At 36.0% G+C, this 120,174-nt stretch overlaps 5 protein-coding genes across 8 annotated transcripts; all 5 read left to right on the top strand.

Annotated features, from left to right (window-relative positions):
- Positions 1–13,151: 13,151 nt before the first annotated feature.
- On the top strand, positions 13,152–20,575 carry LOC129271120 (caveolin-3-like). 4 transcript variants are annotated; one of them, XM_064095017.1, is made up of 5 exons: positions 13,152–13,286; positions 17,532–17,648; positions 17,838–18,081; positions 18,717–18,809; positions 19,392–20,575. In XM_064095017.1, exons 3-5 carry the CDS (start codon positions 17,866–17,868, stop codon positions 19,710–19,712), a joined length of 630 nt encoding a protein of 209 aa, XP_063951087.1. In that variant the 5' UTR covers positions 13,152–13,286; positions 17,532–17,648; positions 17,838–17,865; the 3' UTR covers positions 19,713–20,575. The 4 variants fall into 4 exon arrangements, with proteins under 4 accessions (XP_063951087.1, XP_063951089.1, XP_063951086.1 ...); XM_064095019.1 differs by having other exon boundaries at positions 13,177–13,286; positions 17,554–17,648; XM_064095016.1 differs by lacking the exon at positions 13,152–13,286 and adding an exon at positions 17,040–17,127 and having other exon boundaries at positions 17,554–17,648.
- A 2,578-nt stretch (positions 20,576–23,153) lies between these two features.
- On the top strand, positions 23,154–34,606 carry LOC129271099 (enoyl-CoA delta isomerase 2-like). The gene is made up of 8 exons (XM_054908462.2): positions 23,154–23,362; positions 26,207–26,320; positions 27,423–27,495; positions 28,947–29,049; positions 30,330–30,450; positions 30,955–31,044; positions 32,479–32,622; positions 33,269–34,606. Exons 2-8 carry the CDS (start codon positions 26,219–26,221, stop codon positions 33,419–33,421), a joined length of 786 nt encoding a protein of 261 aa, XP_054764437.2. The 5' UTR covers positions 23,154–23,362; positions 26,207–26,218; the 3' UTR covers positions 33,422–34,606.
- A 479-nt stretch (positions 34,607–35,085) lies between these two features.
- On the top strand, positions 35,086–47,082 carry LOC129278391 (hyalin-like). Its single transcript, XM_064095015.1, has 10 exons — positions 35,086–35,242; positions 36,821–36,940; positions 38,125–38,508; positions 39,173–39,403; positions 40,218–40,493; positions 41,231–41,320; positions 42,113–42,364; positions 42,941–43,204; positions 44,905–44,989; positions 45,810–47,082. The coding sequence occupies exons 1-10, from the start codon at positions 35,155–35,157 to the stop codon at positions 45,889–45,891; spliced, it is 1,872 nt and encodes a 623-aa protein (XP_063951085.1). The 5' UTR covers positions 35,086–35,154; the 3' UTR covers positions 45,892–47,082.
- Positions 47,083–58,880: 11,798 nt separating this feature from the next.
- Positions 58,881–71,189, top strand: LOC129254105 (adenosylhomocysteinase A-like). The gene is made up of 8 exons (XM_054892558.2): positions 58,881–59,224; positions 62,702–62,892; positions 63,244–63,472; positions 63,859–63,971; positions 64,587–64,794; positions 66,286–66,491; positions 66,868–67,062; positions 69,055–71,189. Exons 1-8 carry the CDS (start codon positions 59,206–59,208, stop codon positions 69,184–69,186), a joined length of 1,293 nt encoding a protein of 430 aa, XP_054748533.2. The 5' UTR covers positions 58,881–59,205; the 3' UTR covers positions 69,187–71,189.
- A 3,574-nt stretch (positions 71,190–74,763) lies between these two features.
- On the top strand, positions 74,764–115,403 carry LOC129278413 (G patch domain-containing protein 1-like). Its single transcript, XM_064095677.1, has 15 exons — positions 74,764–74,830; positions 84,901–85,032; positions 85,268–85,353; positions 87,253–87,401; positions 91,008–91,114; positions 91,954–92,261; positions 93,031–93,181; positions 93,758–93,816; positions 95,003–95,162; positions 95,416–95,664; positions 102,067–102,248; positions 103,262–103,389; positions 109,067–109,191; positions 110,908–111,047; positions 114,237–115,403. Exons 1-15 carry the CDS (start codon positions 74,764–74,766, stop codon positions 114,495–114,497), a joined length of 2,304 nt encoding a protein of 767 aa, XP_063951747.1. The 3' UTR covers positions 114,498–115,403.
- The last annotated feature ends 4,771 nt before the right edge of the window (positions 115,404–120,174 follow it).

Below are 120,174 nucleotides of genomic sequence, written 5' to 3'. Positions count from 1 at the left end.
AAAAGTCCTCTTTATAAAATACAATTGGAAGATTGCTCCTGAAATATATTTTGGGAGTGTGGAGGGGGGTTTCCCTTCTTTCAATTTGTAAAGAAAAACAAGGGGCTTGTGCCTTCGTTTTAGTAGCCCACACTCATATACACTCCTATATATTCCTCGTTTTTATATATATTGAGGAGTAAATTTGAACTAAAAGTCCTCTTTATAAAATACAATTGGAAGATTGCTCCTGAAATATATTTTGGGTGTGTGTAGGGGGGTTTCCCTTCTTTCAATTTGTAAAGAAAAACAAGGGGCTAGTGCTTTAGTTTTAGTAGCCCACACCTCTATATACTCTATGTTTTTTCGTATATTGAGGAGTAAATTTGAACTAAAAGTCCTCTTTATAAAATACAATTGGAAGATTGCTCCTGAAATATATTTTGGGTGTGTGGAGGGGGGTTTCCCTTCTTTCAATTTGTAAAGAAAAACAAGGGGCTTGTGCCTTCGATTTAGTAGCCCACACTCATATACACTCCTATATATTCCACGTTTTTATATATATTGAGGAGTAAATTTGAACTAAAAGTCCTCTTTATAAAATACAATTGGAAGATTGCTCCTGAAATATATTTTGGGTGTGTGTAAGGGGGTTTCCCTTCTTTTAATTTGTAAAGAAAAACAACGGGCTAGTGCTTTAATTTTAGTAGCCCACACCCCTATATACTCTGTGCACTGGCGTAAATCCGTGTTGAGGGGTGGGGGGGATGACTGAAATATTTTGGCTTTTTTTTTTGTTATCATGTTTTTAGATATGCAAGGAATTGTAATTGATATGTCCACAGTGGCATACCGTGGGTCACGGCATTGTGGGGGCACCAGCAAAATTTTCGAATCACTGAGTGAGCGCGCGAAGCGCGCTCGGTTGCTAGTTATTCTGACCTAATAGAGACATTTTGAGGACAATATCATTGAACGGATATGTATCTCACCCGGGGGGGCCACTTCCATTGACGAGTGGATACCATGCGCGACCATGGGGTCTCGAAAAGCACCCTAAACACGTATTTTCCATATTCTGAAACTGATCAAATAATGCGAGCGCGAAGCGCGAGCTGAATTTTTTATATTCACACCTAAGAAGGGACATTATAATCAAATTTGTGTAATCATGATAGGTACCTGTCTCGCTAAACAATGCGAGCGCGAAGCGCGAGCTGAAATTTTCGTATATTTTGACCCCAAACAGCGAGATTTTAAGGAATATATTTTAGGAATCCATTAAGAGTATGCATATCTCACCATAGTCATCTAATGCAAGTGCCAAGCGCTTGCTGATTTTATTAGAATTACATCTGAACACATGAAACACTTTTTGTACTCATTGCAATCATGATTATCATACGCATCTCACTAATCAAATATTGCGAGCGTGAAGTGCGAGCTGAAAATTTAGATAATTTAGATAATTAAGACCTGAAGTGGGGCATTCTAAGGTTTCTTTGTAGGAATTAACTAGGACCATACGTATTTCATTAACCAAATGATGCGAGCGCGAAGCGCGAGCTGAAAATTTTTGATATTCAGATCAGAAGAAGGGACATTTCAAGGACTGATTTTAGGAATTCATGAAGAGCAGACATATCTCACCAATCCACTAATGCGAACGTAATCACGGAAGGAAATGTTTTTATATATACGAAGACCTTAACATTGGGCAATCACCTTTTTAATCATGTAAAAGAAGCTCATGTCACTACATAAAACAATGATAACTCAAGTGCTAGGAAATATATTTAGTTTATATTGACTTGAAAACGGGATGTTTTAGTACAACAGGATTATATATCTCGTTGAACAGACAATGCGAGCACCAGGAACTATGAAGACGTAGGCCCTGGGCAAATTATGTTTCATGAAGTTATGATAAAAATATTTCTTATGTAATGTAACATAACATAATTATAATACAACATTATAATGAATAATATTTTCTTCTTTCCCACTACGTTTCTCTTCCTTTCTCCCTCTTTTCTATTTTTCCCCATTTCCCCGTTTTTGTTTTGGTCAGCCGATGGGGGGGGGGGGGGGAGCATGTGCCCCCCATGCCCCCCCCCCCCCGTAGTTACGCCACTGTATGTCCATATGGCAAATACCCCTCCAATATTATTATCTTTTTACCCCATGATGGTTTAATTATTTATTAGAGATTACATTGAGAAAAAAAAATTGACATTCCATCTTAATCCCCTCCCAAAGACCCCAACATTGATGAATTGGAAGAAACAGGGATTTCTCTTCAATGTTATAATAAGGACATAAGTATTTCGTTTGGAAATGGTGAACTGGCTCTTTATTTGCATGTTATGATTCAATAATATTGTTTTATTTGTTAAGCGGTATTTTAGGAAGAATTTTCACCAATAAAACAATTATCTCTTGTGATTTTTTTTTTATTTCTTTCGTAAAAAGTGGGGGGGATGTTTGTACAGGCCATCCCCCCCTCCTCGAAAAGTGGGGGGGATATATCCCCCCCCATCCCCCCCGGGATTTACGCCAGTGACTCTGTGTGTTTTCGTATATTGAGGAGTAAATTTCAACTAAAAGTCCTCTTTATAAAATACAATTGGAAGATTGCTCCTGAAATATATTTTGGGTGTGTGGAGGGGGGTTTCCCTTCTTTCAATTTGTAAAGAAAAACACGGGGCTTGTGCCTTCGTTTTAGTAGCCCACACTCATATACACTCCTATATATTCCTCGTTTTTATATATATTGAGGAGTAAATTTGAACTAAAAGTCCTCTTTATAAAATACAATTGGAAGATTGCTCCTGAAATTTATTTTGGGTGTGTGTAGGGGGGTTTCCCTTCTTTCAATTCGTAAAGAAACACAACGGGATAGTGCTTTAATTTTAGTAGCCCACACCCTTATATACTCCTATATATTCCACGTTTTTATATATATTGAGGAGTAAATTTGAACTAAAAGTCCTCTTTATAAAATACAATTGGAAAATTGCTCCTGAAATATATTTTGGGTATGTAGAGGGGGGTTTCCCTTCTTTCAATTTGTAAAGAAAAACAACGGGCTAGTGCTTTAGTTTTAGTAGCCCTTACCCCTATATACTCTATGTTTTTTCGTGTATTGAGGAGTAAATTTGAACTAAAAGTCCTCTTTATAAAATACAATTGGAAGATTGCTCCTGAAATATATTTTTGGTGTGTGGAGGGGGGTTTCCTTTCTTTCAATTCGTAAAGAAAAACAAGGGGCTAGTGCCTTCGTTTTAGTAGCCCACACTCATATACATTCCTATATATGCCACATTTTTATATATATTGAGGAGTAAATTTCAACTAAAAGCCCTCTTTATAAAATACAATTTGAAGATTGCTCCTGAAATATATTTTGGGTGTGTGTAGGGGGGTTTCCCTTCTTTCAATTTGTAAAGAAAAACAAGGGGCTTGTGCCTTCGATTTAGTAGCCCACACTCATATACACTCATATTCCATACACATACACTCATATTCCACGTTTTTATATATATTGAGGAGAAAATTTGAACTAAAAGTCCTCTTTATAAAATACAATTGGAAGATTGCTCCTGAAATTTATTTTGGGTGTGTGTAAGGGGGTTTCCCTTCTTTCAATTTGTAAGAAAAACAACGGGCTAGTGCTTTAGTTTTAGTAGCCCACACCCCTATATACTCTATGTTTTTTCGTATATTGAGGAGTAAATTTCAACTAAAAGTCCTCTTTATTAAATACAATTGGAAGATTGCTCCTGAAATATATTTTGGGTGTGTGGAGGGGGGTTTCCCTTCTTTCAATTTGTAAAGAAAAACAACGGGCTAGTGCCTTAGTTTTTTTAGCCCACACTCATATACATTCCTATATATTCCACGTTTTTATATATATTGAGGAGTAAATTTGAACTAAAAGTCCTCTTTATAAAATACAATTGGAAGATTGCTCCTGAAATATATTTTGGGTTTGTGGAGGGGGGGGGGGGTTAATATCTCTCAATTTGTAAACAAAAAGAAAGGGCTAGTACTTTAGTTTTAGTAGCCCACACTTCTATATACTCCAGTTTTAAGAATATTGAGGAGTATGTAAAAAAAAAAGTTCCTGATAAATGAAGAAAGCTATCGTATTTTTGAAGGGGGTGACCCTTTTTATTCAATTTTACAGTGCGTATCAATAAAAACGGGACAGTTATGAAACGTCTATCAAAATACCCTTTTGAATTATGATGTCTATATTTTGATGTTCATAGATGCTCTGAAATCTTATCGATCAAATTCAAAATGTTTTTTTTTTTAATTTGTTCATGCTTGAGTGCACACGAGATGGTTTTGTCGGGGGTTCAAATATAGGATTGCGCTAAGTGGTAGGAAATGAAGTGTATGGTTATAAGACTTCTTGCCAATCAGCAGATTATTTTTGCCATAGTTTTCAGATTTTGGTCGCAAATGTCACGTACAAAGCTGTATATTTACTTTACGTTTTCATTTCAATAAATTATTTTTTTAGCAATGAATATTCTTTCATACTAACATTTTTTGTCAACCAAGAATGACCCAATTTGTAATTAGGAATTTGAGAGCTTGTAATCAATTCAAACCATTTTATTTTATGCAACAAGCAGATAAATCCTTTTCTGTTAGAATTGATAATTTAATATCCTATCTAACACACAATTATAATGATTTGAATAAAGTACAGCAAATTCACCCTATTAACAACTAACAATTAACAATTAGGGGTTTGGTAAATGATAACATCTGTTCTCGTTGTGAAGTAGAGGAAGATATTCATCACGCTTTCATTTCTTGTGATTTGAACAAACCATTCTTTGAATTTTTGAAAAAAATAATCCAGCAAATATTTCATAAAGATTTAGAAATCAATCATTAAAATTTTGTTTAAACATGAAGTAGACGAAAAATTAGTTTTACTTCTGACTATCGCACTTTGGTGCATTCACAAAGTCATCGTTTTAAGAAACATGAGTGGAAACGAAAAGAAAGGCAATCCCAGAAGGAAAAACCAGTAAGGCTGGACCAGTTACACCAGTAAAATTTAATTGGTAACTCTGGAAATTGGAACAAAATATACTGGTCTGCTATAAGCTGGACCAGTAATTTTTTGATGGTCAAATTTAACTGGACCAGTATAATTTTAACTGGACCAGTAACAAATATACTGGTCAAACTAACTGGACCAGTAATAATTTTACTGGTCCAATTGAACTGGACCAGTACAAATTGTGGTGGACCAGTAATTTTACTGGTCAAATTATACTGGACCAGTACAATTTTTGCTGGACCAGTAATAATTTTACTGGTCAAATTAAACTGGACCAGTACAATTTTTGCTGGACCAGTAATAATTTTACTGGTCAAATTAAACTGGGCCAGCACAATTTTTGCTGGACCAGTAATAATTTTACTGGTCAAATTAAACTGGACCAGTACAATTTTTGCTGGACCAGTAATAATTTTACTGGTCAAATTAAACTGGACCAGTACAATTTTTGCTGGACCAGTAATAATTTTACTGGTCAAATTAAACTGGGCCAGTACAATTTTTGCTGGACCAGTAATAATTTTACTGGTCAAATTAAACTGGATCTGAAATTCATATTTTTAAGAGAAATAGAAAGAAGAATAGAAATGAAACCTCGGTACAGGAAAAGATATGTTCATCTACCCAAAGAGATTATGGAATATATTTGAAACACTGTGAATTTCATGTTTCCATTTAATGTTTTTTTAATTTATGTTAAAGATTACGTAAGATTATTGCACAATTACATTATTATGTAAATTTTTGTTTTAATTTCTGAAATTTCCTGTAATGTCATGTATGCTCATTTTCATAATGTGTTATGTTGTTTTGTTGTAAATAAAATCCTCTAATTGAGGCCCAAAAAAAATGCAATTAGGCATTTCTTGGGTTGACTTTTATCAATTATTAAATATGCAATCCTAAAAAATAACTTTTTTTTTTAAGTAACTAAATAAGTTTGTGAGTGAATTTTGAAACATAATTTTAAAAACAATGGCAAAACTAATGAAAATGTTAAGAGGAAGTTTACTGCTTAGCAGGAAGTCTAATGACCATATATTTTGTTTCCTCTCATTTCTGCACAAACCTATTTTTTAACCCTTGACAAATCTCGTGTTCGTTCAAGCATGAACAAAATTTATTTCTTAAAATTGCATTTAAAATATAAGGTTTCAGAGCATCTATAAACATCAAAATATAGACATCATAATTTGAAAAGAATTTTTGATAGACTTTTCAAAACTGTCCACTTTTTATTGATACGCACTGTATTGATAGAATGAAGGGGCTTGTCCTTTGATAAGGTTCACTGGCCCTCTCTTATTATTTGTGCCCTTTTAAAAAGTATTTCTTTTTTACTATTGAGGGGTGAATACAAATGAAAGTATTCTTGACTGAAAAGCAAAAGTGAAGATTGCCCCTGAAAGAAATTTCGGGTGTTTGTGGAGGGGAGTTTCCCTTCTGTCAATTCGTTTATAAAGGGGGGGGGGGGTGTTAGTGCCTACATTTCAGTAGCCCACACTCCTATATATTATTTATATCCTTGTTTTGTCCTTATTTTAGTGTTGACAGTAATTGGGGATTAAATAAAATTAAAAAACCTCCTGATAGCAAACGGAAATATAGCTCCAAGAAGACCATTCGGTTGTTTGTAGGAAGTTTATGAAACCTCATTTCAATTTTTGGATACTAAGAAGGGCTAGGGCTGATTTGTTTAGTTGCCCGCACTCCTATAATATACTCGATGTTTAAAAAATATTGAGAATGATATAATGGAAAAAGATTGCCTGTTGAAAGCAAATAGAAAGATTGCTCCTGGTAGAGCTTTCAGTTGTTTGTAGGGGGTTTCACATATTTGCAATCTAGGGAACTTACAAACAAGGGGCTAGTCCTAAAGTTAAAAAAAAATAGTGATCCCACCCTCCTGGGAAGATTGATCCATAAAGAAATTTCGGGTATGTGGAGCGAGTTCCCTAATTCCTTCAATACGTTTGTATTAACAAGTGGCAAGTGCGCGTACACACACACACACACAAACACACACCATCACACTGACACACCCTCACACGGACATATATACATATATATATATATAAATTCATATTTTTTTGTATATAACTTCGAGGGAATTGAAAAAAAAATGGTTGGAATTTATGAGGGCTCCAGCCCACAAAAGCCATCCCCCTCTCCATCTGTACGCCAGTGTTGATAACAAAAGAGAGTCAGAATAACAGCTATAGAAACAAGTGACCAAGCGAGAAAATTTCTTGGGTATTGAAAGTTAATTTGCATTATACACCACTTAAAAAGCCTATACAGTGCGAATTATATTTCTGTTTCACAATGCTCTTTTTCGCGTATTATCTTGCTTCAAAACAAAAATAAGTGGGGTTAATGGTGGAGAAGGCCGTAGCCCCCTTAACCCTATCTAGCCCGAGGAGGAGGGGGGAGCTTAATAAGCCTTGACATTTTTCGCTAAACGTCTGTAATGGGCTAATAAAAGTAAAGCACTAACTATTTGTTTTTGTTTACAAATTGAAAGAAGGGGAAACTCCCCTTCACACACCCGAAATTTGATTTAGGAGCAATCTTCCAATCAATCTTTATCAGAAAGAAAATTCATTCTAGATTACTCTTCAATATACGGAAGAAACATAGAGTATATATAGGGGTGCGGGGTACTAAAACTAAAGCACTAGCCCGTTGTTTTTGTTTACAAATTGAAAGAAGAGAAACCCCCCTACACACACCCAAAATATATTTCAGGAGCAATCTTCCAATTGTATTTTATAAAGAGGACTTTTAGTTGAAATTTACTCCTCAATATACGAAAAAACATCGAGTATATAGGGGTGTGGGCTACTAAAACTAAAGCACTAGCCCGTTGTTTTTCTTTACAAATCGAAAGAAGGGAAACCCCCCTACACACACCCAAAATATATTTCAGGAGCAATCTTCCAATTGTATTTTATAAAGAGGACTTTTAGTTGAAATTTACTCCTCAATATACGAAAAAACATCGAGTATATAGGGGTGTGGGCTACTAAAACTAAAGCACTAGCCCGTTGTTTTTCTTTACAAATTGAAAGAAGGGAAACCCCCCTACACACACCCAAAATATATTTCAGGAGCAATCTTCCAATTGTATTTTATAAAGAGGACTTTTAGTTGAAATTTACTCCTCAATATACGAAAAAACATCGAGTATATAGGGGTGTGGGCTACTAAAACTAAAGCACTAGCCCGTTGTTTTTCTTTACAAATTGAAAGAAGGGAAACCCCCTACACACACCCAAAATATATTTCAGGAGCAATCTTCCAATTGTATTTTATAAAGAGGACTTTTAGTTGAAATTTACTCCTCAATATACGAAAAAACATCGAGTATATAGGGGTGTGGGCTACTAAAACTAAAGCACTAGCCCGTTGTTTTTCTTTACAAATCGAAAGAAGGGAAACCCCCCTACACACACCCAAAATATATTTCAGGAGCAATCTTCCAATTGTATTTTATAAAGAGGACTTTTGGTTGAAATTTACTCCTCAATATACGAAAAAACATCGAGTATATAGGGGTGTGGGCTACTAAAACTAAAGCACTAGCCCGTTGTTTTTCTTTACAAATCGAAAGAAGGGAAACCCCCCTACACACACCCAAAATATATTTCAGGAGCAATCTTCCAATTGTATTTTATAAAGAGGACTTTTAGTTGAAATTTACTCCTCAATATACGAAAAAACATCGAGTATATAGGGGTGTGGGCTACTAAAACTAAAGCACTAGCCCGTTGTTTTTCTTTACAAATTGAAAGAAGGGAAACCCCCCTACACACACCCAAAATATATTTCAGGAGCAATCTTCCAATTGTATTTTATAAAGAGGACTTTTAGTTGAAATTTACTCCTCAATATACGAAAAAACATCGAGTATATAGGGGTGTGGGCTACTAAAACTAAAGCACTAGCCCGTTGTTTTTCTTTACAAATTGAAAGAAGGGAAACCCCCTACACACACCCAAAATATATTTCAGGAGCAATCTTCCAATTGTATTTTATAAAGAGGACTTTTAGTTGAAATTTACTCCTCAATATACGAAAAAACATCGAGTATATAGGGGTGTGGGCTACTAAAACTAAAGCACTAGCCCGTTGTTTTTCTTTACAAATCGAAAGAAGGGAAACCCCCCTACACACACCCAAAATATATTTCAGGAGCAATCTTCCAATTGTATTTTATAAAGAGGACTTTTAGTTGAAATTTACTCCTCAATATACGAAAAAACATCGAGTATATAGGGGTGTGGGCTACTAAAACTAAAGCACTAGCCCGTTGTTTTTCTTTACAAATTGAAAGAAGGGAAACCCCCCTACACACACCCAAAATATATTTCAGGAGCAATCTTCCAATTGTATTTTATAAAGAGGACTTTTAGTTGAAATTTACTCCTCAATATACGAAAAAACATCGAGTATATAGGGGTGTGGGCTACTAAAACTAAAGCACTAGCCCGTTGTTTTTCTTTACAAATTGAAAGAAGGGAAACCCCCTACACACACCCAAAATATATTTCAGGAGCAATCTTCCAATTGTATTTTATAAAGAGGACTTTTAGTTGAAATTTACTCCTCAATATACGAAAAAACATCGAGTATATAGGGGTGTGGGCTACTAAAACTAAAGCACTAGCCCGTTGTTTTTCTTTACAAATCGAAAGAAGGGAAACCCCCCTACACACACCCAAAATATATTTCAGGAGCAATCTTCCAATTGTATTTTATAAAGAGGACTTTTGGTTGAAATTTACTCCTCAATATACGAAAAAACATCGAGTATATAGGGGTGTGGGCTACTAAAACTAAAGCACTAGCCCGTTGTTTTTCTTTACAAATCGAAAGAAGGGAAACCCCCCTACACACACCCAAAATATATTTCAGGAGCAATCTTCCAATTGTATTTTATAAAGAGGACTTTTAGTTGAAATTTACTCCTCAATATACGAAAAAACATCGAGTATATAGGGGTGTGGGCTACTAAAACTAAAGCACTAGCCCGTTGTTTTTCTTTACAAATTGAAAGAAGGGAAACCCCCCTACACACACCCAAAATATATTTCAGGAGCAATCTTCCAATTGTATTTTATAAAGAGGACTTTTAGTTGAAATTTACTCCTCAATATACGAAAAAACATCGAGTATATAGGGGTGTGGGCTACTAAAACTAAAGCACTAGCCCGTTGTTTTTCTTTACAAATTGAAAGAAGGGAAACCCCCTACACACACCCAAAATATATTTCAGGAGCAATCTTCCAATTGTATTTTATAAAGAGGACTTTTAGTTGAAATTTACTCCTCAATATACGAAAAAACATCGAGTATATAGGGGTGTGGGCTACTAAAACTAAAGCACTAGCCCGTTGTTTTTCTTTACAAATCGAAAGAAGGGAAACCCCCCTACACACACCCAAAATATATTTCAGGAGCAATCTTCCAATTGTATTTTATAAAGAGGACTTTTAGTTGAAATTTACTCCTCAATATACGAAAAAACATCGAGTATATAGGGGTGTGGGCTACTAAAACTAAAGCACTAGCCCGTTGTTTTTCTTTACAAATTGAAAGAAGGGAAACCCCCCTACACACACCCAAAATATATTTCAGGAGCAATCTTCCAATTGTATTTTATAAAGAGGACTTTTAGTTGAAATTTACTCCTCAATATACGAAAAAACATCGAGTATATAGGGGTGTGGGCTACTAAAACTAAAGCACTAGCCCGTTGTTTTTCTTTACAAATTGAAAGAAGGGAAATCCCACCTGAGGTCTCACAGGCCTAATTCATTCCCCATAGACTCGTGTGTTAAATTGGCACTTTAAAAAATTCATAAAAAATAAGGATGAAATTCGGGGGTCGAATGTTTACTACCAGTGGATAGGATATATATCTGGCAATCCATATCTGACCAGAAAAGGGTCCTTCGACTGGCTCATTTTAAAAATAAATTGGCGTGTTTGAAGACAGCGTCGGGGGGAGCAGATTCATCACCTCAAACAGCAAAATAGCCCTAATCCTTCCGCCAGTCAAAATACAGTCCAAAATTGGTGATATTTCTTCCCAATTTGGGAAAAGGAAGTTCAGTAATTACCAAAAATAGAATCAGTGTTAGATGGAAAATCATATGCATACACTTTGTCAATCAGCCATATCAAAATAAAAAAAAATGGCAATGGGTTGGCTCGAATGAATATCTATGGCCTGCCACTAGTGATTAGGCCCGTGTAGCCATGACCCCGTTTGTTTGATTTCTACAAGAATGCATGCTTCTCTTCTTGCGCAAAATCCTGTATCTGATCTATCTTATATCGCGATATTGTTGGCTGGAACTGTTGGCTGGCTTGCTGTTGGCTGGCTTATTGTTGGCTCACTTGACATAGGCGCTAGTGCCGTTATGACATTTCAATAAGTTATAGAAAAAGAAGGGGGAAAGCAACGAACGTAGAGGGCAGCAACACACAAGCGTGTTGCTCTAAGGAAGGTCAACTCCGCTCGAATTTTGTGACCACTTAAAAAAATAAGGTGGGGTTTTGGGAAATTTGTCGAGTTGATTTTTTTTCATTTCTTAATTTCAAATATTTTTTAATGAACAATTATTAGATCGGTTATTCTGGGTATAAATATTAAAAATATTACTTTCATTTAAAAAAAAAATATTTAGCTTAAAGAGAAATGCCAGTAGTTGCAGTAAACACAGATTTCATGAGAAAGTCTGTAAAACCAGGCTTAAATGTCAGTATATCATCGAGGATCTAGATCTGGTACAGTTACATAAACTGAACTTTGTGAAATCTTGTAATCTACGCTGAAAAATGTTCACACTGAAGATCGCCAACACAGATATGCACACGTGGGACAGTGTATTATTATTGCTGAAATAAAGACCCGACGGAAATGACAGAATCCGCGCTTATTTTGCTTATTTCTCAGCAATTACACAATTTCTTCCAGAATGCTTTGGCACATATTTTTTATTCATACAAACAGACACTTGGGTGGTCATTTTATTAGATTCTGTAAAAAGTCATTTTGAGATCGTTACCAAAACTGGAATTTATCTTTAAATGATCATGATTTTGACATTTTCCTCATTTTGGAATATTAAGCCTGTGACGAGGATACCTCATATCTCTTATTTTCTTCTGCTGAATTTCGCTGCACCACTAATAAATGCATAGACAACCACCGTAATAATCGAGGTCATTTTTCTGGCCTGGGTGCGCCGAGTCTGGGCCGGTCGCGCAGCTAGCTAGTGACGTTGATGATGCGCTGGGGCTTCAGGCGACTCGTCATAGATCTAGCAACTTAGACAATGACGTCTAATTTGCCTGGCCTGATTTGAAGTGTAATGGCTTCAGGGCTGATGTTTATCAACGATGATTGTTCAAGGGTAGATTTCAAATTTTAAATGTCATTTGACTTTTAAGTCTATAAATCTGAAATAAAGGCGCTGTATCCCCGAAATCCGGGTCTAAATTTCAACTCTGAGTCCGAGACCATGGCATGGACGGCGAAAAAACAACCCATGCATCGGATGAATTGCATTGGCTGCGCGCTGCGCTGCATCTGCACTGTGATGATGGGTTCAGCGAAGAGCTCAGAGAAAATAAGGTGGTTATATTCAATCCCGAAATGCTTTGCGAGTGGTCACAAAATCGTCTCGACGCAAATCACCTAACACAGCCGTCTGGTGAAATCGCTGATAACAACAATCACCGATTTGGTAATGATTTTAGTTTCCTGAAACTTATATTTGTAAAGTTTTAAATATCAAAGTATGTTTTTATATGTATGTATATTCCTCAACATATTTTTAAAGTTATCTTTGATATTGTTGTAGTCATATTCTTCCATATTCGTTTTTTGATCGCTACTAATTTGTTGTTGTATTGGATCGGCATTTGATTTCGTTGGCATGAACAATAAAATACGCGCGCAGCTCAGCTGCATGCGCGTATCGAGTTGACCTTCCTTATAGCAACACGCTTGTGTGTTGCTGCCCTCTACGTTCGTTGGGGGAAAGATAGTGTATAACAACGAAGGTTAAAGGGAAGCTAGAAGACGGTGAAAAAGTGGAGGATCCATATAGCGCACCTCGAAGAATACAGTAATCCATCGGAGCTTCGACTTTGACAACGATCGAGGATCGAGATGTTGGGGATGTCGGAAGACAAATATATTTTTATGGTAATTATGCAGTCGGATAAAATATAGGACTTGTCGGATAAAACGTCCGACAAGTCCTATCATGAAATGCTCCCCGGGAAATATATCGTCCAGTAACGTTATAGTTTTATAGTTTGACGAGCGTCGTGAGCAAAATAATGGACACCGTGGTCCGTGGTGAGAGAAGAAATAGTGCAGCATATCCTGAGCATATCCCAGCTAAAAACCATATGCTTTGCTGTCTGGGATGGATATAAAATGATCTGATGTGGTCATGCAGAGCACCAGCATCTCCGCAAATTAAGGAAGATCTTGTTAATCTCAACTTCTCGTAGTGATTGAAAATTAATTGGAGTACCATTCTGGATAATGATGGTATAATGTCGATATTTCCAAAGAATTTTGAAATCTTATAGAAAATTATTTGTTGATAATTACAATACGTTTTGAAATTTTACAATTTTTTGTTATATCCTGTATTACCGGTAGGCCTATTTCTGTGTTTATATAGCCCTATAGTGCTCTGTAGCTGGATATTGGTTGGTATTTGGTAACCAATCAATATCCAGCTGTGTTATTCTATTCACACATTGAATGCACGATATGTGTGAATAAAATACTCCACATTATAAGCCTTCATTCATGACACTATACGTTGGTATAGGCCTACATGTGACTGCGGATTTTCACCAGCCCACGAATAGATTTTCATCAACGTATCAATTTATGGGACAAGATAGCTATATAACTGCACTATATACCATGATATACCGTCAAAGGCTTGCAGTGGATGATAATTTAGGCCAGGTGGTTCTAAAACTACGGCTCGCGGGTCGAATCAGTGGATCGAGACTCTGTGGGTGGGGGCCTACCCCAATTTTTTAATCACTTTATGTCACAGTATGAAATATGCCTCAATATGATCGCAATGTTTGAGAGATCTACTTAGATCTAAACATACAGGTACATTCCACAATGAACATTTAAAAGAACCTCATACCAGATAATTTGACATGTGAACATTTTGCAACAGTGCCTTCGTCTGGCAATGACTCATTTTGTACCAAGATTTAAGCAACTTGTTGCCCACAGACATGTCACTTTTAGACGTACAGTTTAGTGATACACAAAGGAGAGACTTATTTATGCCAGGTCTACAACTCCACTTTAACTACAAAATTTACTACTTAAATATACATCGTCTGTCTCAAAAAAAGTTCTGCCACTCGATTTTGAGGGATGATACACTCTAAAAAAAAACTTTGTTAACTAAACATTTGAAAGGTTGGAGGAGTGACAACATTTTCTAAATGTTGCATTTACCACTTTAAATGGTTCTACCCAACACTTAAAATGTTGGATTCAGCTTTATACAATGTTGGATGTAACATTTGGAAAAGGTTGTCACTCCTCCAACCTTTCAAATGTTGATTTGACATTCGATTTCTTAGAGTGTATATTCTTTGTTACTGAGGTATAAAAAATGAAACTGGTATCATTGAAAAGCTAAATTATTCCTCTTTACAATGACGTGCCATCTGTTGTGATTATAATTTATAATCATGGAAAGTGCAGTTACCCTGAATATAGGGAAAAGTCAGAAGTAGAATGTTGCAAAATCATTGTCTCTATATTCTATAGAATTTTTTCCATGCAGGCGGGTGACAGTGAATGTTCTGCAAAAGTGTCAGTGGTGAATGGTGCTTTCATAAAACTTCAAAATGAAACAAACATCTCATCTTATTTTTTATAAATTCAACAATTATCCTAAAACATTTTGAAATGACAAGGTTCAAATTTATTCCAAACACATTCAATCCATATATATTGCGCAAAAGAACGAATTTTGCAACATTTCATTTTTGACATTGATGCATATTATTTTATCGTGTCTGCGCATTGCATGATAACATTAGCATAAAAAAATGACACATGATTACTTTTCAATGATACCACTTTTACATGATGATTTCACACTAAGAAATTTATTACCGCTCAAACTTGAGTTGCAGAACTTTTTTGAGGGGTTTATTTGTTAAAACTGATAATTCGTAAGTTTCAAAGATACACTCCAATTTTCTTTTGCGATTACTTTTGACTCTGCACCTGCATTTTGTCTATTTGCCTGTGTCTTATTTAACACTGTTATAAATTTGTCGGCGTGAAAATGGGTTGTGTTTTTTTTTGTAAGTATCCTCCACTGGGCATACAAATGAGGAGGGCGCTTGGGGACCATATCTTTCGAAACGTTTCACGTCCAAGAAAAAAAGAGATACAAAGAGATACAAAATCAATATAAGCAATAGCTTTGATCAAGCTGATGCATGGTGGCTTGTCATTGTTCAAAACTCACCTACACCCGACAAAGGAGATTTTATTGGTGGTGTCGAAAATCTGTTATCTGACGGTCAATCGGATCGGGGTCGCCCTATCCACTAACCCGTCTCAGTGGTCTAGTGGTTAAGGCACCGTCGCTTAAAGCTGGGGACCCTGGTTCGATTCCCGTCAGATTTTTATCGGCATCGCCAATATTTTTCCAAAGGGCAGATAGCTCGGAAGAACCTTGATTTAAAGGGGAATCCAACCCAAACAAAAACTTGTTTTTAGAGGAAAAAGGAAAATTAGACAAGTTGATAGGTGAAAGTTTGTACAATATCCGACTAACAATAAGAAAGTTATGAATTTTAAAAAGCTGTGAATATTGATAATATCACTATATAACCATGGAGACTTCAAATTCGCTGCATATGTGATGTCATAGTGATGTAAGACAAAGGACTACTCTTTAATGTACTCCAATACATAAAATGGCTAAAATGACATTTTTTTTTCAAAACTTTTACTTCAAATTATATATTTCTTTCATGAGGACATAAAACAATATACTAGCTGGGCTATATTTAGATTACTGCCCCAGGGGAATGTGTATACTTAGGAAAAAACCACAAATCACTGATAATAAAGTACTTGGCCTATGGGAAAGTTGTCCTTGCCCCTTGTCATAATTTACTTACCCAGATGCCAATTTGAAATCTATATAGTCTTAGGGATCTCAATTTTAAAACAGCCATAACTTTCTTATTGCTTGTCCGATTGCTTTCAAACTTCCACAATTCTCTTTTATTTATTTTCTCCTTTCAAACAACATTTTATGACCAAGGCTCGATTCCCCTTTAAGCTACGCCTACCATTGTTCTCTTCATTCATTTTCTTTCACAAAATATTTAAATACAATAATTGCCAAAGCTATTGAACATGTATAATTTTTTATACACACACACACACACACACATATATATATATATATATATATATATATATATATATATATATATATATTGAAAATTTACTCTGCTTTGCATCTGAAGAATACAAGAATCACGGGGAATGAGAAAATGTCATAAAAATCAATTAAAATCATATAGATTATGAAAGGAAACGGAGCATGGCTTTCAAAAAATAATAAAAGGCAAAGTCACACTCTTCGCCAGTGCCCATTGTGTGACCAAAAAAAAGAGAATTCAAAATCCGTTGAATTCTCTTTATTTTCTTTTGGCTATATAATTTTCAATACTTCTGCAAGGGGTCCTAAAAACAGCATGACGTTAACGATTATTGACACTATTAGCACTTTATTCTAGTTAACTGGTATCAGTTTACTTGCAAGTTCAGTGCTCATACTGCGTCAAATGGGATAACCAATTAACTTAATAAATTTGAACTTTGCTCCATTATCAGCTTATATTGTCACGATAGTGGCAATCTTCGTAAATTACAATCAGTAAGAACAAACTATATTACTACACGTGATAGTATACTTTAGTAGACATCCAAAACATATTCATAATATAAAGCAACTGAGGTAAATGGTCTGTCCCATTTGGAAAATGGGTAAACTTTATGCTTAAATTAATAAATCTGAGGTGTTAATTAGACTGCCATTAATCTTCCTAATATACATCCTGGTTTAACGTAGGTTATATCATATATTTTTGTTCTTTTAGGAAAGTGTTTTAAATCACGTCGGGGGGCGGTGATACAAGCTTAGCAATTATCGTATACAATTTTTCTACGACTGATTGCATTGACTACAATATAGGCCTACAATTAATCGTTAAAAAAAATCAAGCGTACGATCAATCTCTAATCTTTGTGTTACGGGACCCAGGAAACGCAAAAAAAATGTTTAAGTGTTGCGCTAAGTACTATATGAATCTGTTCTTAAAATAGAAGATATGTAATATGACGTAAACTGAATTGTTTTAGTGATAAACTTGCTATCAACAAGATCCGCATGATGAGGTCGTCACGTCTCGACGGAAGGTGGAATGAATTATAACGATCGTTTACACATCGCTCAGAGCTGTCTTGTTTGTGATTTCGGTGAGTAAGGAAGTAACATTATTTTCTCAAAACTATATCATAATAATCTCACTTTAGAAATCAGATAATGTAAAATTAAGTCGACCCTATTCTTAATATTTATTAACGAAGGTTATCAAGTTTTTAAACCTATTTCATCAGTGTCCAATTCGTCAAGTCGATGATCTGATAACGATTGTCTTTTCGCAGGAAGGGCTCATCCATCAACTCTACCACCATGGAAGACACCGCAGCAAAGAGCGACACCAGAAGCCCAGCAACAACATATTTGATAGCTCAAGGTGGCCATTATTATCCCCTCTACAACAACAATGATACCAATTATCAGGCACAAGTCCAAGCAAGACCTTGCTGCCACGGAGGCTTAGAGCGAGCGCCACAATCCGCAAAGTATGATGAAATGGACTTGTACTCCCTCAAACCAAATGTCAAGGTGAGATGTGTAAATTATTTAAGTTTTAATCACCCCTTATCTCGATCAACTTTTGTCTAAGCAATTGTTCTGTGACCTTTTTTTAAATTCTAATATTACTCATTTTGAAAGCCTGCAAACCTTTCATGAATTTTATGATAATAATAATAATAATAGTTTAGGTATATTTACCCACTATAGCCACTTCAGTTCCGAAAAACTGTTCTCCCAGCGGGCCCTGCTATTCTTTTTACCCCGGCTTTAGTTGAGCTGCCTATAGGCGCTCAAGCATTCAATGAATTTCTTCCTACCGGGTACCCATTCACCTCACCTGGGTTGAGTGTAGCACAATGTGGATGAGTTTCTTGCTGAAGGAAATTACGCCATGGCTGGGATTCGAACCCACGACCCTCTGTTTCAAAGTCAGGAGACTAATGATCCACTGGGCCCACAACGCTCCACATTCATTTACCACGATATACCACTGATACTAAATAAACCCAATTGCCATATCGCTCTTCTATCCAGTGATTTTTTCCTCCAAATAATATATAAACCACAATTTTGTTACTGTAAATTTGGTATTGAAAAATGGAAGGTTGATAAAATTAAAAGACTAAAAATGAATTTTTGGCATCAACTCTCGCATTCTTCAGGTTGATTTTGAAGAGACATTTCAGGAGCCCCTTGGTTCAGAAAGTATCAGCGTGGTATTTAACTACAACAAAGCCATCTTTAATTGGACTTCGGTGAGTTTTTTTTTTCTTCATATAATAGTCACTAATTAGTCAGAGAGCAGGAGAGGGAGGATGATAAATACAGACCAGTAAAGTTAGCCATTTTAACTCAAATAAAACCAAGCTTATTATACCTATATCTATATCACGACACGTTTTCATATCAGGAGTTATCCATTTATATGGTTGAACACTTTCTTCTTTCGATATGAAGTGAGGCGGTCATTCATTTTTCGTGTAGAACAGGCCAATTTCTTACAGACTATATAGACAAGAAAGACAAAGAAAAAGTACCTTACTGTTAATTAATGGTTGTAATATTTCAGAGAACTTAATAGACCAAATAAATCTTTTGATGTGAGCTTTCCACCTCCAATAGGAGGAGGGCGGGCTACTCGCCCCCCCCCCCCCCCTGGATCCGCCTATGATACTTGTCAGGTTCCTTAATAGCGTGGTCCGAATTGAGTCTTAAAGTAAATGTTAAATAGGATCTGCATCTTCTCGAGTATAAAGATGTTAAATGCCCTATGGGTTAAAACTCCATTGGCTCCTCAAATTCGACAAGTTTTATCTTCTTCTTTTTTTTTCCTCCAGAGGGGATTTTACATCTTTCTGTCGGCCCTACTTGGCCCCATACTTGGCATAGCTTGGGGTCTTGTCTTCGCTAGCATGAACTTCTTGCTTGTCTGGCTGGTCAATCCTACCCTTAAGGTGATCCTACAGGCTTGTAGGATCGTGGAGGTGCTCTCTAGAGGCGTTGTCCGGTCTTCTTTGGATCCTATCTTCCAATCCTTCGGTCAGATGTTCACCTATCTCAGAGGAAACTTTTCGTTGACTGTCCCGGGCTTGGATAGATTGAGGATGAAGTGTGACCAAATGAGAGTGGCAACCACGTCGTCCAATTCTAACGTTTGAATTGGCGTCATCTTAGAGCGTCTGAATCAGGCTTTTACTCCTTCCATTGAATTAACAAATCACAATATACATAAGTAGTTAGAAGATAGAACATTTTAATCTTTACGTATATCCCAAACTCAAACTTTGTTTGTATATAATTCGTCTAAAAGACTACTTACTTTCCCTACAACTTAGAAAGTCAGAATGAGTTTTACTCTCTTTATTAAATCAACAAATCAAAATATATTAAGCAGTTAGAAAATATTAGATTTTGATTTTTATGTTATATTCCAAGCTCAAATTTTTGTATATGTGTCAGTCGTATGTGTAATCTATTTCGTAATTTCACCCAGGAGTGCCCCAAATTAAGGAAATCTGACCAAAATCATCTTTCGATAGAATTAGACAAAATCGTGTCGTTTTCTTTATTTACTCGAAATGAACTATCATTCATTTCTTATCTTCATACCTAAGGATACCAGGGAAATGGTGTGAACATATTATATTCTGTTTTACGGTTTTTTCTTCAAGATGGCTGGCTCACTTCTCGGAACAGGGCTTTCGTGGTCGAACTTTTATCGGGTCATTTTCCAGCATAAATCTTTAAAGGACCCTCAAAACACCTTCATTGGTTAGATGTTTTATGGATTTTTACATAGAAATAATTTCTATATTCCTGAGGTTTTTTTCCCTGGGTATAACCAATTTTCTGTGTCCTCATGTATGATCCGATTCTCTAATTATATATGTGCTTAGATATCAATTATGAAAGGTCTGTTATGTTTATACGCAATTGTTCAACATCGGATGTTAAATTTAAATCTTAAAAGTTTTTTTTGTATTGATGAATTAGAATAAAAGAGGATAGAAAAAGAAAATAATGTAAGAGTGTTTGTTTGGGCGAGGATGAAAGGAAAAATGTATGTGCTTGTTTGTGAGTGTGTGTGTTGTACTTATTCGAATGCTTGTTTGTGGTCGTTTTGGGATGATGTGGTTGGAGGAAGTGTGTTTATGGTCATGACAGCTCTATACATATTTGGTCACATCACAAGTACATGTATGAACAATATGAAAATCATTTAGAGAGGGGAGGGGTGTCGCCTAGGGAGATGAGGCGTTGCATTTTGTGTATGATACCATGATTGAATCGAATGACCCTTATAATAAGCTCTTATAAAATACGGTGTATTATTAATTGCTAAATCAGAATACCATTAATGGAATATAACAGAGGTACAGAAGGAGAGGGAAAGGAAATAGAGGCAATGCTTTATAGTGAAATACAATAACAGATCTATACAGCTTTCTATTGCATTCTTTCACACATTCTGCAGCTAGTGCTTTTAGTAAACGATCGTCATGCAAATTGACGGTTTTTTTACGAAGAAAACGAAACCAAGTCAATACAATAAATTCACAAAGTCTTGTGAATTTCCAGAGGAGTACATTGTCAATAAACAATACTCCTTATTTGCACCTTGCCTCGCCACTCTCGTGACGCTATTAAAGATAAAATATCACCCTTTGGACTAAAATATCCCGACAGTTCGTATTTGATTTTAGTTAGATATTGATGACCAGTGTCTGCCATTAGTAAATCACATGACAGTGCTATAAAGATCATGATCCTGTTTAGGATTTCCCTCCAAATGTCCAGTTAATCTGCTACTGAAAAAAATACATGTATGCTCAAAGTAATCAATTATCTAGAGTAAAAGTTTTCAATATCGGTAAAAATTGTAAAATAGTGATTAGTAGGCATATTCTATCATCTCTTCTGCTCAAATCTTGTTTATTTTTTATAGAAACGAACCGGAATGACAAATGATAATAATAATAATAATAAGGATAATAATATAGCATTTATGAGGCGCCGATTATCTATATAGTTGCCTATTCACTGGCGCACTATAATATTACCCCGACTTTTGCTCCAGCTGCTAAAGGCGTTTGGTGCATTCAAGGAATTAATTCTGCCGGTTACCCATCCACCTCACCTGAGTCGAGTGCAGCACAATATGAGTAAATTTCTTGCTGAAGGAAAACACACCATTGCTTATGTTTCGAACCGACTTCCCACTGATTGAAAGACGAGAGTCATAACCACTAGACCGCGACTCCCCCACATACTACATAGTATGAGTGGAACAAATATTTTTTAAGGCGGTGACGTAACTACGGGGGGGGGGGGGGCATGGGGGCACGTGCCCCCCCCCCCCCATCGGCTGACAAAAAAAGGGAAAAGGAGAAAAGGAGGGAGAAAGGAAGAAAAACGTAGCGGGAAAGAAGAAATTATTGTTTATTATAATTATAATAATGATTATGTTATGTTATATTACATAAGAATATTTTTTCATAACTTTATGAAACATAATTTGCTCTGGGTCTATGTCTTCATTGTTCTGGGTGCTCGCATTGTCTGTTTAACGAGATATATGATCCTGTTGTACTAGAACCTCCCGTTCTCAAGTCAATATACACCAAATATATTTCCTTGCACTTCGAGTTATTGTTGTTTTATGTACTGACATATACTTCTTTTTCATGACTACTTAAAATGATTGCCCCATTTTAAGGTCTTAATATAAAACATTTCCTGTCCGTGCTTACGTTCGCATTAGTGGATTGGTGATGTATGCCTGCTCTTCAATGAATTCCTAAAATCAGTCCTTAAAATGTCCCTTTTTCTAATCTGAAAATCAAAAATTTTCAGCTCGCGCTTCGCGCTCGCATCATTCGGTTAGTGAAATACGTATGGTCTTAGTGAATTCCTACAAACAAGCCTTAGAATGCCCCTCTTCAGGTCTGAATTTCCTAAATATTCAGCTCGCACTTCGCGCTCGCAATATTTGATTAGTGAGATGTGTATGACAATCATGATTACAATGACTACAAAAAGTGCTTCGTGTGTTTAGATGTAATTTTAACAAAATCAGCAGGCCCTTGGCACTCGCATTAGATGACTATGGTGAGATATATATATTCTTAATGGATTCCTTTAAAAATAGTCCTTAAAATATCCCTGTTTGGGGTCAATATATACAAAAATTTCAGCTCGCGCTTCGCGCTCGCATTGTTTGTTCAGCGAGACAGGTACATATCATTTGCTCATAATGTCCCTTTTTAGGTCTGAATATCAAAAATTTTCAGCTCGCGCTTTGCGCGCTCGCATTATTTGATAAGTGGCATACGTATCCGTTTAATGGCACTGTCCTTAAAATGTCTTAGGTCAGTATACCTAGCAACTAAGCGCGCTTCGCGCGTTTACTAAGTGACTCAGGTTTTTTGCTGGTGCCCCCCATGCCGTGACCCACGGTGCGCCACTGATTTAAGGAAATGCATGGACCTCGCCTGTCTAACCGAAAATCTCCAATCCGGCTTTATACACTGGTTCAAACCATAGACCCTATACTACCTGGTTTGTTTAAACCACAGAGATATACCCCTCCATGTTTAAACATTATCAGAATATAAGGACCAACAGATCAAAGTCGAATGATAAGATTGCTGTATATAGGCTACCAACTCTGAACGCGTTTACATACAAATTCTCTTCAAGTATATTTCATATCATATAATTTCAATTTGATACCTTGAAATTCCAAGTCTATACTTTATTTCGACCAAGGATTGAGTGGACAGCAGAAATATTTTAAACGACGACGCAGGTACGTCCTCAAAGGCAGCCCAGTTTCAAAGATATTTATAAATATATATTTTATTATTCGATATTAATTGTTGTCTATAAGACAGAATGGTGATCTTTTTGTACACAATTTTTTTATCTGTTAATTCTCATTGATGTTATCGAACGCAACCTTTGTAATGATATTGTATTATTTTATGTTCGTAAAGAAAAACAAACGAGTATTGAGTATCTGAATTTGTCGTGACCCAGAGTGGTGTGGTATTATGCAGAGAGTTGACACGCACAAGACCACTTTATTTGGGGGTTGCATCTATCTAGCTTTTTGCTAAGATAGTGGGGGGTTTGACAAGTTGGTTTGACTCAATAAAGATGACCTGCCCCCCCCCCCCCCCCGTAGATCCGCCACTGTTCTGCCTACGCGACTCTCGTAAACAGTGAAGGGGTGTTGGAGTTTGATTGCACACTCCTTTTTTATTATCATTTTTAGGGATCCCGAGGAGAAGGTTAAACCCTACCCCTCCCCGATCCGCCACTGATAGTAAAGCTTTAAAGGGGTGGTCCAGGCTGAAAGTATGAATAGCTTAATAAATAGAGGAGAATTCACTGAGCAAAATGCCGAAAATTTCATCAAAATCGGATAACAAATAACAAAGTTATTGAATTTTAAAGTTTAGCAATATTTTGTGAAAACAGTCGTCATGAATATTCATTAGGTGGGCTGATGATGTCACATCCCCACTTGTTCTTTTGTATTTTATTATATGAAATTAGCTTTATTCAAATTTTTTCCTCCAAGAACTAGAAAAATTGGATTGACAAATGATTTAGTGCATTAGATATTTATTGCTGCAACTTATTTCATAAGGGAGACATATTATTCAAACAAGTATGAAATAATGAAAAATAATGATTTTATGTAATAACATAAGAAAACGGAAAGTGGAGATGTGACATCATCAGCCCACCTAATGAATATTCATGACGTCTGTTTTCACAAAATATTGCTAAACTTTAAACTTCAATAACTTTATTATTTGTTATCTGATTTTGATGAAATTTTCGGCATTTTGCTCAGTGAATTCTACTCTATTTATTAAGCTATTCATACTTTCAGCCTGGACCACCCCTTTAATTGAGGTTGGGGTGAATTTCCAAAGATTTCATTTATCATTTCGTTAATTAAAGATTTAGGACTCAAGAGAACTACAGTTAATTTACGTTATGGATGCTCTGAACTAAACAATTGATGTTCAGATTGTTAGGCCAACAATCATGTATAGATGAGTTGTAGAGGTTGTACTTATTATTTTTTTTTTATGTAGGTTTCTATTTTTTAATTATTGTGGAATATGCGTTAAAACGGGAATCACAAATCTAAATAATGACCTTGAACATATTTTAAAAAGTTCGTTTAAAATATCGTTAAATTACGCTCTGTAATCGTGTCTAATCGAAAATATATAACTTTATGCTTTTCTACTGATCTGACCGTATATTTATTTCCAAGGGAGGCAAAAAACAACAACCAAGTATGTATACACGCAATGAAGGGAAGCGATCAAGTTTTTAACGAAAGCGGTTTTTAAATCACTTTATAATGAAAATTGAAAGATTTGGTCACACTTAAGGTGAATTTCGTGAAAATTTAGAATACGAAACTTAGGCTTTAAAGAATTGTGGGGGAGGGTGATTCCCATGAATTTGTGCATATGAGACTACTGTAAATGTAGGCCTAGTTTATGTTTCAGGCATATTCAAAGTGGTGTGAACCACCATAATCGTGATTACTATCAAACCGAATTGATATTAAAACACTAGCTCCTTAAAGGGGAATCCAACCCAAATAAAAACTTGTTTTATAAGGAAAAGAAAAATCAGACAAGTTGATAGGTGGAAGTTTGAACAATATTGGACAAACAACAAGAAAGTTATGAATTTTTAAAATTTGTAAATATTGGTAATCACTATACCAATGGAGACTTCAAATTGGCCGCATATGGGATGTCATAGTGATGTAAGGCAAGGACTACTCTTCCATGTACTCCAGTGCATATTATGGCTAAAATGTCATTTTCCCCAAAAGTTTTATTTTAAATTATATTTTTCTTTCATGAGGACATAAAACAATATAATACCTGGGTTATATTTAGATTACTGCCCCAGGGGAATGGGTACTTAGGAGAAAACCAAAAATCCCTGATAATAAAGTACATGGCCTATATGGGAAAGTTGTCCTTGCCCCTTGTCATAATTTACTTACCCAATTGCCAATTTGAAATCTACATAGTATTAGTGATCTCAATTTTAAAACAGCTATAATTTTCTTATTGCTTGTCCGATTTCTTTCAAAGTTTCACCATTCTCTTTAATTTATTTTTCTCCTTCCCAACACAACATTTTATGACCAGGGCTGGATTCCCCTTTAATATCTAATTAGAAATGGCTTACGAATAAAATGTTAATCGTATTCACTCTTTTCGGATCTCGGATCTCAAAAATCCCTGATAATAAAGTACATGGCCTATATGGGAAAGTTGTCCTTGCCCCTTGTCATAATTTACTTACCCAATTGCCAATTTGAAATCTACATAGTATTAGTGATCTCAATTTTAAAACAGCTATAATTTTCTTATTGCTTGTCCGATTTCTTTCAAACTTTCACCATTCTCTTTAATTTATTTTTCTCCTTCCCAACACAACATTTTATGACCAGGGCTGGATTCCCCTTTAATATCTAATTAGAAATGGCTTACAAATAAAATGTTAATCGTATTCACTCTTTTCGGATCTCGGATCTCAGGTAATTTGGTTTATCGAGGTCGATTCTTGATCTCATTTGGTATGAACATTTTTATTTTCTCAGAATTCCGGCACAATGAGTACCAATGCCGAAAGGAGTATTTTGTATCGTGTTGAGAATGGCGTAGCGACAATCACACTCAACAGACCGAAAAGGAAAAATGCTCTTACACTAGAGGTAAGAGATTTGGGGGTAGGATAAGTCGAAAGTCAGTAAGGAAGAGGGGGGGGGGGGTAAGGGGAGGGGGGTAGGTTGTTGGTTCAGGTGAATGCGAGAGAGATAGATGAAGTGGTTGTGTCTAGGCGTGTGTAATCATAAATTATGCGTGTTCCATAGTGTGTGGAGGTGAGGGTGTGGGGGTGAGGGTGTGTGTGTGTGTGTGTGCCATAGCGTTAAATACGCTCTGTTCAGGGGTATTTAACTCTATGGTCATGATGGTGTGTGCTGAAAGATAAATACATGTAGTTAAAAGGGGTGGTGCTTTCGTAAAGTTATTGAGTGAGGGAAGAGGATAGTGTACTGGAATAACATCTCTACTTAAACATTCGAGAAAAGGAGTGGGTGATTGTTTAGGCAAAATTATATTATATATTATAGTAATAGTGTAACGTCGATTAAAATAGGTGGTGTTCCAAAGAAACAAACAGAGAAAAAAAGACGTGTTAGGGAGAGAAAAGATAGGGAGGTATTTGGGAAATACATAGAAGAGGGTGAGGCACTGTGATGTTTTTACTAGTTTCGTTAAACTGAGTTAAAAACTTAGTTCAATGCATTAACCACTCTTCTTGTGTCATCCCATTCATATTTGGATCTACAGAATATTCCTTTATTTCGATTACCCGGTATGGTATTCAAAATATAACCAATGAAATAGCATGCAAAGAAAATATAATTATATAACCATGACTACGAACTCCATAAAAGGAATGGCGATCATACAATATCTTCATCAAAAGACACAATAGATTATTATGGTACATAATTACAAAAGTTATTATAAGTTATAACTTCTAGCTTATAATGATCAACACCTAATTATTGAATGATACGATGGACTCATCATTGGGAAGAATGTGAAATGTTAACAGTCATTAAATATCATTAGATGTGAAGCAAATTCAGTGCTTTAATAAAACGGGAAAATTCTTATTGTTCTTTCTAATGATGGGATAAGTAGATACATATGATGTGAACTAGTAGGCCCTAAAGAAATAACATATTATTTATTATTAATTATCATATAATTATTATCTATAGCACATTATTTGCGTCTTCGCAGATGTACAACGAAATACAAGATGCACTTAAAGCAGCGGAACAAAATGATGATGTAACCATCGCAGTAATTACAGGTTAGTGATTATAAGTAATACTTCATTATACAAGGCATATAACTTAAGAGAAGTCAATTAAGTGCACAAATTTTATGCCATGCTATTATCGCACGATACAAGTATCATCATCGTCGTCGTCATCAACATGAATCAACAATCCATTATCTCTACCAGACAACAAAAATACACTGCGCCAAGGGGGTGGGAGGGGGCAAGACTATATACCAAATGATTAATACATTGCTTCTTCATTGAATAGCAAGGGGAATATAAAGTGTTACACAACCATGACCTCTCTTTTTATACTCCCCCATTCCCCTCGCCTTTTTTCTCAATGATTCAAAATTCGTAGGAATAACACCCCCCCCGGTGCCGCCCATGTCCATACATCCCCCACTCTCAGCTCCTTAATTTTCTGTTGGTTATCATGGTATTCCATGTCCTACTTCATAATATGAAGTGCCGGGACGGCGCCATGGATGTAATGGGTTCACCGTCGCCTATTTGTTTCCAAGTGGTAACAACAAAATAAAGACATGAAAGATGAGAAACAATAGGAGTAAACTAGAAGAAGGGGGTGTTGTAAAGAGTATGTTGAGTTATAACAGAGAATTTTGTATGTTAAAACGATTAAATGATGAATTATCATAATGTCTACACCTTCTTTCTAGAGTATATGCCTACTGCCATTGTTTTCGGTAATTATTCCTTTCATCCGCTTTGCTCTGAAAAAAATATGTAACGAATCATTAGCCTACATATTAGACTGTCCTTTCTTCCAGAAAGAAAGGTATATTATATTTATCAACAAAAATGCATACAAGTGGACCAATTGAGTTACAAATTTCACAGTTACCCTATTCTATTTGTACTTCGAGCTTTATGAAAATAGCTAAATTTATTAGAACTATAATGATGAAATTTGTTCAGATACCAAAGATTACTAGTTAAAGAACACATTTTTACAGAAAGTAGCTATAGGAGAGATAATCATTGTAAATATGGTATTTGTTATACTCTCATAACCCAAAAGAGTTAATAAATCTTATATTACCTTTCCAATGCTATCGAACAGAAAAAAATATAATATATATTTATATCATAAATTTTATTTTTATTTTCATTAAGAAACACACCAGAATAAATGAAATTAGTCACATGGACCTGGCACGAATGATGATAATCTGAGCAAAACCTAATGCTTTATATTTTCACCTAAGTAAAACACAACCGCAGTTATCATCAACTTTTATGTATCCACAATCAGGAATATTCTTAAATGTTGGAATGATACTGGTTCAGAGTACAATTGTCGTTGATTTGTTATTCGCTCTAGTGAATGAAATTACCGGGTGAAAATACTAAGAATATGTATTTAATGTTTAGTTTGATTAGTGCATCCAGTCAAGGATGAATGAAATAATATGTTTGATACAAAACTTCTACAAATTACCATTTCTCTTTTTCAGGTACTGGGGATTACTACTCAAGTGGGAATGATCTGGGTAACTTCATGAAAGTTGACACAACTAATATAGAAGAGGCAACGAAACAATCGAGCACACGATTAGAGTATGTATATGGTGGATAATAACGAGTTTTCGCATTGCGACGGGGGACGGATTCTATAACATAGAAAATCTATTGAAATGCCAGTCATGTCACAATGAAAAGCTGAGATGTCTTGGTCGAAAATTGGTATTCCGGGACAGCTGATTGTCGTAAAATTATGAGCTGATGAGAATTGCTAATATTTCGTTTGTCCAGGACGACATTGCTGTTTTGATTCAACGATTTTCGACAAAGACTGAGTTGTCATGAAGGGCTTTTGACAATAGATTTTCTATGTTGTAGAATCCGTCCCCGTCGCGATTGCAAAAACACCCTCATTGATACAAACTCATTTGCGCTTTGTGATGAGAGTGCCGGATTCATAATCCAGCATTTCAATAGAATATTTGTGAATCAATAGATGTCCTTTGAGCCGGGTGAGGATATTTTGATAGGGGGTAAGATGACCTACAGGGCACCGTAACACAAATGTTAGCGATTAATCGCTAATTTGAAAGAATATAGTTCTGATTGGTTTTAGTCATGCAGTCTACTGAGCAAAATGCGCATGCAACGATGATCTTGATAGGCTTTTTCATTTAGCGAACCAGACATTTCTTTAATACTCTTCGTTCTTGGTTTTTTATGGTCTTCTTTTCTTCTTCATTTTTTTCCTCTCCCTTTCCCCTATATACTTGAAGAATCGTTGGGGGTGGTCGTCACTGCATCCCCTGTAGGAATTAACGCCCCAAAACATTGTTCTGAAATTATTGACTAAACTGCGTCCGAACCCCCACGAGACATTTTAAGTACACGATGTCAAAAACGTTTTGATTGCTGGTTTGAAAAAGTAACCTCAAATCATTTCTTTTTAAATCAATTTCATCATAAAAAAGTTTCATGTATTGGAGACTCTGTCTTGATAAAGCTTTTTATGATGATAATATTTAATTTATGCCAAACAGAAACACACACATTGTACTGTAAGTTTATGTGCCTGCAAAGGCGGTGTCTGGGCATCGTGTATGGAGTTATAGTACCAAAATGAAACTTTTGTGTATGACATGCATGAAATACTAGTAGAGTATTATATACATGTAGTTCCACGTCCAAGCCCAATCTTTCCAATACTCGTGTTTTTTTTTTTATCGTCACCTTTTCCGTGTCCCTCTTTATTTACTTTTAGTTTCATCACTTGAGAAATCCTAATGCAGCGAAACTTTGCCCAGTGTTGCCTTCATCACAATAAGCCGGCTAAAATCATCTTAAATAATTCAATTTGATTGTCTTTCAAATGTCAGGAAATTTGTTAATGCCTTCATTGATTTCCCGAAGCCTTTGATTGCTGCAGTTAACGGTCCTGCAATCGGCATTGTTGTTACTACCCTCGGATTGATGGATATCGTCTACGCCAGTGACAGAGTAGGTATTTCAGAAGAACACCCTCCCAAAAAAGATGAATAAATAAAACTAACTAAACAAAATATGACAATATTGAAATTGATAAAAAAAAATGAAATGAAATATGAAATATGGACATAATTGTATTTATGTATGAGATATGTTTTATTACAAATGTTTATAATGTGAGCAAAACGAATTCCCATGTGGACAATAAAATGAAATTGAATCTGAATTGAAATTGAAATTTGAATAAACAATAATAAAAATGAACGGGTGTTTATGACCACTACTAAAATCACACGGCAGTGGTGGTATGATAATGTGGTCGAGCAGTGAGTCAAAATGCCTTTTAATCGTATCTGAAATGGTACAGGATTCAAAATAACTAATAATCGTAGGTACTCGATCTGCAATTCCTGAATCATTTGAGAAATTGAAATTTCAAAATTCTAATGATCTGAAACGATAATAAAAACTACAATTAAACATTCATGATATATATTTTCTTACATTAATTTGCAGGCGAACTTTCACACCCCTTTTGCTGCTCTTGGTCAGAGTCCAGAAGGATGCTCTTCGTATACGTTCCCCAAGATCATGGGAACAGCGAAGGTGAGGGGAAAAAGGAAGATCCCTTGATGTTCTATTCATTTATTTATTCTTCTTCTGCATAATGATATTATTATGATAACATAAATATAACAAAGACATTTGACAATAAATCCGAAACATGAATTAGTTATATATTCCTATATTATGAGCAGAACAGATGACTACGTATTATTAAGGCATCAATTAAGTAAAACGTGAAAACATAAAGGTTGCTCGTATTATAAAGTGCGTATCAAAAAAAAGTTTACACTTTGAAAAAGCCATGGGAATTAAAAAATATACAACATTTGGAAATTTTTTTCACATATAATCTTGGGTTTGGGTCCCATCTATCTAATGAAAGTAAAAGTTTTGACAGAATGTTACACTTGAGTGAGCACTGTCCATTTTTGTAAAGCTCGCAGAAATCTGTTTGCGCAGAAATGCTCGTTTTCACGCTGTGCCAGGGGAAAGGGCGAAATCAAACTTACCCTGCGAAACATTTCTCTTGCACTTTTAGTCAATTGAAATAAAACTGATACATTTAAGTATTTTGTAAAAATTTTGCCACCCAAATTGAAATTTCAACACTTAGTATAAGCACAACCTTTACCCTTTTTGTGCCAGCTGGATCTGAGGACATAACTAAATCTGAACAAAAGTTTATATCAGTCATCTCCAGCATTTTTTTCTCTAAGTTTTTATCATTTAAAGTGGGTTTACATTTCATTTTTCATTTAATACTTGTTTCTCCACACTTTTCCCAAGCTTGAAAATGATTAACACAATGAAAATCATGCCTAAGTTATTTCATGTAATTCAAAGCTCAGTGTAATATCGTCACGATGGCCTCGGTGTGTGGGGGAGTGGGGTGGGGCGCAATGCACTCTTCGAAGGGGTTTGGGAAAGGAAACAAGTTAAAAAGGGTAAAAGATATCTTCAAATCAATTTTACTAGCTAAATTCCACATGTTATTCATGATTAAGGTCTACTTTTATTCGCATAACTTTTTCAAAGTTCTGCGCAAATCATTTTTCACTAACTTTTCAAAAGTAAGTGGTGCTCACTCAAGCGGAAATATTTTTCGACAGTTATATCGTCATTTGCTTAAATGGAGCTGTACCAATGTTAAAATGTGGAAAAATCTTCAGGATATTACAAATGTATAGTTTTACAGGATTTTTTCTAAGTGTAAACTTTTTTTGATACTCACTATAGTGGATAAAATGAGGAAACGTGATTGCACTGCATGAATCAGTCAATTTGTAAGCGTGGGGATTTCGTGTAATGTCCACGTTCGATAGGTTACTTGCTAGGTATCATGATCAATAACTACTTAGTTTATTTCTTTAGTAATATTTGAAATGTAATTAGGGCCTCTCTGACATATCTACTACTTGGAATGCATCCTAAATGGTAAATTTAAACGAAAAGCGGTCTTTTTATTTGTAACAGGCCAATGAGTTCTTGTTATTTGGTAAGAAGATGACCGCGCAGGAAGCATTTGCTTGTGGTTTAGTGACAGAGGTCATTCCTGATTCTCACTTCAATGATGTAGTAAACAAGAAGATTAAAGAATATGCTAAACTTCCAAGAAATGTAAGTTGCTCTTGATTATAATCATGATTCATAAAATTATAAAATCATCATAGGTCATAAATTATGTCTTAGAAATTGTGATATTTCCATACATCATTTTCTTCCGACCGTTTGTATCTGATCTATGTTTATTTTGAATTCAAATTAACCGTTGTTCTGAATATATCTCTTTAAAACAATAACAGCAGATCTGAGAATAGTATAGGCCTAACAAGTATGGTAACAATATTAATGATAAAAATAATGATAATAATTACAACAACAATAATGATTCAATATAATGATGTTAAAAAGAACAATAATTATGGTAACTATCATAAATAAATAGTAATAAATCAATATAGATAGTAAATAATATCAATGACAATGATAATAAGTCCATTTTTATACAGCACTAATAATGTTTCGGGTGACGTCTATGAACGTCTTTACAGATGCCATGTGGGTATTTTATTATTTTCTAAATTCACTATAAAAATTCCATCACTAAGTTATCTATTAATTTTAAACAAGTAAACAATTTTGTTCTCTCACAACTTTTTAGAAATTGTGTTTGGTCCCCTCAAAATGTATAGCTTATTACGCTACAGTTCAAGGCCTGTCTTATTTATCATGATTATTCAACTTTCTTTGATTAATAAAACAGGCTGTGCAATCTGCAAAGAATCTGATCAGGGAGAGTGAGAAAGAGCACCTTCATAGGGTGAACCGAGCCGAGTGTGACCTGCTGACCGAAAGATGGACATCAGAAGAATGCACCCAGGCCATCATGAACTTCTTCTCGAAATCAAAACTCTAAAGACTGAACTCTTTCAAGATTGTAAAGTTCCACCCAAGAGTGACGGGGAATCGGAATTCAAGATGAAATACTTTCAAATTTATCATTTGCAACTAAATCGCTAGCACCATTTTGTCGACTGTACCCCCGCCCCCTCCCGAGTGTAAATTTTTCGTTGAAAAATCACAATTTCACATTGAATTTTCTTTTTTAAGATGAGAAGAGTTTAAAACAACAGGGAATAGTTTAGAGGTCAATGTATAGATATGATTCTGCACAAGAAATATTCAAACGTTCTCGGAATATATTCATGACACTGTTGATTAACTGTATTAAAACATGTGCTAATGCCAAGTATATAAAAGATAAAATTAGCAGATGGATTTTAAGAAAAAATACAACAAAAAGAAGAGAACTGTCAAGTTGTCAAAAATGCTGTGTGATATGCATTTCGCATGCATGCAGTAATATGCATGTATGAAACCTCGAATGTGTGTAAGATTCTTCAGAGTGGTATACTACAGCGAAGCGGCGTCACGGGGAGTGGGAGGCGACCTAACCGCTCCTTTGTGGTTTAAAAAAAAAAAAAGAATATTTGAGACAAATAAGGGGAAAGATAGGAAGGAGAAATATGAGTGGTGAAAAGAACTGTCTCTGTGTCGTAGAATTCAATTTTGTTCATTTCATGTTTGGATGGTTCCCCCATCCAAACACCGTCAGTGGATTGAAATAATGTTTTCCTCTTCTTAAAATGATTTAACTTCTATTTATTGATGATGTTGATTGTATCCTTCTTCTTGTCTTCTTTTTCGACTTCGATTTCATGGAGAATATTCAATATATTCATTTATTAAATAACTTTATACATGTACATGCAGATGTGAGGATTTCAGCAGGTCTACAGCTGTCATTTTGTCTCTTTGAACCGAGGTAGTTCAGTGTCACATTTCTTCTTTGAATCAAATCTAAATTTCAATTCTAATATTATAAAAGGGATGAGCAAGATTATATTCGCCTAATATGGGCCTCAATAGCAAAAACTATTGATAATATGAAAGGCAGAAGTTTTTGGTATAACTATATGACAGGGATCGAATCCACGACCTCCCGTCCATGAGGCGGGCGCTGTACCACTAAGCCGCCATCCCCGCCTTTTAACAGGCGTCACGTTTTTTTTAGAAGATTATTAAAGTTTGTTAAATTTAAGAGGAATGATGTCGTTTAGTGTCACTCAATTTCAAATAATAATCGAAAAAAATAAGAGTATACCTATCACTATGCACATAATTATCTCTCCCCTTTTATCTATTTCTCTCTCACACACACCCACATCAGTCCCTCACTCACCAATCACCTTATGACAATCAAACTGATAAATATAACTACATGTACCATATTCACACCGTGAACATAAATGATGACAATACCAACAATAGCTAGTCGCCTTCCTTGGATGAAATGAAAACAGAAATTTGATATTCACCTTGGCGGGGAGAAATATTGTTCAAGTTCTATTGTTTTCGCGACATGACAGGTATGGCGTATAGCACGTATAAAATAATACAAACGTCACAAAAGATAATAACATAGCTGATGCAAAAATAGTTTAATAAAAAGGAATACCCGGAACAAGATACATTTTTAACGCTCATTATTTCTATTGGCATCACTTTTGTGATGTTGGGGGTTGAGTGAGAAGGGAGGAAGCAGGGTGAACCGTTTTACTTTTGTTTTCATCGCCTTATAAACCGAAGATGGCTAGTAAGAAGGAATTCTGCTTTTGGTTCGTAATCCTCATTTTCTTCACAACCATCAGTGCTAGCCACGGACAGGGACAATACGGTAAGTAACATGTTGATGATAATCTAAGTAACGCTGACAGAGTTAATGACCACCTAATCGCTATTATCTTTAACATCGCAATGAACACCACCATCATCATCATCATCATTCATCATAATCAACAACATCATAATCATCATCATTATCCTCGTCATCATTATAATCACAAGCAACATCACCTCCATCATAATCAACATCATCATCATCTTCTTCATCATCATCATCATCATATTATCATCACCATCATCATCATCATCATCATCATATCATCATCATCATCACCACCACCATTATCATCATCATCGTATCATCATCATCATCATCATATCATCATCACCATCATCATCATCATTATTATCATCATCATCATTATCACTGGTTTATTTAGGGAAGGTATGCACGGAAAGATCAGGGAGTCTCCTCACAACTCTCTGGAAAGACATACGCGCCCATGCGATCTCTTCCATCTGACATCTAACATGTCTAATCGGTAAATGAGGTGCTAGCGCCTTGACGCTGGGTACTTCTTTGGTGCGTTCAGACTAAATTCTTTGGGCTAATTTTCATCTTGGGGGGTTCTTTTCCATTTTATTAATCGTTTAATTAGCCCTGTTGGGGGCTTGAAATCTGTATCTGAGGCACGTACATACCCCTTACCTCTTCCTAGATACGCCACTAGCGCTGCCCACATCATCATCGTCGTCATCAATACCACCACCACCACCAGTCTCATCATCATCATCATTACCATTATCATCATGATGATTATCAGTATAACACTCTTTAAAAAGTTGGGCCGAAAATGCCCAACTTTTAACCAACCCTGGACAACATACTGTCCACACAACTATTGGTTAAAATCTGCCCACATTGGGTAGAAAAACTAATAATTGGGTAATGAATTTGCTCAATTGGATAACAATATTACCCAGAATATATATATATATTTTGTTTACCAACATGCATTACCCTACACAGTGGACAGTATGTTGCCCAACAATTTAAGTGTGCACTGATACCACACTTTAACGCGACCACGTAAAATAATACTTCATCACTGCATTTAGCATCATCACTTTTACCGCTGCGATTCCCTAAAATAAAATAATATAGGGAAGATTTTGTTCTAGAAGCTGAAAAACTCGTATCCAATCCTTACAACAATTTAGTATTTGCCCCTAAGTTCAATGGTAAGTTGGTAACAAAGCGGAAGAGAAAAAATACATTCAAGAAACGGACTTTCGGTTTTACATTAATGGTCTGCGTCATAATGCGCGTACGTATACAGTTCAATAATTATTATTTGCCATAATTACATGAAGGCAATGTATACATATTTGATACATTTCATTCAACTTCAATCCAACAATAAATAAATGGGTAGGCGTATATACTTCAATGAAGAAGCAATAAGATTAAGCTTGTGATATTACATTTCAATTTCATTAATATTATCATAGGAACCAGAAAAAAAAAACAGATCCATCACTATGATCACACGATCAAGGGTTAAATTTATGTATTTTTTAAATATAAAAACATATTCTGAATAACAATTTATAAATTTCCTTCTGGCAGAATGTCTCACAAACCTATGTGCAGCTGGACAGTTGTGCTGGGATCGATTTGGGTCAACTGAATCAACGCATGTCTGCCAGTGTCAGAGTGGACAAGGATATGATTGCAACCAACCTTCCAGTAAGTTTTACCACGTCCATCCATGGTTACTCGCTGCTATAACATTCAAATGATTTATTCTACCCTCTAAATAAGGATGTATTACCAACATAGGCGGCGGAAGCGGGGGGACATGTCCCCCCCCCTAAATTTGAGGTGATCCCCCCTAAAATTTTAGTTGATAACTTTTTTTTTTTTTTTTGCTTGTCAATTTTTTTTGCTGGTCCCCCCTAATTTTTTGGGCTTCCGCCGCCATTGATTACCAAGGACTAGGATATGTGTGAACTTCAGAAAATATTCATACATACAACATTTCCATCATACCTACTTTGTAAAGCCCCGAGCACAATCAGAACCCTTTTTCGCATGGACTGATGATGCATTTTGTTGAAATCTATCCATTAAGTATGGGTCCGCACATTTTTTTAAAATCAGCACACATGAACAAGTACCTTGTACCCTTCACTTTTATTGGGCTCTGTATCTTTGCCTCAAAATTTCTCGAAGGTATAATGGTTTAAGCTAACGAGGGCTGGGCGCCATAAGGGCGCAGGGAAAATAATAGAAAAGAGGAGAAAATAAAACATAAGAAGAAAAGAGAATTGGGAAAGAAGAAAAAATATATATATAAAGAAAAGGTCTGGTTATAATAATGAAACTCACTCTATGATAAGCATCTATTCGATCGAGAACATCATCTCCATCTCCATCAAATACACTGGTACAACCCCTGTTAACAAGTAGGAAGGTGGCAGGCCCGCGGATTGCAGAAATTCGCTCAGATGATTGCAGTTATAACATAGGCATACGTGGATACAAAACTGTGCACAATCGGTCGGGTTGTAACATAGGATTCACATCTTTCCATAATTTAATGTATGGATTAAAATTTGTATGAAATCAGAATATTGTTCGACAGTCTTTATTGAATTCTTTAGTTATGTATAATGCAGTTTCACTTGTTTCAGAATAAGGCGTAGGGCTTACTAAATGTTCTTTAAAGCCCACCAGTGATTACAATGAAACATAATCTTAATGATTTAAATCATTTTGTCAGGATAGCATGGAGCTAATCATTCTGTTTTAGAAGATTTAATCAAATTCTTGATGCAGGTCGCAAGATACCCAATGATTATCCGTATAATTTATGTTGCATGCAGCAATATCATGAAATAACTACCAGTCTTTCATTAACTCGATCGCAGACGCCCAAACACAAATCACTTGCTATGGCCCTCACTGTCGCAGCTGGATATTCCAGTCGCCGTTTTATCCCGACATGTATGCTGCACGGGCTACTGTCTTGTATCTTCTGTACATCCCAAGTGCAACTAAGATCATGTTCACATTCAGCGACCCATTCGAACTTGAAAAATACAAGGACGATCTGACGGTTGGTCCAGGGTTGGCAGTGGACTTCGATCTTGACCTACGAGGGGAAGATATTCCAGAGCGTGATGTCCATCACTTCTCGGGAAACAAGGTGCCGAAGGATTTCGTTCTGGATGATACAGACTCGGCATGGATGTATTTTTCGACTGATAAGAACACGGAAGGATCTGGATTTCAGGTGAACTGGACAAGCGAAGGTAAATATCTTTCTGATTGAAAACTGAGCCAACACCGGTGTGTTGGCTCAGTTGGTAGAGCGTCCATCTCACAACCGGGAGGTCGTGGGTTCAAACCCCGGCCGCGTCAGACCAAAAGACGTTAAAAGATGGGAGTTGCTGCTACCCTGTTAGGCGTTTGACGATTAAAGGGATAGAGCCTCGTCGATCTGACGCTGCACAGCGGCTGCCGGGCCCACGGTCAATTGGACTAAAAACAAATTTTCGGAGTATTTCATTTCTGGTGTCTATTTCGAACAATAAAATATGGATTTTCATTTTTTTTATAAGCACACTGAACGTCAGTCTAAAAAAGATGATATGTTAAATCAATATTTGAAAGTTTGGAGGAGTGACAACCTTTATATGTTATATCCAACCTTGCACAAAGCTGAATCAAACATTTTAAGTGTCACTGGCATGTCCGCATGTCTCAGGTATTTTGAGGGAAAATTTAGGGCTTGTACAACTGATCGAACACCGATCGAACGCCATGTGCAGTAGCTATCTTGAAGTACACCCATGTCCATTTATCGGTAACAAAATCATGATTACATAAGTGGGATCATGATGATGATAATGTAGTTCTTGTAATTTATGGTGACAACAAATTATTATATTTTATTTCCACACTTTATCCACGAAGATCGGTTACCACCCGTAATCGTATGCCCATCAGACGTCACGGTTCCTGCAGTGGCCGGCTCACAAAGTGCTTCTGTGACGTGGGTCCAACCGACGACCTCGGAGCCGGTGTTTGTTCAAAGCGACTTCGATTCCGGGCATGAATTTGGCATTGGACGCCATGTAGTGATCTACACTGCTACTGATGAAGCGGGAAACGAAGGACAGTGCTTCTTTTATGTCACCATAGAGGGTAAGTCAAATTTGATGTTTTGTATTTTGGCAATCACGATACCTCGATTCTGAACTGATTCAATCAACAATCAAAATACTGCAAGAACGGGTATGTGTGCATGGACATACCAAGACAAAAACGTATTTCTTTATTCTCTTTTCCTTTCTTGGTAATCATCAATGCTGGGTATGTCGAGGTCGATATGGTTCTTGAGGTCAGTCTCGATATCAGTAAGAGTAATCTCGATTCCGAAGGTGTGGGTATTGATTTTATTTTACCTCGGGATCCTAGATATCAACGACAAATTCGATAATGGTGTATTAAACGGCGAAACACGTCTTTCGAGAGAAGATGCACCCAACCTACCTCCAGTAGACTATATACACTTGGAAGAAAATTGCCGAAATTTATTTCATTCACCTTGCTGACTATCATTGTTGGTATCTCGAGAGTTGAGATCTATCTATTTTTCATTATCACTGATCTAGATCAAGTTCTTGATCAGGGACTTTTCTGATCATGATCTCAGAAAATCTAATATCGATGTTAGACGGCGTATCCTAAGTTAGATATCAATTTCAAATTCTTATGTTTATGCAGTGTTGAGAACCGTTGCCGAATTTACGACGTCTACTATTTTAACATCAGACTTAATGTCTCAGTCTATGGGGGAAAATGACCGAATACTGAGAACAGCAAAGGACAACAAAGCATAAATGCATAAAGCATATTGTCTTCTAAGAAATGAAAAGGGAGCTGTTATCTGTGTTGTAACTTAAGACGTATAAATTCTTGTGGTTGTTTTTTAAATCTAAAATAATGTAACGAATAGGCCGTGATCCAAGTACAAACCTAGCACCTGTAATATCAGGTTGCCCGGATAGCAGGACACCAGCAGTGTATAACACCAGTCCAGTTGCATCTTCTCTTCCCGTCCTCTTCGAACCACCAAACGCCACGAACCCAGCCAACGTCAGTGATATTATCACGACAGTTTCGTCTCAAATGCCTGGAGATGTCTTCGATCACGGGGTACATCTAGTGCTTTATAGGTTCATCAACAGCAACGGATTACAAGCCGACTGCGTCATTCCTATCCAGGTCTCAGGTAAGGAATGATGTAGACAATCTGTTACCTTGGTTACCTCTCCTTCTCCGGTGACTACGAATTTGGTTATTCCCATGTAACACTTCTCGGTACCAGAACGATGTGGGTTTAAAAGGCATAGGCCTACTTGGAACTAATGATTGTACGATAAGAACGCAATGCATAACATTCTTGCAACGAAACACCCCCTTTCTGTTTTTTTTTTATGGACAGTAACTCTCAAACCGCACCACTAACATCAATCAAAATGCGTAATTATAAGCATGGTTCAAGCTAGGTGATGTTACGAAATTGATGAGGCCTATCAGACAACTGTGATCATACGACAGACACAGGTGTTTGCGGTGCACTATACACTATAAAAAATAGTGTTTATAATTTTTACCACCACGAGGGTAATTATGTGTCCAACCAATTCGGGATAGTATTTTACCCAATGCTGGAAACGTATATTGTCCTTTAAGGTTTAAAAAAATAAGCAGCAATTACTTTAGAATTGGCAAAATTTTCATTACACTGGATAAATAAAAATGTACAAAAGAAATGCCCCATGTTGGTTGGACACATAATTACCCGCATGGAGCACTTATTATTTATTTTTAGAGTGTACAATAGCAAGGAATCGTTTGAAATACATATAATAACCGCGCCTTGCTCCCTTTGCCATTTTTTTTTTTATATGTGATTAGAGAAAACAATATGGATTTAAGATAAATGTTAATTTCCTATTTTTGCAGAAGTGGACTTTTGCGCATCACGCCCTTGCGATCCTGACCTTGAAATTTGTCACCACACTCCTACAAGCTTCTACTGCTTTGTAATTGCAAGTAAGATGAGTTTGTTTTACTTTTTAACTCTTGTCATATAGAGGGGCGTAGACTGGGGTGCACTGGGTGCACGTGCACCCTCCCGCTGAGGCAGAGGAGTCCCGACACTCGTAAGCAAAACGAAATTGTTACCGCTTCTTCTGCTTTCAACAGCTGATTTTCCAAACTTTAGTTCCACCCCCCCCCCCCGATGTGCACCTTCCCATGCTCAAACCAGCCTACGCCCGTGATATAGCAAAAAACGCTATATTGTATGTATACAAAAATATTGAATAAATTTTGTGGGGATCTTACGCCGAATAACAATTTAATCGTCCAATCTAAATATTGTACACTAACGTAAAGTGGGGATATATATATATATATATATATATATATATATATATATATATGACATGGTACAGTAGCACTAGCGTAACACGGGGGGGGGGGGGCAGGGGGCAGTCTGCCCCCCCCCCCTGACGAGACACAACCCATACAAAGGACGTATCCTTGCCCCCCTGATGAGCTTGAGCTTGAAGACCTTTATTGCCCCCCCCCCCCTGACGATCTTGAAGACCTTTTTTTTTTCTTTCTTTCTTTTTTGCTTGTCAATTTTTTCTCTGGTACGAAATCCTTTATTTGTGATTGAAGACCTTCATTCCGCCTTCATTTGCATTACTAAATCCAATTAATGGGACTTTCAGGCGAATTGAACATGGTAAACAAATAGGCTAAATCTCTTCGTCACACATTTTTAAGAATAAGTTATAGAACACCAACCTATGCACTTATCGGGCTCACCACTTGCAGATGATACCGTTGAGCCAGAGTTATTCGACTGTCCAGACGACATCCACGTCTTCACGGCACCCTTGGATCTTTTCGTAGCAGTGAACTGGACTGAACCGACGGCTTCTGATGACTCAGGACGAGTTGTCCTTGAATCGTCTCACAGCTCTGGTGATCTCTTCTCAACCCAAGGGCCACATGTCATTGTCATCTATGAAGCGAAGGACATGAACAATAACTCAGCGATGTGTTCTTTCAGCGTAAATGTTACCGGTAACTCTATAAGATCGCCATGTATGATGGCAGTGAACTCTTTAATCAAATTCGCTATCTTATTCTCTCTCCCCCTTTTTTGTATCACCATGCCTTTCCCTTTAGGTTGACAAAACAAATCGTATCGTTAAGTTATCTAGGACGACGCTTATGTTTGTGACACTGAAAGTTACTTCTAGAGTAGATGTCAATGCCCTGTCCGTGCGTAATCTGCGTTTTCGGTTTGACCGATCATCGTTGAGAAAGTACAGTATACGCAGAAGTATACGCGGCTCAGATGACGAATTAGTGGTATTTGGTTTTAAATAATTGAAAATGCTTTCGAATTTTATTCAATTCTTTCTAATAAGGACCCAGGTTATTTCGAAACATTAATATTTGCATATAACCTTTGTTGTAAAACAAGATAGGCCTTAAGAATTCAAACAGAGATTCTTCATTATCATTCCAGGGGTATATGAATATTGAATATAAATCACAAGCATCGATGACAATATTCGATATTGATAATTCAATTTTTCAACAATTTGATTAACATAAATTATCATTCCGTTTTTATTACGTTACTGAATGTAGCGGATGACACCGGACCCAACCTGTCTTGCCCAGAGAACATCACACTACCATTAAACGGGTCAAGTGATAGAGTTGTCACGTGGCCAGAGGTCACCGCGGACGATCCATCAGGTCCTATTTCCATCATCCAAACTCATCATCCAAATGATAGTTTCCCGTCGGAATCAACAACAGCGGTTATTTATGTTGCATCCGACAGATACGGAAATATCAACTTTTGCTCATTTATTGTCACCATCGTCGATATGCCATCACCTCAACATCGTAAGTAGGGAAAAGAAAAAAAATTATAATTAAGATTTAATGAGCTATCGATGAGATATTGCATAAAAGAGAAGGCCACCGTGATGTGAAGTTGATTTGTACATGCATGTGGCCGCGGAACCGGGGGGGGGGGGGGCTGGGGGGCATCAGCCCCCCCCCCCACTTTTTTCCAAAACCGTGTACAAAAACGTAAAAATGACCATATGATTGTGATTTTTAGCATGGTCAGCCCCCCACTTTTGGCTCAGCCCCCCCACTTTCAAAACCGTTCCGCGGCCCCTGTCATGTTGATTATGAATAAAATGCAGACAATTCAGAAAAAAAAGTCGCTTAAGTTTAGATGAGAATCAAAAGAATTGTTAAAAATAGTTATGAATATTCATTTATTTTCATTTCGTTACGTCATGCGCGAACAAATCCCCATTTTAAATTTTAATTGTATGTAAGGAATAAATACATTTTAATGAATTGTGTATGGAAAAATATGTCCAAGGAACAGTGAATGTGCATGTTAAACAAATTCAACTATCTGAGAAAAAAAGCAATACATGTATATGGAATCTGATATATATATATATATTGTTCTCTTCATTTATTTCTTTCACAACATATTTAAATACAAAGAGTTGCCAAAGCTGTTGTACATGTATAATGTCTCACATTTATACAGTGCGTCCCACAAAAAACGAAACCGAGATTTATCAATGATTTATCATAACTTGATCACAAATACAGTAGACAAATGACCTACCATTGTAAAGCTTAGAATCTCCTCTTTCATCTGAAATTACTTACATTATTTCTCATTCAGGCATGAGTGAGTAAAAAACAATTTGAAGAGGGAATACCAAAAATTCATTTGGCGGGCTGTATCTGGGTTTCAAAACGAAAACCACATTTTTAAAAAGTTCAACATCTGCTCTTTAATTTGATGCCCCAATTACAGAAAATGGTCAAGAAATAACAAAGTTCTTGTTATTTGAAATAAGGCTTGAATTTCAATAATTTCATGAAATGAAGAGGTTTTACAGGCTAGCGTTCAAACTCACTCGACACTCCGTTTTGTTGACGATCAGCCATGCATTAAGTCTTTTGTTAACCGTGCGATAGCATCTGTGGGAAACCGGTGAAAGCACATTTATTTAATGAAATTATGGAAATACAACCATTGTTTCGAGGGAAAATAATTTTTTTTACTTCTGGACCATTTTTTGTGATTAAGGTATCAAATAAAAGAGCAGATATTGAACTTTTTAGGCATGTGATTTTCTTTTTGAAATTCAGATACCCCCGCCAAATGAGTTTTTGGTATCCCTTCTTCAAATTGTTTTTGCTCACTTATGCGTGAATGAGGAATAATCTTAGTAATATCAGATGAAAGAGGAGATTTTAAGCTTTACATTGATAGGTCATTTGTCTATTATGATTAAGTTAGGATAAATCATCGCTAAATCTAGGTTTCGTTTTTTGTGGGACGCACTGTATATATATATATATATATATATGTACACGTATAACTTTGCAACTCTTCGATGGATTTTCGCAAACTGTCAATAATGTTTCTCTTGTTCTCTTCTCTTATCCATTTACGAAATAGCCTTTCACTTAATGCTTCCTATCCTGGTTCCGATATCAGGTATTTCGATGTCTATTCTGTTCAAGATTATCATTTGCAATTTTTGTTTTCTTGTTTAAAAAAGCTTTTCCGGTGCAAGCTACGATTGCCTTGATTGTTGTCATCGGCATGATTATCCTCGTTGTTATGATGATCATGTTCCTAATAAAGTAAGTTTTTTTTTATATATTGAACCATTTTGCAAAAAAAAAAGTTTTGGGATACGGTATCGTTGAGAATATACGAAAACGCGACATTTTGCTCATTACGATAATTACGCCTCCGTTAAATTTTCTGGTATAAGATGGGGGTTATGATTGGTAGATGACGCTTATTAATAGTGCTTATTAAGGATATTGTACGTACGTGTAGGCCTAAACGTCCCCGGTTGCCGATGAATTGTAATACACATATACACAACGTCCCCATTTCGCATGATACGGGAATATATCCCCATTATACAGAGTGTTTTTTCTTTACCGTCCCCGTTTGTCACCAATTACAAGTATGTTTTTGTCACCAATTACAAGTATGTGTGCGCTTGCACAACCTAGAGAGAGCCCCCCTCTCCCCACTCTATTTTACTTTCTATTCAAATGCTTTCACTCAATCATTCGAATGGCGCATAATTATTGTAAGCAAATTATAATTGAATTATGGTCAGTTTATAGCAAACAGATTTCATTAATTAACCAGGTATAATGGCATAGAGGTAGAGCGCCCGCCTCATGATCGGGATGTTGTGGATTCGATCCCCGGCCGAGTCATACCAAAGACTTATAAAAAGGGACCTTCCGCCTTCTTGCTTGGCGCTTAGCATTTAAACAAGGGTAATGATAATTATGTTGTGCAGGGCTCTCTGCACTAGAAAAGCAGTCTTTTGATTAAAGTGACTGCCCTGGGTAAATAAAACGTTATTATTATTGTTATTATTATTAATCATTATAATAACCAATAAGATTTTGTTGCATATTGTTTTTTATTTGATAGATCCAAAAAAGACAGGAAGAAAGAGGAACAAAAGAAGATTGCGAGCATTGAAGCTCCAAACAGTGAAGGAGAAAGCTCTTAGAAAATGCATCAAGAATAGTTCAAGATTTGCTGTTGATAACTATTTTTTTGGAGGGGGATCTAAATTCATGTTTTTACGTGGATTATAAAGGAACATGCCTCGACAGAAGGAAACCCACATTTTCATCATTATTTTAGTGAAAAGGAATGTGAATATTCAAAATTTACATACAAAAACAATAGATCGTGAATGATACTTTGATTATATATCAAGGCCGATGCATACCTGAACATCAGTTTTCTGAAAATATCAACTAATGAGACAATGAGAGGCAATTTTCCACACACAAAAAAGGAGAACAGAGTAAGAGTGGTGCATCTAATTAAAATATCCTTCCTAGTTGATTGTACTGTCAAGTAGTTGATATAAAAGTTTTATCATGAAAAAGTGTTTCCCTTTTATACAATGACTGATGATTAAAATAGATATTAAACAAACTCTTTACCTTAAAAACAAATTGAAGGGACAACAATCAGTCTGAAATAGGAGTTTATATCTGACATAATTATCGTCTGCCACTTTTGACTTGTAAATTTCGAAAGGCAATCAGTCATACTTACCAAAATAATATTTGTAGAATTACTGGAATGTTCATCAAATTATACTGGCAACCCGCATATCATTAGTGTCCTGAATTCTTAGGGATCTATATTTTTTTAGGCAGTATGGGATATGGACGGGTGACAACCCCAGTTAAAGGGGAATGAAACCCTTGGAACAAGTGGGCTTGTGTTGAAAGAGAAAATCAAAGAATAAGATCAAATAAAGTTTGAGAAAAATTGGACAAATAATGAGAAAGTCATGAGCATGAACAAGTTTCCCTTTGATGCCTATAAAATACCCCCCAAAATGTCCCTTTTTGCTCTTTCTTATGGTGATACAAACTCTTTATCCATAATATATTATTTGAAAATCTGTTTTACAAGCCCTCCTATAGAAAGAATTAATGATCTACTGATAGATGTCATAAACGAGGGATTTCAAGTGTAAATATATACAAAAGCAATGGGAAAGTTGTTTACATGTGATATCGCACATCTTTGTCGCATTGCCAATGGGAGGATCTACATTAATATGATCTAAACTTCAAATGCTTATAACTTTCTTATTCATTCAATTTTTCTCAAACTTTCGTTGATCTGTTTCTTTGATTTTTCTGTTTTCACATAAGCTATCTTGTTCAGTGGCGTATCTATGGGGGGGGGGGGGGCATGAGGGGGCACGGCCCCCCCCCCCCCCCCCATCGGCTGGCCAAAAAAAATTGGGGAAGAGGGGAAAAAGAGGGAGAAAGGAAGAGAAACATAGTGGGAAATAAGAAATTATTAATTTTATATTATATTATAATTATGTTATATTACTGTATATTACACAAATAAACATATTTTTTGTCATAACTTTATGAAACATAATTTGCTAAAGGCCTATGTCTCCATTGTTCTTGGTGCTCGCATTGTCTGTTTAACTAGATATAAAAGATCAAATATTTTTTTCGGAATACTATAGTTTTCAAGTATATTTGAGAGACGTGACGTTGTCAAATCAAGTCAATATACACCAAATATGTTTCCTCGCACTTCGAGCTATTATTGTTTTATGTAGTGACATATGCTTCTTTTTCATGACTACTTAAAGTGATCGCCCCATTTTAAGGTCTTGATATAAAACATTTCCTGTCCGTGCCTACGTTCGCATTAAAGGATTGGTGAGATATGTCTGCTCTCCATGAATTCCTAAAATCAGTCATTGAATGTCCCTTTTTCTGATCTGAATATCAAAAATTGTCAGCTCGCGCTTCGCGCTCGCATCATTTGGTTAGTGAAATACGTATGGTCTTAGTGAATTCCTACAAACAAGCCTTGGAATGCCCCTCTTCAGGTCTGAATTTCCTAAATTTCAGCTCGCGCTTCGCGCTCGCATTATTTGATCAGTGAGATACAATATCTGTTTAATGGCACTGTCCTTAAAATGTCTCTTTTAGGTCAGTATACCTGGCAACTGAAGCGCGCTCACTAGGTGACTCAAAGTTTTGATGGTGCCCCCCCCCCATGCCGTGACCCAAGGTACGGCACTGATCTTGTTCCAAAAGTTTTATTTTCCTTTAAATGTATTTGGTTACTACTTTGATGCGTAGAATATTTACAAGAAAGATGAGAGGGAGAGAAGGGAGTTGGTGTGGTTTATTAAACAGTAAATGCTTATTTTGTAATATTGTGCTTTTATAAGTACTTGTTTGATATCTAACTATTGTTGAAGAAAAAATAAGTTAGATAATTGTCATTCTTTTACACAAAACTTACACTTTTATAGAAAGTATAATTATTTTCTTCAATTATTCAATACTAATTAAGCTATCGCTGAATATTTTCTCTTAAATTTTTGAAATGTATTTGATTAAACTCAATAAAAAATACGAATAGACATGCATGTAGTGTTTGATGCTGTATTCATTTGCCTATTTGTCCGGTTTATAATAAATGAAAATTGAGTAATGTTTGATTTCATTTAAGCCTGTGTGTTGAAAGCAATCTTCATTTATCCTATATTTTTAATGAAAATATCCAAACATGGATAGTTTGAATTTAGAGCAGTGAAACTTGATTGATTGATTTATACGTCATTTGCAAATTTAATCGAAAAAATAACGTACATGAAATGAAAAGGAACGAAAAGCATATAGATTGATTATGATATTTTGTGCTGCTTCAAAAATAATGATGAAGATAATACACGCACTTGTTTCTGGGGCCAATTCCAACGTAATTTTTTTTAAGTGTGTTAAAAGATAATAGAAAATTCTTCCCCTTTAAATGATTATGTTTTTAGACAGGTGCATAGCCAGGGGGGGGGCGGTGGGGGCGGTCGCCCCCCAAAAAAAACGTCCCCAAAAAGAAAAAAAAGAAGAGAAAAAAAGAGAGGAGAAAAGGAAAAACGAAGGGAAGAAAGGTAGCTTTGTGGGTTTTTCTTTTTATTCTTTATTTTTTTCTCAAAAGAGAAACTCCTTCACTCTTGCTCTAAATTTATATTTATGAATTTTGCTTCCGCGCTGCGCGCGGTTAAATGACAATATTGCAGTTCTCCTTTGTTTCCCTATCCCTTTCTCTAACCCTGTTTTTCGACCTCAGCTATCTGTTTCTTGCCAGTTAAAGTTAAATGTATACATTAGGGCATGGAATAAGAGTAAAGTTAGGCCGAAGTATATGAAGTTATCTTTTTTTTTCAAATTGATCGCGCAACTTCTGGTCGGGTCAACTTCGGGCGGGTAAAATCTTCATATATCAATTTCTGCCGTCACCTCCATATAGGCCACTTCTCCCGCTTTTCAGCACATTACTAAACAACCATAATTTGGGGGCAAACAGGTTCCTAATTTCAAAAGAGGAAGGTATAAAATTCGTGTCATATTAAATAGAAAAAAGTACAATATTTTTTAAATCAAATTCTATTAAAATTTCCCTGCACATTCATCTCCTGTCCTGTTTTGCGCCCTCAGTTTGAAATTTTGAATGACACTTAAGTTTCTTTATCATTCAAAATTAAGCGCTTCAGGATAAATCAAAGAAATTTCAACTTTTTGCGCACTATTTTCCTTGTAATGAAGTTCAATAATCTTAGAAAATCAATTGAATTGGAGCCGATGGGGTATAGATATATGCATTTGATGAAATGTCCGCACTTTGAAATTTCAGAGTTTATTGCTCTGCACGGGGAGAAATATCTTCCTCCCGGCATATACCCTTCTTGTTTTGCGAGTTAAATATATGCACTGCCGCTAAATTGTTTGGAATCAAATGTAATCTTTCCAAGGGAAGCATTCAGTATAACTTAGGGAATACCCTTATCTCGGGACCCTTTTCTTTAGAAAAAACTTGATAAAACGCTTTAGCTTTCGCGCTTCGCGCGGGGTAAATATTATTTTAATTTCCTCCATTTTATCCCTTTTTGTGCGTTCACAATCACTTTTAAAAACAAGGTTCAAAATCAAAATATAGTCAACTGAATTGGAGCTGATATAGGTACTAGAGACAGGAGAGATGGCTCCTTTTTATTTTAATTTAAGAAACACCGAAAGCTTCGCGCTTCGCGCGGGAGGGGGAAACTCCCCCTCCCTGCACCCACCCCCTAGGGAGCGTGCTCAGAAAAAAATACTCACGGAAGACACACTTTATCGCTTGAAAAGAAAATAAACAAAATGCCGTGTTATCACGGAAAAATGATTGAGAGTGGTTGCCTTCACGTACCAGAGGGCATCGTATAGGTGAGAGGCTTGTCTGCCCTGTTTAGGAATAAAAAAGTTCGTTGAATAGAATTTACTGAAATAAGTATTCTCTGTCCTGTATACGTGCCCCTTCTGGGAAGGAAAAGGAAAATATTAAAAAACGAAGGAAATGTTTCACAACATGAAATGCATTAAAAAGAGAATCAACGTCAGGAACGGAAATGTGCAGAATAAAAAAGATGTTGCCCATAGAGGGCACAGTTCATTTAAAGAAGTGCATACTTCCTATATTGGAAATTTGGGGGCTAGTGCCCTCACCCCCCCCCCCCCCCGAGAGTTCCGCTTCCACTGCGGTTATGGCTCTTATTGCAATTACCTTATACACCAACATATTGCAAATATTGAACAAACTATGAAAAGAAAAGGGGTATTCATCAGAAGTGGATAATGCACTTGATCAGAGGTGGCAATGGGCACACCACAGAAGAATAATTTCACAATAAAAAAGGGAGCTTAAGGGGGGGGGGGGGGGCAGTAAACACATTTTGAAATGAATCATCCAATTAAGATAGGCACGTGTAAATGGGGAACTATTGAGAAAAAAATGCACCCCACTGATCTTGCATGAAAAGAGCGGTAGGCCCTTTGGGTAGGCCTATTAAGAAAGGCAAATTAGCTCATGGGCACTTAGAAGAAAACAGGTTGAAAACAGTTGAAAGGGGAAAAGAACTATTAGGGGGATTTTTCTCTTGGGTATGATTTATAAGGGTCACTCAGAGGCGGCGGAACATCAGGCTCGGACAGAGAAAGTGGAGGGGCACCTTTTGTCTGCCAAACAATAGGTGCCCGCCTCCACGTTCATTGTATGAGCCTGACGTTCCACCGCCTCTGGGTTTATGCCCCACCCCCAGGATCGCAACCAATGGGTCTCTTTATCTCTACCTATAGGCCAGTATCTATTATATTAAGCAATGTTACGTATGTTCCTTATGCGATCAAGATCATGAACAATAGTTGTTATTGAAAGCCAAGTTCAACCCAACAGCAAAATGACTTAAAGGAGCGAGAAAAAAAACCATGACACTATAAAGTGATAAAATTTGATGAAAAAAGGGAAAATATGACATTTTAAGTTTGGCATAATTTCACAAGACAGCTAGAGTATGCACAGTGAAATGAGCAATAATAAGGGAGCCGATGATTACACTTTATTCTCTGAAAATTGAATAATATCACACGATTTGAGTCGACGAAACGTTTCAAAGGTTACAGCCCGATAGACCGCGGGTCCGATAGACCGCGGGTCCGATAGCCCGCGGGTCCGATAGACCGCGGGTCCGATAGTCCGCGGGTCCGATAGACCGCGGGTCCGATAGACCGCGGGTCCGATAGTCCGCGGGTCCGATAGACCGCGGGTCCGATAGCCCGCGGTGTGTGTAAAATTATGGTCAGGATATAGTGAGATCCAATGCCATCAAGAGGTCAAAAGGCCAATGATACGAGTCCATTGGGGTTCTATAACGATGACCCAAAGGACAATCGCCCCCTGACATCTATACTTCAAGGAAAATATTATCCCCATATTTTATCGTCAGGGACTGTTACCCCCCCCCCCCCCCCGGAAATTTACCCTCTAGACGCCATACGGAGCCATCGACTTGACGACATGGCGAGATACTTTATCTTGCCATTTTGTCGACTAAATAATGGCGCGATACGTTATCCTGCCAAGTCAGTCCACTTATAAAAAGTTATATGTCAACATGGCGAGATATTTTATCTTGCCAAGTCGACTTAAATAAGTTACATGTCAACCTAGCGATATATCGGGATTCTCGCCGGGGCTTGTACACTTCATATCTCGCCATGTGGACATATCGACCTGACAAGATAGAATATATCGCTATGTCAAAATAATAAGCGTATTAATTACTTAGGCGGCGGAAGCGGGGGGGGGGGGGACCTTTCCTCCTAAATTTGATGTGGGGGACGGTCCCCCCTAGATTTTTAGTTGAGAACCTTTTTTTTGCTTGTCAATTTGTTTTCTACGTCCCCCCTAAATTGAGGTGGACCCCCCCTAAAATCTTTTTGTCCCCCTAATTTTGGTTTATAACCTTTTTTCTTGTCAAAATTTTTTCAAAATTGGTGGTCCTTCCTACAAATTTTGGTTGATTTGCTTGTCAATTTTTTTACCTGTGTCCATCCCAAAATTTCAGGTGGACCCCCCTAAATTTTTTTGCCTTCCGCCGCCAATGATTAATTAAGACATGGCAAGATAAAGTACAACGCCATGTCGTCACGTTAATGGCATTTTCAAGGCTCCATACTAGGGGTAATTATCCGGGGTAATTATCTGGAGGGTAAATTTCCGGGGGGGGGGGGGTATCAGTCCCCGCCGGTAAAAATATGGGGATAATATTTTCCTTGAAGTAGTTGTCAGGGGGTGATTGCCCTAATTGGGTTATTGTTATAGAACCCAGGCGCGGATCCAGGATTTCGTGGGGAGGGAGGGGGGGGGGGCAAATTTGACCTGATTTTTGGCGCCCATATGTGTACTTTTCGAAAAATGGCGCCCACTCCCTCCCGGCCAGGCTAACTAAAGTGCCTTAAATGGATTTTGAATTATCTTATAATCACATTTAAAAAAAACCAAAGACCACTTTTTCATGTGTTCTTGAAAAAAAATCCATGAATATATAATGTAATATCAATGGGAGCGCAAAGCACGAGCGATTTTTTTTTTTTTTTTTTGGGGGGGGGGGTTCAATTTGGTTTAACTTCTTACCAGAGTAGGCCCTACTAGAATATTCTGTGAACGGGAGCTGTAGTTTCTGTACTGTTGTGTTAGAATACCCTTCAATAATATTAATGATAACCTCTTGGGAATAATGCAATCTCGAAGCAATCGACTAATTCTCCTCATCAGTGGCGTATTTATTCAGCATGGGTGCACGGGGGGGGGGGGATGGGTGGCGAGGGCACCAAGTTAAAAAAAATAAATGAAATGGGGGGGGGTAGACGTCAAAGAAAATCTGATATTTCATTCTTAAAAACAAATTGAGGTATCTCACAAGGCCTAAATAAATAATGAGAACGCGAAGCGCGATCTGATTTTTTTTTAATAGATTTATCATGTATTATATCCTGAAAGCCTAAGTCAGGGGCGGACCCAGCTTCCGCCATTAGGGAGAGGGGCCATTTTTTCACCCATATTTTCCCCGATCGGCCGCTCAAAGTTGATTTTTTTTTTGTTTCTTTGAAGGGGTTGTCCCAGTGCCGTAATGAGCCAACAATTTCGAGGGGGCTCGATATGGTGTATCGCATAAAATTAATAAGAAGTTGCCAGTGAGCGAAGCGAGCAAGCAAATATGCTGACATTTTTATTACAAAAATACAAGGTTGTGATAGATTTTGACATAATATTTGGAAAATAATATTATATTTCACCCTTATCCCTTTCCTTTTCTCTCTATTTTTTCTTAGTCTTGATTCTCTCTTCTTCTTCTTTTTTTTTTTGGGGGGGGGGGGCAAAACACCCATGTCCTAACAGTCATTTCCTAGCTTTACTTTATAAGCAACATAAATGTGTAATAATCTCTTAAGCCCTATGTAATCTAAAAATGAAATTTCATGTATTTTGTCCTGAAAATTGAACATTTTGGGCAATGTTTGTGAACCTGAACAGCGTATATAACTAGATAATTACCACGAGCGCGAAGCCGAGCAGAAATGTTAAATATTCGTTCTGGCCTGGTCGAAAAGGGACATGTTAAGGATGTTTTGCAGTTAGCCATTAAGACGATACATATTTCAACGATTAAATAATGCGAGCGCGAAGCGCGAGCTGAACATTTTTGATATTCCAACCTAAAAAGATGAGATTTCAAATCCCCCAATGGGACATTCGATTCATGTTTGTCAATCATGAAAAAGGATGGGTAATTTTTGGTATCTTCCTACAATAATAATGCGAGCGCAAAGCGCGAGCAAATTTTTTTTGATATTCTGATTCGAAACTGGATAATTGTAGCACGTTTTGAATAAGATCAAGCTTTGTATCCTAAAAACATGCGTGCGCGTGTTTTAGAGTTAGACAGAATCCTGGCAATCTGAATACATTTCATTTTTCATCATAAAAATCAATAATGCGAGCGCAGAGCCCGAGCTGAAAATAATATTTGAAATTCCGATATGAAAAGGGTCAATTTAAGCACTGTTTACAGCACTGTGTATATAGGGAAATTTGATAGCACTATATAAATATTGCGAGCGCGAAGCGTGAGCTGATATTTTATTATTTATTTGACCTAGGGTCGAGACATTTTAGGCCTAAGGACATTTTGTCATCATATAAGAATGATGACTATCTTCTCTTTGTTTTCCTAAAAATTTATTTCTGAAAAAGGGACAATTTAGTTATAATGAATTTATACAAATTTTATTTCATATTTATTAATCTGTTAAGCCTAATGAGTGTGTGAAATTTGTTGACAGTGCATGAGGCCTGAAAACTGGATATTTTAAGTATTTTTGTAATCATGAATAGGATTCATTGGTTGATATATTTTTAGCAAATAATGCGAGCGCAAATCGCGATCCGGATTTTTCTTTTAATGGGGGGATTTAAGTAGTTTGTTATAAAATTATAGGTATACATAACTCACCAATCAAAACGCGAGCGCACAGCGCTAGCTCATAGGCCTTTATTATTTTTTTTTTATAATCGAGACACCTGAAAAGGTATATTTAGAGAATCTTATATGAAATATAAAAAGACAATACATAGGCCTACTTGGCATATAGTGCGAGCGCACAAAATGTTGCAAATGTTGATTCAAACCATAAAACGGACATTTTCCAGAGCACTTAAAACATAAATTGGTAAATAAAACAAAATAATGAAAGATCGATGTCCGAGCTGAATTATGTTTTGTATATTGATATAAAAACTTGATATTTTAAACTACATATCAGCCTATTGAGCTGTATTTATATACTGACTTAAGAAGGACTAAGGTATAATTTCTATTCTAATTGCTTGTCCTTTTCTCTTCCTTTTTTCTGTTTCTTACCCCTTTTTGCGCCACCATGGGGGGGGGGGCAAAATCTTTGCCCCCTGGATCGACCTATGTATGTTGACTTGAAAAACACTAACACTTACATGTGGGATTGAAGCAGAGGATGCATACCTCATTAATCAAATATTGCGAGCGCGTAGCGCGAGCTGAATTTGACAATAACCCTTTTTTGTGACCCTGAACGGGGTATCTATCTCGCTAAACAGACTTAAAACTCGAAAACATTTTTTTTTCTGTTATCGTAAAAACGGGATATTTTAATTCAGCCGCATTAATTGAAGTTTTTTGGCAGGACATATATTTTACTATAAACAGGCAATGTTGCGTCCCCGGTCGAAAATGAATTTGCATGAAGCCCTTTAAGTTCAAGGTCAATTTGGCGCCCTCGGTTGAACATAAACTTGGCGCCCCCATCATGTGAAATATAACTTTGCCCTCCCTCCCCTCTCTGAAACATGTATTTGTCGCATTATGGTCAAAATTCAAATTAGCGCTCCCCTAGTTCGAACATCAATTTGGTGCCCCGCTAGATCGAACATCAATTCGGCGCCCCATAGTTCGAACGTCATTTTGGCGCCATCAAATCGACGTCCCGGATCGACGTCCAGGTCAACATCTCCCTCTTCCGTTTCCCCATCTCCTTTTCTTTCTTTTTTCTTTCTTTTATCCTCATTCCCCTTCCTTCCTTTCTCTTTCTTTCTCTCTTTCTTTCCCCCTCTTCTTTTCCCCCCTTTCTTCTCTTTCCCCCATCTTTTCTTCTCTTTTTGCTGTCTTTTCTTTCCATCTTTTCTCGTTTTTCCTCTCTTCCCACTTACTCTCGCTCTTTTTTCTTCTTCTTTTCCCTTTTTCCTTACTCCGTTCTTTTCTTTTCCCTCTTCCACTTTTTTTATCTTTTCCCCTTTATACTTCTCCCTTTTTCTTTTTCTTTCCTTCTCCCTTTTTTCTCTTTTAATATTTTTTCTTCTCTCTCTCCCCTTCCTCCCTCTCTCTCTTTCTTCTCTTCTTCCCCTCTTCCTCTCTCTCTCTCTTTTTTCTTATCTTTCTTCCCATCTTCCTCTCTATTTAGATATTCTTCTCTTCTTTTTCCTCCTTCTTCCTTTTCCCTCCTCTTTTTTCCCTCTTCTTTCCCCTTTTCTTCTCCCTTTTTTCTTTGTCTTTCCTTTCCCCTTTTTCTTCTCTTCCTTTCTCCTTCTTACTCTCTTTTCTATTCTCTTCTTTTCCCATCTTCCTCTTTCTTTTTTATTCTCTCCCTTTTCCCCTCTTCCCCCCTCTTTTTTTTGAGCTGGGGTGGGGGGGGGGTGAGGCAGATCCCCCTCGGCCCTCCATGGATCCGCACCTGATAGAACCCCATGGCCTCGTATCATTTGACCTGGACCTCTCGATGACATTTGATATATCTGATCATAATTTTACACACACTGCGGACTATCGGACCCGCGGTCTATCGGACCCGCGGACTATCGGACCCGCGGTCTATCGGACCCGCGGTCTATCGGACCCGCGGTCTATCGGACCCGCGGTCTATCGGACCCGCGGACTATCGGACCCGCGGTCTATCGGACCCGCGGTCTATCGGACCCGCGGTCTAACGGACCCGCGGTCTATCGGACCCGCGGTCTATCGGGATGTCCCCGTTTCAAATTGCTGTTTTTATTAACAACTTTTAATCAAGTGCATTTTTATCATCAAATTGACAATAAAAATAATTGCAATTCAAATCAATTCAGTTCAATTTATTTTCGAGTACCGGTACTTGTAAAAAAAATATCAAGTGCAAATACGAATGCAATACATTTATTTAAAAAAAATGAAAACAAAGAAAAAGAGAGAAAAAAATGCAAATAGAACTAACGAGTAGCAGTGGCGTAACAGGCGGGGGGGCAGGGGGGGCAAGCTGCCCCCCCTGGCGGATTTCACCGGGAAAATAAAAGAAAAACGGGAAAAAGAAAAAAAGGAGAGAGAAAGAAAGGGAAAGGGGAAAAGGAAAGGAGGAAAAGGAAAGGGAAAGGGAAAAGTGAAAAGAAAACGAAGAAAAAAATATTTTTTTCATGGAAAAGGAAGGAAAGCGGGAAAATCTACGAAAGAAGAACATTTGAGAAAGAACTAATCATTCCGAAATAGGCCTATGTAATGCAATAACACGGTGGGAAATAAATTAAAAGATGAAAAATGGCAAATAATAGCGGGAAACGAAGGTAGAATGTAATTAATCAAAAGCTAAATTGGAAAACAAAGAAAAGGGACAAGAAAAAAAAAACATAACACGACCGGGCTGCCGAAGATTGAAATTAAAGAGCGGAAAGACAAATGAACTGCGTACAACATTGTGCTATAAGCTTGCTAAACTTTATGCAAATAAACTACCGGGGCTTTGCCCCAGACCCCACGCAGTAGGGACTCTTCATTTATAACCTTCAATTGGCTCTATAACGCCCCCCCCCCCCCCCCCGTTCAATCAATTTCCATCACTGGCATACAGGCGCGCGCGGGGGGGGGGGGGGGCGGGCCTTGGTTCCACACCCAAGAGGAAATAAAAGAAATTATAGGAGACAACGTGTAATGAAATGAATGGAAACAATGAAATGTGTAATTTGCTGAATATAATGGGAAAATCTATCACATAATTAAAATTTAATTTCAATAGGCAATTTTTTTTCCAGCTCGCTTTGCACGCTGGCGACTTTTTGCGCAACTGGGTTGAATAAATGTGTTGTGTAAATGCTATATTCTGTATATGCCCGCGATTTGATTAAAATAGCGAGGTTTAAATGGCTTTGATATCAAGAAGTTCCGGGGGCTCCGCCCCGGCTCCCCAACCGCACAGCACTGCGTATGGAATGGTTGGGTCATGGCCCCAAAAAGTTCTACAAACAAGAACAAAAAAGGAGGAAAGAAAAGCAAAGGAAAGGCGTAGGATATGAATATATGATTTTATTTACTGAATATAATGTCAAAAAATAGCTCAGAGTTAGATTCTCATGAAAAGGTGATTTTTTTCTCGCTCGCTTCGCTCGCTCGGGACTTATATAAAGCAGCTTTTTAGCACATGTGCTATACTGTGCCCACAATTCACAGTGGCGTACAGACCACAAAAAAAAAGAATCTAAAGAGAGAAGAGTTAAATATACTATTCATTGGATATCATGTCAAAATCTATCACAAAATTGGATTTTTGTATTAAAAAGGTCAAAATTTTTGCTCGCTCGCTTCGCTCGCTCGCAAATTTTTAAAAGATAAATACTGCCCGATACGCAATATCTGACCTTCTCAAAATAGTCGCCTCATTACACAATTACGCCTGTTCATACCATGATGTGACCGGGAAATTTTTGGCTCTTGCCCCCCCTGGCCACCGACCCCTGTTACGCCGCTGACGAGTAGGCCTCCATGGGGGGGGGGGGGATAACTTTTGAAATATTTGAAATAGGCATTATGAACACGAAATAAATAGTGGGTGTGTCGATTTAATTTGTCTGTGTTTAGTGAAATTAAACAAAATTGAACAAAAAGCGAGTGAATGACTCGATCAGTTTTTCTACTTCAGACGCTGCAATTATGCACTACGCACTACGCAAAAACCAAGGATCTGTGCAATGCAGACTACCGGTACTCTTCGCCATCTATTCGGGGGGAATTCCCTTCCTTCGCTTGGCTGACCTAGATCCAGGGCAGTGCAGTGCTGTGCGAGAGAGTTTACAATCGAAAGGACTGCAAGCCCGGTATGGCTCCTCTCGCTCGATCTCGTCCAGTAGTACTATAAAGTAGTAGTGCTTGCTGTACTACTAGTGTACAGTTGAACCGCACTCCTGTTCACGCCTCCGATTATGAAGTTCACGTAGGGCTTTAGAGTTAGACAAAATAAATCTACCATCACTGAGACTTTGAGAGGAATTTGACATTCTGTCCTTCGTCCTGTTTCTCAATTTGGATACCTAGCTCTACTGACTGTCTCGTCTTAATTATTTTCGAGCACTAGCACTGTCTGCACTGTGACTTGTGAGTGACGTGACTGCAGCAGTCATGCCGTCTTTCAAAGTTGGTAAGACTAAGAGAACTGACAATAAAAATTACTGCAATTCAAATCAATTCAATTCAATTTATTTTCCAGTGGGCCTACTGGTAAAAAAACAAACATGTTAATCACTGTTAAATTCTGCGAAAACGATATAGGATTATAGCTTAGGGAGAGTATTGTGATGAAGTTTCAGTTAATAGTTTCAAAAATGTCCTGAAGAATTTGAGAAGTGTGCCAAAAGATCTCTGCATATATATATGTTTTAAACTTATGTCCTTTCAATATCCTATTAAATCCTACTATACTTCTTGGTAGACTACTAGGATTCTTGCCAGTTGGAGGATTGGTGGGTGTGTTCGCTTATCATGCTTTTATCACCATTTGATAGGCATAATATGAAATTCTGGAAAAAATGGAGTGCTCAATGCCTCATTCTGATTAAATTTTCTATCTAAGACTAAGTCTTTGACACCGTCTTTGTCTGTGAATTTCTGTTATGTATTCTTTAATTTCATTTCTATTATTTCTGCCAGTCTGCAGAAAAGTGGTCTGTGACTTGCAGTCTTTACTATTGGTCGAACACCGCTGGACTGATGGGTTTGACTCGGGCTTCAGATTGATCATTGCTGACAATCATTGCTATAGATATAGGAAAGAAAAATATATAACCAACTACATAGGCCTAGATTACAAGCATCTCGTTGTTGTCTCACCTGCATAGCAGAGTACGTGAGACTATATAGGCGCTGCTTTTCCGACGGCGGCAGCGTCAACACCAAATCTTAACCGAAGTGACAGCATAACTTAGAAAGTATATGGACCTAGTTCATGAAACTTGGTCATAAGCTTAATCAAGTATTACTGAACATCCTGCCTGAGTTTCATGTCACATGACCAAGGTCAAAGGTCATTTAGGGTCAATGAACTTAGACCAAATTGGGGGTATCTGTTGAATTACCATCATAACTTTGAAAGTTTATGGATCTGATTCATGAAACTTGGACATAATAGTAATCAAGTATCACTGAACATCATGTGCAAGTTTCAGGTCACATGATTTAGGTCAACGGTCATTTAGGGTCTATGAACTTTGGCCAAATTGGGGGTATTTGTTGAATTACCATCATAACTTTGAAAGTATATTGGTCTAGTTCATAAAACTTGGACATAAAGAGTAATCAAGTATCACTGAACATCCTGTGTGCATTTCAGGTCACATGATTTAGGTCAACAGTCATTTAGGGTCAATGAACTTTGGCCAAAATGGGGGTATTTGTTGAATTACCATCATAACTTTGAAAGTATAATGGTCTAGTTCATAAAACTTGGACGTAAGAGTAATCAAGTATCACTGAACATCCTGTGTGCATTTCAGGTCACATGACCAAGGTCAAAGGTCAATGAATTTTGGCCGTAATGGGGGTATCTGTTGAATTACCATCATAACTTTGAAAGTTAATGGATCTGACTCATGGAACTTGGACATAAGAGTAATCAAGTATCACTGAACATCCTGTGCGAGTTTCAGGTCACATGACCAAGGTCAATGGATATTGGCCATGTTGGGGGTATTTGTTGAATTACCATCATAACTCTGTAAGTATATTGGTCTAGTTCATAAAACTTGAAGATTAAAGTCGTCAAGTATCACTAAACATCTCATGCGAGTTTCAGGTCACATGACCAAAGTCAAAGGTCATTTAAGGTCATTGAACTTTGGCCATTTTAGAGGTAATTATTAGATTGCTGTCATAACTTTCAAAGTTTATAGATATAGTGTATAAAATGTGGATATAGGGGTAATCAAGTATCATTGACAAGTTTTAGGTCACATGATCAAGGTCCAATGTCAGTGAACGTAGTATTGTATATTATATGAATGGTGTTTTTGTGAATAATTATTTAAGTGGTGTTTTCAAAGTCAGCACTGCTGCTATATTGAATCGCGCGATGCAGGTGAGACCGCAAGAGGCATTCCACTTGTTAAGTAGATGGGCTACTAGGTTACATCACAGCAAAATGAATTCTTGGTCGATTGATAAGTTTTATTATAATTTTCAAGACTTTAATTTGCAAAGGTTTAAACTGGAATGTGGCACACTAGTTGTCTGATATTGGTCAAAGAAAGCACACAACTGGGTTGAATTTGTTAGAGTTTATGCTTATAGGGTTGGGGGTTTAACCTCTCCAGTGTGAATCTGTGAATCAATGCAAAAGATTTAAATGACAAAAGTGTATTGACATTGTTGTGTGCATTTTAAATAACAATACAATTCAATTTAAACAAAGGCAGGCTGTATTATTAGCTTAGGACCAACTTGGCTGGTATGACCATCCCTGATTCTGTTCAGACGATACCCATGGAGTAAAGCCTATTTGGGGGAGTGACTTCCCCAGGATAACAGTCCCCCCCCCCCCACCTGGGTTGTGGGGGGGATGGCCCGGAGGGCAGCTCTTCTTTATGGACACATTTCACAAATGACAACTCACACAGAGTCCTCAGGGGGTTGGTTCATGCCATTGAGTAAATGAACCTAGTTGTCTCTGTATCAACCCTTTGAGAATTATGGACTGAAATGGGTGCAAGAACTGTCCAGGCACTCTGACCTACATGTAGCTGCCTCTTCAGCTTGCAATACCATGGCAACTTTTATATCCATGGGCAAAGATATTTCTTGTTTGTTTTAGATACATATGAATACTTAACTGGAATTAATTTTTGCTAATATTAGGGGGGAATCTTCATATGGGTCTGACCTATTTTCACCTCTTTTTTTGTATGCATTGATATTGAAAAAAAACCAAACATATATTTTGCCTTTTCTTGCTAGTTGCAAGCTGGAAACAAGAAATTGTGTTCACTTATTTGATGGTTGTTACCATTCGCATACATTCGTAATTCCGAAGCTTCGTTATTCCGAAGGTTCGGATATTCCGAAGGTTCGTATTTCCGAAGGTTCGTATTTCCGAAGGTTCGTAGTTCGAAGGATCGTTAGTCCGAAAACGAAATGAGGTTCGTAATTCCGAAGGTTCGTTAGTCCGAAAACGAAGTGAGGTTCGTAATTCCGAAGGTTCGTTAATCCGAAAAAGAAATGAGGTTCGTAATTCCGAAGGTTCGTTAGTCCGAAAACTAAATGATTAACGAACCTTATTTCGTTTTCGGACTTACGAACCTTCGGAACAAGGAACCTTATTTCGTTTTCGGATTAACGAACCTTCGGAACAACGAACCTTATTTTGTTTTCGGATTAACGAACCTTCGGAACATCGAACCTTATTTCGTTTTCGGATTATCGAACCTTCGGAATAACGAACCTTCGGAATAACGCCACAAATGTTCGGATTAACGAACCCTTTTACGTTTTCGGATTAACGAACATCGAGGTATATGCAATTTACGTGTTTCGGAATTACGAACCTTCGGAATAAAGAACCTTCGGAATTACGAAGTGTAACCGTTACCATTAGGCCTTACTATCTTCTTGATATGATCTTGTACAGCTGACATCAGCCTGGCAGAGTTTGGCCGCAAGGAGATAGAGCTTGCAGAGAATGAGATGCCTGGTTTGATGGAGATGAGGAAGAAGTATGGACCCAGCAAGCCACTTAAAGGTGCCCGTATTGCTGGATGTCTTCACATGACCATTCAGACGGCTGTTCTTATTGAAACTCTCACAGAGCTCGGAGCTGAGGTAATTGCATTCATCAGTTGTAAATCTCTATAAATGGTAAACTGTTAAAAAAAAAGTAAATGGTAATTTGTATTAAAAAAAAGGAAAAAGAAAGAAAGAACAACAAGAGGTTCAAGTTTTACAATTAAATTACCATTTCATAGTCTGAAAGTTAATGCTGGCCTTCAAAAACTTTGGGAAATATAAAATTTTCACTTTGCTTCCAAATAAGTGTGTTTGAACTTTTAAGATGCATTTATTTATTATGATATGGTCACATCATATGAAACATCAGTGCCAAATAATATTATTTAAGAGTCGGCAATATTCTAAAATAGTTATAAACTTTCTTCCCTAAATTACAATGGACAGGTCCAATGGTCCAGTAGCAATGTATTCTCCACCCAGGACCATGCGGCTGCTGCCATTGCCAAGACGGGGGTGCCAGTGTATGCCTGGAAGGGAGAGACCGATGAGGAGTTAATATGGTGTATAGAGCAGACATTGGTGTTCAAGGATGGTCAACCCTTAAACATGATTCTTGATGATGGTAGTAACTTGGTCTCCTTGATTCACAAGAAACATCCTGAATTATTAAAAGGTAAGACTTCCTCAAATAAAAAAAATGCATTAATTTTGATACAGACCTGTGGCAAATACCAAAATAGAATTTTAGAGATATCATTCCATTAATATTTAATGGTATTTTCAAACCTTTTAAGGTTTGGTATATTAAATAAAATACTATGTGTCATGATAAAAGCAGTTAAAAATTATAGACTTTAAATTATAAAAATGGAAATACTACTCAACTGTTGCAATATTTCACAATCAAACGATTGGCTTCCTTTGGCAAATGAATGTCTTGTTAAAGGGAAGGCATTTATGATGTGAGAAATTGTGGATTCTGTGCACACGGGACAAACAGAGATTTATTCACTGATACACGTATTGCACTGATCATGTGTGATTTTTACTTTGTTGTAGGTATCAGAGGTGCTTCTGAAGAGACCACAGCTGGCATACACAGTCTTAATAAGCTTACAAAGGATGGTAGTCTTAAACTGCCTGTCATCAACGTGAATGACTCCGTCACAAAGGTAGATTTTGCTATCCTTTTATACCATACCTAGTTTAGATTTAGAAGTTTTTATGTCTCATGACAATAATTAAAAGCATACCGGTATACAGTACAAGTAATGATATCATAATAACTGACAATGCATGCAATTTGTATAAATATTTTGAACAAAATAACTAGTACAAGGCTAAGGTGAAAATGATATAAGAGGAACTAAGAAGAAACCAGGCTTGTGATCAATTAGATCTTCTCTTGTAATACTTGGAAATTATTTCTGGCTTATTTTCTGCTTTTACTTAAAAAATATCAAATACCCCCTGCTGGAAAAACAACAACAATTTCTGAGATTATTATGTTATTGTCAAGTACCCATCAGCAATTTGTAATTGTATACCATAATTCATTTATGATTACTCTGAAATAGTCGTGTCAAGCTGGCTGGGCCAATAATCAAAACAATGAACACTTTCAAATATTTCCTTTCCATAATTTGCAGTGATAGTTACTTTTGGCACAAACTAGAGAAAATCAATCACTGCAGAGATTTTGTTTTTTAAACTAATGCAAATTTAAGCGACGTTGGCCATGGGAAGAGTTAAATATAATGTCCCAGTCTATTTATCTCAAAATGCAGAGCAAGTTTGACAACCTGTATGGCTGTCGTGAATCTCTGGTCGATGGCATCAAGAGGGCGACAGATATCATGCTTGCTGGCAAGATCTGTGTAGTTGCTGGTTACGGTGATGTGGGTAAAGGAAGTGCCCAGTCCTTGAGAGCTTTCGGTGCCCGTGTACTCATCACGGAGGTGGATCCCATCAACGCTCTTCAGGCTTCCATGGAAGGTCTGTAGCATTCAGTGTTCTTTCAAATGTACTCTGTTTTCATCAGGTTTTTCCTTTGGGGGCAATTCCATGAAATTATCCACCTTTTTGTACATCCAAACCCCATTTTTCTCCATTCCTACTTCACTTAATGAACTGCTCAAGCCATGATGAAAATAAAAGCATCTCAACATATGAACTAGAAAACTGATACAAATTGCTCTGGGAAGGTCTCACATGTAGGGATCGAATATGCGTGTTCTATGAAATTACCCATTTATTTCATTTGTGCAATGAAACTGAGTGCTCAACAATGAACAGTTGATCACAAGAAGGAATTGGTCACAGAAATAATTGTTCACAGATCTACAGGGATTGACGTCCACTTTTGTGACTTGGAAGTAGGTTGATGTTGGAAGATGCCTGCACTCTGGGACCTGTATAATAAAGTCTTACAACTATGATTATTTGCCATAATTGTAAACTACCATGAAAACCATGATTGCGATAGGTTGCAGAGCCCAGCTACATGTATCTTGGTAGTTGACCAGAATGGCCAAAAGGGACATATTTTTAACCCGTACTCATACCTAACCATGAACTATTTTCACACACTACACTTATTTCATTTCGTACACTAAGAAAAATCCAATGAAATTTGGGCATTTGGTAAAGGGCGTTGAAAGGGAAGCATGATAATATTAGAAATCTGCATGGTGCCAATTGCAACCTCTTTTGAGAATACGGGCCTTTTTGATTCAAGCCCCTTAAAAATGTAATGATTTTACATCAAAGGAAGCTTTTATTTGTGATACTCTCATTGGGAGAGATAAGAATTAATTGCATTTACTTTATGATTAAAGGTAGTTCATAATTTTGAAACCTAGCAGATAAGACTATCTGGGAAGCAGGCTGTTATTCTGAACTTGTAATTATCCATGCACATGAGCCAATGGTAAATTGCCAACTCGTCCACTCACCACGTGGTCTATCTTCATTTAGTCTAATGCCATTCCATCTATCGACATTTCGTCTACCAACCATTCGGTCCAATAACCATGTGGTCCAATCATCACTTCGTCTAATCACTAGTTTGTCTATGACCATTTTGTCTCATAACCAGTTGGTCTAATATTTCTTTTGTTTTCATTCATTTTTGCCCAATTAACACTTAGTCTAATTAGACCAAATGGTATGTTGACTAAATGGCTATTGGACCAACTGGTTATTAGACGAAATGGTGAGTGGACGAGATGACAATTAGACCATGTGGATATTGGACGAACTGATGGTAGACCAAGTGATAGTAGACGAGTTGGCAATTGGACAAATTGGCATTGGACCAAATGAATATAAACCAAACCAATCGGGCATTACAATCAGCATATTGGTTCATTCATAGCCAAAAAAGCATATATAGCAATGACTGCAAATTTCAAAACAATGTATTACTTTTATAATGTGTATCCCTGATAATTTGGATTTGGTCACTCACTTATCTTCGCTGACCAGGTTACCAAGTTACATCCATGGAAGAGGCTTGCAAACTGGGCCACATTTTTGTCACAACCACTGGATGTCAGAATGTCCTAAGTGGCCACCAATTCCTTGAGATGCCTAATGATGCCATTGTCTGCAACATTGGACATTTCAGTACCGAGTTTGATGTGTCATGGCTTAACAGAAATGCAGTTGAGAAGGATACCATCAAACCACAGGTGAATAGAGCTAAGTGAAAGAAATAAAAAACCATTATTTTATGGCAAATACCACATTATGAAAGATAGAATCACACAAGAGAACAAACATTTCTGTAATAGCCAGTGGACAAAGGCATAAACTTTTAACCAGACTTTCTTTCTCATTATTTTGATTTGTCACCTTCTCATGGTACTTCATCATTTTGTGTCTCATAATTAAAATATTGAAATTTTTATGAAAATTGTAGTAGATTTTTTTATTTTTTTCCAGGTTATCATGGACATATTTCAGGGCAGAAGATATTACACCCATGTATAAAATCCTAACTAGATTCCTGCTTTGTTTTAATGGAAGAAAACTTCAGTTGACATTGTGAATATGTCTCATTCTTAGGTGGACCGTTACAAGCTGGAGAATGGCAGACACATTATTGTTCTAGCCGAGGGCAGCCTTGTTAATTTGGGCTGTGCCATGGGACACCCCAGCTTTGTCATGTCTACATCCTTCACGAACCAAGTCCTGGCCCAGTTAGAGATTTGGACCGATACTGGGGCCTATGGTGTTGGTGTCCATCGGCTTCCTAAGAAGGTATATCTGGTGATGTTGATGATGGTGTTGGTGATAATGATGATGATGATAGTGATGGTGATGATGATAATGGTGATGATGATGATGGTGATGATGATGATGATAGTGATGATGAAGGTGATGGTGATAGTGATGGTGATGATACTGATGCTGCTCCTGCTGGTGCTGATGATGGTGATGATGACTACCTTTCTTTTCAATTGATAATTATGTAAGAGCAACAACAAATTGTTCAGCAGTGTTTGGTATTTAGCAAGGGTCAAATGATATCCAATTAATTCAGTCAGTCTGCAAGCCCCTGAGTTAATGAGCAAATGAGCAAGATTTACCCAAGTCCTCTCGTGGCTGAATTCATGTCCCTGCAAAATCTCGTGAATTGTGAGACTTTGTTTCTCAAAGAATTTAACCTCTTTCTCCTTGAGTAAAATTGATTATTTTTGTACCATATGAAAGAGTAAACGTTACACTTTAATACTGATTATTTCTTTTGCATAAAATATTTTGATAAATAAGTGAATTTTAGGCATAAAAAGATGCCTCAAACAGAATTTTCTTCCTCTTTTTTCTCTTGCAAATTGTGCAAAATTTTGTGTTTTAGGTACAAACATTATTTATATCATCAGAAAGCTCAAACTCTATACTTTCTTACAATGTCACTCTTGATATGTGGCACCTTTTAGATGGGTCAGCAGCCAGCTTTTTCCACCGAAATGCAAGATGAGATTTCTGAAATTTCTGAGTAGCATAAAATCCAGAGTTCTGATTGGTTGAATAGTGTTTTCAAAACAACAGACGCGGGTAATTTGAAGAGATTACCACATGGTGTGTGTGACCTTGCAGAGGCCCAGTGTGGGAAAATTGGAATTTGCATGGGTGTGTGGTCTCTATGACCAATCAGGGCGCAGTATTCTTGTTTTTAAACTGCTAAATGTACTTGGCCTATGAAAAGCTGGCTGCTGACCCATCTAAGATACCTCTTCTTATAAAAATTATATCATATTAAAGCTTAGATCTTCAGCTTTATCATAATCCAAAAATTATTTGGGCCCAACCAGAAATTAAGTGTAAAAACAACAAGTTTTGTTGCATGAAAATAATTATTTTGTTTCATGTTTTAGATCAAAAGTTTCACCTATGTTACAAAATCGTTTAAAAAATCCAGACACATGACCTGAAAGAATGATTTTTCTTCTTTATAAAGATACCAAATACGTGAAATTTTGTCAATATTTAGAGCAGCAATGGCCGAATAAAAAGAGGTGTTTTCGTCCGCACCAAGCTCATTAACAATGCAAAAACCCTCTAGTCATGAACATCACTTGGATAAAAGAAGCTACTTTTTCAGGGCTTGCCGACTGACTGAATTTGAAGCACGACAATGCAATAGAAGCTTTCCCAATCGCAAATTAATATGACCTACAAGTTGTGTCACCTGGTCTGTGCATTGGTTCTCTTATTAAAGTTAAATATTGCAGAATGTTTAATATACCAGGCAAGCTTTACATCACATCTTCTTTAAAAAAACCCAAAAACTATTGAGTACCTATCCATTAAAAAAAAGAAATGTAATTTGCGAAAGTTGATCGAGAACTGATTATAAAATGGTTTATTGCATTTATGATGGTGTATACAGGGTTAGATGATTCATCCATTTATGTTTCATAAAATCAAATGTGTACTTGAAATGTTGCCTCAATAGGCCCATAGGAAGTAGGGAGTTCAAGGAGAGCGTTTCATCAAAATTTTTGTTTGACAAGTTTCCAGATCTGACAACTTCCCTTGATTTTGATTGGCTGAGAAGCGCTGTTACTATAGTGACTGTTGGATAAAACGTCCAACAAGTCCTTTCATGAAACACTCCCCCCAGAAGTCATTGTAATTATATAATATAAAAGTGATTGTAATTGATTAGATCTTGCTCTATTATGTCTCACCTAGCTCTTTATATCTGTCATATTTAGTTTTTTCTTCTCTCTTTTTGAAATAATTCAGCTTGACGAAGAAGTTGCCCGTCTTCATCTAGATCACCTCGGGATCAAACTGACCTGTCTTACAGATTCTCAGTCCAATTACCTTGGAATTCCTAAAGAAGGACCCTACAAACCTGAGCACTATCGGTACTAGCCTTAAGGACTTGGTCAAAATCTGCCTCATGATCATCAGCTTCTCACTTTTAATGTATATAAGTGAAATTTTAAATTACTTCACCATGATGGCACCTTGCACTGATACACAGAATGTTTTCATCAAGGGATAGCTTTGAAGCTGCTGAAAGGGATTACTCTTCAAGCTTTGGATTCTTTGAAACAGGTGCAACAAACCTACAACCTCTACCTTTGAGACAGGCCCTGCAAATGGTATTGTTAATAGCCAAAGTTCAAGTAAAAGTAAAAGCTACTACATTTGATTTTAGAACAACTCATCAAGTACATTCTCAGTCCTGATCATTCTTACAATGTGGGTGATTGTGACTTTTACCATGTATGTTCGAGTGCTGGGACTTTTAGCCTAAAGGAGGACTAAAGTGACCTGTAAACATAACAGTAGAGGGTTCTCGGTGTAGTGGTTCAGTCACTTGATTCTTAAATCCCCCCAGTGCTAATGTCCTTTGGCAAGGCACTTATCCACGCGTTCATCACTCTCCACCCAGGTGTTAAATGGGTACCTGGTAGGAAGTGATAGTCAATGTTATTAGATTGGTATGTGTGCACCGATAAAACGATTGCCTGGCCAGGATACTCCCCAGGGAGTGGAGATGGTGCACTTTTTGTGTGGAACTGTGATGGCCCCTATGACTAATAATTACAATGTAAAGCACTTGGAAACCAATGTATGAAGCACTATATAAATGTAACTATTATTATTTCTATTATTATATTCTCAATAATATTATTACTTAAAAATTGAAATTTGGACAATAGAAGTTTCTAGGCTCTACACATCCTTGGTTCTAATGATTAAAGTGATTGATAAACACTTGAGATTTCATAATTCAAATAGATATTTTTGGATGCCAGAAAAATATTGGCACAGGCTCTCAAGATTTCTGTAATTCATATTCTCTTTCAGGATACTGCCAATTCTTCAAAATGGCCCTCATTTTTTAAAACAGGATCAAATTTGTTTGATTTATCTGTATATATTTATTATATATGATATTTATTAAATAAAGTTTTTGAGATTTTTTGTATTAGATCCTTCAAATATTGCACAGGAACTATAAAAATGATTGAAATTTATGATTCAAAATTCTGCATTCCTATTTGTAATTGGTAATATTGTAGCATAATTACGGGACTAGCGGGGTAGCGTTCTACTTCTCAGGCGTTCTCACAGAACCCAATTCACGTCTCTCGAATATCTCACTCTCTCGATCAGATTCTATCACATTGGTATATTGTGCAAGCAACCCATGTGACTCACCATATGTGTCTCTCAATCCTTTATCATTCACACCCAAATGAAACTAGAACAAGGTAAAGGGAATCTGACGAGATATCTGAAATGAATTATAATGACTTTGATCTGAGTACTTTTCTTGACACGCCTTCTCTTTATGACAGCTCATCACAATCTGCCAAAATTATACTGCAGTCACATTTTACTCGCCACCCGGCCCTCTACAGGTCGTAAGCCAGTTATGTTACAGTATAATATGAGACAATTTTTTGTTCACATCAGACCCATAAATATGTGAAAGATTATTATTAGGTTGTTAAAGGTAGAGTAAGTAAATTTATTATTTCATGTAAAACTGCTTGGTTTTATTTTGTAAGTACATGGTATTGAACATTTTGCAGGAGGTTGATGGACTTGGACAAAAATTTTGTAAATTTGATTTGAATTATTAAATGAAATGTTATACTGTATATGTAAATAGAAACACTAAAGTATTTAATTTTTGTTAAATAAGATTGATATATTTTTGACATAATCTGAAATATAAAAAATCACCACAAATCATGATTACTTATTTGTTAGGAGCTATGTACAATAAAAACTATTTAATTGCGTTACATCAAAAGTATGAGCAAGTATTTAGCAATATAAATGGTTGAATATGTGTGGTTAATGTCTTTGTGCCTTAAAAGCTTGGAAAATAAATCATATAATTATTTTTTTGCATGAATCAGCATGAGCTCTCAATTAGCCAGTTTGTAGTTCCATTCTACGCATGATTTGGGCCCCGTCTTACAAAGAGTTGCGATTGATCCAATCAACCACAACTATGGAAAGCCGGCAATGTCAACATCTAAAACTGCATGTTTCTTCAAATTGTTATCTAGATATGATGTATATTCATATATACATTCATCATTTTCTTGACAATTCACAAAGTACACTGTAAAGTTTCGGAAGAAAAAGTTATGACATTGATGGTTTTCCACATAGTTGACATTGAATGAATCAATCATAACCCTTTGTAAGACGGGGCTTAGAAAATTCTGCACATGATCAGAAGAAGGTCATTTGTACCAAGGTGACATGCATAGGCGGCGGAAGCGGGGTGGGGGGATCCTGTCCCCCCCCCCCCTAAATTTGAGGTGGGGGATGGACCCCCCCTAAAATTTCAGTTGATAACTTTTTTTTTTTTTTGCTTGTCAATTTTCTTTCCTGCGTCCCCCCTTAATTCAGGTGGACCCCCCTAAAATATTGGTTGATAACCTTTTTTTTTGCTTGTCCAATTATTTTACCGTGTCCATCCCTAAATTTCAGGTGGACCCCCCTAAATTGTTTGGCTACCGCCGCCAATGGTGACATGGTGGTTTAATATTTATTGAGATAAGCACCAACTTTGATGTCTTGATTATTCATACATTCTTTTGAATTGTGTTTTTCATTACATCCACAGTTAGCCAATTAGCATTCAAAGTAGAAATGCAACAAATGCTATTCTAGTCACATGATCTATGCAATTTCTGCATCCTGATATGTAAGGCATGCTTACATAATATCTTGCTTTGAAATCTGCCTATCATAATGAAAGAAATTAAAGGACATTTGACTGAAAATGCCCTTGAAGTAACTTTGTACTGGTCTATTAATTTTGAAAGTCAAAAAGGGGCCTAAGCTTTCGATCCTAGCAGAATCTTCGTCGGAGGCAAAATATTTACTTTCAGACTACGCTATATCAATACTTCTGATAAAATTAATGCAAGTGACAAATAAAGGCCTACTAATGTCAAAATATACTTTATTATAAAATACCTACTAATAGAATGGCATGACTGCATATCATTCATGCCATTCTATTAGTAGGTATTTTATAATAAAGTATATTTTGACATTAGTAGGCCTTTATTTGTCACTTGCATTAATTTTATCAGAAGTATTGATATAGCGTAGTCTGAAAGTAAATAGATACACCCATGGAATGGAAACACCCTTTTCAGAACAATTGTTATCAGCAGTCAGTGTGTATGCATATTCAGACTGAACTTTAAATTCAATGACCAAAAATATTGTCGTCTCTGATTTAAAAAAATATTCAAAACAACTTCAGGAATCCAACTCTTTGAAGTAACTTCTAAATTAACTACTGATTTTGCAATCATTTTGCTGTTCTACTTTTTGCTTTCCATACTTCTTTGTCATATGTATTTTGTGAAGTGATATTTTGAGAGCAGTAGAGAACCATTACACATGGAAACTTAACACTGCATATCATTCATGCCATTCTATTAGTAGGTATTTTATAATAAAGTATATTTTGACATTAGTAGGCCTTTATTTGTCACTTGCATTTGAATGTATGTGTACAATCTGTACATGTTGGCTGGTTAAGATGCCTATTAAGTATATGTTGTGCAATTTAATTTTTCGGGTGCATTCATAATTGTGTTAACTATAGTGACGTTATAAGCCAAAATTTTTAAGGGGGCTTGATATGGCGTAACGAGCGAAGCAAACAAGCAAAAATTCAATTTTGTGAAAGATTTTGAAATATTATTCAGAAAATAATGTCATATTTCACTCTTCCCTTGATCTTTTTCCCTCATTTTTTCGGCCGTGATTTTTTTTTTTTTTTTGGGGGGGGCAAGCGCCCCAACCCCCCCCCCATCTGTACGCTACTGGCTAATTATATAAATCACTCAAAAATATTGAAATATCACTGGAGATCATTTTGTATGAGAAACGTAGCAAGAACGAGTGACAAAGGGAGAGGGAGAGAGACGGAGAGAAATAAAGAGAGGAAGTGAAAAAGATGGTAGAGAGGAATGAGAGGGTGAAAAATTGGGAAGAGGAAGAGAAGAAGTGAAAAAGAACTGAGGAAAGAGTAGAGAGAAAGGGGGTGTATGGTGTGATTATATGAGGCCTAAAATGACAGTTTTCCAGGGAAATATTAAATTTGATATGATTCAGAAGAAAATCCTGGCTAAATATTTAGAAATAATTAACAGATATGATCAAAATAAGCATATATTGCATAAACACATGCATGTATACCATACAGGCTACTCTTTTATTTGTTGCAAGATCATTGTCTTAATAAAAATCAAATAGTCCCCAAACAAAATAGTTTAATTGAATAAATAAGAAAATCTAACAACCTAAAGAGAAAACAGAATTTGGATCTGAATATACAACAGCTTAAGACTGCTTTAAGAAGCATCTATATGTTTTTATAATTGAGTGAGTAAAAATAAATCAGAACACTGAAAATTTATTCAAAATAGGCTGTAATATAAATAAAAGTTATGGAATTATAGTTTTACTAATTGCGTGGTAAGCAAATGAGGGAACTGATGATTTCACCGGGAATGTCACACGTTTTGTATTATGCAAAATATGAAGAATAAAATACAAGAGTCCATTACAAAATCAATGTAAAACTTGACTTGATACCTCATTAAAATTGTTGAATCAGCAATATAATTGATTGATTAAGTGAAGGCTGTTTAAGAAAGACATTAGATTTATACAAATCTTATTTCATGTATATGAGCCTTACAGTAGAAAAAAAAACAATGTATCAATTAATTCTCATTTGTATATTGCACAGGAAAATATATATTTTTTTAAAATAAGCATTAAGCAAATAACTGAAATATTTATCTTTTTGTTTAACATCCTGTCATCGTGATACTTTCAAACTATCTTTTTTGTATTTAAGCAATGTGTGCCCAATGTTGATTTCCTTATCTTATTTTTTGTACCTGTATAGTGGATGGTTATGTCAGAAAAGCGGCAGAAAAGGAGGTCAGAATTTTTCAAGACTTGATTTTAACTCATTAGGAATACTTGCTCTTCCAACTGACTCAGACAGGAAATAATAATTAAAGCTCCTATATAAAAGTGGATTTGATCGAATGGCAGATCCGCATTTCTGTTTCCCTTCTTTCATACCAGGACATACTTTAATGGTGAGACTATAATTATGATTATAAACATGTTTCCCTGTTTAGGTTCTTTGAAGTCGAATTCATTTAAGGGATTAGACAAATGCTTGTTCGAATTTTCTTCCAGGATTTGGAATTAAATAAATTAATCTGGTTTGTTTAGTTTTCTTTCATTTATTTGGTTATCTTATGATAAGTTATAATTATCATAGTCGACAAGGGAAAAGTCCGGGGGAAAATTTTGCCGACGCGGCGTAGTTAGTTTCGGTCTGAAATTTCATTTTTTATTCTTCACTTGAAAACACCATATATTTTCACCTTACAAAAAACAACTATAAAACTTAAAAGCGACGAATCGACGATGGACTCCGACTCAGATAATGAAGATTTTGTGTCCTTTGGAACTCCTCTTGAGATAATACAGGAAGGTGAGTTATCATATTTGTCTTTTGTCACTGAAGTTTTGATTCATTGCTCATTTCAAACCATGAAATTGCGTGATCTGCTAGTTTAGTCTCGGCTCTGCACTGGAGCCCCGGCCCCCGGCTCTGGCCTCTCCACGCCTTCCTTGCTCCCGAAGGCGCCCGGCGTCTGCCCTGGCTCAGCTCTGCCACCGTTCGTGAGGATGAGGGTTGTTGACGACGGACGCGGCCGGGCGCAGGCAGGAGACACGTACGTGCAGTCGCCGCTGGCTAACGTCAGCTTAATGGACGACGCCATATTGCCAGATTCAGGCAGATTTGGCCCGCGCCCTCTCCGGCTAACGCTCGGCTAAAGCTCGAACGCCATTCACCCATACACTAATTCCCCTTGATTACCGTTGTTAAAAACCTCTGTCAAATCTTTTCCAGCATTTTTATGAATTAGCGATTGATGTTTTTCCGTTTATCAGTTATCCTTCATTATACACATATTTTTTTCATATTTATAACATTTTTATTTTAATCACAATTTTAGTCCAAACGCGGGTCAGTTTTTGTTAACCCACGTTGTTTGTGCATGCCCACGTATAGCCTTACGCGTATTGAAAGGAATGATGTTGGGTCGAAAAACAGAATTGTTATTGTTTGTTCCTTGTTTGTTGGGGATGAAACTATGATGGCGACCAGTCACGTTTGACTGTACCGCCAAATAGTTAAGATTAATTAATTAAGGTCAAGGTGAGATAAGAGAAATGAGCAAGGGGCATTGTGGTGGGGGAGGGGGAGAGGGAGAGAGGGGGGGGGGGGTTACGAGGGCCGAGTGGGGATACAGTTTCATCATGCAGTACAGGGCGTCGATGAACACTTTTATTTTTTTCTCCAAAATATGGAAAGTGACAGAATAATCAGAAAAAGGTTGATTGGTTCTGATTTTGAAAAAAAAAACAGAATTTATCAAGATTGCTGTTATTCTTCATGGTTGTAGAATTTAATTTAGTTTCTCTGATAAGTATAATTCTTTCAAACAACTCAAATTTTGATTAATCGTATTTCATTTATTTCACTCTTTTCTTTCGCCTCGTTTTTTTTTCTTCCAAAAAACCAGGGAGCTGAAAAATATGAGAGCTAGAACCTAAAGATATGGGGTAGCTATGACGTTGGAGGGGGCGCAGCTAGCCTCATGCACTTGCAGATCCAAATCAATTTTCACAGGGGACACTTAGAGTAGCCCCTATTTCTTTAATATTATTTTTACAAGCAAAAAGAAGTCAATGAAGACATCAGGCCACCGACAGCTGCCTCGTCAAAGGGGGGGGGGGGCGGTCGATTATTTTGAGTATTTTTTTTTCATTTTGTCCTCAATAAGGGGGGGGGTTCAATTAATTCTATATACACTTCTATTGTCTTTATATATGGGGGGGGGTCTGCTACTGAGCATGTTTTTAAAAGGGCTTAATAAGGGGCTTAATACAACAGAAATTGTACGATTTAATACAATAAAATGTATCATCGAGGTTAATACTAAATTAATACATAATTAATAATTGTTTTAATTGAAAATGAAAATAATAAAGGCACCCATAGATCTTAACATCTCATAAATACAGGCCTAAACCTGTATTGGAAGTTGAACAGGCATAAAGTATAAATGTTTAGCTATATAGCTGATGCTTTGATCCCGCAACCAAATAATGTTATCATAAACTAGTAGATGTTATATCAGTCATGTCAGTGGCGTAACAAGTGAAAATAATTGAGGGTACTACGATATGGCGTATCAGGCAAAATTTATAAAATATATAGTTGCAAGCAAGCGACATAAGCATAATTTTGACTTTTGGTTACAAAAATCCAATTGAACAATTTCGCAAGATTCTCTTACCTTTTCCTTTTTTTTCTTGTTCGTGAATTGGGGGCATGCAAGACCCCATGCACCCCCCCCCCCCCATACAGCACCACTCTTTGTTGTCACTGTCTAAAATTTGATTTAAACTTTGAGAATTTGAATTTCTTATCTAAGTAATCCAAAGGGATAAGACAAAAATATTTGCAGATTACTTATTTCAAAGTATTTTTATACCTATAACTCCCCAACTCTGCTCTAGCTGCACTGCACGTTGCCTAACGGCCTTCCACCAAAGGGCCAGGCCGACTCGCCCCGTGAGCAAGTGACCGCGTTCGCGTAAGTTCACCCGAAGCCATGACTAAATTCTGACCATAAACATCACCTAACTAATCACTCTCTGACAATATTTCAAAGTATCTTTTATTACAGTCGATCCTTTGGGCCATTAAACGATAATATTTCCAATGTTATCATGACAAACAATTTTAATGAGATAGTAGCATTGTAGAAAAAACAAGTTTATAAGCACGAAATGGCACCAGATAAATCATCAAACATACAGCGCAGCGTTCGGGACTGGTGAGTGGTACGGCTCTCTTGGAGTTTTCGCCCCGACGAATTCGGCGAAAACGCTACCATTGCGCCGTGCGAATGTTCAATCTGCGGCTCTCAATCAGAGACTTGAATGTCTCTTTTTGCATTATCGAAAATGTATCATAGACTTTGTTTGATTTGTTTACAAGTAAGTTGCATATCCGTCGTGATAATTAGGAAAATCCATGATGTCTTCTTCTAATTCTGTAAAAATTACCTCTTCAAAGTGCCTGTGTCAGAAAATTGCCGGAAATCGTAAAAACTTGCCTAAAATGTCTCTTTTTGAAAGTTCATCCATGGTCTGGAAAAAAATGTTATAATTTATGTAGACGTATACCGTAAACAAATACATCCTCGATCACTGAAATGAAGTGTTTGCTAAGCTTTTATATCTCAGACCGCGTTACCATGGCAACTTGGGAAAACCTTTATTTTTTACTAATAAAATTCTGGTTTTAAGGGTCATTTTAGAGACATAAAACTAACCATATTTTGAAGTATTGGGTTTAAATTTCACATAAAACTGAATTATCTATGTTTATACTTTCGTATATGAATATTCATATTTCTTGTAGAATCTTAGTTTTTGATTGGTCAATGTTTCAGTCATGGATAATAACTGAGCGTTAAAAAATCTGAAAACGCGCATTTTATCGGCAACCAACAAGCAAGATGGCGGAACACATTAAGTTGGCGCTATGCACGTACGTGGAGAGGGCCGAACTGCAACTGCATATTACTATTAGCTAGCGCTCAGCTAGCGTTAGCTGAGCTGGGGCCTGTTGGCGTTGCATGACGAGATTAGACCAAAAGCTTCGGGTCTCTGTTAGTGTTATGTTGGTGGCTCCACTCACCAAATACAGAGACCGAAGTTCTACTTCTAGTTCTAGCACGATCTGTACAGGGCTGTCAGTGTCAGGGGACTCAATGGCCATATTAAAGCCCATATGTTTAATATGTATTATTTAAGTTCGAATAAAACAGGGAAGTGAAGTTGCGCGACAGCCGAAGTAAGTCACTGTTTTTTCCCCTTTTGAGTTATTTTTCCCCGTTTTGGTGCATTTCAGGCCAAAACGGAATAATAATCTTTATTTTGGTAGGCCTACAGTTCTTTTTATATATTTTTATGAAATAAAGACAAAAATCGATGAGCCCCGACGGGGGGATTTTGCATTGTAAGTTTCACGATAGCGAGCCGTCTGTGTAGGAGAAATTAAAAAATAAAAATGTTTAAAAACTCCTCGAAACAGACGACTGCCAGCTGTCTAGACGAGATGAGCGATACGTTGGAACGTCCAAGGACCATTCTTCCGAGAAAGGAAGATTGGCGACAAATCAGCGCTTTCCGTTTCACGAAGGCAATTTTGTCTATCAAGTCCGCGACATCGTTTGATATCGATAGTATCGGAAAAATATTTAGTCTTCATCGTCACCTGAACCTTTTATTTCGGAATGACGACTTTTCATAAAATCATATATTTCAATAAAAGGGGATCAAATGTTTTATTTATTACTGATTGTAGAATTGATGTATGGAGGGTACTTTATGAGGTAAAAAGAGAAAAACTTTCAAGATTCACAAACATAACTGGATAAAATTAAATTTTTTATTATTTCCCTTATGTAGAACACGGTGTCCTTTTAGAGACACCTTTCATTGATATTTCAACAAAAGAGACCCTTGACCGACATAAAAATTTATTGAACTAAGTAATTTTGACATTTTATTAGTTAAATATACTGATTTTTTATAGAATACATATATATAATGATGATTTTGCAAATTATTTGTTAATATGATATCTGTTAGGTAAAAATAGGGTTTGCATGGAGTAAACAAAATCAACAGTGTCTGATTGTATAAGACTAAAAAGGAAAATATGAGAGGCTGCCTATGAAAAATCTTATTTATTTATTTTATTTGTCAGATATAAAGCAAGAAATGCAAATGTGAGTGTTTAGAGTATAAACATGCCTCAGTTGCATGAGTAACCGAAGACCAGGAAAATATGAAAATTGCTGCAAACATGTCCAAGTGGATAAAGTAGTGCTTTGCAATAACAATTAAAACATAGAAAAAGGTGTGCAATCCGCAATGAAAAAAATACTATTTACAGAAATAATGCTAAATATTACAATGATCATAAACGTTGGTCATCTTTAAAGTTGATCGCTTAATATATGGAAGCTTATATAAGAATATAAGGTTTAAGAATATAAAAAATATATATGTTCAACATTTCAAAGTTGAGGAGTAGAGACTACATTATTGCTTTAACATTTTTTTATATAGGGGCCGAAAGGGGCCTACCCTACGATTTAAAATGCGCCTCTTCGTATGGACTTTCCATAATCTTTTCTTTAATGAACTAGCGTATCTTCATAATTGTAATAATTGTGATGGATTCGTAATTAGCTATAGGCCTAATCTGTATCTTAAATTCAATTAGCTATTTTGTTACTGCAGATTTTTTGTTTTGTTTCACTGTTTCACATCTCAAGTTAGCCCAAATCCGACAATTAATTTTCATTGATTAAAATTAATCTCAGCAAAAGAAAAATTATTATAATGAAAATGAAATAAAAATAAATGAATGATTTACAGGGTGCTACATAACTTTTTTGAAGCATTTGCCCGATCGGGCAAGTGAATTCCTAAATAGTTGGAAAATAATTGCCCGAAAATATATTTCACTTGCCCGAAAAAAATATTTCAAAATGTTTTACTGCTTCAAAAGAAAGTAGTGCGGTTTTATATACCATTGCTTTTTCCTCTCATTTAAACATGAACTGGCCTGCGTACCTAATTTGTAATATTTGGGGTTTTTTTCAAAATGATTTTATCTTGCCTGCCATGACTGAAATTAGTGTCAATATGCCATTTTATTAATTTCCTCTATCCTTTTTTTCATGTACTTTTGTATATGACCAAGGCACAAAATAAAAAAGGAATCACTGAAAATAACTAAAGAAGGAAGAAAGAACGAAAGAACGAAAGAAAGAAAGAAAGAAAGAAAGAAAGAAAGAAAGAAAGAAAGAAAGAAAGAAAGAAAGAAAGAAAGAAAGAAAGAAAGAAAGAAAGAAAGAAAGAAAGAAAGAAAGAAAGAAAGAAAGAAAGAAAAAGAGAGAGAGAAAGAAGAAAATGACAAAGGAAGAAAAAAGGAACGGAAGGGAGGGTGAACAAATGGGTGAAAGAAAGAATGAAGGAGAGAGAAAAAAGGAAAGAAAGGAGAATGAAGAAGAAAGAAGGAAAAATGAAGTAAAGAAAATGAAAGAAACAAAAAATGAAAAGAAAGAATAAAATGAGGATGAAAGAAATAATAAAATGAGGATGAAAGAAAGAATAAAGGAAAGAAAAAATCCTTTATTCTTTTAGATAAAGAAAAAAACAAGAAAGGAAAAAAAATCCTTTATTCTTTTAGATATAGAAAAAACAAGGAAAGAAAAAATCCTATATCCTTTTAGATACATGTATACTGTAGAAAAAACAAGAAAGGAAAAGAAATGGAAGATTAATTAATGTGTGAAAAAAGGGAAAAAAAAGAAAGTTAAGAAAAAAATGGAGGATGAAAGAATGAAGAAAAAAAGGTTTCCTTTATTCCTTGGAAGAAAAAATTAAAAAAGACATGAAGGGAGGAAGGAAATAAAGAATTAAATAGCAGAAGGAAAGAATGAAGGGAAGAGAGAAGGGGAAAAAGAAAGAAAATGCTGGAAGAAAAATTAGAAGGAAAGAGAGAACAAAAATAAAAAGGAAAGAAAGGATGAAGGAAATTAAAAAGAAGGAAATAAAAAAAAGGAGTAAGAAAAAGAAGGAAAGAAAGAAAAACCAATGAGGGGCATTAGAACAAAAGAATGAAGAAAACAAATGGACACAGACTTAAAGAAAGGGAGGAAAGCTAGGAAATTATAGGAAATAAATATAGATGGAATAAAAAAGGAGTTCAGGAAGGATAGAAGAAAGAAGAAATGGACAGAAAAAAATCAGAGAAAAATCAGGAAGGAAAGAATAAGGGAAAAGAAAAGGAAAAAAGAATGAAGCAAAGAGAGAATGGAAGAAGGAATGACAGAAAGAAAGAAAAAAAAGAGGGAGGGAGCAAAGAATATTTTCAGGAAAGAAAGAAGAAAGGAAATAAAGAAGGAAATTAAGAAAAGGAAAGAAAGGAAAATGAACAGAGAGAGAGAGAAAGGATCAGGAAAAAAAGCTAGGAAAGAGTGAAAATGAAGAAAGATGGAACAAAAAAGGCCAGCAGGAAGGATTGAAGAAAGGATAGAAAAGAAAAAGGACAGAAAGGAAGGAAGTAAAGAGGAAGAAAGTTCAAAGATCAAACGAAAAAATCCAATCATCTATTTAACAAATATCTTACTGATATATATTTTTTTTTTCATGTATCTTAAAAATTGTTAGAAAATTAAATGTTTTAGAATAAATAATAATATTTCAAAGCAAGACAATGTCCAGGCCTGCAATGTCAAACTAAAAAAATTAGATGAATAATCAAGGCATCACACACACGCAGCTACAAGTTTGCACTAATCACAAGACTTGAAACGAAAGCTGAAACAACTAGTTATGAAAACTCGATTACTTGCTCCTCCGATCACATCACCAAATCAGTAATCTGAAAATCCATATATCTAATTATAAAAAAAATCCTGCCGATTTGTGATTATTTAGGTGGAAAAACTATTTTTCATGTGAGATTGTTCACTCTGATTGATCGGGGATGTACAGGTCCGGAGTGCAGGTGTGCACGGCCTGCCTTCATGCCTGCCACACACAGGAGGAAGGCCCGGCCACGTGCACCAGCTAGTACATGTTTCTATGCTGACTTTGTGTGTGTGTGTCTTTGTGTGTAGATCTAAGAAAATAGCGCAAATCGGTTTGCAATATGAATTGAGCGAAGTTGTTAACTTTGTTTTTTCTCTATCTTTTCTGTATTTTTTCTTGTGAAATAGGGGAAAACTTTGTAAAATTTCATTTCACAGTGAGAATTTTGGTTGCCCGATTCGGGCAAGCAGTTTTTGTTTTTACTTCAAAACACTTGCCCGACTCTAACTTTTACTTGCCCCGGGCAATCGGGCAAGCGCTTATGTCGCACCCTGATTTACCAAGTTTAACATTTTAGTTTTGTATCGTGTTTTTTTTTATAGAACTCTATAAACACGTTTTTTACTTTACATACTTTCTATTAAAGAAATTTGTTTTCATGTTGTTTAATTATCTATAATGAGAAAGCATGAGGGGTCAGAGAGATGGTGCCGCCCATTTCGATATTTCAAAAAAAATTAATGGAAATGGTGTGGGGATAGGACGGAGAATAAAAGAAAACATCAAAAAAAATATTTGGGCCTATATATTACCCCCGGACATAATGCCCAGAGAAGTTAAAATGACATCTGTTTTTGGTCGTCTTGCCGTGCAAAAAGACGACCTGATATTGATGACAACTAGCCCCCATATAAAAAATAACTTGATCCCAGATAAAATGCATCAGTGTGCAACCCTAAAAAATGTTTAAAGGTGATATGTCAGTGTACGTGGCTTGCCATAAACGCATTTTCTCTCAATGCCGACGGTGGCGGGCGGTGTGCAAAGAAGATCATGCCTACGTAGGACATGTCTGGAGGTGTCTTTCCAAGGACCATTCTTCGTATCGCCCAAATCGGCTTTGTGAAACAGTTGAGCGATATCTTGTTCTTACGTAGAATGGTTCTACGAAAGACCCTTTCATGCAACAGGCCTCTGAGCTCCGAAAGACTGGAGCAAAGAAGTTAGAACGCGAGGGATGTGGCTGTCAGTGTGTGTGCTTAACGTCATTAGTCTGGAGTAGACAGCTGGCAGCTGTCTGTTTCGAGGAGTTTTTAAATTTTTATTTTTTTTAAAATTTCTCCTCGACCTCGACCACTCACACGTATTGCGAGGTTTAGTATTACAGTAGTATACTAACCTCGACCTCGTACACAGATGGCTCGCTATCGTATAACCCAGGGCACTCACGTATTGCGAGGTTAGTATTAGTATACTCACCTCGCACCATGAACCGCGTTTGGCAGTGGATTTCTAACTAGTGGGTCTCGCGTGCTGCGATCCCACTTCCAGTGTCCACACCACACAACTTCTATGGCTTGATTTTTCTGTGCGCGGCGGCTTGTAATGAACCCTTGAGTGACCCAGGGAGCTCCTGCCCGCGCCCAGGAGTCGTCCGTGTAATACTAGTCAAACATAATACTCTCCAAAATGGGGTAGAATGGGGTCGGAATAGCACTCCAAATAAAAGGGGAAAAAATAAATCATGCACTTACCTCGATTGTATGGATGAAGGTCTATCGTGACATACATATCCGGACATCGAGGCACAAACTGGACCCTAAAAAAAAAGAAAAGTTAGACGTCTATGTTGCGTTCGTTTTGGTATCGATCGGCCATTTTGTTTTTAATTTTGACAGAAGGAAAACGAATGAGACAGAATTTTTCTTTTTGAGCTATCGTGCAGCCACCATTAGGGGTTTAAGCGGTTAACAATGCAAAATCCCTCCGACGGGGCACATCGATTTTTGTCTTTATTTCATAAAAATATAGAAAAAGAATTGTACCAAAATTAAGATTATTATTTGGTGCATTTCAGACCAAAACGGGGAAAAATAAACTTAAAAGGGGAAAAAACAGTGACTTACTTCGGCTGTCGTGCAACTTCACTTCCCCGTTTTATCCGAACTTAAGACATAAACATATGGCCATTGAGTCGCTGTACAGATCGAGCTAGAACTTTGGTCTCTGTATTTGGTGAGTAGAACCAACGGAGTTCAGCAGAACAACCAACATAAAAGAGACCAAAGCTTTTGGTCTAAGTCTGGAGCTGCTTGTAGGCATAGGCATGGTAGGGTAGAGTCGACTGATAAATGGGGCAGAATGATCTTGTTTATCCATTCGTAAACTCTGCAAATACAAATAGGCTTGACCCTTGAACCGCTGCGATATGACGGAGCTACGATAAGCTATGTTACGAATTGCTCTTTTGGAGAACAATTCATAGATTAAAATTATTTGTATTAAATAATAAAATTTAAATTTTGATTGTAAATAATAATTATTTAGATCTATAGGTGGTTTGAATAAAAATAAATATCTGTTTTCGACTTGCCATACGGTTGTCATAGAGCAAATATGACTGAGGTATTAGGTACATACAAGGAAAAAGAAGTAGGCCTACATTTATGGGGGGGAAAAAAGATTTTTTTTTTTTCAAGATTTCAAAATTACTCCATCAGTTGTCTTGGGGTTTTCGGAAAGGATAGCAATTGAACACAACTTCAGAAATCATACACAACTTGGATATTCACTCAATCAGCAGTGAGCATTTTGGACTTGTATTTTATTGTTTTTCTGCAGTGGCCCCTGTTCGTCCAAACAAAGTCTACTTACATTGGTAGCCTATAGCATATTGCATGAAAAATGTGAGCACAACCACCATATCTTGATGAATCAAAGCCTTAAGTCTGGTCTTTCTGCCACATTCAAAACCATAGTGCCAAACTACACTAAAAATAATGCAAAAATGTGAAAACCCTTAATTCCATATTTAAAAAAAAATTATATTTCACAGAAACCTTCAATATTTGTTTTCTTATTTGACAGATGAGCCCCTCCCGAAACCCATATCTGTACAGGACCAGATTGTTCGTGATCAACAGGGTCGTCAGCGTTTTCATGGAGCTTTTACTGGAGGATTCTCAGCTGGTTTTTTTAATACAGTGGGATCAAAAGAAGGTATGATGACTTTTAAATTTTTTTATAAAATCAAATGTGAGAAGTTATAATATGAGTAGAGTTTATGAAATTTAATAAACTATTTGGTACATTATTTTTTTCCCATAACTATTGGAGGAAGATAAAGAAACCCAGCATTCCATAGAAGTGTGTCCTAAAGTATTTATCTAAAGCCACACCTGAGTTTATAGATTATCATAAAATCCACCCTGTGTGTTTTATTCTTTACTTGCAGGTTTTACCCCATCAACTTTTGTTTCTTCAAGAGCAAAGAGGGCTGATCAACATGAACACAGACCTGAAGATTTCATGGATGAAGATGTGAGCTTACCCTTCTCCTTCCAATATATATATATCTGCACGACTATTTCAAAAATATTTTTAAGAATGAGCTGCAAAAGCAGAGAAAAGCTGTTAGCTCTACAGAAAGACAATATGGGTCAGATTTATTTGTCGGGGAGGTCTGAGACCCGAGGGGGGGGGGGTACTCGACCAAAAAAGTAGTAGGTATGTGCCGCGGGTGAGGCAAAAAACGGGGGCCTTGGAGCGGGCTTATTGTAAAAAGGAGTGTCCTCGGAATGGGCTTCGGAACTACAAATGTTTGTGAAAACGGGGGTCCTTGGAACGGGTCACCTGCGTGTGAGTGCGTATGCATCCCTATATGGAACGGGCATACGTGCATGCAGCTAGCCCGGCGGCACGGGCGCCAGGTGCGCTAGCGCAGAGGCGACAGTCGGACAGCGCTCTGCGGCCGCTTTTCACCAAAATTTCGGCTCATTGTAGCAGATCAATTCGGCCGGAACGGCGTAACGGAAAATATGCGAAGCTTTGGAGCGGATTTCTTTCTTTTTTCACGATAAGGAGAAAATGCTATGCTTTGGAGCGGCTTTCTTTGTTCCTTTTCTCAATAAGACAAAAATGCTATGCCTTGGAACGGAAATTTGAGTGTAAAAATGGGGGTCCTCTCCGCGGCACATACCCACTATGCATTATATGCTGAGTGCCCCCCCCCCCCCCCCCGGGTCTGAGATAAGCGATCAAACTTTGAGATTAATGGGTCACAGGTCAGAAAGAGAAATAAGTGATGTACAGAATATGAATTTTGTTATTATCTTTAAGTTATTAAAACTATTCCATCAGTTACCTTGATACTATTTTATAGAAGCAGACATATTGGATATGCTTTCACTTGACAGTGTTTAATTTCTTTATCACAATAGCAATATGCCATTTTTGTCTCACCTGTTTCAGGTCACATGACCAAAGTCAAAGGTCATTTAAGGTCATTGAACTTTGGCCATTTTAGAGGTAATTATTAGATTGCTGTCATAACTTCCAAAGTTTATAGATATAGTGTATAGAATGTGGATATAGGGGTAATCAACTACATGTATCACTGACAATTTTTAGGTCACATGGTCAAGGTCCAATGTCAATGAACATAGTATTGTATCATTATATGAATGGTGTTTTTTGTGAATAATTATTTTATAGTACGTTTCAAAGTCAGCACTGCTGCTATATTGAATCGCGTGTTTAGTAAAATAGTTTGGTGCAAACTCTTTATTAACTTCTGTTTTGTGAAATACATACTGGCTGCATTTAAATTCTTTCACAAGCTAGGGTGTTAGCAAACTTTTTGAAACAAATTTTAATAATCTGGATCTGTTTTATTAATAGCTGTTATTGATCCAGCTGAGATACCCTTTTGCAAGACTTACATGTTTTACTTGCACAATGGTGGGCTAGTCCAAAGTATTGTGTCTTATCAGGCTGGATCCACCTGTGGCTGTTGTACAGGTACAGTAATCCTTTAAATCCTGTGACAAAATTATTCTCAAGTCTCAATCAATCAGACAACTGATTTCAGTAGCTTATGACAGTAGCGTGTAATTTGTGGAGCGCTTTGGCCCAGTGGATTAGTCTCCAGACTTTGAAACCGAGGCTTGTGGGTACGATGCCCAGCCATGACCTACTTTCCTTCAGCAAGAAATTGATCCACATCATGCTGCACTCAACCCAGGTGAGTTATATGGGTACCCATCAGGATCAATTCCTTGAATACACCAAATGCCTTTAGCAGCTTGAGCCATAGCCGGGGTAATGTACGTGCCATTGAATACGCAACTAGATAATCAGCTCCTCATAACTGCTATGTATTTTAATATTGATAGCAAGTTAAATGAAACAGCCCTTTGTCTTTATCTATTCCTTGGACAGGACAAAGGAGAATATGGGATAGCTCCAAGGAAACTTGTAACAACTCAAAGGTTTGCTGGTGAGGAGGTCGGCCCCAAGAAAAGACCAGCTGCTGACTCTAACATTATTCCTGATGATGGCAGGATACAAGACATAATCAAACCTACAGAGTAAGTTGAAGGCATATCGAGACATGAAGCTTGGGAATCCCTCTTCGAGAGTTGCATATGTTTTTTGTGCCAGTTCTTCCAAACTTACAAGTTCAAGGCACATAAATGGATGGTGGAGAATTTGCACAACACACTTTACAGCCTAGACTAGCCAGCATTCATAATGATTTAGGGGCAACACACTTCCCGCTTGGATTTCAACTGGATTTTATAGTTTTTAGAAAGACACATTGTTAGTTGATGAGTATTTTTGCAGAAAACTCACCTTAATCATGTTACTATATAGCAGAAGAAAGAAGAATACAGGGCAGATTGACAAATGAACCCTCTCACACATTAGTATTAATTGTATTTGTATTTGGATTTACTTAGACAAGTAAAACGTACAAAGTAAAACATGTCAAGGGATACAAAAATGGTTTGAAAAACCTGTACAAGTTTGAATCCCAAAGATATAATTACAATAAAGTAGCATTGAGATAAAAACATGAGTTTTAACAATTGAAAAATAAAACAATGTAAATTACCCTAGATAAGGACATAAGTAACATTTATAGATTTATGTAACTACTGAAAATATTAAAAACATTGTATTAGAGCAAAATTATAGAACAGACATGAGATAACATTATAACAAAATATAATGAATTAATGATGAATCTTTTTGAGTTGTGGTGTGAGCCAAAATTGTACATAATATGACAAAATTAATTATAAATTAGCTGTGAGGCATTATTAAGGATATAAAAATGAAAGGTTGTGAAATCATTTTTAATAGATATTATTTAAGGTGAGCCTTGAGTAAATTTTTAAAAGTAGAGATAGATGTGCTATTTATTGCATTTCTAGGAAGCATGTTCCAACCTAGTTCTAACATAAAAAGAGTTTTGATAGTAATCTGCAAAGGGCGTGATTGCCTTCTTATTGTGATCGTTCCTACCTATCCTGTATGCTGGTTTAAATTATTACATTGACATGAACTAAATTACTAGTGATCTTATAGAACATAAAAAGTCTATGATGCTTTCATCTAGCTTCCAAATTTAGCATATTAAATTTTGGTAAAAGTACATTGAAACTCCGTTGCCAATCTCGGCACATCATTCTCACGTATCTTTTCTGTATACATTTGAGTAATTCTATATGGTTTGCCCATTACGGGTCCCATGCTATACAGCAATACTCTAAACATGGTCAAATGAGTGACTCATCAAGGGTCTTAAAAACTGATCTTTGACAGTTCATAAATTTCCTTTTCACAATACCGATAATTTTATTGCAGTTAGTATATTTTTCTTAACAACAATCTTTGCAATTTAATGTGTCATTAATCAAAATGTCTAAATACCTTTCAGACTTACTTATACATGTAGTTAAGTCGTTTCCATCCATTTTATATGCAAAGTCAACCTTCAAAACTTTTCAGGACATTTTCATTATTTTACATTTATTTTACCAATTCTTTAACATGTCAAGATCATTTTGCAGAATTACACAATATTGTATAGAATTTACTGGTCTGTATAAGATGCAATCATCAGCATACAGTTTCATTTCAGAAACAATGCCATCGGACATGTCACATATAAAACACAGAAAAAGTATGGGGCCAAGGATTGTCCCTTGAGGCACATCTGATTTTATGTCAATCCATTTTGAATATTCTCCATTTAATACCACACGATGTGTTCGCAGTTAGAAAAAAAAATCATTATCCATTTCAAATTTGAGCCCTTAATACCATAGCATTTTAGCTTAAACTCTATTATTTATTTCGTTTTGTTTAGCCAGGTAACCCTATCAGTGGACTAAGCACTGTTTTCCTTGGGGGCCGTGCATACAAGTAACAAATACATACATGTAATATATACAAGCAATGAAAAAGTATTAAACAAGGAAGAAAATATGTTCAAAGAGACAAGCAACGTGCAGGACATACACACAGACATACTGAAATACATGTGTGTATGTAGAACAAAAGTCAACATATAGATTGTGCATATGCAAATCCATATAAGTATATATTCCCTATGATCATATGTTTATTGATTAATTTTGTGTTTACTTGATTGCTCGTCCCTGGAACCAGTCAGATAAGGGTATATTTTTCTAATTTAGTAGTTTCTCTCTCCAATAAGATGTAGCAAAGGATTGCCTTGAAACTACACTTTGGATACCACTATCCAGCTGATTCCAAAGAATGGCAGCACTATGAGAAAAGGCCTTTTTTCCAGCCTGCGTGCGTACAAGCGGTACCACTACACCATTGTGAACCGAGTTTCTAGTTCTGTATGAGTGGACATTACTAGATCTTACTACGAGATCAGAGAGATATATTGGCACTTCGCCGTTAAGGATAGTGTAAATTGTTTTGCATTTATGGTATTTCCACCTTTCTTCAATCGAAACCCATTTGAGTCTATGGAGCACCTGTTCAATAGGTGTAGAAAAATTAACTTTTAGAATTAGACTTGCCATTTTCTTACGCTGTCTAATTAAGCCATCCTTAAGATACTCCAAGAATTACTACAGTAATCAAAGTACGGTAATATAAGTGAACTAGCTAAGACTTTTGAACTGTCAATCATGAGGTATTTTCTGAGCCTACTGAGGAGGGCTATCCGTGAACCAATCTTCTTCATTGATTCTTCTACATTCTTTTGCCAGGTCATGGTATCATCCATCCACACCTTTAAACTCTAAATGTGTGTGAGATGCTATCAGTATCAAACACTTTAGCGAAGTCTAAAAATGCTATGTGAAAATTGCAACCGGAGTCCATCCAGTTACTCCAGTCTAGAATGACGTCGATCAATTGATTCTCGCATTATCTCTTTTCACAAAACCCATGTTGATTGTTATGTAAGATATTGTTGGCATTTATTATAAAGTGACGAACAAGTTGTTTATACAAGCAATTCTTTCTAATAGATTATGAAGTGAGGGATATGGGTCTAAAAAGACTTGGGTCTTCTTTATTGCCCCTTTAAAAAATGGGACACATTAGCACAGCGCCAATCTAAAGGCAAATCTCCAGTTGAAAGAGGTCTATTGAAAAAAATCACAAAGCGAGGGTGCGAGTTCATCGGCTCCTTCTTTAAGAATACATGGAGCTAATCCATCTGGACCAACAGACTTTGTAGAAAAAAATATTAAGTAATTTACGTACATTTTCAACATTACAGTTAATATCGTCCATAATAGGTATATTGCTGTTTTCTGTGCATTCAGGAATATGTATGTTACTGTGCAATTGTAGAATAAAAAATTGAAATCTAAAACACAAAAACATACAAGATCAACTGTAGGACTGGTCCATTTATTACACACACACATGCAAGCAGCATGTACAGTGAAAATGACTATTACTAAAGGTATTGACATATGACCTGTCCAATTTGGAGTTCACCAGATCATGATATCAATAGTATCGATCAAATTTCCGATATAAGGTACTGCAAATATTAATATATCATGGAACTTTATAGGTCTGTGGCAAGATTAAAAATACCCAAATGCAGTTCTTGAATAAATTCAAATTTCAAGGATATTTTCAATGATGCATGTGTTTATAAAGTGCAGTTTCCCCCTCATTGTCCATTACAGTGAGACGATTGGTGCAAGGCTTCTTCGCAGAATGGGCTGGAAACCTGGACAAGGGGTTGGACCAAAGATGGAAAGGATGAAGAAAAGCAAGAGAAAGAAAAATAAAGGTGAATTCAATTCTAAAACTGGAGCTAAGAGTGAAAAGCCTACAAGCTAATTCAGAACAGTACCATGTATTAACTGCTAGCCAGCTATTAAAGTATTTTGTTTAAACCCCCTCCCCTCAAATTAGCGGGACTCAAAAATAGGCATTATTGTGTTTTTCAACAGCCTGAATTATGTGACGTCATTGAAACACGGATTCCATTTTTTGTTTACAATTTGTAAAAGAAAAATAAGACTTGCAATATTTAATGCCTAAAAATGGATAAAGACTTACAACTCATGATCATTATTTTGGGATTTCTTTGTTTGGCTCTTATTGGGACAAGGTTGCTACATATATGTTGGGAAAAACTTTTTACTCATTAGTATTAACATAGGTAAAGATGAAAAAACGGTGCCAAATAAGCAGGTAATAAAGCAGGACAAAGCTTGTCTAGAACTGTAGGTTTTATCAATCTAAGCATGCATGCAAGGGTACCCATGTCATATCTCCATTTCATAAAAGTGAAGAAAATTAGATGTGTATTCTTGAAAACAAAAAAGAAATTATCCAGTCATTCTGTGTACAAATCAGAATGATTGTACAGACTTTAGGCTTATGAAATAAAGCCTGTTTTTGAGTTATTCTCTAGCAAAATGCTCATCTGGCAAGCGGTGAAAATGCATAAACCTTGCATCACTGATTGGTACATGAAATGTTAATGATGTATATTTACCCGCTATGACACAATCGTGTTTCACACAACACCACATGGTTTTTCCTCATACCTGCACAGCCTGTCTTTCATGTTAATGTAATAATATTGTACTCAAATTCTCAGTTCGAAACCTTTACTTTTAGGTGGTGGCAGAGTGTACGGATGTTCTAGACCGCCGGTGCTGGGACAACAGAGTGATGACGACAGTGACGCTGATGACAACAAGGAAGGGGACGACGATGGCCCTGTGGAAGATAGCGATGAGGAGGACTTCATGCGGGGCTTCCTCTTTGCTCCCGACGACATTCAGGACTTCATCTTCGCCCTTAAGGATGACCAGCACGGCATCGGCTACCAAGGAATGGACTCGAGGTCAGTACTCGGTGGCCATGTAACTCTGTTTGATGAACCAGTCATGAAGCAGAACAGGAGACAAGGCATAAAGGGTCGTGTGAGTATTGTAATGTAGGATTTGTATTGCGCATGTATCCATCTTCGCTTGGTGCTCAAGGTGCTCCTATATTACCCCCTATTACCTCCTATATTATATATACATAGTTGCAGCTAGGGCTGCAGGATATGATTAAGAAATATGTATTATATTTAAACCATAGTGAATTGACGCTGAGTATATACTGTACCTCATATGATGTAAAATAGTTGATATTTTGGGTTTCTTTAATGAGGAATGTACATTGATATGATATGTAAGCACTGAGATAAGGTCATGCAAACCATACACTTTCCAGTTTACCCAAATCCAACCTACCAGGGTCACAGGAAAAAGATCATAATAATGAAAACCTTAACTGATTTTCCTGTATCAATTGCAAATTTGTGACATGTTATCCTGAATGGGAGAAAAATTCTTATGTGGACACCATTTTATTTTATTTTATTTTTATTTTTTTATTAATTATTAAAACGATATATCTATACATGTATATCTCATCATGATATTACAACTGGACAAACTTTTATTCCATGACTTCCCCTGTTAACTGGTTTATGTAATTGTAATTAATCACTCATGAAGTGTTACATTCTCTCCTGATTGTCACTGACTTTTGTAAGAGGGGTAATGAACAGATTGGGGATATCATCCTTATGCCTGTGTTGTGTGGGTGTGGGTCCTTTCTAAAAATAAAAAACTGGTGCCTAAATTTCAAGCAGTATCATTCATCATGCCTTCAATTCTCATTTTTTTTGCCCCATGACAGGCATTTGGAATAGGAGCATTTGAGGACGAAGAAGAGAGTGATGTCTACTCCACTGACCGGATGTCTAACTATGACCGTGTCTTAGGGGGAGAGGAAGAAAAAACAGAGAGAAGGATGTTTGGTTGGACAGGACCTCCTCCTCGACATTCAAGTAAGTTATAAAAACCCTTTGAAGCAAATTATTAGAGAATTTCATTCTATCAAATTCTGCAATATTAATGTAAATTAATTAATTAATTAATTAATTAATTAATTAATTAATTTATTTATTTATTAATTAATTAATTAATTAATTAATTTATTTATTAATTTATTTATTTATTCATTTATTCATTCATTCATTCATACATTCATTCATTCATTTACCCATTTATTTATTACTTATTCCTGTATCATTCTTTAATTTCTTTATGTATGTTAGATATTTCTTTATTTGAAAATGTGTCCTTGGGATAACAAGATCAGAGGTCTCATATACTTTCTAGTTCTGAGTAATCTCAATACTGGTTATAGTCAATCAATCTGTCACATCACCTTTGTATCCAAATTCTTAATAAACTCAATCCATTTAGGTATTACTTTTATTTTGTTGAGTTCCGTTATACGGCCTATTTGTATGGTAGATAGCAAAGTGCTTTGGTGTAGAAATAAATTGTGCATTTTCAAGGAAATATCATCTAGATATAGATATGTTATTCTATCCTTACCTTTCTTTTTTATTGTAAAGGTGATGTTGATATTCTTGATGGATTCGAAGCTGCATCTCAAGGAAAAATTTCAACAAAGGTAATTACTAGATCCTGTTTCATCTAACTTTCTTCAAAGAAATGTTTGTATGTTGAAGGTACAAGACTTTTGTTAAGAGCCGTAAAATACAAATTCCAGAATGATTGCCAACTAATGTAATTTGAATTTGGAAATCAAAACTTCTCCATCACTTATACCTTGGTCACATTTGTTCTACGGCGGCCGTACGGCGAGTCGAAAACAGCCGTTTTATTAATTTTAATTCAAACCACCTATATGTGGTTGGACAAAAAATTTTAAAACGGCTGTTTTCGACTCGCCGTACGGCCGCCGTAGAGCAAATGTGACCAAGGTATTACTTGGAATGTTTTGTTTTATAAAGTCAGTTTTGGACTGCTCTATTTGAATGGTCTAGTGCCACCTGTTGAGTAATTTTGGCCAACCTCTTTTTGGGTAATGCATCATTCATATTGCTTTATTTCTGAATTCAAGGGACCTTTACACTACAGCATTTTGACCTTTCAAAACTGTTACCAAATATCTTGCTGGGACTTTATTTATTTTTTCTTCAGTTCCAATAACTCTTTTCTGAAGGGAAAGCTAGACCAGTCCAATTTAGAACTTTGATTCATTCATTGTCTCCCGAGTACCACTATGTGTTTAACCTCTTGCAATTAGGTATATCTTCTAGCTAGGTAAAGTAACACCCTCATCATCACCCACAAAGAGATAAGTCGGACTGAAATTCATTTCCTTAAGAAGTGCCAAGACCTACACTATATTCAACATATCATCCCTTTAGTCAATGTGCGGTAGCAATGTATTTATGTACCTCATGCATTCGGGAATTTAAGCATATTTTTTTAGAAACAGTAACTCATATCAAGTTTACATCAAGTTCTGCTAGTTAAGAAAATACATCCTTTTCACCATTTTCAACATGTGGATCTGGGGAGGGGCTGGGATGGTTCCTCAAAGAGATAAATCTGACTGAAATTCATGCTGAAGTGCCTCGGCATACATTTCATTAATATGTGGTAGCGATGCATTTATGTACCACACAGAAACTGGAAATGCAAGCATGATTTTTATTAAGATGATCACATATTAATTAAGTTCACATTAATCTATATTTGAGAATCAGTCACTAGATATTCTTTATGAACAAGGACACTGAACCCACCATCAAGTCACTTTCTCTGTGAACTTTATTTTCTTCAAATAGGTGTTCCATCCTCCATCATTGCCAAGGGACTTCCGTCCATTTCATCAATTCAATACTCCTACCGTGGAGACACCTAACCCTCCCAAGACGCAAGCTCACAGTCGGTTCACGCTCAGTGCAGACCAGAGAGCTGCTATGCTCGGAGAAGAACGACTACCAGGTACAAATTTCTTTACTTTCTTGAGCTGAGATGAAACTGAGCCACAGTGAATCCACAAAAATATGCTGCATTCTTTTCATACTCATTGATTGATTATTTCTCGATAACATATCTATTTTTATACTTTTGGAAGATGGTCTTCTACTAATGAAAATATGCTCTTTTAATGGAGGAAAGTTGTTCTGTCATTGAGTACTCCCTTTAAGAAATATTGTCATTGTTTCTTAAAACTTTGCTCTGTTTAATGCTATAGGACCTTCGAGCGTAGATGAGCTGTTGTCCAGTCAGGACCTGGCCCTACTTAAAGAAGCCCGTGACAAAGCATCCAGTCTGGAGCAGGATGCTCCTCGGCATCGAACACAATTGGACAGGGGTGCTTCCCGCTGGTCTGCCCCCACCCAAGAAGCTACTTCCCAAGCGACAGGGTCAGGTTTCCAACCCTTTGCCAAGGATGAGGAGAAACAGCAGAGGTACGAGCTCTACTTGCAGAACAGACACCAAGGTGAGCTCTAGAAATTATTCAATCTTTTAAAAATCTTTCAAGAGTTTTAAAATTGGAGGGAGGGGGTCATTTGCTCCTGCATATCCTTCATTGTGGAAAAGCCCTCCAGTGCTCCATAACACAAAGGTTAGCGATTAATCGCTGAATGGAATGGCCTATCAAGATCATTGTTGCATGCGCATTTTGCTCAGTGGACTGACTAGGGACCAATCAAAATTGATCTTTCAAACTAGCAATTAATCGCTAACCTGTGTTATGGGGCCCAGGTAGATGTTTCATAAAGCTGTTCCTAAGTTAAGATTGACTTTAAGAATGACTGCTGATCTTTTCTTGTGGTAAATGCTATACACCAAAACGTTCATTGGCGATGGTTTAGCACGTAAGAAAGGTTCACAAGTTGTTCTTAGAGTCGCTCTTACGGACATCTTTATGAAACGGGACCCTGGACTTCAAGTAATCCAAGGCAATCAGATTAAATGGTTGTGGATGTCCTTTTGATTGGCATCAATACCCGTCACATTGAGCTTCAGAGAGATTTGTTATGCACTTTTCAACTTTTTTTTTACATTTGCATCATGATATAGACATGTGCCCTAAAGAAAAGTTGCCTTGCCCTGATTTAAAATGTATCCCTGTCCTTGAAAGCATAGAAAGTGTGTCTTTGTTGAGTGAAATTCTTCTAAAAGACCTGTCTCGTATGATTCCTACTCATACGTGCCAGGTGTTCCATTTCAGTAGGAATATTCTTATTTTTTGTTCCAAATTTCTGTGAATGTTTTTATGTTGTATTGAATAGGAAATTTAAGAATGTTCCTATTTCTGTAAATTTCTGAGTGATTTCGTTCAGGGTCAGCATGGATGCTTTTATTTCGTTTCTAAAGCATGCTCGATAGTGGTTTGGCGCCATAGTCACATTATTATTATGATTATTATTATTCTTATTGTTTTGCTATTCTTCTCCTTGTTCTTTTTCTTGTTGTTGCTGTTGTTTTATTCTTGATATTATAATTATTATTATTATCAGTAGTAATAGTATTCATATTACTATCATTGTTCTTGTCATCGTTAATAGTATTATTGCTGTCGCTGTTGTTAAAAATTAAGTTTAGTTCTGGTTGTGAGGTTGTGAAAGGAATTGTGTGTAAGTAATTTTGGAGAGCTGATTATCATACTTTGAACAGTTGGTGAATCCTTCAAGGTTTTGGAATCACCAAATTGACTCAGTTCTTGAGTCACACAAGGTCCATGCAGAAGTGCATTGACAGTTCTTCTCTCATTAATAGGCTCAAACATTTCACATGTTCTTTATCATATTATGTTTGTGCCAAAAATGCCAAAAATGGCTCATTTTTATACTTTGTGTACAAAGTAAATGGGAGAGGATTTTTTTTTCATTCTAATTCGTCTGCGTAATGAGTTTAGGGTTACATTTAGTTGTTAAATTATCTGTTATAATTTTCGTTAAAAACAATGAAAAACATAAATGAAAAAACATAGAAATACAAAGAAATTCTAATAACAAAGAAATATGTAACAAAAATAATTTGGCATTTGCAATTTTTCCTCGTGAAAACCTATAAGGGTAATCAAGTATTACTAACATCCTGCCTGAGTTCCAAGTCACATGACCAAGGTCAAAGGTCATATAGGGTCAGCGAACTTTGGCTATGTTGGGAGTATTTGTTGAATTGCTATCATAACCTTGAAAGTTTATGGATCTAGGTCTTGAAACTTAGACATAAGAGTATTCAAGTATCATTGAACATTTTGCGTGTGTTTCAGGTCACATGACCAAGGTCAAATGTTTAAGGTCAATGAACTTTTGCCATTTTTGGGGTATTGTTGAATTGCCATCATCACTTTGAATGTTTATATATCTGGTTCATGAGACAAAGACATAAGGGTAATCTCTCTTTCTCTCTCTGTTCTCATCCCTCCGCTTAGTTCGGAGATCGTCAGGTCCAACCCGCATGTGACATACATTATCTTGAAGACTGAATGATAGTGACTCATCAGGCCAGGAGAGCACTGGAGTGTATCAAGTATCACTTCTTGTTTTGCACGAGTCTTGGGTCACATGATCAAGGTCAAAGGTCATCTAGGATATATATAGTGTTTTTTGTTAATAATTATTAAATAGTCATTTTCAAAGTCAGCACTGCTGCTATATTAAATCAAGTATCTGTTAAGGGTATTAGAAAAAAGATTATCTGCACTGAAGACTAGCTCATTTTGAGCTCGAATTTATACAGAATTATGATTTAGTTCTTGGATACATGTAATCTAGACCTTGTTTTCATTTTGAGATGGACACAAGAATTTGTCTAGTTGTAGCCTATGGCATGAATAGACTAGATCATTGTGGGCTGTCAAGATGTTAAACCTGCACCACTGCAAGATCTGAAACTATTATCTTGCAATACCTTTTTTCTGAAATTAAAAAACAAATTCATAATCTCATCAGATCTCCACTCACACAGACATTCAGAACCAAGTTTTAATTCTGATTGATTTATCTATTGGATCCATGATAAGTTCTTGTGGCAATGATTCATGACTGATATGGTGTAGAACCTTGTGACCCTCTGCCACTCCCAAATGCACATGTGTCAAGTTTGAAATTTGATTTCCAAGGGGTCCTTATAATGCATGATTTTTTTAATTTCATTTATAAAATTACCTCTTTGACCTTTGGCATTTGACCTCATGACCCCCAAATTTGACCAGATCACCTCCACAGTCCATAAGTATGTATTTGCCAAGTTTGAATTCATCTGGCAACCATATCATCATGCATTGCAAGAATGAGCCATTTTCATGAATATTCATGAACCTTTGTGCCTTTATATCTTGTGACCTGAAATTTTGTTTATTAAACTTGAAAACATGCAGATTTAAACTATTTAAAAGCCTATTCAGGCCAAGGATGTTATTTGGCCATGTATAAAGTGAATTATTTGAAATAACAGTAACAGTCATGATTTATTAATAGCTCAAGAGAAGTTTCCCGCTCATATTTTGGCATTTCACATTCTAGTCATTCATTTTAATAGTACATGTACATGAATGTATATAGCTTTACAAAATAGCTTTATGAAATACCCCTGGCATTAAAGTGATTGGCTAACATTGGTTTGACTTTTAAAAAATCTGAGCTAGAAGGTCACACTTGTCACCTGTGTCTGTGATATGTTACAAAAATGAAGCCCATAAAAATTTGCGTTTGAAAATAATTATTTAGTGCTTCAAAAATTGAAATATAAAGTGACCGAAAACACCATCTTAATTTCATCCCATACACTTATGTGTACTATTTATGCGTCTATAAGATGCCTATTTACAAAATCGGGGTTTGCCTTGTAGTTTTAGCTTTTCATTCTCAATAATGGTTGTTTTCAGGGTTTATTAGTTCTAATACATGCACTTGTACACATGTTTCATCTTGGTTTGAAATTTTTTTAAATCGGCTGCTCACAAAGTTAAACAATACCTTTAACTTCAAAAGAATGCCTCGCCACTTGAAAGAGTTTCAATATTGGTATCAAAATTTTAATTCCTGTTCACACAATGGGTGATTTTTGTGGTGGTGTTGGAAGCAACATTTAGATGTCTTCCCTAGCTTCAAAACCTAATCTGATCTTTCAAAAAATGATTCAAATCACATCATTGACAGCTCAACACTCAGTGAAATTCATCCCAGGACCAGTATTATTTTAAAGGCATAGGTTAACATTGCAATGGTCTTCTCTGAAAAAAAATACTTAACTGTGATTCATGTTAATATTTCATATGGATCAAAAAACACACAGGAAGGAAAAAAAATGAATTTGTGCAGACACTTTCAAGATATCTGTGACTGAAAAATCATTTTTTAAATCTCCTGAGAAGATTAATGAGATGAAATTAAGATGGTGTTTCTGGTTACTTTATAATTCACTTTTTTGAAGCACTAAAATTCTAAATGATTTTCGAGCAAAATTTTTTTATTCTGAGGTTCACTTTTGTACCATTTCACAGACACATGTGACAAGTGGTTTCAACTCAGACTTTTAAAGTCAAATCAATGTTAACCTACATGTATGCCTTTAAGTTTGATGCTGTTCTCATGTTAAAAAAAATGATATAACACCCACAACGAAAGGTCAACACCAAATTTGAAAGCCACCCAATGCCCATCAATTGATTGAAATTAGCCATGTGGAGGAAAATTGACAGTTTCTTGATCGATGTTCTCCAAAGTAGCTATTCAATATTATAAACCAAGTCAACTGTATTGAAAGAATGTAAATTGTGCAAATGTTTATTCAGTTCAATTGGGCTTGAAGGATTTTGAATTACATTTACCTTGCATTCTATTGTGGTCCTTACTCAATAGAGTTTTACAAATGATATGAATGTTTGCAAACAGATTGAGCATGTGGTTAAAGGATTGCTTTGTGGAGAAGATAAAGTGTTCATATTGCAGATAATTGCTTTTGTTGATGAAAAATAGAGTCAGTAGGAAGTGGATTTTCTTCAGAATTTGCAGTGCAAAATTGGCTTTGAAGAGGGTATAAGTGTTCATGAATCAGATGGTTGCCTCATCAGGCATTGTTCCTGTTAAAAAGAGTCCAAAGGAAAATGCAAAATTTATTCTTCAATATGCATAAAGCAGAATGTGCGACAACTTTCAAACTTAGGATTTTTTGGATTTTAAATTTGAATGATTTGAGAGACATGAATATTTATTTCATAATTTTTATCACCCTATTACGTATTACCCATACAAGATTTGGTCTTTCATGGATATGTATATCCTGTCACGTACCTCATGTGCATTAGCCATCACATATTCTCTCTCTAATTTAAGATTAAGAAAAATTAGAGAAAGATATCATTGCGGTTTGATGAAAATCTGTCAAAGGATAACATAGTTATGAAAGTTTAAAGTTTTTGATTTTGTGGCATTACAGACGAGTAGCCCCTATATGTTGTGTGATATAAATACCCCAAAATGCAATTTTCTATATAAAAAAAATTGAGAGATTTTATTTGTGGGATGGATATACAGTACATCATCAAACATTATTTCATACCCACTTCTATAAGAAAATCATTTGCCTTCCTAAGTTCTGTTAATAATTTTGAATTTATCGGGGAAGCTACTGATGGATGGATTTTCATCAAACATGCACAAATATTTTTGGCTAAATTTTCCGCTTTTATTAAAACCAACTTATCAGGGTGAATTTCCCCTTTTAATGACCTAAAGCATGGAATATCATGAAACCTTTCAATTATTTAAAAAAAAATTGCAAATAAATTGATACATGTATATCAAAAGGTGTGTCCATACAACTTGAAGATTCATTCTTTTATTTCTTAATCCTTTCCTAGTGTTTCTTTATTACTGTTTGATATAGCCTTGTGATCTTTTGTACAACCCCCTCCCCGTATATGATTCCTCATTTTTTTTTATTGTATGACGTATCACTGTCAGATATTCATTGTGGTCTTTTGTAGTAGGGCCCTTGCTAATAAAGCTAATTGCTTCGCAAAGGGCTCTATCTTTATCTGATGATTTTTAGGTTTTGATTACCTTAAACCCAATTTAAATTTTGGTAAATCCCCAGGTTGAAGGCCATTAGATTTTATGAATGTGTACATCTGTATGCCCTAAAACAGTTATGATGTCAAGGATATGAAATTAGTAATGTTTCATTGGATAAATTTTGTGATTTTAGATGGAATATTTTTTATCACGTGCCTGATCAAAGTGAAATTTCTGTTTATATCATTTTTTATTTCGTTAAATATAAACCACTTCTCAAGAATGTAATAGTTCAAAACAAAAATACAGGAATTCATCTTGTCTATAGCTTTTCGATATCCAATCACTAAATGATTGTAAGACATTAAGCGCTTGAAGGGCCAGTTAAATAGACAAATAAAATCATTACGGAGAGAAGTTGAAAGATGCCTAATAAATCAAACTTGAAATAAAAAAAAAGAAGAACAGTTGAAAAGGAACCAAATGGAAACTACACATTTTTAAGATTGGAAAGATGGATGATACTCAAGTATAATTCACATTATTGAGCATTTACCTTTAGACAAGCTTTGATTTGTGGTAAATTTTAGTGTTTTTACATGAGTTGAAAAATCAGGGATGGCACCGAGATATTTTAAGGGGGGAAGTAAGACCATGACTCACAAGTGAAGGGCAAGGGCATTCCAGCTCCAAAAAATCAGTCCAATATGATGGGCATTTCACGAAAAGGACCACCCAAACTTGACGTTTTGACAAGTGTGTCGTGGAACCCCCTACACTCTTCTTCTATGCCATGGAAACCTTCAGAAGTTACATGAGAGTGATTTCTTTTCAGCTCTAAGTTGGCTACTTCATCATCTCTTGCTTTTCAGGCTCCCAGACGGCAACAGGGGACACCAGGACAGAATGGGAGAAGCAGCAGGAGATAGAGGAGTTCTCCAGGGCTGCATCCCTCTACCATAAACCCATGTCAGGTCTCATGGCATCCAGGTTCGTCAGAGCCAAGCACTCAGATGATGTCGACGACACGGTGGAGGTTCCTGCTGATCTGGGGGTAAGGAAGTTGCTATACAGTGCGTCCCAGAAAAAACGAAACCGAGATTAAGCGATGATTTATCATAACTTAATCACAAATACAATAGACAAATGACCTACCAATGTAAAGCTTAGAATCTCCTCTTTCATCTGATATTACTTAGATTATTCCCCATTCACGCATGACTGAGCAAAAACAATTTGAAGAAAGGATACCAAAAACTCATTTGGCGGGGGGTATCTGAATTTCAAAAAGAAAATCACATGCCTAAAAAGTTCAATATCTGCTCTTTTATTTGATACCTTAATCACAAAAAATGGTCAAGAAGTAAAAAAGTTATGTACCCTCGAAACAATGCTTGTATTTCCATAATTTCATTAAATAAACGTGTTTTCACCGGTTTCGCACAGAAGCTATCGCATGGTTAACAAAAGACTTAATGCATGGCTGATCATCAACAAAACGGAGTGTCAAGTGAGTTTGAACGCTAGCCTGTAGAACCTCTTAATTTTATGAAATTATTGAAATTCAAGCCTTATTTCAAATAACCAGAACTTTCTTATTTCTTGACCATTTTCTGTAATTGAGGTATCAAATTAAAGAGCAGATACTTTCTAAAAATGTGGTTTTCTTTTTGAAACCCAGATACAGCCCGCCAAATGACTTTTTGGTATCCCCTCTTCAAATTGTTTTTGCTCACTCATGCGTGAATGAGAAATAATCTTAGTAGTTTAAGATGAAAGAAGAGATTCTAAGCTTTACGATGGTAGGTCATTTGTCTATTGTATTTGTGATTAAGTTATGATAAATCATCAATAAATCTCGGTTTCGTTTTTTGTGGGACGCACTGTAGATGCTTGCTGTAATATATATTTCAGGTACCACCTGTGTTACCTTGTCATGACATTCTTGTTTCAATCCTTGGATTATTTTGTCGGTATAAAGGGGAATCACAGTAAAAGCCTAGTATTTGATGAAATTATTAAATGAATTGAATTATTCATAAATTCATTATTTTTGTTTGTTGTCAGGGTGATGCGAATGACCAGTGCAAGGCTGCGGAGATGAAGATGTTCGGTCAGCTGACTAGAGATACCATGGAATGGCACCCAGACAAACTGCTCTGCAAACGATTCAATGTGGCGGATCCATACCCCGAGTGAGTTTTCATTATTTTATATTTATTCATATTTCCCCAGGGGAGCCCATTCAGCAAAAGTTGATCTCCTATGAGGCCCTGGATAACAAGAAATACAAGTGTATAGAATTAAAAACAATGAGTATGGGCACGGGCTGAGGAGGGATGACGGGCATGTTTTAAGAAGGGCTTTTGAGTTCAAAGTGGATGGTTCGAAGAGGAGAGGACGGCCAAAGAACACATGGAAGAGGAGGAGGAGAGTGGGAGGGTAGGGTTGAGGATGGAGGATGCGCGGAATCAGGCAAAGTAGAGTGAGGGAGTAAGGGCGATTGCTGCGAGTGTGAGGTGAATCTGGGCACTCCTGTTCACGGGTTCAAACCAGATTTAAAACTGAGGATTGATGATGATGGTGATGATGGTGGTGATGATGATGATGATGATGATGAGGCAAAGTAGAGGGAGGGAGTAAGGGTGATTGCTGCGAGTGTGAGGTGAATCCGGCCACCCCCGTTCATGGGGAAAAAACAGATTTAAAACTGAGGTTTGATGATGATGATGATGGTGGTGTTGGTGGTGGTGGTGGTGATGATGATGATGATGATGATGATGATGATGATGATGATGATGATGATGATGATGATGGTGGTGGTGATGATAATGATGATGATGATGATGGTGATGATGATGATGATGATGGTGATGATGATGATGATGGTGATGATGATGGTGATGATGATGATGATGATGATGGTGATGATGATGATGATGATGATGATGGTGATGATGGTGATGATGATGATGATGGTGATGATGATGATGATGATGATGATGATGATGAAAAGCAATGAATGAGGATGATTCATAAACAGTCATCAGGTCATAAGATTTTTTTAATTTGCAACCAGCATTGGACCCTATAAAGAGCTATAGAAGTGTGATGTCATCAATTTCTATTTTTTCATTTCAGCATAATTTTTATACCAATACCATATTTCAATAGAGCAAGATAAAATACCTCTAAACCCCAATTAGGTTGGAGTCAGCTAGAATAGATCATCTTTCAAATAGTTATGATAGACAATGCTCTAAAAGCTGTTTTCGATTAAAAATTACTGTGAAGTGTTTCCATACATGTATTCACATTTCTTTACCAAAATATGAAATGTATGAATACAATATCATCAGTTGTAAAATCTCTGAAGCTTCTCTCCAAATTGAAAAAGCCCCAAAATATTCAACCATCTACATGTACATTCATTTAGCATCATTAAAAAGCCATTTGTGCATAATGTTTTCAGAGGTTTTCAAATATGATTGCCTTAGGTAGAGAAATATATTATACAAAACATATATGGATTATATAGCTTGTGATTGTCAATTATCTGGATGATTAAATATCCATTGATTCATACTTAGTATACAAAGAGTTCTTTGTGTTTTAGGTCAAGATCTTTTTTTTTTTTTTTACTGCATACCACAAATTTATAAAACAAGTGTGAATGAGCTATTCAAGTTTGTCCATGGGTGTGGGTACAATAATACATTTTAAATGCATCAATGACACAGAGATCTGTCACGGGTATCTGTAATTCATTCTCTTTAAAGGTCTGTGGTTGTGTAAGAAAGAAAACGTAGAGAAGTTCAAGGATTTTAGAGCTTTTTTGATTGTGAAAAAATTCAGAAGATGCAGACTTTCTGACGGGAATGAGTATATAGTGCTTGGTCACATTGGTCAAAGCCATAGTTGTGTAAGAAAAACAAATGAGGAATGAGGGAAGAAGTGTTTCTGTGAATCGAAGTTATTTCTTCTGTTTGTTCAATTGCATATTGTGTTTAATTTATTTCCATGGCCACTGGCCATGCTGTTCCTGCTGAAGTTACTCTTTCAGTATATATTTTTTATTTCATGATTCAGTGGCTAGAGTCTATGGTACAATACCAATGATATACATGTCGCGTTTGAATATAAAATTTACAATAATTTTTTCAGAGGAATATAGTCAGATATGTATGGAAACCTGTAAAAGAGTTTATACAATCCATTATTATTCAATTGTCTTTTTCTTCAAAATCTATTTCGTTTCTTAAAGATGAAAGAATTAAAAAAGTCAAATGGGTAATACTTTTTACAATACATTTGCTGTGCACTTTTTTGTGTGCAGTATAACTTTATGAAGAAACAAAGTACCTTATTAGGAAAGGATTGTGCTATCCCAAACAGGAAGTAAAGATAACTGGCTTTCTTGTACCATATTAATCAGAAATATGCTAATATTAATCACTATGTTTGTCATGATGTCAAAACACCTTACATTTTACAAGGTACACATTTTCTTTAAGGAAGGACTTTTCTTGTTACGACATGCTATATTGAAGGCACAGCAAGTTGTACTTGGAAACAACTCAAGCTTGTAATTGTTTATGAAACCAATTTATAAAAAAAAACAATTATCAATGCTTAATTTGCTTAACCATGTGCATATTAGTGAATGAACACTCTTCCTATACTCTATTGATGCACAAATACCTTTCTGGGGAGAAAACTGATGAATCATAAATCCCCTTAATAATTGCAAAATTTTGAAAAGAAGCAATCCCAAAAGGGATTTGAGTCTCTTGATTGGTAAATATTTATTGAATAGGGCAGAGCCAGTGTTCAAAAATTTACATCATATATTTATCATCAATTGTTTTTGTTTAGTTAGCATTGAAGCAATAAACAATGAAGGGTGTCTCCAGTTTTAATTATACACCATGTGTATTGCTGTTCTATGGATCCAATAGTCCGCGCTTCAAACCAACCACAATTATTACCTCAAAATCTGTTACAAATATTGCAAGGGTGAATATTTGATGAATATACAATAACATTTAACAGCTCATGACTCCAAAATGTAAATTAACCACCTATTTAATTTTTTGTCCTCCCCATGTACTCAGTTCTTTTTTTAATATTTGTATCATTTTCGAGGGGATCATATGTTTACTTTATTCATGTATGACTCCATTTTCAACCAATCATTTAAAAGGAGGTCACATTAGATAGTTGCATGACTTCATTTGCAACTATTTTGCACCAAACCTCAAAGCTTTTGTCCTGATAAAACAAGTTCGTGTAAAATGGATGATGATATAATTGCATTGCCCTCTTCATGTACCTGTTTTTACAGTAGGCGGTTTCAAACCGCCTCGATCACAAGAATCACTGTTAAAATACGAGAACATTTTTATGCTAAAAAATACCCATTAATTATTCCTGCATTCACACCGCCCCGAAACATACCCTTCGGGATAAATTCCTGAAGTTAGGAGCATGCGCAGTATGGTCTAATAAGCAGGCAAGGCGCGAGATTCAAAACCAATAGCCCAGCAGCCACCCACGGCGCCCGCGCCCAACGACACGCTGGGCTAAAAGTTCCCGTAAATTGCTTTCACATTGCCAAAATACCTGCGACCTTGGAAAAATCCCCCCGAAAGTTCTCGTAATTTCGCCAAGTACCTACTATTTAGCGGGTATTTTCTTTCGGGGAAATTACGCGTAGTTTGCTTTCACATTACCAAAATACCTGGTATTTTCTGATCGGGGTAAATTTCCCGATCAGAGAATACCTGGAACTGACGAACTTCGAGGCGGTCTGAAACCACCTAGTGACACCTTTTTGAAAGCTTGGGAAACATTTTAAGTGTTTGTCAGTGGTTAGGGACTTGTTCTGTAGTTGTCTGTAGTTGTCACTGTTTTCATAACCTGTCAGAGAATACGGTTTTGTTATGGGTGTAATATCATAGAAAACACCCACATGAGGACATATTTTTAGCTGCATAGTGCATCAAGACCTATATCCTGGAACCTTTGATAATAAAATAGAGGAATTTTGATGAAGGAAATATCATGCAATATACAATGATGATGCGTGCATGGATCATGGAGTAGATTGTAAGAAAAGAAACTATTTTGGGCATGTTCGTCAGGTATTTTTGTTATATGTATTTCCTTCTTGCCCAACCAATTTAAGTATTTATTTAAAAACTGTAAACCCTTTCTTGCCCCCACATATGATTTTTTTTTAAGGTGGAATTTTTTCTTAAATAGAAAGTTGTTTAGAAAAAATTTTAGAGAAACAAATAGATGTTCAGTTTCGACAAAATTAGACAAACAAGAAAATTATGATTTTTTCTAATCAAAAGTTGTCATGTTTCTAGCTATGGGAATGTTGATTTAGCTGCATACTTGATACCATTTGCTCTGATGGACAAAGTAATCAAAGTATTGTCTTTTCCACCTTCTTTTTTTAAAGGATACTTTTCTATTATGAGGACATTTAAAGGACAAGTCCACCCCAACAAAAACCTGATTTGAATAAAAAGAGAAAAATCCAACAAGCATAACATGGAAAACTTTATCAATAAAATAAGAAAGTTATGACATTTAAAAATTTTGCCTGATTTCCCCCAAAAGTTTCATTCACATCCTGGACTGTATGAAAATGAGGGGACTGATGACGTCACCCACTCACTATTTCGTTTGTATTTTATTATATGAAAATTTATTTAATTATTAATTATTAATTAATTTAACGATTAATTCCTCCCTGAATATGTGGGGTTACCATTGTTTTAACATTTTATGGTTCAGTCAAGTCGGTCCTTAAATTGCAAAATTTGTAAAAACTGAAATATTGTATAATTCCATCAATAAAAAACTAAAGAAATAGTGAGGGACTTCATCGACTCTCTAATTTGTATGTCACTGAATTGTACATACAACTATTTTGTGAAAAATGAGTGAAAGTTTAAAATGTCATATTCCGATTTTGATGAAATTTTCAGCGTTATGCTTGTTGGATTTTTCTCTGATTCAAATCAACATTTTTCTGGAGTAGATTTGACCTTTATAATGTACTTATTCAATATTTTGATTTACTACCCTGAGGAAAAACGTGCTTTATAGGAGATCACCACAAAGTCTTGACAAATAGATGCAAATGGGAGAGCTGTCCCTACCATTTGTTGCACTTTTCTCACCATATTACCTTTTTCAGATTTATATAGTATTTTTCAGATTTATATAGTCTTTTTCAGATTTATATAGTCTTTTTCAGATTTATATAGTCTTTTTCAGATTTATATAGTCTTTTTCAGATTTATATAGTCTTTTTCATATTTACATAGTCTTTTATAGTTTTATAGCTTTATTGTTGGGGGGGATTAATTATTCACTATCTATTTCAAATGTTTAAATGTAGACATCTATCAGTCATCTTAGTTTATGAACAGTCATAACTTTCTTATTCCTTGTCTTACCTTTTCCCCAAACTTTTGACATTCTCTTTTTATTTGCTTTTTCACAAATAATTTGTTACTATTTATGTCATCATCATTATAGATTTGTCATCATCATCATAATCATCATACATGTATCATCACCATCATCATCATCATCACCACCATCATCATCATCATTATCACCATCATCACCACCACCATCATCCCCTCCTTATTCTCATCCTCATAATCATCATTATCATACATGTATCATCATCATCATTATCATTATCATCATCATCCCCATCATCATCATCACCAACATCATTATCACCATCATCATTATCACCACCATTATCATCATCCATACAGCACTTGGAGATCTTGTTATAGTACTTGGCACGAAACAGAATATGATTATTGATATCATTTTCAGATCGTCCATTGTTGGTCTTCCGACCGTGAAGAAGGACAAGTATTCTGTATTTAACTTCCTTGAGATCCAGCAATCGACCAGTGCTCAGATGGATATATACCCTACTCAACCAGAATTGCCTCAAGGTAAGAGGCGCGTTTCCTCTGCAAAATTTTCTCACAATCACTCCTGGGTAGTGTCTGATACACTGGTAAAATCAGGAGATAATAAATTGGATTGTAACCACAATGTCATCTCAGAACAAAAACTGAGACATTTTGGTGTTTTCATAGCACAATATGGCATCAAATTTGTTTAAACATTAGAGGTCAAGTCCACCCCACAAAAATGTTGATTTGAATAAATATAGACAAATCAAACAAGCAAAATGCTGAAAATTTCATCAAAATCGGATGTAAAATAAGAAAGTTATGACATTTTAAAGTTTTTCTTATTTTTCACAAAACAGTGATATGCACAACTCAATGAGACAGTCGATGATGTCCCTCACTATTCTTTTGTTTTCTATTGTTTGAATTATACAATATTTCATTTTTTATATATTTGACAATAAGGACCAACTTGACTGAATCATTTAGTATTAAACAATGCTCATTCCACATGTTCAGATAGGAATTAATCGTTGTTTCTCTTGACAAATGAGGAGAAATATAGGATATTCCCTATTTTATATAATAAAATACAAAAGAAATAGTGAGTGGATGATGTCATCAGTCTCCTCATTTGCATATAACTGTTTTGTGAAATTAAGCAAAACTTTAAAAATGTCATAACTTTCTTATTTTACATCCGATTTTTATGAAATGTTCAGTGTTATGCATGTTGGATTTTTCTCTTTTTATTCAAATCAACTTTTTGTTGGAGTGGACTTGTCCTTTAATCTTAAAGAAACTGTTATTTACATGTAGTCCCTATGTTTATCTGGCTATATAATACCGTGGAAAAAACAGTGATTCTCTCAATCCATTGCAGCTGAAATTAAAAAAATTCAAATTACTTGAAATATGTACTTTTGATAGTTATCGCTGTATTTCCATATCACAGACAAGGCTTCACTTAGCGGTTTTCTGCATGGATATCTGCACACTCCTAATCTTCAATTCATTCATAGCTATACAATAACATTTGATGGTGTGGAATGGGCTGGATCATTAACTTTTTAAAAGGCCTTATCCTATAATGAGATATAACAATGGATTTATATGCTACAGCTGTAAATATAATTCATCTCTTTGGTTACATGAATATGTTGGAACCAACCCAAATCTAGGAGTGTTTATTATTCCTATCAACCAGAGGCCAAACATCTATGAATAATTTGATTGCAAGGTTTGCTTCTATTGTTTTCAGCAATATTATACAAAGTCAATCTCACTGGCTTGCAAATCAGAAATTATTCTATATTTTGAAAGTGCATGTCAGACCCAAATATGCTCCAAAAATTTGTAATTTCAAGTAGAAATTCAATGCAAATTGTGTTACTAACCAAATATTCATAAATGTATCATTGCCTTTACTTTTACTGATTTACTGTTTCTTCAATGAGTTCCATAAAAAAAGGTGAACAAATGAAGAGATAAAAATGTTTGTAAAAATATATAAGAAAACATATGAATATCATTATTTAACACAAAATAGTTTTTAGCAAAACCCCATAGAAAGTTTGTAAAAAGAATGATACTAAAGATAGTTTTTTTTTTTTTTTTTTTTTTTTTTGGGGGGGGGAATTATTCAATTAGAACATATGTTAACTGTCAATGTGAACAGAACTTTAAAGTACTGTATGTCTATTTCAAAGACCAAACCAGTTCCACATCATCATACTACTTTCTTGATAACAGTTGCATCAAAAGATGTAGTAGAAGAGCCATCGAGAGGAGCTTCTGAGAAAAAATCAAGATGGGACCAACATCCTGGTATCCTTGCCAATGTTGGATCTAAGAAAGAGATTCAAGATGATGAAAATCAACAAAAGAGCAAGGTGAGAACTATATATATAAGAAAGCTTGGAGACAAGGGATTACTGTATTGGAATTTCATAGCCTAAAGATAGTTGCAGTTGAAGTAATGATATAGTTTGGTTGTCTGGAGAGGTGATTCTAATCCCAATCTTGTTACCACCCCTTTTCCTATTACACTTATAGAATTTTCTCTGCTTAAATTTTTTGTCATTTCCTTTGACCATTGACAAGACTTTTCTGTGTTATATCTCATTTCCTTAAAGTTTATATTTGAATCATTTTCTCAAGATATGAAAATGAAAGGTAGTCATATAAAATGATCTGAAGTGTTAGTCCTGGAAGAGATCACCAGCAGGCATGTTTTCTTGTCCAAGTATCCATGATAATTTGACCAGACAGAACAGTAGTTTGGCTTTGTTCATGTAAAAGGTATTCCGTATGCAATAATTAAAGGTCTGCTTTAGCTTTTCGGGTCAGTACTTGCAACTGCTGGGATCACGCTCTTTCTAAAGCATGGTGCAAACTATCTGTTTCAGGTCACAGAATTGTACGTTTTTTTTTTTTACAGTGCCAGAGTTGTCACCAAGGAATTTTTAGTGGTGGAAATGATTTTATTGTCTAACTGGTACCTTGTTAGAAGGATCACAGGGGACCAAAATTAGTTGGTTTTCAGGGCTTATCGGCTCAAACATTGAAAATATCATTTCCATTTAATTTTTTCATTGGGGAAATTAGTGCTGGTTGGTCAGGTGTAAAATTGCATTGATTGCGTTCAAATTTTTTTTGAGTGATCGAAGGTTCTGACCAGCAGTCACCGCTGTAGTGACAACACTGACCAGTGTAGTGCAGTGAATTGTAAAAATGGTTTATATAAAGATATACAGTGCGTATCAAAAAAAAGTTCACACTTTGAAAAAGCCCTGGGAATTTAAAAATATACAACATGTGGGTAATTTTTTCACATGTATTCTTGGGTTTGGGTCTCATCTATCCAATGAAAGTAAAAGTTTTGACAGAATGTTACACTTGAGTGAGCACTGTTCATTTTTGTAAAGCTCACAGAAATCTGTTTGCGCAGAAATGCTCGCTTTCACGCTGTGTCAAGGGGAAAGGGCGAAATCCAACTTACCTTGCGAAACATTTCTCATACATTTCCCTTGCACTTTTAGTCAATTGAAATAAAACGGATACATTCAAGCATTTTGTAACAATTTTGCCACCCAAATTGAAATTTCAACACTTAGTAAGCACAACCTTTACCTTTTTTGTATCTGAGGACATAACTGAATCTGAACAAAAATTTATAATTGACATTTCCAGCATTTTTTCACTAAGTTTTTATCATTTAAAGTGGGTTTACATTTCATTTTTCATTTAATACTTGTTTCTCCACACTTTTTCCAAGCTTGACGATGATGATCAAATAAATGAAAATCAAGCCTTAGCCATTTCATGTAAATCACAGCTCAGTGTAAAGCAAATATCGTCACGATGGCCTCGGTGAGTGGGGGAGTGGGGTGGGGCGCAATGCACTCTTCGAAGTGTTTTGGGCAAGGAAACAAGTTAAAAAAGGTTAAAGATATCTTCAAATATATTTTACTAGCTAAATTCCATGTGTTCTCCATGATTAAGGTCTACTGTTATTCGCATAACTATTTCAAAGTTCTACGCAAATCATTTTTCACTAACTTTTCAAAAGTAAGTGGTGCTCACTCAAGCGGAATATTTTTCGACAGTTATATCGTCATTTGCTCAAATGGATCTGTACACATGTTAAAATGTGGAAAAATCTTCAGGATATTACAAATGTATAATTTTACAGGATTTTTTCTAAGTGTCAACTTTTTTTTTGATACGCACTGTATAATACTACATATTAGTCTTGAAGATCATAGTTAAGGTATTATTGAGCTTGTAACAAAAGGGCCAAGTGGCTTCAGTCATCTGTTTTGTTATCTGCGGAAAAAGTTGTCCATATAATGTACCTTGAGTGATTGTCGAAAATTGCTAGGGGAAACAATCCATAGTGTAAAGCCAATTATGGTATTGCAACCCTACCTTCCCCATTTAAAACAAAACGGTGATTACTTAATGCCCTGTGATATCCTGCTGTGACATCCTGAAATAGAAAAAATCTTATTAAAACTCAAAACGAAGATAATTGACTAAACAATATTGGAATTCCAAATAGGTGTGGTTTACCAATACAATTTGGTATGGTTTCTTTGTTTTATTATTTTTGTTATTATGAGGAAGGGTTTTGCACCAAAATGCTCATGTTAAAAGTAGTAGTTCTTTGTATTTATTTTCCAGTGTTGCCCCAATTGAAGAGAGAGTAATAATGATTTGCTTTTTTCCCCTATTTTATACTTTATACTTTCCATTTGATAACCCCCCCCCCACAACACCGAACACCTTTTAATGTGAAAATAGTATTATAGTAATCTTTGTTAATCATATTTTAAAACTATAACAGTAGAGCTGCAGGCATGTAAATACATTTCTTGTAAATACTGGATCCAGAGTGCTTATTTCTTAGTTTTAATTTATTTTGTTGAAAAAGTGAAGAAAGGTTGTCCAAATTAGTAGATCATTGTATTTTTGTTCTCGTGTAGTCCCATTTTGAAGATAGAGTAATGGTGATTCACTCACTTTTTCCTTGTTTCTAATTCTTGAATGCCCATCTGATCGCCCCCTCCCCTCCTGCAACACGTAAGGCCTCATACTGTGATATGAGAAATAAACATGAAACTAGAATGGTCTCTTTGCATTGTCATGCATTTTTATATGACACCTAGATAGATCCTTGTGATGTGATTGGTTGTTTGATATCGTTCATTCAGCCCATATTTCAATGATGTCATCAACCGTGCAAATTAGGATCCATACGATTTTGTCCATTGCACTCGCGCACCGAGACTGCAGCTGCAGGCACCAGCAGTGCGCATGTTGTAATGACGTAACAATCAATAGCACTGCTTGAGCATGTTGTGCATCGAAATTCATAAATTTCATATGAAAAAAAAAAAATCAATTTTTAGGTGTCATATAAACCAAATAATGAATGTTTCTTCATTCGTGCAATGGACAGAATACTTAATTTGGTGAAAGATGAAATAATGATCCATTCACCTCATGAAGTATTCTGTCCATTGCACTCATAAACATTCATTATTTATATACTATTCTATTGTATTTCCCAAACCTAGATTATAGAGTATGAAGTTCCCATCCAGGATTCAACTGGAGAGGGTGATGACAAGCCCCGTCTTCCATTAGATCTCTTTCAAGCCATCTTCCTGGACTCAGATACCAGCAGCAGCAGCAGTGAGGAGGATCATGACAGTGATGGTGAGGGGGATCGGAAGAAACCCGATGGGCCACCGCTTGCTGAACTCCAGACTGCACAAGGTAAGACGGTCTTATGCATGATTATGAGATTTAAAAGAAGATTTTGTGGAAGTTTTTAAAGAATATGTGTTTAAAGATGAATTTGTTTCGATTCTCACTACAGTGCTTTATTCCCCTGAGTATTTTATATCCATTGGTGTAGTATTATACATAATTTAAAACAATTAACGAGAGAGGATATAATATCAAATTCTTTTTTAGAGAGTAATGATAGAGATAAAGGGAAACAGGACATTGAAATATGGTTGTACACATGTTATACCATCTTTAATTTTTTGTTTGATATGTTGGGGTTCTTTGCATGAAAAGGATGCATGTCTTTATGTCTTTATTGGTGTCATTTGCTGTCATCATTTTTGTTTTATTATTGTATGTCTAACCCACTTTATTTTCGGAGTGACCTTGACCTTTAAAGTTCAAATTCACCCCAACAATATGTGAAATAAGTTATGATGATATACAATTTTGCTTTTGTAATTCTTTTGTATTTTGTTATATGGGGTATTAAATATTTCATATTTTCTAGATTTAATGAAAGGAAGTTCTTGATTGAATCATGATAAAGTACAAAAATTGCAATTTACTGCATTCAAGCCATCTTTTCTATAATAGGAGGTTTGATTCTTCATATTTCAACTGAAAAAATAGTGTCTGTAACATCAACTTCTGCATTTGCACACTGTCCATGGTAGATACAAACTGTTGTAAAAAATGAAATATCATAGCTTTCTTATATTCCATCTAATTCTGATGAGATTTTCAGTGTTATGCTTATTATCTTTCATCTTACTGGTGGGATGTGAACTAGGTGATAACATAAAGAGTACAACTTTATTTGTTGTACTACTGGTATATAATTCTGAAATTCTATCTGTTCATTTAGAAATGTTATATGAATCACAACTTGAAATACTATACATTTCCGTGCAAGGTGATGCCTTGTACAACACCTACACAAAGGGCGGAACAAAAATAAATTTATAGGGTGTCAAGAATGAATGATTCATCTCCATGACGATAAGTGTGTGGTTGTCTGTCCCGTATTTGGAGTAAATGGAACAGGAATCATCATATCGCTCCTGCCCTCAAAGTCTTTGTCATCTTCTATTTTGTCTTTTCAATGGGGAAGTTCACCCTTATTTGAATGTGGTTTTGATAAAAGAAATGATAATGAGACATGATAGTTGTGTGAAATGTATCAAAGAATGACAGAGATAAGGAAACTGCATCAAAGAATAATAGACTTATAAATTATAAAGTTTTTTTAATGACGTCACATACAAGTAGCTCACCCATTTGTCATTTGCTAAAAATTCTAAAGATTTCCGTTTCAGATGGTGCATGATGAATGCATATTTTTCTCTGTTTTTCCCTTTCTCACAAAAACATGCATGAAATATGTGTCAGATGATATGAATTAGCATGTATAAACTCAATTTCAACTTTCAGATTATTTTTTCTAATTTGTCTGAATTTACATAATCTGACGTAAGGGGATGTTGCTCACGTGTGATGTCACCAAATTGGAAATAACATTAAATCATCTCTATTCTTTGAGTTGTTATAGCCAAATCTTCACATTTTTTCTGCTTTTATTAGAGCCAACTTAACATCAGAGTGGACATCCCTTTTAAATGCGGAAATAGCAAGGAAAGATTCATGGTTCTGTAGTGTATATTATTTGGGGATGTGAGAGTGTAGTTTACTATTGGAAGGTATTGATTTCAAATTGAAAGAGAATGAAAGAGTCCATGGCTTAGCTAAAATGTTAACTCGTCATTTTTTTTCCATTTTTTAAAAACTACTCAATTCATCTGATCGGGAACCCTGAATACTTTGTTACTTTTATTCTTCATTCAAACTCTGTCTCTCTTTTTCTCCCTTCCACTTTTCAACTTAAAGAGCTCTTTCTACCTAATCTCACTTGATTTTTTTCTTCCCTTTATTTCTTCTCTCATTTCCCTTTCTCTATCATTCTCACTCTTTTCTTTTCTTCTATCTTGATATACATGCATCTTTATCTGTATCTTTCCTTCTATCACTCTCCTTATATATTTCTCTATCTCTCTTTATTTGTTTGTTTTTCTTTCTCTCTCCTTCTCTCATCCCCTCCTTCCCCCTCTTTATCTTTCTCTTTCTCTTACTCACAAACACACCCACTCACCCCATATTCTCTCTCTTTCTGTACATTTCTACCCTTTTCCCTTTACCATGTCTGCTTTTGTTCACAACTCTCTCTCTCTCTCCCTCTCTCTCCTCTTCTGCTGCACCTATCTATCCTTTTCTCATCACCCTGCCCTCTCATTGATGTAAAGTGGGATATTGACCCAAGTTGGCGGGAAGAAGTGTGATAAAAAAAGGACCTTTTTTGTGTGGTGAAGGTGTGAGAAACACCGTTCTTAATAGATGCAATGTACCGTGTCTTGCTCAACATAAACAGTGCACAAGGTTGATCTGTTCTATTGATACAAAACTTTGCAACAACAATTTGTAGGTTGTCAAAGCACTGGACCCACATTCCCATCACTTGCAAGGCTTACAAAGGCATATAGTTCATATACATGTAGATCTATTACAAGAAGAAAGTCCTTTTATTGGAAGCCTTTAATAGAGGGGAAGAGTGTGCTGCACATGTATGTTGTGTCGGCCGGGGCCAATTTATCTATTATGTAATTTGATTAATTATGAATTAATTGTGCAAATTTATGCATAGAATCACAAATTTGCTCTAGGTCGTGAGACAAAGTTCTCTAACAATTCCTAAATTTTTGTCTAAACAAAAAGATTTTTGTAAAGATTCTGATTAAATTAATTAAAGGACAAGTCCACCACAACAAAAAGTTGATTCAAATAAAAAGTGAAAAATCCAACAAGCATAACACTGACAATTTCATCAAAATCGGATGTAAAATGAGAAAGTTATCACATTTTAAATTTTTGCTTAATTTCACCAAACAGTTATATGCACATCCTGGTCAGTATACAAATGAGGAGACTGATGACGTCATCCACTCACTATTCTAATTTTCTCTTCATTGTCAAGTGAAACAATGATTAATTCCTCCCTGAACCTGTGGAATTAACATTGTTTTATAGTATATGGTTCAGTCAACTTGGTCCTTATTGTCAAATGTGTAAAAAATTGTATAATTCAAACAATAAAATACGTAAGAAATAGTGAGTGAAGGACATCATCGGCCGACTCATTTGCATGTCACTGAATTGTACATATCACTGTTTTGTGAAAAATAAGCGAAACTTAAAAATGTCATAACTTTCTTATTTTACATCCGATTTTAATGAAATTTTCATTTTGCTAGTTTGATTTTCTCTATTTATTCAAATCAACATTTTTTCTGGAGTGGACTTGACCTTTAAATTGAATGTTTATATACATTACCATAATCTTTCTTTTCTTGTGTATGCTCATTGCTTTCTTAATTTGTTTTGTAGTTCGTTGTTTTATTAATCTCCATTTTTATTTTTTTTTAATGAATATTGTTGGTGACAATATTTCTGTAACTAGAATTGAATTGATTGATTTCAATCACGAAAACACAAGTAAAAGAAAAATTACATTATGGACTGGCCTTGAAGGCTTGAAGGGAAATTCAAATATATTCCCCGCAATAGACAATGGCAAAATGGTGTTCACTGATAGAAGAGCAACTCAATATTTTTATTTTACTACACGTACATATAGTAATCCAAATCAGACATCTAGAGCAAAATCATTAAAAAATAGATATTTTACCCTTTAGGAATAGAATTTTATTGTGTCATGTTTATACCAGGAGGTCTGATTGTGACATTACTATAAGATCGCGTCAGGCTTGGGGACATATATCCAGTGGTTGTCTTATCTTCTGTAACCTTATGACATGTAGTTTTGCTTGCTGCGCAGAGCAATCTGTGTACATCTCTTTCTACGCACCCTCATATGCTTATTTGCGGGACAGTGGAAAATTCAAAGTCAATACAAGCAGAAAGACAGAGCAAAATAGAAATAATATAAATTACTCAATATCAATATTCATGAAGACGAGGGCAATACAGTTTTGTTCAAGACTAGCTCAGATGTCAGATACGGGTAATTGACTGAAAACATTATTTGTACATATATACATTATTTTGTACATGAAATAATGTTTTAGAACAATTTTTGTTTCAATATGCATTATTAAGTACAAAATGTTGTGTAACTTCTGAATCATCTGCCAAAATTTGATCTAAAAAGATGTGAGACTTGAAAGAAAGAGTATCGAAACAGTGCTGGTTCCAATTGTATGTAGTGCACAAAAGTTTAAGAGGTGCAAATTCTACCCAGGTGGCCATGCATTTCCTTATTTGTTTGTGTCTGTGATTTTTTTTAGGGTGTGTTGGCGTATGTTTGGGCAGAAGCAGTAATTTGCATGGCACAGTTACTGCATTTTGACTGAAATTTGTCATATTAGTAGACCGGCAAAACGTCAAAAAGGGCTCTAGATAAGGATTCGACGGCAAAATTTGTTAATGCTTGGCATCCCAGCTAAAAGTCTTGCTGAAATACCCAGGAATAGCGTACGGCCGGATGCCAAGCGCGCTTTTGCGTGAAAGTGTCATTTTAGCGTGAAATCTGAAAGAATGTCGAAAATCACGCATTTTTATATTTTGACGGAATAGGTTAAAAAATTTTATTACCTTTGACATGCGATCCTTTTTATTTGAAATTTCAAATATAAGTCTGATAATACATTTCAAATTTGAATATTACACACACATATATGGCGCAGTGAAACATAAAACCGCAATTTCCTAAAAATAAAAGTTTGTGAAAACTATCAATAGTTTGAAGTTTCTTAACACAACTTAAATTCTTCGATTTAAATGCGTTTACCCATTGAATGTATAGTAAATGGCCTAATGTTATAAATGTTACAAGAATTTTCAATTAAGATGGAAGATATCTCATTTTATGTTATCCGAAAAGAGTTGATATATATTTTACCTGGTGCGCATTTTGAATTAAAAATTGAACATACCGTACATTATGTACATAATTACATGTATAAAGTACATACTAAGAGTTTTTATACTTTGGAAGTTTGGATAGCAAAATTTGTCTTTTCTTGGCATCCCAGCTTAAAGTCTTACGGAAATACTGAGGAATAACGTACGGGCTGATGCTAAGTGCACTTTTGTGTGAAAGTATCATTTTCACGTAAAATCTGAAAGAATGTCGAAAATCATGTATTTGGATATTTTGACGGAATGTGTTTTTTTTACATTTTTTATTTTGATATGCGATAATTCTTATTCGGGGTTAATCAAAATTAAAGGTCTAATAAATATACATTTCAAATTGGAATATTACACACACATATATGGCTATATGGAACACAAAATCGTGATTTACTCAAAATATAAGTTTGTGAAAACTATCAATAGTATAGAATGTTTGTGTTCCGCATCTCAAATTCGTCCATTTTAACGCGTTAATCGAATAAACACATAATAATTGTTTTCATGTCACATATAGTGAAAAAATTTGAAATAAGATGTAAGATATATCATTTTATGTGATCCGAAAGAAAACAATGTACATTTACCGGAATGGCATGTTTTATAAAGACAAACAGCGCATAATACATCTATATTGCAAATGATTATAATTCTATTTATAAGGGAAAGCATCCATATTGTATTGGCAGCGTGCACCCCGCGAGCGTACGCCTGCACACTCTAAGACGGGATAAT

The sequence above is a fragment of the Lytechinus pictus genome, chromosome 2 (genome assembly GCF_037042905.1).
Source record: "Lytechinus pictus isolate F3 Inbred chromosome 2, Lp3.0, whole genome shotgun sequence".
Classification (NCBI taxonomy): Eukaryota; Metazoa; Echinodermata; class Echinoidea; order Temnopleuroida; family Toxopneustidae; genus Lytechinus; species Lytechinus pictus.
Note: the sequence above shows the minus strand (reverse complement) of the source record. Positions and strands in the feature narration are given on the sequence as shown.

Excerpts from the sequence above, each read along its gene's own strand:
- LOC129278391 (XM_064095015.1), top strand. The coding sequence starts at position 35,155 with ATGGCTAGTAAGAAGGAATTCTGCTTTTGGTTCGTAATCCTCATTTTC. Across the intron at positions 38,509-39,172 it reads GGTGAACTGGACAAGCGAAG|ATCGGTTACCACCCGTAATC; the intron begins GTAAATATCTTT and ends TTATCCACGAAG. Across the intron at positions 42,365-42,940 it reads TTTCAGCGTAAATGTTACCG|CGGATGACACCGGACCCAAC; the intron begins GTAACTCTATAA and ends TACTGAATGTAG.
- LOC129271099 (XM_054908462.2), top strand. The coding sequence starts at position 26,219 with ATGAGTACCAATGCCGAAAGGAGTATTTTGTATCGTGTTGAGAATGGC. Across the intron at positions 26,321-27,422 it reads AAAATGCTCTTACACTAGAG|ATGTACAACGAAATACAAGA; the intron begins GTAAGAGATTTG and ends GCGTCTTCGCAG. Across the intron at positions 32,623-33,268 it reads ATGCTAAACTTCCAAGAAAT|GCTGTGCAATCTGCAAAGAA; the intron begins GTAAGTTGCTCT and ends TTAATAAAACAG.
- LOC129254105 (XM_054892558.2), top strand. Across the intron at positions 62,893-63,243 it reads TCACAGAGCTCGGAGCTGAG|GTCCAATGGTCCAGTAGCAA; the intron begins GTAATTGCATTC and ends TACAATGGACAG. Across the intron at positions 66,492-66,867 it reads AGGATACCATCAAACCACAG|GTGGACCGTTACAAGCTGGA; the intron begins GTGAATAGAGCT and ends TCTCATTCTTAG.
- LOC129271120 (XM_064095017.1), top strand. The coding sequence starts at position 17,866 with ATGGAAGACACCGCAGCAAAGAGCGACACCAGAAGCCCAGCAACAACA. Across the intron at positions 18,082-18,716 it reads CCCTCAAACCAAATGTCAAG|GTTGATTTTGAAGAGACATT; the intron begins GTGAGATGTGTA and ends CGCATTCTTCAG. Across the intron at positions 18,810-19,391 it reads CCATCTTTAATTGGACTTCG|AGGGGATTTTACATCTTTCT; the intron begins GTGAGTTTTTTT and ends TTTTTCCTCCAG.
- LOC129278413 (XM_064095677.1), top strand. The coding sequence starts at position 74,764 with ATGGACTCCGACTCAGATAATGAAGATTTTGTGTCCTTTGGAACTCCT. Across the intron at positions 95,163-95,415 it reads CGGAGAAGAACGACTACCAG|GACCTTCGAGCGTAGATGAG; the intron begins GTACAAATTTCT and ends TTAATGCTATAG. Across the intron at positions 109,192-110,907 it reads TCAACCAGAATTGCCTCAAG|TTGCATCAAAAGATGTAGTA; the intron begins GTAAGAGGCGCG and ends TCTTGATAACAG.